The sequence below is a fragment of the Phyllostomus hastatus genome, unplaced genomic scaffold (genome assembly GCF_019186645.2).
Source record: "Phyllostomus hastatus isolate PE091 unplaced genomic scaffold, TTU_PhHast_1.1 phas_scaffold_21, whole genome shotgun sequence".
In the NCBI taxonomy this organism is placed as follows: Eukaryota; Metazoa; Chordata; class Mammalia; order Chiroptera; family Phyllostomidae; genus Phyllostomus; species Phyllostomus hastatus.
Window position 1 is genome coordinate 28,191,577 of NW_025334017.1, and position 144,179 is coordinate 28,335,755.

General features: G+C 36.5%; 1 protein-coding gene and 1 pseudogene across 1 annotated transcript; one reads left to right on the forward strand and one right to left on the reverse strand.

Annotated features, from left to right (window-relative positions):
• Nucleotides 1-2,425: 2,425 nt before the first annotated feature.
• EIF3E (eukaryotic translation initiation factor 3 subunit E) lies at nt 2,426-52,060 on the reverse strand. The gene is made up of 13 exons (XM_045861594.1): nt 51,903-52,060; nt 41,098-41,212; nt 39,543-39,660; nt 35,737-35,779; nt 35,328-35,432; nt 31,394-31,519; nt 30,600-30,724; nt 22,120-22,246; nt 21,178-21,279; nt 19,501-19,610; nt 4,707-4,809; nt 4,270-4,404; nt 2,426-2,615 (listed from the first exon to the last, which is right to left on the reverse strand). The coding sequence occupies exons 1-13, from the start codon at nt 51,990-51,992 to the stop codon at nt 2,577-2,579; spliced, it is 1,338 nt and encodes a 445-aa protein (XP_045717550.1). The 5' UTR covers nt 51,993-52,060; the 3' UTR covers nt 2,426-2,576.
• A 72,716-nt stretch (nt 52,061-124,776) lies between these two features.
• On the forward strand, nt 124,777-125,441 carry LOC123833278 (annotated as a pseudogene).
• The last annotated feature ends 18,738 nt before the right edge of the window (nt 125,442-144,179 follow it).

The following is a 144,179-nucleotide window of genomic DNA, read 5'->3' on the forward strand; positions in this document are numbered from 1 at the left end:
TATCAAGTACAATTTCAACTAAATACATGTTAAAAACACGTAAAACTAAACATTTTTGTTAGGAATACATTTATAGGATAAAACCATAAATACAAGTAAAGGAATTGACACAAAAACCATGACAGTGGTTACTTCCAGCAGTAAAGGGGAAAATATGACTAGTGAGGGGCCCACAAGCTCTTCAGAATTACTAGGACTATTGTATTTCTTAAATTGGCTAGGAAGTAGAAGATACTAGGTAAATGAGAATAGGCTTTATTTTTTCAACTGAATATATATTCTTCAGCACATTTCCTATTTTAAAAAGCACAAGCACACGTTTGTGAATGCATAAACACTTAAAGATGTTCATCGAAGTTTTGTATGTTCCAACGTATTGTTGGTGAGGCCACTAGCATCCAATGATTATACTGGCACACACAAAAATAATATCCTTTGCTCCATTTGAAGATAATGATGTCAAGACACTTGAGTAGTTTTGTGGGATCAAGATCCTTATTTACAACTTACTAAACATATATCCCTTAACCCACTGTAAATTTAGTCTGGAAGGATTCGTAAGGCAATAGTGATGTGAAGGAGGGGCAGTGTGATAGAACTGAAAAACTGCTTCTAATTCCTTGCTTCAACATTTACTAGATATGACTGAAGTAACCATCTGAGTGTCTTTATGAGTAATGTATTTTTCCAGGTACTCAAATGTTTGATTCCTTAGGGTTGTTTAGAGATAGAGATGTGAAAATGCCTAACACATAGAAAATGGTATTAGCTTCCTATCACATTTCCCTAGAGTTTTTATAGTCTACTAAGGCACATTAAATAATTGTGTTGGACCTGCTGTTAACTGTTGGCTGTTAGAAAGCTTTGCCATGAAAGTGGCTTGGTTGAGGTATATATAGTCTTCAGATAAAAAAACAAAGACTAATTATGAATCTAAAAACTTCTGTTCTTGGGCTGCTCACTGGTAAAAAGGGAAATAGGCGTCTTAACATCCATCCCATTTCTACATTGCCTGAGTAATGTATGCAATTTTACGTAGTTTTATGTAACTGAAGCTCTATTTTTTTTATAGAGCTATATACTTTTGATCCATAGTAAGAAGGGTCTGTTTCTAAGCAGTTACTGATATGCTACTTTTTGGTAATTTCTCCATGAACCCTGACCATTTGTACTACAAATGATCCCCTAAACTGGGAGTTTTCACAACAGTGGTTACAAATGAATAGAAGATTAGCATTAGGCTTATCCTGACCAGTAAGTAACCCTCCCCCTCACTCCAGTACCTTTGGGTTCCAGTTTAGAACTACACTGAAAACCAGGGGTCTGAATCCACAGTACAAGGGCCAGATCGGGCCCCTATTCTCTAGACTTGACCGTTGAGGATGGCCTGATCAGATGTCAAATTAAAGAACAACATACATATATCTTTTATCTTTGTACCACCCTTGAAAACAGATTTGTTTTTGGACTGGCTTTTTAGTTAAGAAACCAAAGAGATAATCAAACCACTCTGTGTAAAGGAGTCCCAATTGGGGCTTTAATATACTTCTTAAATATCTTGAGTATGCAGTAAACTCTATGGGTATATTTAAAATATTTAAGGAGGCATTTATAAAATTCAATGTAGACTATTTAGTCTCTGTAGTTGCCTAATGAATGACTAAGGAGCCATTCTAATAAATTAAGAAACAGCAGCTTTATATGCAAGCCCCAAAATGAAAACCAAAATACCCTTCAATAGAATGGGGTTAAGCATGTGGTACATCAGTATCATGGAATACAACTTAGCAATACAAAGGAAGGAACTACTGGTATGTCCGACGACTTGGACAGATATCAAAGGCATTATGATGGGTAGAAAAAGTTAATTTCAAATGTGACACAAAATTCCATTTCCATAACATTCTTGTAATAACAAAATTATAGAGATGAGGAACAGATTAGTGGTTCCCAAGGGTTAGAGTATGTGGGGATAGTGAGGGGTATGTGTGGCTACAAAGAGGTAACATGAAGGAGATCTTCATGATGATGAAAGTTCGAGTCACACACATTGTACCAATGCCAATACCCTGGCTGATAGTGTACCACAGTAACATAAAGTAAAAATAGTGGGGGAAACTAGGCTTAAGTTACATGAGCCCTCTCTATACTATTTTTGCAACTTCCTGTGAATCTATAATTATTCCAAAATAAAAAGTTAAGCCCTGGCCAGGTAGCTCAGTTGGTTAGAGCATTGTCCCGATGTGCCAAAGTTGCAGGTTTGATCTCTGGTTGGGGCACTACAGGAAACAACCAATGAATACATAAATAAGTAGAACAACAAAACGATGTTTCTCTCTCTCTCCCCCTTCCTTTCTCCCTAAAAAAAACCAGAAAACAACAAAAAAACACACATAAAGTTGTATACACAAAGAAGTCCACAAGATAATGAAATAGCCAATTTTATTCAATTCTCCAAAATTTATACTCAATATGTTGTTTCTAAAATGTACGTCACCATTTATACAATGATAATGGATTTATTGTTTCATCTTTCCTTAATAGGTTTTTGTTTCTGGTCTTTTCTTTACAGTTCTTCAATAGAAGCCAGAGTCTTGAGTTGCCCAGTTAGGAGCCTAGAATAAATAAAAAAATAAAAAATAAATTAAAAAAAAAACAGGGCGAAAAGAAAGTATTTTCTGAAAAAAATGCAGAAAAAAGTGATATTAACATTTCCTGTTAGCGTCATTCCTGCCAAACCATTCTAAGATTTTAACAACCACTGAAATTACTAAAGGTCAGATGTTCCACCCTGACGAAATACACACATCCAAATACCATCTGATATTTTTGACCAATTACAAAGTATAACAATGAAAATAGCACCAATATTACACCAAAAATCAATATGAATTTATCTAAAGCACATAAAAACCCATTATATATAGGAGTTATTTTTCAGGCTCAGTTATTCGAGACTTGGTTGGAATAGGCATTGACAATAATTTCCTAATTCACCCTTCTCTTTTGAAATTGAAGGATTATTCTAAGGACACAAACCTGTTGTAAACCTTAACCAAAAGAGGTCCTTGAATGTTCTGCAGCTGCTTCTAAAAAACTTTCTATCCTCCAGTTACACATAAACACAATGGCTAAAAAGCATTAAAAGTGGTATGGGATTCCAAAATTAAAAATCCATCCAAGTTATTTTAATATCTAATTATAGGATCCCAATTAAAAAGAGAAATGTATTTTTGACATAGTTCAATATATCTGATAAAATAAAAATTTAAAATAGATACAATAAAAATCAATATTCTGCAGAAGTGTTCCTTTAGATTTAAAAGAATACACATTTCAAGCACTTGAAAAAGCGCCACACATGGAGGTTATCGTCAGCCAGTGTCAAAATCTTGTGTTGAAAACCCTGAGGAAATGAGTTAATAAAGTCACAAGGGAAGAGTAAAAGGGAAAAAACACAGTTATAATAAACTAGGAAACACTTAATTTTTTTCCGTTTACTTAACTACTGCAAATATTATATTAGGTTGGCCAAAAAGTTCATTTGGTTTTTCCGTAAGATGGCTCTGATAGCACTTAGTTGTCTGTAATTTCATTCAAACTTTGTTAAATTGTGTTGTGCCAGCAGTCATATCAACATGCAATTAAAAAAAAAACTTATCAAAACTGGTAGATATTTGTGTAGACATTTTAATATTGAGATGGAAGAAAAACACAATGTTTTGGGCATATTACGCCTTATTATCTCAAGAAAGGTAAAAATGCAACTGAAAAAAAAAAAAGAAAAAGATTTGTGCAGTGTATAGAAAAGGTGTTGTGACTGATCAAGGGTATCAAAAGTGGTTTATGAAGTTTTGTGCTGGAGATTTCTCACTGGACGATGCTACACAGTTGGGTAGAGCAGCTGAAGTTGACAGCAATCAAATTGAGACATTAACTGAGAATGATCAACGTTCGACTACCAAAGAGATACTCAACAACTCAAAATATCCAAATCAACAGCTATTCATGAAAATAAAAAATGTGTCTTTTATGGGGGGGGGGGGACAAAAACAAAACCAAACCATACAGACTTTTTGGCCAACCCAGTAATACATCTAAGAAAAATTCTTTTCAGTTTATTAATTTCTTAAACAAAATAATCATATACTTAACAAACAGAAATACAAAATCAGATATAGCTGCGATTAGTATGTTTCTCAAGTCCATGTAACAATTATGTCACATTGTTGCTAAATTCATACAGAATAGAAAATATGTGGTTCTTACCTCTGACCTACTATTCTGATTAAGTTTCTTCTCAATATTCATGGCCAACATCTGGCTTCTAAATGAAAGGCTTTTGGTCTTTTCAATCACTTGCTGATAGGGTGAGACTGCATTGTTACCCATAACGACATGACCCTAAAATAAGACAGAGGAAAATTGATCCTGTAATGTTAATGACCAAGTTTCCCAGGCAAGTCATAAGCATGACATCACAACAATACATGATTGTTGCATGTATTTTTATGCACTGTGGAGAGGTGACAAAATTCACCCAGTAACAAAAAAAATTGGAGGTTGCTGTTGCCTTCAAAGAACTAGTATACATTAAAACGAAACAAATTTTTAATGGAAATGTCTTAATAAATATTAAGGAAAAAGCATAAAATAGCCAGCAACTGGTATCTAGAGTATGTAGGATAGTTAATATAAATACTCACTAATTTAGAATCAATTTTGGCATCCAGTCGTGCATTTCTAATCAAATTTACAATCCACCTTTCAGCTTCTTCTGGAGTCATATTCAGTTTATCTGCCAACATGCTAATGAAAAAGGTAAAAATGGCATTAAGTCCAAATTTGACCCACACTCTGCATACAGATTTTTAGGTGTTTATGGGCTAATTTCTCTTTAACATTATAACTCTTAATAAATGCATTGTTCATGTTTATGCATGACATATCCCATTTCACCAACCAGAGTGTAAGATTCTTAAAGGGAGGGCACCACATTCTGCATACTAGTAATCCTTCTGGCTTCTAGAAAAGTACCTTACACTTATCAGGAGCTCAACTAATAATAATCGAAGGGAGAAAATGTTTTACAATGTATAATGATTACAGAAATTAAAGCTACTACAAGGAGCAAGATATACTGAAAAGCATAACTAACACTCAAGGCTGCTGTGTATGTTTGTGTTGTAAATTCTGAGAGCACTCCCTAGCATTGTGTATCATTGTATAACCTAAATGGTCACTGAATTTAAGAAAAAACAGGTATGCGTTTGTGCACGCACACATACAGCATGAGGGAGGGGTGAAGGTGACAGACACCAAGAACCTGATATCAACCAATCTGCATTTAATTTTTTCAATTTATGGTCAGGTTGAAAAGAGGCCATTTCAGGGCTTATTGTAATAGGACTAATTGCCAGCACCAGCCCTGGTAGTAGGTTAGTAGGTCAGTCAGTCAGAGAGTTGATAGAAGCTCTCTGTGTATCTATGTTTGCACATACAGTATCTAAGCATGTAGTAGTATACATACATGACATGCATAGTAGGTCAATCAGGTGATAGAGGAGTACGTTTGCACGTACAGTATCTAAAAGCATGTAGTATACATACATGCATAGTAGGCCAGTCAGCTGACGGAAGAGAATCTACATCCGCATGCACAGTATGTAGGAGCATAAAGTAGACCTACATGCATATATGGATGTTTAAACACAAACATTAACTGTCCCCTTTTCTCCTGTCTTCACTGAAGATACTGCATTTGGCAGGCCTTCTAATATTATCACTGGTTTCATAAAAACAGCTAGAATATCAGTAACAAAATCATTCCCAATTATAATATAAATATTCAAGATACTGGCAATCCTATGATTATGTAATTTTAGAGTTCCTGACCCAAATGTAACTAACCTACCTAGTTAATAAAAATACCTTTATGTGACTAATATAATCTGTACTATCTCTATTTTGTAAGTTTATTGAGAAAGAATATAATTTCATTCAAAATGTCAAAATTAAGTTAGGTTATCAATAGAATCATTACAAATTAAATTACAAACTAAATCTATGAAGATATAAATCATTTAAAATTTAACCTTAAAATATGCTTGGAGTTAAAAACATCACATTGATGAATATGAGCCAACTCAACCATAAAACCCCCTGGATTTATGTGGCAAAATTGGGTTGTTTTTATGACTAATTTCTTTGTAAGTACACATTCTCAGGAAATATACTCAATCTATGAGCATTATTTCAATTTCAAGGGCAGATTTCATTTTATTATTTTTATCACTGTTCTCTAATTAAACCTCATTTTATTCAAGCTACTAAAAATAGGGGATGTGTGTCACTTTAACAAACAGGCATTTTTCTGACTAGGAAAAATTCCTGCAGCTGTTGTTTCCAGTGGCTTCCCAACAAACCCCTTGTGCTTCCTGTTGGTTCCTAACTTATTTTAGAGGTGTGTAAATTTCATACTCTTCTGCACTGCTGCAGTGAGCCAATGTCTGACACTTTTACCTGAAGCTGCTACTCTAAAGGTAAAAGAACAGATTTTCTGAAACATACTCATTATTTTATCACTTCCTATAGCAATTTATCTTTTGTATGCCTCCTGCATCTCCCAAAATACAACTTTTTAAAGTAAGCCAAGGCCATTTTACTCTGAAAAGCACAAACAAAACTAAGTATCTTAAAACTCCAATTTTCAAGATCTCTATATGTTCTACGTTTTAAAAGAAGAGCCGTTGGTCAGTGTCAACCCATACACCAAAAGGTTGCAGGTTAGATCCTCAGTTGGGATGCGTACAGGAGGCAACCGACTGGTGTTTCTCTCGCCCCCTGCCACCCTAAAATCAGTACATATATCCTCAGTTGAAGATTCATAAAAAAAAAAAAACTTCTTAAAAAAAAAATCATCCCAAGTTATTAATTTTGAGTGGTTGCTATTATAGAATTTTCTTTTAATTATAATATAAATCAGTTTATGAAGGCTGTTTAAGTAATTAAAATTATATTCAAACATTCAGTCTTGAAGACCAGGTCACCAAATTTCTCTTTTTGCTATGCATTTCCAATTGAAAAGTCTTATCAATTATCTCTTTAACAATGGCCTCTTATGTAAATTTCTTACCAAATCTACTCCCACCTTGAAAGACTTTCCTCTCCACCACCCATACTAAGCCTCTTGGTTCATTAAACATGTCCTCTTTTTAAACACTTCAGGGCTCTTGCACATGATACTTCTGTCTTCACCCAACTTTTTCTTCACTTAACTTTATTTTGTTACCTGTGTCTCAGCTTGGAAGCCTTCCAAGACACCTCTCCCAACCATGACATAATTGTCTCATGCTTTCATAGCCCGTATTTTTTTATGGCATTCATAACAGCTGTAGTTGTTTTGTTGAACATTTGCTTTCATGATAGATTGTATATGTAACCCAAGAGCAATGCATAATGGCTTCCTTTTTCATTGCTATATATCCAGCAATTAGCACAATGGCCAGTACACAGGAGGCAATGAATACATATTTACTGTTTGGTTCCTACCCTAATCACTACTCTAGTTCAGGCTCCATTACTATGAACTAGTTCTCCAACTAATCTACCTCTTGAGTATCTCCTTAATCCATTTTACATAGTTGTCAGTTAGCTCTAACCCAACAAACCAGTTTATCCCCAAATACCTTTCAAAACTTTAACAGAGCCCTCTACTGAAACAATACAATTCAAATTTCTAAGTTTCTCATTCATGGCTGTCTGAAATTGAGCTATAATCTAACTTTCCAACCTCCCATTTTTCTCCTTCATAAATACCATATGCCAGCCAAACCAAAACAATTCCTTGTCATTTATTCAACAAAATATGAACTGTGTTAGATCTGGTGACAAAATACAGTCTGTTCCCCACCTGTTGGGAAGTAGGGAAACAATCACCCAATTCCTCAAATATATAAAAGATTTTAAGTGTAATGAAAAGTAGAAGGAGCTGCATGAACTGTGAAGGGTTTACCAGTTCTAGCCTTGGAGGTTTAGGGACAGCTTATCAAAGAAAATATTTAAGGTCAGATATTAAGATAAAATAAAGAAAATTCTATTCTATATAACTCCACTTAGAATTCTCCATCCTTTCTATTTCTTTACATCCATGTTCTAAATCTCCTATTTCAATATGGCTGCGGCAATCTGGCAACATGCATCAAGATCCATAAATGTCTACGTGTTCTGACCTATAATTCCACTTCAGGGATTTAGTGTTTTGCATTGTTTGTAGGTCCTTTACTTATTGAATCAAGTCAAAGAAAAACTTGAAATAAGGCCCTTGAAGTATAAATAAGTTATTAATGAAATATCAAGTTATCCAGGCTACCAATCACTCTGAGAGTGAATTAAAGAATGTGGCAGTAGAGCAGGTTCTTTTAATAGAAAAATACAGTGAAAGAAATTAGGGAAAAAATCCAATTTATCTTACATTCTATTGATTTTATGCAAAAATAGTAAAGATTTCAAAATAAAATGTTATATACTATTAGAGCTTAAAATACAAAAAGTTTCCTTATGCTACTCTACACCATGCTTATCTTGTGTTACTTAAAACTAATTGTTTATCAATAGCTAAAAGACAATATGTATCAAAATGCAGAACTTCTGAGAAAAATATTCAATTCAATCTAGACTTTAAACACAAAAATAAGTTCCAAATTATTTTTAGAGTTAAAAATCTCAACCTTGTCTATAAGCAGTATAAGCAGACATTTAAACATTCTGTGCAAATCTTATGCTCATCTTTTAATTGACTAACTCTCTACTCAAGTGACACAACATGACAGATAATATGTTAAATAAGAAATATACAGGAATGACAAAAGACCTCAAATTGTCAAAGCAATTTTGAGAAAGATGAACAAAGCTGAAGGCATCACACTTCCTGATTTCAAATTGTATAACAAAGCTATAGTTATCAAAACAGTATGATCTTGCATTAAATAGACATAACGGAACAGAATAGAGAGTTTCTTTAGAGCAAAGGAAAGTAACAACAAAATAAAAAGAATCTACCAAATGGGAGAAAATATTGCAAGCAGGTTAACATACATATAAGGAGCTCATACAACTCAATAGCAAAAACTCAAATACTTTGATTTAAAAAATGGGCACAGGACCAGGTAGACATTTTTCCAAAGAAGACACACAGAAAGCCAAAAGATCTGTGAAAAAGTGCTCAACATACTTAATTATCAGGGAAACAAGTCAAAACTAAGAGATATCATCTTACACAAAATGGCTATTATCAAAAAGACAAGAAATAACAAGTGTGGCAAGAATTTGAACAAAAGGGAATCCCTGTACACTGTTGGAAAAGTAAACTGGTGCAACCACTATGGAGGTTCCTTAAATAACTAAAAAACGAACTACCAAATGATCCAGCAATTCTGCTTATGGATATTTATCTGAATGAAGCAAAAAAAACCTGACATAAATGGTAAATGCACACGCATGCTCACTGCAGCATTATTTACAATAGCCAAGACACAGAAGCACACTAAGTGCCCACAGATAGATGAATGGAATAAAGAAAATGTGAGATGCACGCACTCACACATGAATATTATTCAGCCATTAAACAGTAAAATCTTTCTATTTGCAACATGTATGGATCTTGAGGGCATTGTGCTATGTGAAGTCAGTCAAACAGAAAAAAAACAAATGCCATATGATTTCACTTATGTGTGGAATCTAACAAAAACAAAAAGCCAAAAACTAAGCTCCAAGATACAAAGAACAAATGGTGGTTGCCAGAGGTGGGGGTGGAGAGTTGGGGAAAATGGGTAAAAAGGTACAAACTTCTAGTTACAAAATAAGTAAGGGGATGTAATGTACAGCATGATGATTATAGTTAATAATCCTTATCATATGTTTGAAAGTTGCCAGATAGATCTTAAAAGCTCTCATTAGAAGAACAAAAAATTCTAACTATGTGTGATCAACTCCTTAAACAAATGTTAATAACTACTTATTGTGGTCATTTCAAAATATAAACAAATAGAATTATTTTGTATACCTGAAACTAATATAATGTTATATGTCAATTTATAATTCACTAAAAATAAAAACTACTATTAATAGCCTTGTAAAAACTTAAGTTATTCCATCAGTAAATACATCTTAAGTTATTACAACTTAAGTAAATACAACTTAAGTTATTACATCAGTATTTATTACAGTAAAATAAAAGCACAGTTTGAAGATACTGAAAAAATCTCAGTATGCAGCACAAAAACAGAGATGAAAAACGGGAGAAAAAAAGAAAAGGATAGTCCAGGAAGTCCAATACCAACCAACAAGAGTTCCAGAAAAAATAGTCACTGAATATGCACACAAAATATCATTGAAGCAATAATTCAAAAAAACTTCTCAAAACTAGACAGGCCAAGTTTCCAAATTAAAAGGATCCAGTATGAAGAATTAAACTGCACCTATACATACTAAGGTTTATCACTGTGAACAAAGAAAAAAATCCTCCAGATTTCTAGAGAGGGAAACAAAAGCACATAAAAGATCAGGAATAAAAATGGTTTCTGACTTCTATAACAAGATGAAAAAGGTTGAAAATCATGCAATAGAACGTCTCCAAAATTCTGGAATAAAGTAGTTTTTAACCTAGAATACACTGCTTTGTAATATTTTATGTGAAATATGAGAACAAAATAGACATTTTTAGATGTGAAAAGATTTATCTCCAAAGTACCCTTCCTTATAAAGTTATTAAAGGATATGTCTTACCAAAATATAATAGTAAACCAAGAAAAGGAAGACATTATAATGTCCAGGAAACTTGAGCTAACAGGAGATAAGGCAAAGGGAATCCCTGGGACAAACACTGGGTTGGCCAAAAGGTTTGTTTGTTTTTTCCATAAGATGACCCCAGCAGTGCTTAGTTGCCTTTAACTTCATTTGAAACAATTTTGTTAGACTGCATTGTAACAGCTGTCACATTACTGTGCATTTAAAAAAATACTTATCAAAACTGGTGCATTTCGCCCTGGCTGGTGTAGCTCAGTGGATTGAGTGCGGGCTGTGAACCAAAGTGTTGCAGGTTCAATTCCCAGTCAGGGCACATGCCTGGGTTGCAGGCCATGACCCCCAGCAATCACACATTGATGTTTTTCTCCCTCTCCCTCTCCCCTTCCCCCTCCCCTCCCCCTCTCCCCCTCTCTCTCCCTCCCTCCCCTCTCTAAAAATAAATAAATAAAATCTTAAAAAAAAAAAAAAACTGGTGAATTTCTGTATAGCCGTTTTAATACTGAAAATGGAAGAAAAGTAACATTTTAGGTATATTATGCTTTATTATTTCATAAAAGGTAAAAATGGAACTGAAACGTAAAAAAAAGTTTTGTGCAGTGTATGGAGAGGGAGCTATGACTGATCGAAAGTGTCAAAAGTGGTATATAACATTTATTGTTCACAATTAATGCCTTGATTTGACCTCTGTCGACTTCTTCATCTACCCAACCATGGAATCCAGCAAAAAATCTCCAGCATGAAACTTCACAAACCACTTTTGACATGTTCGACTAGTCACAGCACCTTTTCCATAGACTGCATAGTCTTTTGTTTATTTGTTTCACTTGCGTTTTTACCTTCCTTGAAATAATAAAGCATAATATGCCAAAAAATGTTGCGTATTTTCTTCTATCTGTGATATTAAAATGGCTGCATAAAAATTTTGATGGTTTTAAAAAATGCATGCTCATATGACAGCTGTCACAATACAATCTAACAAAATTGTCTCAAACAAAGTTAAAGACAACTGAGCACTACTAGAACCATTGTACAGAAAAAAAACGAATGAACTTTCTGGCCAACCCAACAGCTTATTCAAAGTACTGTAGTCCTTAATAAGGGTATGCTATGACACCTAATTAAATATAAGTGTTAAGTGTAGACTGTGTTTAACTGTAAGATCAGGAGAAAGAACAGGAGAAAATTGAGAAATGATTAATGCTGAGTGACAAGTTAAAATTTTCACTGAATTCTGTAGTATCTCACTAGTCAAAAAGGGTATTATTTTATAGTTAAAGCAATGCAATAATGGCTTTTGAAAAGCCATTATCTGAATGCGTGCCTTTCTATTCCTCTCTAATATTAGGAAGTACAATTATGAATATAAATTGCTACGTGGTAATAAGAACTTTAAGAAACATATTAAGGTAAAAAAATGTTAAAACAAGCAAAGTAGAATGACTCATAACTTAAAGAAATACAAGAGCAGTTGGCAAATTATTTTGTGAAAAGCCAAAACTAACCCGCTATTGGGAAATTATATTAATGTATGCTCCAACATGTTTATCATAGACATTCAAAATATTACTTCCATACTTTGTTTTTATCTAAAATTGAAAACGGATCCAAGAATTATTCTAGAACAGCTTTTAAATTTCAGACACACACCCTATCTGATAAACTACTCAGCTATACTAAATTGAATCCCACCACAGTAATCTTCTTTGACAGATGTTGCACACTCTATGGTAAACAGATTTGTAACTTATCCTACAAATCTATACAGTTGTATATAAACCAATAAAAACATTCTTGATATGCATTTTAATAAAGATATGACTATCACATGTGCCTACAGCCATTTAGTCAAGAAACCTATCAACAAAGAAATGTTCCAAATCATAAATGGAGAGAGTCACTTAATAAACAATCATGAGTTGTACAATAGTATTCCGTTTAACATTTGAAATCTGTCCACTGGAGTGAGGGTTGGGGCACAGGATGGTAGGAAGAGGCCAGAGACAAATCTTCCCCTTCCACGCTTAAAAAAAAACAAAACCAAAACCAAAAACAAAAAATGAATATCAAATAACTTTAAATTACAAACAGAGATAGGCCAGCATAAACTAGTTAATAGAGTAATTTGTCATTATTACGTAGTATAAACTGGAAAGAAGTCAGTCTACTTTGGGACTTAAAGATAATCCATTTAGAGAGTTATCAGGGTTCAATGAACCTTCATTCCAAATTACTTCTCTTATTTTCCAATATACAAATCATGTCCTAATTATAATTACTCTGTATTTTTCTTTAAAGCATCTATTATGGTTTATAATTTTATCTTTATTAGTATCTGTTTCTTCCTCTGGATTTTAAGCTCTGATGGTGTGGGTGCCCCTACTATCTTATCTACCCAATGCCTGGCCAGAAGACTTGTTCAATCACATTTGTGATATTTTCTTCTTGAACTGTACTAGTTATACTGTTATTAATTGTATCATAATTATCACACACAGTGTATTTACCCTCCTTATCAAGATGAACACTACCTTTTACAAAAGATTTTGCATATGCTTAAAAACACAAAGTAATAGGAATAGAGAACAGATGAGTGGTTGCCAGGGGTTAAGGAGAGGTAGCAGTGGTGGGAAGTGGGTATAGTCTGAAACAGAAACTTCGCCTCCTGTTACTGTGATGACAGAAATGTTCTGTGTATCTGAATGTATCAATGATATCAATATGCTGGTTGTGATGCTAGTTTGCAAGATGTTATCACTTTACAGTTACCACTATAAAGAACACAGGGCAATGTCTACTTCTTAGAACTGCTTGTGAATCTATCAAAATTGAATCATCTCAAAATAAATTGTATCAAAATTACATAGGAGCTTTAAAAAATACAGATGCCGAGATCCTCCATCCCCCAGGGAATATTTTACTTTTTTAGGGTTTGGGTTGAGTCATCTGTTATTTTTTTCTCACATATTTTTTAAAATTTCCTACTTGATCTAACATACAGTTAGGACTACAAATCACTAATTTAAAGCAATGGTTCACCCAAGTTTACTGCAAAAGAGTCAGTCACCTGGGAAGTTTTAAACCCAAATTCTCAAGCCCTGATCCCAGAGGTTCTGAACAGAAAGTCTAGTGAAGCCAGAAAAATCTATTTTTTTCAGTTTGGTTGTTAAGTTCTTCAGATGATTTTGATGTAGAGCTAGGTTTAAAAACCTCTAAATTAGATAATGATTTTTTAAAAAGATTTTATTTATTTTTAGAGAGAGAAAGGAGGGAGAGAGAAAGAGAGAGAGGGAGAGAGAGAGAGAGAGAGAGAGAGAGAGAGAGAGAGAGAGAGAGAGAGAGAGAGAGAGAGAGAACACATCATTAATGTGCGGTTGCTGGGGGCCGTGGCCTGCAACCCAGGCATGTGCCCTGACTGGGAATCGAACCTGCAATGCTTTGGTTCGCAGCCCGCGCTCAATCCACTGAGCTATGCCAGCCAGGGCAGATAATGATTTTTTAATGTATCATTTAAAGGTAAAACAAACTCAGTTGATTACTATCTTGTTGTTTGATGTTTGTCCTATTTCTAGAACTCCAACTTAAATGCTTATTAACATTATTTTCAGTCATATTCCTAACCCATTAAAAGCATGAAGAGATCTACTACCCCCAGGACTGAGTCCTACCAAATGAATACTGTTTCTTGAAACTTACGACCTGAGATCTCATTGTTGCTCTAAGAATATTTCTTTTTTCACATGAAGTTACTTTCTGCTCTGCTCCTAGCTTCCTAATTCTTTATATACTAAAGATATTAAACCACTGATTTTTCACTCCATTACTCTAGCATAGTGATTTTCAACCTTTTTCATTTCATGGTGCACATACACTACTAAAATTCTGCAGCACACCAAATGTATATACATATATTCTTTGGCTGATATGACAAAAAATAGGTATAATTTTGATTCATTCATACTGCATGGCTATTGTTGTGTTGGCTGTTGTCTTTTTTTTTTTTTTTTAATTTGTCAATCTAAGAGAAAACAGATAGTAGCCCTGACTAAATAGTCAGGTACAGCACGCTTTAAAAATTATTGCGGCACACCGGTTGAACAATCGTTACTTTATCAGGTTGTAATTATAGACTTAAAACACTGTTAACCCGTACAGTGGTTTTCAACCCTGGATGTGTCTGGAATAACCATCCTTAAGCTACAATGCAGTAACCCCACTAAATATCATAGCATAGCATACTTAGAAAAATCTGACTCAGAAACTTTGGGTGCCTTCACGGACTCTGTAAACTAAAACTCAACAGAGATTCAGAGACACAGAGTTAAACAAATGACTTATGGTTTCCATTTTTATCCTCTGGCTCAAGTGATAAACTAATGACAAATTCACCTAAATTTATTATTTCTAAAAATATCAATTGTTAGCCCTGGCTGGCGTAGCTCAGTGGATTGAGCATGGGCTGTGAACCAAAGTGTTGCAGGTTCGACTCCCAGTCAGGGTACATGCCTGGGTTGCAGGCCATGACCCCCAGCAACTACACATTGATGTTTCTCTCTCTCTTTCTCCCTCCCTTCCCTCTCTAAAAATAAATAAATAAAATCTTTTAAAAAATATCAATTGTTCATGATGAAAAATAAGATTTCATAGTGAGGTGCAATGAATGTCAGAGAACTATCAGCCCAAGGCTCTGTCGTCAAGGATGACTTAAACAGCATACTGCCTGGGCGTTAAGTTTCCCAGCTACAATCAAGGAGGAGTCAGTGTTTTGTAGAACCATGTTTTCAGAACTACGTTTTCAGAACTGTTTCCAGGGTTCCAGAGGTGCCTTAGCAACCAGGATGGAAGCTGAATAAAGACACAGGGTAAAGGAGCTCTGATCTGATCTGCTCATGCATGTACAGCTGACCCTTAACAATACGGTGGGGAGGTGAGGGAGGGGGGAAGCCAGGTTAGGGGTGCCAATCCTCTGCACAAAAACCTACGTTTAACTTTTGACTCCCCAGAAGAGAGCTGACCAAACGCTTATCAATAACATAAACAACTGATTAACACACGTTCTGTATGTTATATGTATTATATACTGTGCTCTTACAATAAACTAGAAAAAATGTTATTAAGAAAATCAAAAGGAAAATACCTTCATAGTACTATACTGAAAAAAACCCTGCATATAAGTGGACCCATACAGTTCAAACTTGTGTTGTTCAAGGGTCAACTGCACATAAATGTACATACTCATATAATATTGTATTTGAAAACAAGTCATACACACAATTTAAAAACCACGGTTCTAGAAATTGAAACCTGAGCCACATTTAAAGTGCTCAAAGGCCACATGTGGCTACTGGCTACCATACTGAACAATGAAAAAATAAAACATTCCCATCAAGGTTCTACTGAAAAGGCATATGGTCCATGATTCAATGACAGTTGTTGTTGGACTAGAGCTCCCTATGATTTTTCCCAGCTCTAAAAGTCTTCCCTAATATATAAAGAAAATGCATTAACCTATGTATACAAAACCATCTAAGTTAGTAAAACATTCCACAGGTAGCCAAAAATGTTTAAACAAACTAAGGAAATACTATCACTGGAAGAGAAAATTTCTGGACTTTAGAAAAGACAACCTACTAAATCAGAGAAGGTATACACCAATGATACACCCCATGAAGGGTTAATATCCAACTCACAACACCAAAACAAACAAACATACAAACAAACAATCCAGTTATAAAATAGGCACAGGGCCAGAACAGACATATCTCTAAGGAGGACATACAAATGTCCAGCAGACATATAAAAGGACACTCAACACCACTAATTTAAGTAGGGAAATAAAAATTAAAACCACAATGAGACATCACCTAACACATGTCAGAATGGCTACCACCAATACATCAACGAACAAGTGCTGGCTAGGATGTGGAGAAAAGGAAACCCTTGCACGTTGTTGGTAGCACTGCAAATTGGAGCAGCCACTATGGAAAACAGCATGGCAGTTCCTCAAAAAATTAAAAATAGTACTAACATATGACCCAGTGACCTCACTTCTGGGTATTTATCTGAAAATACCCAAAACACAAAATTCAAAAAGATATATGCACCTCTCTGTTCATTGCAGTGTTATTTAAAATAGCTAAGATAGGACCCTGGCTGGTGTAGCTCAGTGGATTGAGCTCGGGCTGGGAACCAAAGTGTCCCAGGTTTGATTCCCAGCCAGGGTACATGCCTGGGTTGCAGGCCATAACCCCCAGCAACCGCACATTGATGTTTCTCTCTCTCTCTCTCTCTCTCTCTCTTTCTCTCTCTCTCCCCCTCTCCCTCTCTAGAAATAAATAAATAAAATCTTAAAAAATAAAATAAAATAAAATAAAATAGCTAAGATAGAGAAGCAACTCAAGTGTCCATGAACAGATAAAAGGATAGAAATGTGGTATACGCACACACACAAAGGAATATTGCCCAGCCACAAAAAAGAATAAAGTCTTACCATTTGCAACAACACAGGTGGACCTATCATGCTAAGTGAAATAAACAGATCAAGACAAATACCATATTTCACTTACACATGCAATCTAAAAAACAAAATAGACAAACAAAAAAGTAACAAACTCACGGATACAAAGAACAAACAGGTGGTCACCAGATGGGAGAAGCATTGGGGGAATGTGTGAAAAAGGTGAAGGAATTAAGAAGTACAACTTGGCAATTATAAAACAGTCACAGGAATGTAAAGTACAGCATAGGGAATATAGTTAGTAATATTGTAATAACTATGGTATGATGTCAGGTGGGTACTAGATTTGTCAAAGTGGTCACCTCATAGGGTATATAAATGTCTAATCATAATACTATGTTGTACACCTGAATCTAATTATCATATGCCAACAATAATTAAAAAATAAAATTTTTAAAAGAAAAAATAAAACTATACTGTTTTAAAAATTCATAGGTAATGATAATGCCATAAACTTTCATAGAAGCTGTCTCACTATATTGCCTTATTTGAGCTGCACATCTTTCATGATAGTACAAATACATTATTTATTTTACTGATAAAGAGGGTAAATTGAATCCCAGAGTAAATGAAAAGAATGAATACAAGGTCCCAGAGTTAATAAAAGGAACCTTGGAACAAACCTTCTTACTCATGGTGCCCTCAGAAGCATACACCAAGTGATAAAGTATTATCACAAACAAAAACATAAACTCACTAATACAAAGAAACGTATTTATTCCATAAATATTTATGAGCATCTATACTATACAAAGTAGACTAGGTGCTAAACATATAAAAAGAAAAATCTGCAAACCCTGCCCCCCCCAAACAAAACAAAACAAAAAACCCCAAATAGTGGATTGAGCGCGGGCTGCGAACCAAAGTGTCGCAGGTTCGATTCCCAGTCAGGGTACATGCCTGGGTTGAAGGCCATGACCCCAGCAACCGCATACTAATGTTTCTCTCTCTCTCTTTCTCCCTCTCTTCCCTCTCTAAAAATAAATAAATAAAATCTTAAAAAAAAAAAACCCAAATAAAAAAACTCCAAGTGACCAAATTCTAATGAAAAAATGGGGGAAAATTCAACAATAGAAACCAAAATATGAGCATCCTTTTCACAAGCCTGATTATAAATCTTAAAAAAAAAAAAGAAAGCCTGACAATGCTAGCATTCAGGTAGCTATTTATTTATTGTCCACCAGAGTCCCACACATAGGTATGATACGCCTATCTAGTATTTCACAATTTGCACACATTCTTTAAGAGTTTTTAAAATTATACGTCTGCTAGCTAATAGTAAAGTAGTAAAAAAAAAACTGAAGCCAAGGCTTCAATCCCCACAGGAAAAGTCCCACAATCACAATATACTTCTAGCTCTGAATAACCACTTCAGTTACAGTTCAATAAAATTAAGCAAACAAGTATGGATGCCTTAGTAAAAACAAATGTCGCTGAAGAAAAACTTTGGTCTACACACAATTCCTAAGAGGGAAACATTAACGTAGTAAGTTTTTAAATATTTATGGAGTATTTACTGTTTGACTTCATCTGTGGCCAAACTTCCCTGGTTATTTTTCAATTCTGATACATATAATTAGTTTCTAATGGGTTATGTGAGTTTCATATTTTTCCCAATACTTTTCTCACACAAAAGAGAACATTTCAACCAAAATTCACCATAATTTTTCCATGTTTCAACATTTTAAGATGTTACTAGAGTTTACTATATAAAAATTAAAATATATAATCAAATAAAACAAAATTCAATTAACTGAAATGACTACCAAATGTAGTCTTTTCAACAATATTTCAGATTTACTAAGGGCTAAATCCTTATTTGAATTTCTGTTGAAAACCATTCTAAAACTGGATACTTCTCTTTTATAACAACATATTAGTACTCTTAAAAAGTAACTGAGAATCATAATATTGCCTTGAAGTTATCATTTTCAAAAATCATGCTGTGCCACTCACGGAAGCCAAAACCGGTATTTTTTGAGTCCGTAGCAACCCAGTATTCAAACAAATGTTAGAATTTTTAATAAAGCTCTATCAAACTATTTCCTTTTTCTTCTAAAGCAAAGGGAAATAAGATAAAATCCAATTAACTTGAATCCTATAAAGTATAACTTCACAATACATGGAAATCTCCAAGAATTTAAAATTAGAAAACACTAATCACATCAGGATGTTCTTACTTAATGCTGATACACTGGTGAATTCGACAAAAAGTCTCAAATATGAAGAGACGAGCATTTTCAATAAAATCCTCAAGACAGGCCACCAAGAAGAAGTCATTCACAAGCACCTATGTTTATGAAATATAAAAGAAAAAACAAATCAATGGCCCTGACAAGCAATTTTCACTCGACTCAAAAACTTTTGTGTGTCTTACTCATTTTTCTATTCACTAGAACTCTCTCAACTAGTGTCACAAGTTCTATATCACAGCACTTTCTAGCACACTATGTTGAAGCCTCTAATAACTTAAGTAAACAAATGCTACAAAAAAAGAGGTAAGAACTGCAATGTTTCCTTCTTCCACTGATGACAGTGAGCAATCCTGTGACATGGTAGCTTTGTCCTGTCCTTTATCCTACATGCTCTGTAGACAGTGTATCTTTTCCAGCCACTTCAAATAGTTACAAATGGAGTAAACATATGCATGTTTCTATGACAGCAAGTAGATCTGAAAATCTACAAAGGAAAAAAATTCAAGGGGTGACTCCTATTTCACAGACGATAACATAATTAAAAGAGAACACTGTAATTTCAAGAACAGCAACCAAGTGCCCTTCTGCCTTAGCAAGGCCTACATACTTAGAATAACAGATACACACAAATATTTAATAATGTTGTATGACATGTTAATAATATTGATGACTATATAAACACACAGTCCACTGGATTATAACTTAAATTTTGTCCAATGTTTGATAATCGTCTCAGAGGTATATTTATATGATAATTTTCTCTTGCTTAGAAAAGTATCTTAGTCCTTCAACAAACTTGGCCCATTTCTGTGCTAACATGTGGGTTCAAAAATAAAATTGATGACTAGTAATTTGTGGATTTAATAAATGCATTTAACAGGTAAATTCCTAGATTCTTAAAACTTGAAAACCATCTTATTTAAAAAATCCATAAATCTAACTCTTTTGAATTGCTCTGAAGGTACTTCAGTTTCTACCAACCAAGAGAAGACATTGTGGTTACAAAAATCAAACTGTTAGCCTGACTGGATTATACCAAACATTAAATATTATCAGGTAAAAAATTATAAAAATAGGCTTACTTAAAAAAAGAAGATTTTATTCATCTATTTTTACAGAGGCGATGGGAAGGAAAAAGAGAGAGAAATATCAATGTGTGGTTGCCTCTTGCACGCCCCCTACTGGGGACCTGGCCTGCAACCCAGGCAAGTGCCCTGACTGGGAACGGAACCAGAAACCCTTTGGTTTGCTCATTCCACTGAGCCACACCAGCCAGGGCAAAAAAAAAATATATATATATATTTTTTTAAAAGGCCTATTTTAAAACAAATTGAGAACCAAGCTGTAATATACAATTCCAAGCAATCTTCCTCATAAGCTATGAAACATTTCACATATTTACTCATTCAGGATAAGACACAGAATTATGGGTGTATGTGTAAATTTATAATACAACCAATGTTTAACTGTCAAAACTACAGGGATACACACATGGCAGCATTAAAAGTGTCTTCACTTGAGTACATTTCTAAAAAATATGCCACTTAACAATTAATATCCTTTTCTGATATAATTACTTTAATAAAACACTGCAAGGTTAATTCTTACAATATACAAAAATTTAAGAATATTATTAATTTATAAGTAAAAATTCATACTTACAGATTCACATTCCCTCAGCTTTTTCTGAGCTCCATCGAAGTCAAAGTTAACATATAAACATTCAACAAACTCTGTAATTGGGTCTTTATATGTGTAAGACTCCTATAAAATAAAGTCAAAGGTAAAATTGGATATAATTCAACAAGGTTTAGTAGATTGCCCCTAGATTATCCCAATCTTCCTATTTTCTCCTCCCTTACCACTAATTTCTAGTGAATTTCCTTGCACTTATCTTCTCAAAGCAATTGCTCATATCCTGATTCCAGGCCATACTTTCAGCTTTTAATGCCTTCCAGATCAAGTTCTCTAATTCTTATCCTAGAACCACTTTGAAAGCTCCCAAATTCCTCTACTGCCAAAGAGGGTCCCTTCATAAAGGATGAAACCCAAGTGAATGAAATTATACCCCACTGAATGAAATTATCTTTTTGAACTTATTCTTCTATCAGATAAATATTTAGGTTCTCTTCCTAACCCACAGTTATTGCTGAGAAACTCACTAAATGAACCCATAAGGATGCAACTTTTGCACAACTTGGAAACTACTACTATTGTATTCTATGTAAAGGTCACTACTCTAGAATTATGTAGGTAGTTACCTCCCAACAAAGGGTTCTAGGCTCCAGATCCCCTTCACTCTTTGGAGTTAAGAGCAACACTAATATACAATGTATATTAGGTATCCACCTAGCAGAGAGCAGTGTTCATACCACATATAGCATAAGTATATCTTGAACTTAAAGACAGTAAATGTCCATTTGGGGGTCTTGGGCTCCTCTCTCTTCATGTATACCTTCCTCCTATTTTTAAAACACCTTTACTTTAAGAAGTAAGAGTAGATGTAAGAGTAGAAGTAAGAGTTTTTTCTTTACTTGAGAAAAAAAAAGGTTAAACCTGAAGTTTGGCAGGTTTAAAAAAATCAATAAAGACTTTAGTTTTTACCTGTTGAATAACTTTAACTAGATCTTTTAGCACCTGCCGGCGTTTTCGAACATCTTTGTTTGTTATGACTGCTGTAGTCAAATAGCGAAGAATATGTGGACACATTGTCTGAATTGCATTAAGATACCTACGGTAAAAAATAAAGCCCATTTAAAATTAATAACTTACCCAGTTTTTCTAGACCTATCATCACCTGATTTAAAGAAAATACACCAAGAGCCCATTAGAATGCATTAAGTAACCTCAGATCGCAAACACTTCAGAATGAGTATTATAACGGCCATCTCCTGCAAGGAACTAAAGAAACAGAAATCTAAATGATGAGAATGCCAACTGATATTCCCCATTTGGAGTGACATTCCCTTAAAAGGTAAATAATAATTGTTGAGTAACGGGATTTTTGGAAGATACTTATACATGCTATCAGTTTATTCTAAAGGACTGCTAAGCTATGACTTTCAGTTATTCACCTATTAGAACAAATGTGTGAAAAACTTCTATGTGCATATCACTCAACATAATCAGAAAATTAGACACACAAATTAAAGTACTGAAGAAATTAAAAAGTAGAAGTGTGTCTACAGAGACACACTATTACAGTTTTATAGGACTTTGGTTACATTGGAAATGCTGGGACTTAGAAAAAAAGGACTACATGTTAGAGAACTAGGCCTTGGCTAGTGTTTAGCAAATCCTGCTATTCTGATGATCTGCAGCTGGCCACTCTCTGTCATATGGTATTTATCGAGTATTTCTCTGCTCAAGTTTCCTTAAATAGCTCCCCAATTTATATCCAATAAGTACCTCAGAGTGTCCAGCACTATGGCAAGCTTGGAAATATTTGTCAGTAAAGCCTATTGCTCTTAGCTGAATAATCAAGCCCAACGTGCCCATCCAGCACCATCTCCCACCATACCATTGACTACTTCCTGCTTTCCTCTCACTCCACATGGACGGCCCTCCCAAATATAAAAACTCTGAAACCTCAATTCTAGCCACTCTTCAAGGTCAAGCTCAGATAAGCTCAGATAACTTAACTCCCGAGTTACCTCAGACCATATTCACAAATCTTTATGTAATTGTAGATACCCCATGTAGATGTTTGAACTCTTTAGAGGACCCTAGAATTTGACAATAACTTAACACATATCTAGTCTCACTTAGAACTTCCTTAAATTCTCTCTAAATAAGACAACTTATAAAAAGAATCAACACTCCAGAATAAAACAATTTCTAGGGAAAGATAACTAACCAAATCAGTTAAAAGTTTTCTTCCCTGAAAAATTAAGGCTGAGATTCAGGCAAAAATTTTTAAACTACACTCTTGGTTCAGAACAATTGTTTGTCTCTACACTGTTGTCAGAGATCTCACATACAAATTCAAGAAAACGTGACCTTTTTTTTTTAAGTATCAGTTTTGAAGGAGGTAATAAAGTAGACATTTATGGAACTGTAGCATAAATTTATTTATATACAATAGAAAACTGTAACCTGTCTATGATGTTAAACATTTATTTTTACTTAAATAACTTTATATCATTGCACCACACAGATCTTCATTGTTTTTCTAGAAGATGGCTTCCCTGGGAAACCAACTTTCTCTTTCTGTGAACATATGGCAGATGTTAACAAAATGTATGTAAAGGGCCAGGTAATGGAGACTTTAGGGTTTCTAGGCCAACAGGTAAAACTGAGACCATTATGGAGATACTTACATAATAAGAAAATAAATTTTCAAAATATTTTATTGATACAAGTAAACAGTGTAATAGTTTAGTAAGAAAAATTTAAATACAGGTCTACTAATGAGAAGAATTAAATTTCTTTATTGGGGATACTCTTATTTAATTGGGTTCCAAAGTTAGAGACTACTATCTTTAAAAATGATTGCAAATGTTTATGTGTTAATGCTGATCTGTAATGAGATTTTACATATTTAATCTTTAAAAATGCTTTTGTGCACATTGGTACCAGCAAATACTGACTAATTGACAAGCATATGATTTTAATTTAGCCTATTTGTCACTTGGCAAGAATTTATACAATTCTGCTAAATTCCTTTTTTGATATTGCCTTTTAACATTTTATACTGCAGATGAGTCACTTCCAATTCAACTGCACAGCTAAATGAATTGTGAAATATGGAAACTGCTTTTGTAAAAACTTTCTGGAATTATATTTTGAGCTCAAAAAATATTATCATCTAATGCAAATCTGGGAATGAAGGTCCCACTTTCTTTTAACTTTTCAAAGAACAAAAAAGTGCATAAAGCAGCTGGAAATTACTTGTAATTCATACTATGTTAGTTGTCAAATGATTACTGCCATATAAGTTCTGCATATAAATGTTGTTTTGCTTTGTAATTTAAGGTTGAATTAATGAAAAAAAAAAAAAAAACATTCTTTAGACTATAGTGAAAGTTAATTTCCAGAGCCATTCAGTGGCTGAGGGCAATTTTTCTTTTTCAGAAAAACACCTCGAGCTCAAAAAAGTCACTATTTAAATGTCATTGCAAAGCCATCCAACTGCTATGTAGTAGTAAAAAAAGTCAAGATATTCTATTTCTGACAGAAATCCATCGGCTGATAACAGTTAAGTCCATGAGAGCAAATACGCTCACTGTGGACTCTAATGATTCAATAATATGTACACCTTAAAGTATTTTCCACAAAGTATATACATAGTAATGAATAACCATAATATGTGAACACCTCACATTTTCACTAGCTTTGTAAATTTCTACAACTAAGCCCATTTCTCCTCCATACACATTTAATCACCAAAAGTTTTAGCACAACTTAGCAGATTCCACTTTAGGCTGTATTAAATTAGTGTCTTCTCAACTTTGAAAATATTTCCACCTATAGTTGTTCCACACCGACTATTCATAGAGGCATATCATTTAGGCATGTCAAATCCACCAGATCCCTCAAGTCAACAACTTAGTCATATTGGTAACATCTGTGGACTCATCAAGAGCCGGGGAAAACCATTAAAAATCATATGCATTGTCTTTTAATTGATTGTTGATGTTGCTCCCAAATATCTTTAACTCTGAAATTGTTCTCACTGGCCAGCAGTTTTAAACAACTTAATTTTTTCTAGACATATTTTTTTGGCTGCTGCAACTGAACATGAAACTGAATCACCATTGGTAAATAGCTTTCCTTACTTGGCTAACCAAACAGCCACTTTAAAATTTATTTCGGCTGAAGCCTCATTTTCATTAATTTTTTCATGAGGAAATTCTACTGATAAAATAGTTTGAAATTTCCTAATTTTTTGACAGTTGCTTTGCTGTCAGTGGGAATATTATAATGAGTGCTTACAGTCTGCTAATGTGGATGTATATTGCATTCCTTTAGCTTATCTATAGTGTAAATTCAATGCTTTGCTTTCTTATTTGACACAAAATAATCCCCACCCAACTGTGCCTTAAAAGCACAACTGAAGTCCACTTTTCTTGCTCTGACATGATGAGTACACACTGCTAATAAAAAAGCAAAATGTTGCAGTAGGGTGATAAAAAGTACTTGAAACAATGTGTAGGTGTAACTGCAGCATCACTAGGATTCATAGTGCACAGAATAGCAGTGAGACAAAAAGAGTGCAACAGTGTATGATCTCTGTCACATTTCAGCTTTGCCATACAGTTCAAAAACTGCCAAAGACAATACAGTTGTCCCCCCTTATCCGTGATTTCGGTCTGCAGTTTCAGTTACCTGTGGTCAACCACAATCCAAAAATATTAAATGAAAAATGCCAGAAATAAACAATTCAGAAGTTTTAAATTGCATGCTGTTCTTAGTATTGTGATGAAATCTCATGCTGTCACACTCCATCCCCCCCAGAAAATGAACTGCCCCTTTGTGCAACAATTCTGTGTGTGTGTGTGTGTGTGTGTGTGTGCGTGTGTTGGGGGGTGTACATATATATATATATACACACACACATATATCCCACCTGCCCATTAGTCAATAGTAGCCATCTCAGTCATCAGATGCACTGTTGTGGTACTGCAGTGCTTGTGCTCAAGTACCACACACTCTTTTTTTTTAAATTTAATAATGGTCCCAAAGCCAATTATATAACTTTCATTACATAGTTATAACTGTTCTATTTTATTATTATTGCTATTAATCTTACTGTACCTAATTTATAAATTAAACTTCATTACAAGTATGTATGTATGGGAACAAAGAAAGTATATACAGGGTCTGGCACAAATAATGCCCCTTTTTTATTACAAAATCACAGGCATGTAAATCTGTAACATAACATTATGACAATCAAGCACACCATGACATTTTAGGTGAAATGTTCACATTAAAACTATAAATTATTTTACCCATATTATTATTACCCTATCAACCACACTCAAGCAGGTCTTACTTCTGCCGGACCCTATATATAGGGTTCAATATCTACAGCTTCAGGTATTTACTGGGTGTCTGGGAATGCAACCCCCATGGATAAGGGGGGACTACTGCATATAGAATAATGAGTATGGCTATATTCTAATAAAAATTTATGTACACTAAAACTTTAGTTTCATGTAAATAATTTTCACATCACAAAATATTATTCATTTTCCCCCAACCACTTAAAATGTAAAAGCCATTCCTATATTTGTAAGCCATAAGAAAAAAGGCATTAGGCAAAATTTATCAGTCCGTGGTCCATAATTTCCCGACCCCTGGTATACAGCATAAAGATGGCTCTTGACTTCCAAACACAGCTGGGACTTCCTACCTTCTATGGCAGAAGTGATCCTTCCTATGTATGCACAGATGTGTGTGTATATATGTATATGTTTGTGTATACAAGGGGAGTAGGGATTAAGGGTGATTCTTGTGAGGTTATCTTAGTTCACATTCTTGTAAAATTAGTAATTACATAGTATTTAGTTCAAATACAAGCAAATCCACAGAAGTGGTTAACTGCCTACACATGCCCACTGTGCTCTTCTGTTCTACTATTTTTTCTTATCATTTCCTTCACTGTCATTTGAAATTTAAAGACCAGACTAACTTTCATCTTCACTGGATTCCTCTAACTTCTCCAGGTCTCACTGATAGCTGTTACACCTACAGTGTGTCTACTATGTACAATACAACTGAACTTAAATATATCCTTATATTACTTCTTGTGCTATTTGTTTGGGTTATAAAGTATGTAAGAACAGAGGCTATACCACTCCTATTTTTGAAATCTAATTTTATTATTTTTTCTTTTAAATGAGAGCCTCAGTATTTACTGTGTTCTCAATTTGTAGTATCCTGATAGCTCAGTAAAACTGGGTTAGTTTATATTTTCTCTAGCACAACCCTGCTCTGATTGTGCAATTTTATGAAGTTTTTCTACCGAGTTTTCTAACTGCAAGCCAGAACACTTAGTAATCAAAGGATAAGATAAAATATTCCACCCTACCCCCAAAATTTAAGTATCTATTATGTGTAGGATATTATTAAGCATATAAAGAATAGACTTATCATTTAGAATGAAAGGGTAGATAAAGTGCTTCCCAGATAAGGTCAAGTTAAAGGAGTTCATCATCACCTAGCCCTTATTACATGAAATGTTAAAGGGACTTATCTAAGAAAAAGAGCACCAAAAACATGAACAGTAAAATGACAACAAACACAACTATCAACAACTGAAGCTAAAAACAAAAAACAAAAAACTAAGCAAACAACTAGAACAGGAAGAATCACAGAAATGGAGATTACATGGAGGGTTATCAGCAAAAAGGGGGGAGAATGAGGAAAGGAACAAGGAATAAGAAGCATAAATGGTAGGGACAAAACAGAGGGGGAGGTTAAGAATAGAATAGGAAATGGAGAAGCCAAAGAACTTATATGTATGACCCATGGACATGAACTAAGGTGGGGGAAATGCTGGTGGAAGCGAGGAGTACAGAGTGGAGGGGAATAAAGGGGAAAAAAATGGGACAACTATAATAGCATAATCAGTAAAATATATTTTAAAAATATATTTTAAAAAATATATAAAGAATAAAAAACTTCCCTCAAATACACTTACAATCTCATTGGGCAGATAAGGTGATTGTTATGTTTTTTGTTTACTTTAAAGGCATTACATAATATAATACCAAATATAAGGTAGCCACAAAATACAGGACTTCATGAAGAAAGTAAACCTGAACTGGAGCTTAAAAACCAGGCTGACTTTGGATAGGTACAGAGGAGAAAAGGACACTTCCAAAAAGACAAGCTAAAGGAAAAAAAAAGGGAGAACACTTAGCAAAACTTCAGAGGCTTAATTTTTAGATTAGGACCTTAGAGGTCATCCTGAGCTAAAACAGGTAAAATGCATGCATGAAAAAGATCAGGGACAATTATAAAATACAGGGGAAACAAAGGCAGAAATGTCAGTCAGGATAAATTCTTGAATGTACCGAATAAAACTTGAAATTTGATTTAGAAAACAAACACTCCTGTGATAAAAGAACTTCAAATCTCTCTTTAAAAAAAAAAAAACCAAAAAACAAAACTGGAGAGTAACTAGGGCATTGCATTACAAATGCATTCTTTTCCCTAATAACATCTACATTTGGTGGCCAAGCCTCATCTCTAATAGCCTACGAACACTGCTCTATCTTACACCTGATACCTTATCTTATGCATTATGTTACATTTAAAGGTTCAACATTTTTCAAATGTGTAAATCATCTCCATTTTGGATTCAGAATAAATTGTAGCAGAAATGGTAATATATATGACGTAAGAGACTTTAACCTGCACTTGCATCTAAATTTGCACTTCAAGGACAAAATTTATCTCCAAAGTACTTTTATATTTTTAAAAAAGCCTGGTATCACAAACTAAAACATGTAAATTATGAATTTAACATATACTCTATAAACCATATTAAATTATATTGCAAGAAGAATATGGTACATTTTTCATTAATTTCTACTATCAGAGACAACTGAAAACCACATACTGATTATAGACATACAAATGCAAATTACAAGCTATGTAACTATTCTACTTTAAGAATATATACAATTCAGGAAAATAGATGACAATCTTTCAAGTCAAATGGGTGTATTCTCATATGAAAACAGAATCATGCAAAAATAAAAATAAGCCATGCAGACATGACTAATGAGGAATAAAATACGATGGTTACTTGACCCTATGACAAGGGAAAACAGTTAAGCACAGTATTTTGATGGAACTGAAAGCTGTAATACTGCTGAATAGTTTTCTTTTCCATATTTTTCTAACAGGCTGTTTCTGTTATTAAAAAAAAATAGTTCTATAGGCATGAGGGTTCTTTGTGGGCAAATGAAAATGCCCAAAAACTGGTGTATGGTGATCACTGCCCCACTTGGGAAAGTTGCTAACCACCAGTGATTATAAACAAAATCTGGTTAACCTCAGCACAAATGAAGATAGTGCCATCATATTATACTAATAGTCACTGTTATTTTTTACCACTATATTTTTGCAGTTTAAAAAAATGCATTTCAACTATACCCTTGATTAGGCAGTACAAATTATTAATTTTTAAAATTCCAACATTTGCACATTCTTCTTTTTACTGTATGACTAAGTGGGAAGTGCATATAAAGCTCTTCTGCTATAGTTTCATGTCATGGTTCTTAGGTTGAAAAGCACTTGTAACACTGAATTGCAAGCTGAACTGGCTGCTCTTCTCACAGAATACTGTTTTAACTTGAAAAGAATGACAGACAAACCAAAGTTACTTGGATTTTGGTATCAGAAAGACACTTTCTAGAAAATAAAGTGAGCCTACCCTTCAAATAAAGTAGATTTGTTTTCTGTTTGTTTTCTGAGATACCAACTAAATAAAAAATAATGGGCAAAAGATTCAGAGGCACTGATCTCAATCAGAAGAAATTTTTAAAATGATCTCTAGCTAAAAATATAGTAAAATTTCTTACCACCAAAAGCAAAGATGATAATAAAAGGGATTTCCTGGGATGTATATATTCCTTCCAAGTAACATGGCCTACAGCCTTATTTCTAAAGCCCCAATGTATAGATTGATTGCCTGGGAGCTTCCTAAAATGTAGATTCTGATTTAGTTCCTTAGATAAGGCCTAAGATTCTGCATGATACTTAACGCTGTTGGCCTAGGGACCAAGATTAAATAGCACTTTAAAAGGACTTAAAGTACACTTTTATCAAGTAATTTCCTTAAGAGTTACACATAAGCTTTTTCTTTCTTTTTAAACTATTTTTGCAATACAGTTGATATTCAATATTATTTTATATTAGTCTCAAGTATACAGCATAGTGGTTAGACATTTATGTAATTTACGAAGAGATGCCCCCACATATAAGCTTTTTCAATCAATAAGTACATACCATATGAAGAGGGGGAAAAGGGCAACAAATTCAAATGTTAGAAGTACATTTTAAAGTTTTAAAAAACCTATATAATTTCACGAAATTAAAGCCAAAATTATACAGTGAAATTAACTTACTGTGGCTGGTAAAGGAAGAGATCAATAATATTATCACGCCCTTTGGGGTGGTTGAAGAAGACAAACAGAGACCAGTGAATGAGCCATGTTCGCTGCTGAAGAGACTGGAGTGGAGAACTCACAGACTAAGAGTCAAAAAAAATGTACGCATAGGAAATATTAATATATGAGAAAGAGGCAAGGTATAAACATTACTTATCTCAGAATTTTAGTTAAAACAAGAACCAAGCTGTGCACTAGGGTCATTATGTTCAAAGTTCAATCTCCTGGACCTCTACTCTGTATGATCCTTCTTAACATTCACAGTTTCCCCATTTTCAGAAAGAGTCAATAATGTCCACTATGCCTTTTACAGAGGCTGTAAATTATACTTCTTTCAGAAAACATTTTAAAAGAACTAAAAGCCTGAAAAGCAGTTTTATTAGACATTATAGATGAAAACTGTCATTTTTGCATAGTTCTTTCAATAATATGTGACACTAACAGTATTATGTCATTTTCACTGTTACAGATAAAAAATAAAAAGCACAGTAGTTATAAAAAAAATGAAAACTGACTTCTTTTCTCTAAGAGCCAAAAGAAGTGACAGCTCCTCCAAGGAGATTCAGTGAAACTCGTCAACCCACTGTGATTTTTATGTCAGGTCAACAAAAACTAATCTAAACATTTCAGTTTAGTTTTTCTTCTTTCTGTCTTTCTGTTGTTTGTTGCTGTTTTTTAAGTACATACTGTTTTCCTATCAGAAAGCATGAAGAATGCACTCCAGAGAATCACCCTAAAGAAGTGTAACTCACATTGTTATCTATGGTCTCTTTTAACCGTGTAAGGTCTTCCATGGCTGCATCCCAATTCTGCATTAAGATTTCAGAGGCCAGTTTCCCCCAGAGTGAACTCAAAGCATTTCTATCCGTTGCTGGAACCTGTTTGAGATATCATAATTAATTATATTCCATATCGTATATATCCATCTAGCCTACTAAGAGATAGGTGGCTCTGTTACCCAAACTTCAGTTACCTACATCTTTACTGGATCACACTGGTTAAACTAATTCAAAGTTTTCATTTAACTTAGTTATAATAAAAATACCCAGGTCGTTAACATTCAGCCTTCATCAGAAAATAAAGAGTAACTTAAAACTAGGATACAACATTAATGCTCTTGTGTAACTCACTTCAGATAATTTATACTAGTCAGCAACAACAGAACCAAACTTGATACACACAATAACATGAATGAATCTTAAAAACCTGCTTGACAAAATAAGGCAGGCACAAGCTTACATATATCATTCTAGTTATGTACAAAATTCTAGAACAAGTAAAACTAATCGAAGGATGAAGAGCAGATCAATGAATAAACCAGGATAAGATATGACTACAAAAGGTCACACGGGGTCTTTCTGGGGTAACCAAGATATTCTTTATCTTGATTTGGTGGTAGTTACATAGATACATGCATTTTTCAAAACTCACCGGAATTAAAAAGTTTTATTTATAAACATCCATAAAACCACTGTTCAAGTCATAAAGGATAAAATATTTGATCCTTACAAAGAAATCTGAGTATTAAAATACTTCATTAAATCTAAAATCCTTTAGTTTTAAGGACACACTATAATTTCAAGTTTGTTAAACCAAAACCACAATTGAAGACACATCCCAATTTTGAAAATGTGATAAACTGTGTATCCAAGAATCAGCATGAAATAGACATCTTTTAAACAGACATTATCAAACTGGGTACATCAGATCTAAAACAAAGCCTTCAAAAATCATTACTAAGCTTTCTGACTCAAAGAAAAGTACTTTTAAATCAAATGGCATGTACTTAACAGTAGATATATTTTAAATTCTGAGTGCAAAAAAAAAAAAAAAAACACCCCTGAAAAAAGATGATCACTAAACAGTCCTACTATCTTAAAGTCACTTTTATTTCGAATAGCTGCTGGATGAGGGGAGGGGTTGTATTTTGGAAACAGACCAAAGTGAGGGCAGACTCTAACAAAATAATTAAAAGAGAATGTTAATAACTTTTCAACAAAAATGTTCAAAAATTTCTACCAAGTCTACTTCACCATGTCATTTCAAATTAATGTCCTTCTTAAAGCATAAATCAAAGACATTTCACCTCTAAATAGGGTACCATCTAAACATTCCTTGATGTATTCTAAAAGCCACCAAGTCTTTTTAAAGTAAAGGTAGATTCTAGGGTCACACAGCTTTAATTTATACAACACTGACCTACAATAGGTCACCTGGAGAGTCAAATTCTAATCTCAGATCACAGTTACAATGGTTCTTTCATAGCTTATGTTTCCCTAACCATAGATTTAAAAGAATAACCAATCACTAGAAAAGAATTTAGAAGTGAAAAGAGGCTATTGCAAAAAAGAAAAAAAATCCAAATAGTAAGTAAAACATTGACAGTATTCACCCCAAATCTAAAACACGATTTTTATCTTTGCTAGTAACACAATTTCAAACAAATACATAGATTTTACTGCCTATCTCGATCAAAAGAAAAATAAGTAAAATAATTTATATATTTTTAAAACTTAGCTTTGGTAGCTTCTACCAATATGCCAACAGGAGATAACCAACTCCTATTTACCTCAAATGTTTTGTGGCACAAGATGGGACAAAAATGAAAAAAATGAATTGCACATAATCTCTAGGCATTATCCAATGACTATAGGTTGACTCTTCTTAATGTAAAATATTAATTTGTGTTCAGATCATGGCATTCAATTACCCACATATCACATGAGTCCCACCACATGTTCTGTTAGGAACATAAAAGCTTAAAACCAACCCAGAATTTTCTAAGGTTGGGAACTAACGTGGATCTTCGTATTTAAAAAAACTAAACATAAAAACTCCCCCAACCTTTAAGTATATAGCTATCACTTGTAGAAATTTTCTAACTTAATTATAAAACCACACTACATAAACATAATGGTACTATTAAAACTGGAATACGGTGTATGTGTTAGGATAAAAGCTTTTTGTAGCAGTGCAAGTTTTTTAATCCCCAAAAGGTTCATGCGTACTACTCTGGCTCAAGTCCATGTCGTTACAGTTGGCTCTTCATACTAACCTGCTTTCAAGGGTGGATATGCTAGAAGAGTTTCAATATCTGGATTTCCAGCAGTTACCTTAAGTTTCCATGTCTTAGCAAAATGGCACATTCACTCACTGACCAACAACAATAAATTTACTGTGCTAGAACTCTAACATGACACTAAATCTTCATTCTCAAAATTCACTCCCAGCATTAACAAATGATATGAATAACCAGCTCTTTTCATGTACCTGTAATCATATCAGGCTTCTGATTTTACAATCCTGGTTTAAGCTGTTTACATTTCCAAAGTAATCAACTTTTGCTCTCCTAAATCCTTCATAATACTCAAAGTAAAACTGATGGAATTTTCTGATAAGTCACTACAAGTTTAGCATCACTGATTACCTTCAATGCACTTGCAAGGTAACCACAGCTATTCTGTAAATTAAGAATTTGCTTACAAATGGGAGCACAAGAGAGAAATATTCTTACTTGAAATCAATCTTGGAAATAAACTGAAAATCTTTATTTCTTTAGAGAAAGGTACTTTTAAAAAATGAAGTTGTTTAAGTACTTTTAAGTGTAGAAATTATCTGAATTAATAACACCAATGCCAAACCCCCCAAATAAGAAAATTTAATTTCCAAGAAAACAACCAAAATAGCAGCCAGAAGTCTTGACTTTGTGGCATGCTAGGCTAAAAGAAAAAAGTACCAGAAAACAGACAAAAGAAAAAAATTCTTCCAAGGTTGGAAGACACAAAGTCCTTGTCTTAAGAGGTTATTTCCCAACTTCTAGCATTAACTAGAAAAATCAGAGACTTAGGTACTTACTACCCAAAGTGAAAAACAAACTATAATTGCTCAAATGAGAGGACAGTTAACACTAGGGCATTCTGACAACTCTAGAAGGCACTTATTGATACAATTATCTAAAGAGAAGTCAGAGTCAGGAAAAACATTTGTCAACTTGAAGATCTGATTTTTTGTTTAGCTTCACAGAATTCTCCTTCCCTAAACGAAAGCACTAAATCTAGGAACTTGTCAAAGAGACAAATAAAGATAACAAGCAGAGTAAGTTGTGATTAGAAACTGCACTAATAATACCATTTAAATTCATCTACCCACTGCATGATGAAAAACCATTTACCTTTATAGTCTAGTAGCTGATTACAAAAATAAATAGAAAAAAATTACTATTAAGGCATAAAACTTTTTCAAATATCATTTCCACAATTGTTTAGAACAAGTTTTGAGGCATACATATAGCATTAAATATTGCATTTTGGATTCATTATCCAAGATAATGGATTTATTCAATAAATATTCATTAAGCATGGACAATGTACAACTCACTGTGCTCTACAGTAATATTATAAAAATGAATTACAAGAGAGAATTCTGCTAATGCTAAAATACAACAATAGATAAAATAACATATCAAGTCATTCCCAGTTTCGTGGATTTCAAGGATAACTTCATCCTGTCTCCAAATTTAGAGGCTCTATATAGGTTTTCCATTATCTATTTGCTTTCTGTTAGGTAAAAACTTTTCCCCCCTCCTTTTACCAACTGTTAAAAATTTACAGACAGACCCAAATCTACAGACATTTTGAGAATTCAAGGGAATCCTACAAAAGAGGACAAAGAAAAAAATTTACTTACCAATACTCTAAAGAAGTAAAGGTATTCTGCTGCTCCAGAATAATTTCCACATTCATACTGGAATTTTGCATACCTGTAGAGTGTGTCTAAATATTCTTGCCTAAACTAAAAAAGAAAATAGAAGGAAAAAGAACTGAAGTACTATTTTTAATTGTTTTAAAATATACCTCCATAAATGCCCCCAGAAATTCCATAAAAGTCTTGAGAGTTTCTGTTGCCTAAAAATAAGTATATTATTTTCCTATCATTATCATTTTTAAAACTAGTCTCAAAAGCCCACCAGGCATTATATTTAATAAATGAATCTGGAAACTGTATTTCTGTTGAGTCAGGAACGTATCTATATAGCACTATTCTTCAATTATCCTTGTAACATAACAACTATAAACATTTTAAAGACACCACTTACACCATGCTTGTCTGCCAGGTAGTCAAACAGCATCCGACCATCCCTTAATAAAAAACAAGAATTACTGCATTTTATAGCTCATGGAAAAGATAAGCATATCCAACGTCTAACTTATCCACATAATAAGCCACTTTAACTATCTTAATACCTAAACACCAGAAGTAAAATAAGACTTTCAGGAAAAAAATAAACAGGACATTACACGTTTCAAACAAGGAATAGAAACTTAAGAACTACAAACTTTAAAATTCACTTCAGATGTTCAGTCCTACCTGAAAATTGTGTGTTCTGTTTCACATCTAAGGTAATGCCTTTAGAAATGTTTTTCAGTAATAAAACCAACATTCTCACTATTTTTATAGTGAGGTCAATAGTCTACTTAGGTATTGGGGTGGCCACAAAGTTCATTGAGTTTTTTGTCCATACAATGGCTCTGCTCTAGTAGCACTTAGCTGTCAGTAACTCCACTCAAAAAATTTTTGTTAGATTGTATTGTGACAGCTGTCATATAGGCATGTATTTAAAAAAATTAACAAAATTGGTAAATTTTTGTGAAGCCATTTCAATATTGAAGATGGAGAAAATATACAACACTTTCAGCATATTATATTTTATTATTTCAAGAAAGGTAAAAACACAACTGAAACACACAACAAAAGATCTGTGCAGTGTATAGAGAAGGTACTGTGACTGATCGAACATGTCAAAGTGGTTTGCAAAGTTTCTTGGTACCATTGACATTTTGGCCAAATAATTCTTTGCTGTGGGGCTGTCTCATGCATTGGAAGATTAGCAGCATTCCTGCCCTCTACCCACTAGAAGCCAATAGTGGGAGAGAGGTGACATACTCAAAATATCCAAACCAATAAAGTTACTGGTGAAAATGAAAAATGTCTCTTATTTTACAGAAAGAAACCATACAGACCTTTTGGTCAACCCAACAGTAACCTATCAAGAATGATACATATGGTCCCAGATACAGGATGATTTGACCTATGAATTTTCACCTTTGCGATGGTGCAAAAATGATACGCACTTCGAATTTTGATCTTTTCCTGGGCTAGCAATATGTGGTATGATAACTCTGTCATGATGCTGGAGAGCAGCAGTAAGCTACAGCTCCTGGTCAGCCATGTGATCATTAGGATAAACAACTGACCCTCTCTCTACACTGCATTAGATGATTTTGCCCAACTGTAGCCTAATGAAAGTGTTCTGAGCATGATTAATGTAAGCTAGGCTATACCATGATATTGGGTAGGTTAGGTGTATTAAATGCATTTCTAATTTACAATATTTTCAACTTACCTTGGGTTTATCAGGACATAACCCATCATAAGTTGAGGAGTATCTGTATTTGCTCTCTTGAGGGTACATTTCCAATAGATGATACGTTCTTACAGAACAGAGATGGGAATATTTGTATTGTACAAACTAGCAGAAATTGATCCTACATATAAATTTTGTTCCCCTCCCCAATTTGTTAATATTTTTCACAAGGACTGTGATTTAGCAAATTTATGAGATTAATAAATCATGCCAAATCTACATGATTGTATGCTACACAGCCTATATAATTATTATCCATACCAAAGTGTCAAATAACCCAATTTAATTTTTAAAGATTTGCTTAATTTGATATGTTAGCAGGATGGTAAAATGGTAAAAAGACACCAAAGAATAAGTGATAGGTGAGTACAACTGCCTACCTTCTAGGCATTTTCAAAAGTAAAAATTTTTATGCTTCTCACAAGAAGATATGCTATGGCATGTTTTTAAGGAGCATAATTTTACCCGAAGATTTAATGAGATGTGGATATGTTATCACTAAAATTAACATAGATGTATTACACTAAAGAATATGAAATATGCATGAAATTTCAACACAAAAAGGTGCCACAAACATAACACTTCCTGTGGACCACAGTGAATAACTGTGTGACATTCCTCACATCCGTCACTGTCCTCTGGATGATGGGGCATTTCTGGGAAAGTACGGGAAATAAAACATTTTATGTTCGATAAAATTTAAAAATGGGCATTAGCAGGGAGAGGTTATTACTTTGAAAATAAGGAGTTCATATGTTTAATCAGGTTACAAGCTTTTAACACACAATTCCATCTTTTCATTTATCTCCAATTTAGTGTCTATCAAGCTACAAGGAGTCCTCTCTTTCTAATATTCAGTGAACAAATCCATATTCACCTTACTTATATCCTAATCCCATTACTTCCCAGTGTTTAAATCACTAGACTACATTTGGGATTTAAATTCTAAATTTTCTGTTGTATCCTAACTTCTGGATTATTTCAGCAGTCCCTTTGTGGGGACTTACATGTGACTTGAAGGTCTGTAATTACTCACTACATTATATCTATATAGACTATAACTACATATGAAGGTCTATAATTACTCATTAAATGATATATATTGAAGGCTTTTGCCTTGTAGTTTCTAGATCTTCAAACATCTTCACACTTGGTTCTGTTTCTGCCAGAAGCTGTTTTAGTTGTGCCACAACTATGGTTCTTTTCTCTCTCAAAGCTAATTAAAAATGCAAAAGAGTACTATAATGTTTATATAAATGAACATGTTATATATGACAGCTTTAGTAGATACAGTTATCTCTGAGTATGTGTATATGTACACCTATGTGTGTATATGTAGTAAAATATGGTGTGGTCCAGCAAGATACATTATAATATGGTATAGCAATAGTGTAGCATTTGCTGTTTTTCTAAAAAATATCTGGTAACACTTTCTGACATCACATGTGAAAATTCAGAGCCAACCTCTTGAAAATTTGGCTTGATCATATAAGAACTAAAGGTACAACACGGCAAAATCTTTCACAATTCCTCAAGTGAATATATTGATAGCTAAGGTTTACCACAATGACAATTTTTGACTTAGTACATTTATTTGCCAACATTTCTAATAACCTAAAGGGCTTCAATTAGTGATCTACCCCGTATTTTTTGGACCATAAGATGCACCTAGGTTTTAAAGGAGGAAAATAGGAAAAAAAATTTTGAAGCAAAAAAAGTGGTAAAATATTTAATAAGTAACATAGTATTTCACCAATGTAAATGTAAACAGAACCCAACAGCAGCATTAACAACCATTGCTCCTCCCAAATGGGGTGGGGGGTGCATCTTATGGTCCGAAAACAGGGTATATTAAGTCAGAGTAAAGCAACACACTTTTTTTGGAAACCAAACAATAAGTCTATTTCTAGCTAAGGAGGAGTTAGGAATAAAATAACTTTATCAGTCCTACACTACCTTCCTTGGGCTAGGCATCAGGCTGGAAGGATATGGGAGAATGTAGCACACTGATAAAAGTGAGCTTAGGTTTTCCTTATGGCTAGCAACCCATGTGCTCTAGGTATTGCCCAGGCACAGCACTTCTCAACCTCAGTTCTACTGACATTAAGGGTTGAATAATTCTTTTTTGAGGGTGGAATACTATCCAATGTATTGTAGGCTGTTTAGTAGCATCCCTACATGTTCCTTGCTAGGTGCCAGAATCACCCTTGCTGTTGTGACAACCAAAAATGTCTCCAGACATTGTCAAATGTCTGGGGAAGGGAAGGAGACAAAACTGATACAACATAATTAGATTTAGGCAAATGGTAAAGAAGATCTCAAAAGAATTCAGTATTAACATTTATTACTGAAGACTTTCCATCTCTATACAAGGATAAATGAAAAACAATATATAAAGAAATCAATTAAAGTTTGAATTAACATTTGTATTAATCTAGAAAAGGGAATTTTTATAATTCCACTTAAGGAGAGGTTACCTGGTTGACTGCATTTGCCTTGTAGTTTCTGGATCTTCAAACATCTTCACAATTGGTTCTGTTTCTGCCTGAAGCTGTTTCAGTTGTGCAACAACTGTGGTTCTTTTTTCTCTCAAAGCTAATTAAAAATGCAAAGGAGTACTGTAATGTTAAACTATACTGCTCCCCAGAAGAATGTCTCTGAAAAATTTTCATTTTATTTAAATTGTGCATATATGTATTTAGCCTAATAGATTCATATGCCAGTAACCACCAAGTCAGTAACTTCCACAGATCAAATTTCTTCTAACACTGAAAAGGCACATAAAGGAGGAAGGAATCTTCTTTTTACTCTTTAAGAAAAACTGGGGAATATACAGATACAACCTGGGGGAAGGGAGGGGGTGAGTCAAGGGAACAGTGACCTAGTTCTCCATTTCAGAGACTATATTCCCAGTGTTTTTATATTTGTTCTCATTGAATTCTCTCAGATGAGTATGTTATCTCAGAATTTTTCTGAACAGAAGTTCAGAGGAGTTTATATAGTATCATAAGTTTTCAACTAGATTGAATGGAATTTTTAATTTCTCTTCTGTATCTCTCAAACCCAATTCTATAGTTTCTTTTTACTGCATCATGAAGAGTCCGGGAAAACTCACACAACCTACCCTGTTAGCATGTTTTAAAGTTTCAGTAAGAAGTAATTTACTTTTTCATCACAAACTAAAATTTAAAGAGCAAACATTATTGCAAGGAGCTATAAGTCAGAAAGTTTAATGTAATAGCTCTGCATTATATATAACGAAGTATACACTTGGGGTTTTTCTCAAACACAGAAGATCTGTAATAAAATTTTGAGAAATGTAATTTCAAACAAAGTAAATTGTATTTTTCTACTGAAAGATTTCTTAAGATTCTTTTAAAATACTATGTGCATAAAAGATATGATACAGAATTTTTTAGTATTTTTCAAACTTATAAAACCACTTTTTTTTTTTTAAAAAAAAGAACATCTATTACCACAGAAAACAGGGATTTGAAAAACACTGGACCAGTAGTTCTCCAATTTCGGTGCTGGGCCTCAGCTAAATTTCTGATTAAGTAGATTTGAAGTGTGGCTGGAGAATCTGCATTTCTAACGAGCTCTCTCAGGTGAACTGTTGGTGCTGGTCCTGGGGACAGCACTTTTAAAGACCATGGCTATATACACAGATGCTTTAAGATGAAAAATCTCTAAGGCACACAAGATGCTAGCTGAAAAAGTTAGCAAACCAAAAAAACTGTGACATTCTCAGGTAATTCTAAGGTAACAATAGATTCATAAGCATAACTTTGATACTATGAACTAAATACTTTGAACTAAAGGTCTTTGATGACCATGTTTTAAAGTAGTTTTACACCTTTTACTATGAGAAAACATGTTTTAAAAGACCTATAACCTTAACGATACCTTTCATCCAAGAACTTTTAAATAATGATTAAGACCTTTGGTTAAACCTCTTCTATAAATCACAAAACTTTAATCCACACATCCTCAGTTCACAAGACAAACTTCAGTTTTAACGACAAAACTCACCATGCGGAATATCATCAGAATAAAGGTTCTTGTATACATCCATAGCAAAGTCTACCATGTTGGTATCACTAAGAAGATCCAATTTTCCTTGTAATAATTCTTTTTCATTATATATCTGCAAGAGAAAATTACTTTCTAATAAATACACTGCAGTTCCTCCGTATAAAATGATCAATACTAAAATTAGTTCACCTAGAAGTACACCTCCTGAAACACTATTCTTAAAATACTACATAATATTAATTCAACTTCTTGTGAGAAAGCAAGCAATCAACTTGCAGAAACATATATTTTATTTATCTAATAATTTAACAATGAAAGCAACTGTACACTGCACAGCCATTCCCACCTACTTCTCATCACCCATATTTTTTGGACCATAAGACGCCCCCAAGGTTTTAGAGAAAAATAGGAAAAAAATTCTTGAAGCAAAAATGTGGTAAAATATTTAATAACAGAAATAACATAGTATTTTACCAATGTAAATGTAAACAGAACTCAACAGTAGCAGTAACAACCACTATTCCTCCCAAATGGCTGGGGGGTGGGGGTGTTGTGTGTGTGTCTTATAGACTGAAAAATATGGTATCTTGTTTTTATGTCCCTATAAACTATCTTTTATCATTTCTAGAACAAGACTGTGCTTAAATAAACAACCACACAAACTTCACTGGTAAGCAAATGTAGTTGTCTCTTCTCCCCATCCAGGTCATTAGAAATTAACTAGTTTATTAACCATTTTAGTATATCACATCCGCATGATGCCTACCCACCTCTACTTAAGGTAGCCTCTCCGTAGCCTCTCCTTTACTCCCACATATTTTTTCACTAGTTACAATTCTTTATAATGGTTCACCAGTCACACCACTGAAACATATTTAGCACTCACTGTCTTAACCATGTCACATCAGGTTTTGCTTTTGCAAAGAGTTCAAGAAATATAACTTAACCCATAGCACAGGGACTGAATAAGCAAACTCACATAAACAGGAAGTATATTAAGCAACATTTAGAGATTCTACACAACAGTACTCAGGGAGAGAGAAAGCAATCAAAATAAAAATAATTTTTTAATCAAATAGTCATCTATACTAAATTTAATTTTTTTGCCAAGGGAAAAAACAAAGGAGGATCCCACACTTAACACCATGAGAAGAAAAGATGAAGGTGGTGAAATGGTTTAGCTATGAGATCAAAATGGGATCTTCCAAACCACATGAAGAACTACTACAAAATAGACAATCTAATTTGAAAATGACTAAAAGATTTATAGGCACATCACAAAAATTTAACTAAATGGCCAACAAACATTCCAAAGGTCCTCAGCTTCATTAATCATAAAAGCAAATGCAAATCAAAACCACACCAAAACCTAAAAAAACTTGGCAAAATCAGTGTTGGTATAGAAGTAACAAACATTTATTCTGCTGGCAGGTGGGCAACCACTTTGGAAAGCTATTTTTTATCTCCCACAGTTAAACATACATTTTGACCCAGCAATCCTGCTCCAAGGTACCAAGAGAAGTGACATCTCCAATAATGTTCACAGCAGCACTATTTGTAACAGCCAAGTCTATCAACATTAGACTGAACAAACTGTGACATTCACACAAAACGGATTAACATTCAGCATTTAAAATCAAACTACTGCCACCCTAAAATGTGAATGACCTTCACAAACAATGTTGAACGGCTGGAGTCAAACAAAGTAGTACATGCTGGTGAATGCTTAATTCCATTTATATAAAATCAAAACTAGGCAAACTGTTCCAGCATCAGACTAGTGCTTACCTCTGGGAGGTGTGAGTAATGACCAAAAGGGGTAAAAAAAAAAAAAGGGGGGGTTTTAGGATGTTTGTAATGTTTTATTTATTGATCTAGATTGTGCTCACTTTGAAAAAAAATTATATTTCTGTGCTTTTCTGTATAAATGTTATACATGATAAAAAGGTTACTAAAAAAACTGAAGTTTCTGTTAAGTTTTCCCTACACAAACCCTAGTCTTAGGTGAAAACATCCTTTTCCTAGCCTGCCACTTCTCCTTGCCACCCATCGATAGCTTTTAACTTGTATTGTCTCTCTCAGCTGCAGATTCAAAGTATTGTTCCTCTGTCATCAGATATTACTGGCCTCTACTTATGTCACCCTCTGTAAATTCTGGCTCATAAGCACACTTATTCTATAAAGGGCAGATAATGAATATTTTATACTTTGCTAGCCAAAAAACAAAAATCAAGGACACTATGTAGAAGTACTGTGAGAAACATATTTTCACAATTCTTCTTTCCAAAATAAAAATATGTAATAATAATAACGGATTAAAATATTGTGTAATATAGATCTATCAATGATAAGTATGGAATTCTTTTGGGGCAGGAACTATTTCACTTAATTGGGGTAACAAAGTTAGTGTTCCATTACTGAAAATGTTTGCAGAAGTTCATTTGTTAAAAATTTTTAGATTACAGACCATACAAAACAGGCAGAGAGGTCTGTACTTGGTTCACAGACTATAGTTTCCCAACCATGGGTCTAGTTACCTCTTAAAAACAGCTCCTATTTTTAAACAGATTAAAAATCTTCTTTGACACCTCTTCTTGCTATTATCCTTCACAAACCCTACATCCACAATGATAATTCTTTAAAATCCCCACGCCTTAATATTCCTTTATCCTGCAAGTTATAACAACTTTCATCCAGTACCTCATCTCTAAGACTTCCAACTTAAATTCATCACAGGTTCTACCACTATCATTAAAATGATGTGTTATATAGTCTGCGCCGTGCTCTGCTGGTTGGAGCATGGGCCATATACACCAAGGTTGTAGGTTCAATTCCTGGTCAGGGCACATACAAGAATCAACTAATGAACACATAAGTAAGTAGAACAACAAATCAAAGCCTCTTTATCTTTTCAAAAAACAATTCAACACACAAATTCAGGAAATACAGCGAGTCCCAATCAAGAGGAACCCAGAGGCCCACTTCAAGACACATCATAATTAAAATGGCAAAATTCCAAGACAAAGAAAGAATCTTAAAGGCAGCAAGGGAGAAACAGGAAGTAACATACAAGGGAGCCCAGATAAGGCTCCAAGCCAGAAGAGAATGGCAAGAAATATTCCAAGTAATGAGAACCAGAGGCCTGCAACCGAGGCTACTTTACTCAGCAAGGCTCTCAATCAAGATAGAAGGCCAAATAAAGAGCTTCCCAGACAAAAGAAGTCTAAAAGAATACACCTCCTCCAAACCAGCTCTGCAAGAGACACTAAAGGGACTGCTTTAAGGAAAGGAAGGAAAAGAGAGAGAGAGAAACACAAAATGGCAATGAATAAGTACCTATCAATGATAACCTTAAACGTAAATGGGTTAAATGTTCCAATCAAAGACAGAATAGCTGAATCAATAAGAAAGCATGACCCACACATATGCTGCCTACAAGAGACCTCAGGACAAAAGACCTACACAGACTAAAAGTGAAGGGCTGGAAACAAATTTTCTGAGCAAATTGACAGGAAAAAAAAGCTGGAGTAGCAATACTCATATCAGACAAAATAAACTTAAAAAAAAAAAAGGGCCATAAAGAGAGACCCAGAAGGTCACTTCATAGTACTCAAGGGAAGAATCCACCAAGAAGACATAAACATTGTAAATACATATGTACCCAATATAGGAGCACCCAAATACATAAAGAAAACCTTAGAGGACTTCAAGAAAGATATTGACAACAACACAATTATAGTAGGGGATTTTAACACCCCACTGTGAAAAATGGAAAGATCTTCCAAACAAGATATCAACAATGATACTGTGGCATTGAACAATGCCCTAGATGAAGTAGACTTAACTGATATAGATAGAGCCTTTCATCCCAAAGAAGCTAAATACACATTCTTTTCAAATGCACATGGAACATTTTCAAAGATAGACCACATGATAGGACACAAAACAAGCCTCAACAAAAATTCAAGAAAACTGAAATTGTATCAAGCATTTTCTCCAACCACAAGGGACTGAAACTAGAAACCAACCCCAAGGAAAAAAAAAACCCAAAACACTCAAAATCATGGAGGTTAAATAGCACGCTATTAAACAATGAATGGGTCAAGTATGAAATCAGGGAAGAAATCAAAAAGTTTCTGGAAACAAAGGAAAATGAACTCACCACAACCCAAAACTTATGGGACACAGCGAAGGCAGTACTGAGAGGGAAGTTCACAGCGATACAGGCCTACCTAAAAAAGACAGAAACATTTCCAACAAACAACCTACCCCTACCCCTACAAGAACTCAAGGAACAACAACAGAGACAGCCTAGAGCAAGTAGAAGGAAGGAAATAACCAAGATCAGAGCTGAATTCAATGGGCTCTAAAAAGAGTAAATCCACAATTCTAAGGATCAATGAATCCAGGAGCTGGTTCTTTGAAAAGATAAAACAAAATCAACAAGCCTTTAAGCAGGCTCATCAAGAAAAAAAGAGGACTTAAATAAACACAATCAGAAATGAAAGGAGAGATTACAATTGATGCTGCAGAAATACAAAGGATTGTAAGAAATTACTATGAAGAACTGTATGCCAAGAAATTTGAAAACCTAGGTGAAATGGACAAATTTCTAGAAAAATATAATCTTCCAAAACTCAATGAAGAAACAGCAGAAAGCCTGAACAGACCAATAACAGCAGATGAAATTGAAGCAGTAATAAAAAAACTCCCAACACACAAAAGCCCTGGGTCAGATGGTTTCACAGGAGAATTCTACAAAGCATTTAAGGAAGAGATAATCCCTATCCTTCGAAGACTATTAAAAAAATCCAAAATGATGGAAGACTCCCAAACTCTTTTTTTGAAGCCAGCATCATCCTAATCCCAAAACCAGATAAAGACACAACAAAGAAAGAAAACTACAGGCCAATATCACTGATGAACATAGACGCCAAAATCCTTAACAAAGTACTGGCAAACTGCATCCAACAATATATAAAAAAGATCATACACCATGACTAAGTGGGATTCATCCCAGAGATGCAAGGATGGTTCAATATTTGCAAATCAATAAATGTAATACACCACATAAACAAAAGCAAAGACAAAAATCACATGATCATATCAATAGATGCAGAAAAAGCATTTGATAAGGTACAGCACTTGTTTATGATAAAAACACTCAGTAAAGTGGGAATAGAGGGAGCATTCCTCAACATAATAAAGGTCATTTATGAGAGACCTACAGCCAACATCATACTCAATGGACAAAAACTAAAATCTTTTCCACTAAGATCAGGAACAAGACAAGGCTGTCTACTTTCACCACTTCTATTCAACACAGTATTGGAAGTTTTAGTCACAGTGATCAGACAAGAAAAGGACATAAAAGGCATCCAAACAGGAAAGGAGGAAACAAAACTGTCATTGTTTGCAGATGACATGATAGTGTACACAGAAAATCCTATGAACTCTGCCAAAAAACTGCTCACAAAACAGTGGGATATAAAGTGAATATCCAGAAATCAAAAGCATTTTTGTATACCAACAATGAAACAGTAGAAGCAGAAATCAAGAAAAAAATCCCATTTGATATAGCAACAAGAAAAATAAAATACCTAGGAATAAACCTAACCAAGGAGGTAAAAGACCTGTGCTCAGAAAACTACACAACACTGAAGAAAGAAATCAAGGAAGACACAAACAAATGGAAACATATACCATGTTCATAGATCGGAAGAATTAACATCATCAAAATGTCCATACTACCCAAAGCAATTTATAGATTCAATGCAATACCTATTAAAGTACCAATGGCATATTTCACAGACATAGAACACACACTTCAAAAATTTATAGGGAACCATAAACAACCCCCAATAGCTGCTGCAATTCTGAGAAAGAAGATCAAAGAAGGAGGGATCACAATACCTGATACCAAACTCTATTACAAGGCCACTATAATCAAAACAGCCTGTTACTGGTATAAAAATTGGCACATAGACCAATGGGACAGAACAGAGAGCCCAGAAATAAGCCCAAGTCTCTACAGTCAATTAATATTCAACAAAGGGGTCAGCAACATAAAATGGAGTAAAAATAGCCTCTTCAACAAATGGTGTTGGGAGAGCTGGACAGCTATGTACAAAAAAATGAAACTCAAGCACCAACTTACATCATACACAAAAATAAATTCAAGGTGGATAAAAGAATTAAATATAAATCATGACACCATTAAAGTCCTAGAGGAGAACACAGGAGGAAAATCTCAGATATTTCACGCAGCAACATTTTCACTGATATGTTACCTTAGAGCAAGGGTCATAAAGGAAAGAATAAACACATGAGTTTTCATCAAAATAACAAGCTCCTGTATGGCTAAAGAAAACAGTATTAAAATAAAAAGAGAACCAACCATATGGGAAAACATATTTGCCAATGATACCTCAGACAAAAGTTTAATCTCCAAAATATATAAAGAAGCCAACACAACTCCACTCTAAAAAGACAAGCAACCCAATTAAAAAATGGGCAAAGGACTTGAACAGACACTTCTCCAAGGAGGACATACAGAAGATCCAGAGACACATGAAACAATGCTCAGTATTGCTAACTATCAGAGATGCAAATTAAAACCACAATGAGATGCCACTTCACATCAGTCAGAATGGCCATCATAAACAAAGCAACAAACAACAAGTGTTGGAGAGGTCGTGGAGAAAAGGGGACCCTAGTGCACTGTTGGTGGGATTGCAAACTGGTGCAGCCACTATAGAAAACAGTATGGAATTTTCTCAGAAAACTAAAAATGTATCTGCCTTTTGATCCAGCAATTCCACTGCTAGAATTATTATATCCTAAGAACCCTGAAACACCAATCCAAAAAAACCTATGCACACCAATGTTCATAGCAGCACAACTTACAATAGTTAAGTGCTGGAAGCAACCTAGGTGCCCATCAGTAAATGAATGGATCAAAAAACTGTGGTACTATGCAGCAGAAAGAAAGAAGGAGCTCCTACCCTTTGCAACAGCATGGATGCAACTGGAAAGCATTATGCTAAGTGAAATAAGCCAGGCAGTGAAAGACAAATACCGTATCTCACATTTAACAAGAACCTAAACAACAAAACAAACAAGCAAAATATAACCAAAGACACTGAAATAGAGAACAGGCTGACAGTGACGAGAGGGGAGGGAATTTCAGGGGAAAGGGGAAGGGTTTGCAGGAACAAGTATAAAGGACACATGGACAAAAACGGGGGGGGTTGGAAACAGGAGGGAGGTGGGGAGGGCTGGCAGGGGTGGGCTGGAATGGGAGTAAAAGGCAGAAAACTGTACTTGAACAATTAAAATTTAAAAAATTAATAATAAAATAAATAAATAAATAAACAATTTAAAAATGTTTCATTATCCTGAACTTACCCTCTGCTCTTTCTAATTTTTGTATCATCCTTTTTGGTCATAACTTTCTACATTAGTTTAGCTATCACTTTTGGCTATTTCAAAGATTTTTCTTTTTAGTGGTATCACTGATTCCATCCTTTTTTCCCAACCAAATAAAATTCAATGTCAATCTCTAGCTCTGGGGAAAAAAAAAGTCATCTATTTTCTATGTTCTGGCTAAGGATGACTATGACTATAAAATGTTTCAAAACTAGGCAATATATATTCAGTCACATTTGTGCTTTTCTTTGTTGATCATTAATTCTTTTTAAATTGATCTCTGGATAATTATTTACCTATAAGACTACCTCCAAATATTTCTACACTACTCCAATAACCTTCCACTGCTCCCCTCACTCTGAGAATGACCACCATTAGCTCTATAAATGTATAATTCCCAATCTCAGCTGGGCCCTCCACACTTACCAATCCTTCTACTGTCTTTAGTCTGTTTCCTCAGTCACTATTTTCGTCCTTACCTCACTCCTTAAAACCCCAATTGGCTGTCTCATTCCCCTCTGATACAGGATGGGCTAACTTCCTAACAGAAAACATTTAGGAATACTTTGTCCCATAAGGCTAAGTGCTTTACCACGGGGGACCCCCAAAAAGCCCAGAATTATTTTTTGGAGGGCAGGCCCCTTGTAGTACAGCACCCCCCAGCCCTCCACGCCTGGTAGCTGAGGTTCTAGGAACCCATCTGTATCAGTGTACCAGCTGGCATTGTTCTGAGGCTGTGTTTGGATTCAGTGAATATTTCTGAAGTCTTTCAATGCATTTGCCAATTTCATGATGGGTTATTTACCAGTGCAGCAGTTTTTGACCAAAAACCCCCAGCATGACCCCAGTGCCCCACCCTCCCCACTTACCCCATCTCACCAAGAGTGACTTTTGTTTCCCTTGTGTTCCCTGTGAAAAAAGCCCCAGGAAAAAAATGCTTTGCAGAGGAGGAAGAGATAAGACAAAAAACGGCAGAAGCACCAAAAGGCATCAAAATCGACGAGTTCAAAAACTGTTTTGAGCTGTGGAAAAAATGCCTCGAAAAAGTGTACAGCATCAAATAGAGACTACTTTGAAGGTGACTGAAGTTAAATATGTAAGAATACACAATTTTTTATAAATAAATTCCAGGTTTTTTTGGTTCCCCCGTCATTTGTGCATTTATCTTATGTAATGTTTCCAACCCCATGAGGCTGGTGGTAGCATCAACACTTTATGCATGAGAATATGCTTTGTTAAGATGAAAAAGAAACAGCTCCAGAGCACAGAGGTATTAAGTGACAGAGCCAGGATCCACATAGGACTCCAGTGCTCAGAACCCTAAACATTACCTGACCTTCCACTTTACATGAGATTAAAAAACAGTAGACACAAATGTGTGTTCTTTTACTCATTTATTAAACAGTCATTAAATGCCTTCATGCCAGACTCTGTTTCATGTGCTGAGAACACAGCAAAGAACAAAGTTCCTGTTCTCATGGAGCTTATATTTTCCATTGTATCGAATTGCCCTCATGTATCATGATCACCGACTCTTGTAGCCACCTAGCTGTCAAAACCCGTAGCCTCTCCTCCTCAAAGTCCTTTTTGCCCACTGACTAGAATCTCAATTTTGATAACACTCTGCCAGTATTTCATTGACACATTATTTTTGCCTTATATTTATAGATCTTTATCTGTTCTAAAACATAGGTATGATTCTGGCAGTGAGATATCTGCACCTCACCTTGGATTTATTACAGTTCCACAATAGCCCTGTACTTAGTAAACTGCTGAGCAAATATCCCAGCAACTGTCTGGTCTTTCTCTTGGGTGCATTATGGCCATCTCACAAACTTTCTCTCCGAGGGAAGCACTGGACCCGTCACACTGAGTCTCAGCTGCCATTTATGGTTTTTGTTTTGCCCTGTGAAATACTAATTTACACTTGAATATTCCTCCCTTTTATCTGTCTTGAAGAATAAAAGCATAAAAAATACATTATAAGAAAACAAAGTTTGGTTCGTTTAGAAGCATTTCTGAAAAAAGCTGGCAAAGGATTTCAAAATATAGCTATTTCTGTCCCTTGAGTTGTGGTGAATTATCCTTACTTATCCAGAAAAGAAAACAGAATGCAGACTGGACTGCTATAGTCAAGTTCTAAAATAGAGATGTTAAGTACATCCTATGTGAAGAAAAACCAAGGCAAAAATATATCCTTTCAAGGTAAAGCTTTCTAAGACATCTCTGAACATTTTGAAAATAAACTTGGTATTCCTTAACATTAACAACTTAAGAATTTTCTATATGTATTTAGAAGAGTATCATACGAATTTAAGGGTTATATCTGATAAACCTTAATCACCAAAAAGACCTGAAAAGTTATCAGAACAATACAGTGTTTATTTCTAGGGCTGTTGTGTCCCATTGCTGTTGGGTCAGACGATTTGTTTCCCAAATCTAGACGTCCCTAAGTAGATTTACGCTGTAATTTGCTTCCACAAACAGAATTCATTTATTTTTCTGGCGTATATTCTAATCCCTTCATCACAGTACTACTACTTTGATTACTAAAATACATCAATTTCCCAATAAACTCAAAGTATAACCTAAGCTGAGTATTTCAAAACTTTTGGTGCTGAGACATTTTTAAGTATGAGGTACCAGAGTCACACAGTATTTATTCAACATCTCTCGAGTAGCTAAATGAACGTCAACCACCAGTTCAAATCATTGGAAGTGTGTCTATAACGGGAAAGAACTGTCAGGTTCAAACTTGTCGGTTTTGCTTTTTTGGGGTGGTTGGGATCCCTGTCCCCATCCGCCAAACCAGGCTACGCATGTAGAAGTGGCTACTTATCGAAAGACCAGGAAAACTCAACGCAAAGAACTCACAACTTGACGGAACTAAAAGTGCTGGATATCTCACTTAAGTGTAACAAAATTAATCCAAGCGATCCCGCAAGCCAAGTACACTCTTCCCCCAGTCCCGAAAGAAAAGTAAAAATCGCTAACCCTCCCATTTGCTTTCAGAAGTCGATCTTAAGTAAAGCTTAAGCGTCACCACAGCGTAGCCGCAGCGAATCGTCAACTTCCGAAATGAACCGACGCGGAAGTCCCTCGGCCACTGGCATCTTAAGTAAAGCCGTGACAGCTTAGTTCCCTGAACTTCTTTCATATTGTCACCTTGCCCCTCGTCGGGGCCGAATTCCGCGTTACCAATCAACTCCGACAACACTAAACTACCAGATGGCACAGACTGCCCGGCCGGGGACCAGACTCGCGGCCGCCCCACACGTGTGTCACTCAGGCCCAGGGCTACCGCCGGCGCCTTTCGGCCTTGCTCCGCACCTCACACGCTCCCACAACTTCCTCGCACTTAAAGCCCCACTCACCTCCTTTACGGAGAGAAACTCAAGCAAGGGAAAGACTAGATGCCGATCCAAAAAGTGCGCGATGCGAGTAGTCAAGTCGTACTCCGCCATCTTGCCGAAGAAAGAAGGGTCTTTCCTCACTAAAACTTTATTGACAGCGCCGACAAACGAACAGACTGTCCCCGCGGTGCGCATGCGTAGTTAGTAAACTAGCCCCGGGTGAGGGAAGGGTTTAGGCTTCCGCGCTCGGGAACAATGGCGCATGCGCAGAGCGTCCAGCTCGCTAAACCTGCAGTCCCCAACCAATTGGAACCGGGCCACCAGGGAAGCTCGCCTCAGCTCCGCCTCCTGTCGCCCCGCCCCGCTCCCCCACCCAGGGCAGGCTAGTGGGGGAAGCTCTACTGAGCCTTGTCCCCTATCCTTAGCAGGCCGGGTGGCAAAGCTCACCTGAGCTCTGCCCCCGTGCCTCCGTCTTCCACAAAACCGGATCCTGGTGCCAAAAGGATTTGGGTCCGCTGCTCTAGCTACTCTGGGACGAGGCGGAATGCCAGCCCGTTTCTTCTGTTTGAAAGCCTGTCCGTGCCCTGCAATTCATTCCATTAATATATATCGAAGACTTAGAAGTGATTGCTGAGGCAGTGTAGGTTGAGGTCTCTGCTCTCCAGAAAGTTACATGCATGGAGGAATATGAGCTTCTATTTCGCATGTAGTAATGGTCCCTCAAATTGCTAGACAGGAAAGAAGTCAAATTATTTCAGGTTTTGGAAGAGCTGTAACTTAGTGGAGATGGTCAGGTTGGGCCTTTTAAGGGTAGTTAGAGAAAACTCAGATGGGAATTAAGATGACTAAGCAAAACTCAGGTAAGGTAACAATTTACCTGGGAGTGGTAAGAGAAAGAGGTGATCAAATTTAGAGCTTATGTAAGAACATGCCCGATGGAAAGCGCAGCAAAAACAAAGACCATGAAACAGTAAAGGACTTGGTGTGTTTCACAAACTGAATATCTTGCGTGATTGAAGAGTGAGATTAATGACGATGAAAAGGGAGGGTCGGGTTAAGATCAAGGTCAAGGAAAAGAATGTGGGATTTATTCTAAGTGCTCTGAGATCTTTGCTAGTTCCTTCATCTTTCAGGCCTCTTCATTTTAGAGTGTCTTGGGGTCTTACCACTTCTCTCTCTAGGCCAGTGCCCTAAGTGATGCCGTTCAACCTAATGCTTTAAATGAAATCTACACATTGACAGCTCTCAAATTGATAGCCCCAACAGAGACTATAGACTCACATATATCCAGCTGGCGTGCAAACATCTCAATAACATGTCCAAAAACAAACTCCCCCATTTAGCTCATCAAAACCTGTGTCCTTTGGCACTCCTCCAGTTTAGTGAAAGCCAATTCTTTCTGTCCAGGTGATCAGACCCAAAACCTTAGAGTCATCCTTGACCTTTTCTCTTATGCTCTACACTGAACCCAACAAATCCTTTTATTCTGACCTTTAAAGCACATCCAGACCCAATCAGTTCAAACCACCTCCAAAGTCAATCCTTAGTCCAAACCATCACCATCTCTTGCTTTATTTTTTGGAATAGCTTACTTAGTAATCGCCTTGCTTTCCCTCTCTTTCTCCTGTCCATTCTCCATGCAGCAGCCAGAGTGGCTTTTAAAGTTCAATTGTGCTCAAAACCCTCCAAGCCTTGTTATCTCACTCATGGTAAAAGATATGTTTAATAAAGACCTAAAAAGCCCTAGTTCCCCTAAACCCATTACCTCTCTGACATCATTTTCTCCATCTCATCCTCTTGCTCACTCTCCCTCAGCCCTAAGCAACCACTAATCTACTTCCTGTCTCAGTCAAGTTTCCTATTCAGGACTTTTATCTGAATGGAATCATGTGATATGTGGTCTTTCATGTCTGACATTTTCCACTTAATATAATATTTTCAAGGTTCATCTACATTGTAGCATATATCAGTACTTCATTCCTTCTTATGGCCAAATAATACCCATTTTTCTGGATATACTACATATTGTTCATTCATTCATTCATTCATTCATTCATGGGCATTGGATTGTTTCTAGCTTTTGGCTACTATGAATAATGCTGCTATACATGCTGCTAAACATGATGTACATGTTTTTGTATGGGTATGTATTTCCATTTCTGTTGGGTATGTAGTATATATCCAGAGGTGGAGTTGCTGGGTTATGTAGTCACTCCATGTTTAATTGTTAGAGGAACTGCCAGATTGTACTATAATTTTGCAAGGTGTTACCACTGGGGGAAAGGGTACACAAGATCTCCCTGTATTGTTTCTTACAACTGCATGTGAATCTACTATCTCAGAATAAAAGTTTAACTTTGAAAATGATTCCTAGATTTTGGACTTAAGAAAGTGGATACCTGCTGGTAACTAGAATTTGGGGGAAGGAGAATGGCAAAGAATATGTGTGGGTGCTAAAACCAGGAATTCTATTTGAGGTAGAATAAGATCCTTATTGGATATCTACAAGGCGATGTCAAATATGCAAATAGGGATACTATTTTGGATCAGTTGATATAGTTATTACTTACTTAACATGCATGTAACCTTCAGCTAGATGTTTCCAAGGATTTGGGAGTATGATGTGATCTCTGTCATTGTGCCATTTACAGTATTGTTTGGAAAGCAAAGCAGAATTCCCATGAAACAGAGAATACATAATAGTATAGGCTGTTAAACTGTGGGAAATAGTCTTTGTAGCCTCTAAGAACCAAGAAATGACAGTTGTGATCTGAAATTTCCTGGAATCGGAGAGACTAAAGTTGGAATAGAATATAAACAGGAAAAGAAGAAGTTAAAGAGAAAAATAGCAAGAACTGAGGCTTTAAAGTGAAAGTGAACTGTGACAGAGGAAGGAAAGAAGCAGGTGACATTATGGAAACTTGTCAAAAAGGAACAGAGAATATCTGTAAAAAGCAGAGACAAATAAGAGGTAATGTAATTTGACAAACATTTTAAACTTTTGTCATATGAAAAGTACTAAACTGCAGGTTGGATTCCCAGTCAAGGCACATGCCTGGGTTGTAGGCCATGGCCCTCAGCAACCGCACATTGATGTTTCTTTCTCTCTCTCTTTCTCCCTCCCTTCCCTCTCTAAAATAAACAAATAAATAAATAAAATCTTAAAAAAAAGCACTAAGGTAGATTTTAATGGGAATATATACTCAGCCAGAGCTAACCCCTGGCCACAAAACCTTTCTATCTAACAGGTGACAATTACTCATTCACTCAATATTAATTTAATACTTACAATGTGCTAGGCACTCTTCTAGGTCCTGGGAATTTACCAGTGAAGAAAACAAACCACCATCTCTAAAGAAGCTTATATTCAAGTTAAAGAAGACAGTTAAAAACATATTAACAAATACATACTTTGTTAGGTGGTGATAAGTGCTATGAAGAACAATACACAAGGTAAAAGTTGGAGAATGGTTGGAAAAGGTTGTTAATTTATATAAAGTGGTCAAGGAAGGCCTCTCTAATAAGGCAGAATTTGAAGAGACCTAGAGAAAGTGAGGGAGCCTGTGGCTTTCTAGAGGAGGAAAATTCCAGCTGGAGGAACATTATAAAGGTGCTAAAGCAAAAGTGTGCTTGGTGTCCTTGAGGAATAGCGAGGAATCCAGAAATTCAAGAGCTGATTGAGCACAAGGAAGTGTGGTAGAAGATGAGTTCAGAGAGGGAGTGGTGGTGAGTTGATTTAATGCTTTGTAGTCCAATGTAATAAGGACTTGGGTTGTATTCTGAATGAGGTTGAAAGCTATTGGAAGATTTTGAGCAAAGAAGTCACATAATCAAAGTTATATTTTACAAAGACCACTTTCAGGAATTGGGGGGTGGAGGACAAGCATAACAGAGAGACCAGTTAATAGACTACTGAAATAATTCAAGCAAGAGATGATGGTGGCTTAGACTAGAGCGGTAGTGGTGAAAGAGTTGTGGACAGTAGAGTGTATTTTAAATGCAGAGCTAGCAAATTTTGCTAATGGATTAGACAAGAAAGAGGAGAATCAAAGATGATTCTAAGGAGTAGAAGAACTGAGGGGCCACTTGCTAAGGTGAGGAGGTATGTGATAGAGGCATGTTTTAAAGAGGATCTCTCCTCTTTAAAATCAAAATTAGGTTTTGGACATCTTATGTCTGGGATGCGTATTAGACATCCAAGTGGAGATACTGATTGGGCAGTGGTGCATATGAGTCTGGAATTCAAGAAACAGGTAAGAATTGGAGATGGAAAATTAGATCTTGTCAATGTATTAATAAAACTCAGGGGTAGGGCAGGAGAGAGTAATGGCAGAGAGTGGAGGGAAAATGGGGACAACTGTAATTGAACAACAATTTAAAAAAAAGGAAATTTAGACCCATGGGACTAGATGAGATCAAAGTATGAATGTGTTGGGGAAAGAGATGAACAGGGCTAAATCTTAGCCACTTCAATTTGTAGAGGTTGGGATAGTTCAGACTAAATAGGGAAGCCAGAGAAGTCCTGGCCAATAGCTGGAGGAGAGAAGAAGAGGAACAAGAGAAAGTGGTGTCCCAGGCACCAAAGGAGAGTGGTCCAAGCAACAAGAAGCAACAGACTATGTTAGATGGTGCTATTAGTCCAAGGTGATGATTGAGTACTATTGCCTACTGGCTTTGAAAATATGCAGGTTTTTGATGACTTTGATAAGAACAGTTTCAATGAGTGGTAAATGAAAGTCTGGAGTGAGCTTAAAAGATGGGAGGGAAGAAAGTGAAACCACACTATAAACAGATCTTTTGAGGAATTTTACATGAAAGGAAAGCAGTGAAATGTAGATTGGATTTTTTTTTCTGTTGGGACTGTTGACTTCTACAACAGATATGGAAGAGAGTAATGCAGGTGGTTCAGGAACAATTTAAACATGGTAGAGTCACAAAACCAGGAAAATATAAGAAATATTTGAGAAAGATATCTTGGAAAGTTAGCTGAAGATTGAAGACTACCAGGGAAGATATACCAGGAAAGAAAGACCAGGGCCAAATAGTAGAATACCTATGTAAGGAATTTGAAATTTAACTGAGGTCATGAGGCCCCTTAAAGTATTTTTGGAGTATGAGAGTGCATAATTCAATCTGTGTTTCTGGAAGGTAATTCTGATAGCTGCACAGACAGTGGATTGTATAGATGAAATGCAGCCAGACTGTGGAAGTTCTTCAAAACCAGACTGGAAAACTTGGACTTAATCAGATAGGCAATGGGAGCCTCTCATTAAATTCTTAAAAAGAAAAAGCCATGAAGATAGTAGTGTTTTGTCCTTTAAAATTAAACTGGAAGTGATTTACAAGATGGTTTAAAGTGGTGACAGATTGGAAACTCTGCTGATTTGCCTGGCTTTTCCTCTGGAATTTTCCTTGCTGGTTTTTGAAAATATCTTGTTTCTTTTTTATAAGAGAGATTTAGCCCAAAATGTGGAAAATCTGACTTTTTACTTTAGTCTCTTCCTAGTGTTTTAGTTTAAAAGGGAGATTACATTGGAAAGACAGGCAGGGGCTCACCTGGTAGTATCTAGGTGGTGTTTGGTGAAGACTTTGATTCTCATACATTCACCGAGTATTATTGAATGCTATCCATTGATTGCTAACAATCTCAGGCTCTGGAGAAACAAAGAAAGAAAACTAATCCAAGCCCACAAGGAGTTTACAGTTTAATGGAATTAGCAAGCATGTAAAAAGGGAAATAATCATGGCCCAATATGAGAGTGTCTATGCACAAAATGCTCCTGGGAGTCTAGGGGAGGAAGTGATTTGCTACCAGAGAAAGGTGGAGCTTCATGGGAAGGCAACACTTGACTACCTTTACCCGAATAGATGTTCAGCTGCCTAAGAAAAGGGGAAAGAATGTTTCAGGCAGAGCAGACACACAGGCTTAGCCCTGAGAAAAGGCACAGTGTAATTGGAGGCTCTGGGAAGGATTTTCTGCCTCGAGGGTAGCATGTATGATGTCAAATGGCAAGACGTGAGTCTGCATGTAGGGGCCCATTGTCAAAGATGCTGTGGGCTCTGTTGAGGAGTATGAATTCTGTCTTGCAGGCCGGTTTTCACGGTGACTCTTTTAACATCTTCTATGTACTCCTCTGTCTTTCTAGTTCAGGCTCTGACCATCTCTCTCATACACAACTGCAGTATTCTTCCAAAGGGTCTCCCTGTCCTGGGTTCTGCACCTGTCTGCTTGTCCTCCACCCCGCTGCCTGGGGAATCTAAATGCACACCTAACCCTGTTCTGATTGAATTGTGTTCCCCTCCCTCCCCCCAGATTTCATATGTTGAAGTCTCTGACCTCCAGTACCTTAGAATGTAACTATGTTTGGAGATAGGGCCTTTTAAGAGGTAATCAAGTTAAAATGGTGTCATCAGGTGGGCTCTAATCCAATATGATTAATGTCCTCATAATAAGACGAGATTAGGACACAAACATACAGAGGAGAGGCATGTGGTGATACCAGGAGAAGATGGCCATCTATATGCCAAGGAGAGAGGCCTTAAAAGAAAAAACCTTGTAAACACCTTCATCCTGGATCTGTAGCCTCCAGAATTGTGATTAAATAAATTTCTGTTGTTTAATCCACAGAATTTGCTACACTTTGTTATGGATGTTCTAGCAAATGAATGTACTTGGCACTTCCTACTTCGTATAGTACAAAGCAAAAGCTTCTTAGCATAATATATCAAGTTCTTCAGAACCTTATCTCTCCTAAGCCCGACACCCCTTCCACACCAAGCTCTGCTCACACAGGCCTCCAAGCTCATTGTTTCTTCATTTGCTTTCTGGCAGCTCCTGCTGTCGAAAGTGCACTTCTGCCCCTTCCCACTATGTTGATGACATCTTCACTTTTTAAGACCCAGATGAAGCCCATTAACAGAGCACATCTGAAGTAATCTTTCCCTCCTGCCCCTCTCTGAGGCCCACATACTTATCTCAGGGCCTGTAACATTTGAGCCCATTTTTGAAAACCTTTTCTCCTACTAGACTGTAAGCATATTGAATAGAAGGACTGTAAATATCTTTCTTTATAGACCCAGTTTTAATCTTAGCTCCAGGTACATAACAAGCACTCAAGAAATGCTCTAGAAATGAATAAATGTGCACAGAGCCTGGATCTCTAGATCTACATGTTGTTAAAATAAATTTATTGATAGTTTGCAATAGTCCACTGTAGTGGACACCTTTTTAGAATGCTCGTGTCTGATTAGCTCTCTTAGATATTTCTAAATAACACTGAATAACATTACTTTAATCACATCACCCCTTTTATATACTGCATGGAGATGCCTACTACATTTTAATATGTCTCCTTTAGTTTTATTTCCAGTGTGTCTGTTCAAAACACACTTATTTGCTCCCTGTTCTGTGCCAGACACAGTGCTAGACTCTGAGGTTAAGGAAATGACGAAAATGCTGCTCCTCAGAAAAGAACTCACAGTTAGGTAGAAGGGACAGATGCACAGACCAATTCTACTGCACTGCAGTAAGTGCAACAGAGGTGTGCATGAGGTATTAACGGAGTGCTCTCACTACATGGAAAGCACAGACACTTCTTACATCTAGGTGTTTGCTAAGTTTTTTTTCCCCCAAAATAACTATTGCTTTTTGGAGTGTGCATCTTTAGAAGGTGACTTTTCTCTGACCTTATGTTCTTGCTCTGGAGGGACCTTGTTGGAACTCCACCTCATGCCTGTGTGAGAATTTCCAGAAGCCTCAGTCCTGCTGTCATCCTCATGAAGGAATCACACAGAGTGAAGGCGGCTTCAGAAGACCTAACTCCCGTCTTCACTTAGCACCTCATATAAACCTGGGATTGACAGCTCACTCTGCTCTATTCTGGGACCTTGTAGTATGCGAACTGAAGGATGTTAGAGGGAACCGTCGCTGCTCTTTCTCATCTGTCCCCAACGCTGGGACCTGGAATGTGGCTACCTCCTTCTTTGGGGGGAAGTGGCAATTCCCAGTCGTGGGAGATATCTGAGAAGAATCTGAGAGAATTGTGGTGAATCTAAGAGCTGACAAGCTAATATCAATGACTAGCCACTTCAGAACATAAAATACCTACATATTTGTTCAAATATTCTAATTCTTTGTGTCTTTTATATACTATTTGGCATCTGTGTTACCTGTCTTGAAAAATTCCCACAGTCCAAGTAAACCTTCACTGCTTGATTACCAGACCCACACAACTGGTTAACACACGGAGAGAAATACAGTGACACTGAGATGCAATACAGATTTCTGACAAACAATGTCAGTCATCGTTTGCACCCATTCTCTTGTGTGGTAACAACCAGCTTCAATGATCTGGCTAAGAGATCTTATTTACCAGATATTTGAAAATTTTGATGTGCAAAAAAAAAAGATGTGAAAAATTTTGATGTGAAAAATGCCTCTTTAAAGAAAGGCATTTTACCTCTTTAAAGAAAGGCATTTTAAAATAAACATTCCATGTTACTTTAAGTTATGTGTCTTAAGTCAATGCTAGGATCTATGCAAGTCAAGTTTCTTCGGATCTAGCCAACAAAATAAAAAGTAAACATTGAGATGATGTAGGGAGCCAGGCAGAATTTCAGCCTGGAGCCCAAACAGGAAAACAGGATTTTTCCAGTGAGTCCAGAGGCCCAAGGCACAAGAGTTAACTAGGAGGAAGAGTAAGTGTTCATAGCTGTGGTTTACCCTTTGTCACATTGTATTTACTTATCTGTTTACACGGCTGTCTCTCCCACTAAGCTGTGACTACTTCTACAATGTCAGAAATGGAAGAAATAAAGAAAAGAGAAAGGCCTGTAGGTAGCCCCAAAGAAGAACAACTGGGACTGATGTGGAAATCTTAATGTTATCAAACTATGGATATGGCTAGAGAAGCCTTCCCTGATTTTGCTATTTAGAATTGCTTCCCCCATTTCATCACCTTCTTTATTTCCCTCTCAGTGTTTATCAAAATCTACAGTGATCTTGTTTGTATGTTTACTGGTTTACATCCTTCTCACCTCAAGGTACTTCTGTGAAGGCAGGAACCTAATCTGTGGTCTTATTCATTACTGCTTAATAACTAACTCTTTGCTGCATTATAACTATTTGCTTTGAATGAATTAATACATGTGATTTAGGCCAAAAAAATATGTTTGTGTCCTGAAAATTTCTTACATGACAGAAAAAAAGTTACCTCCTGGGAGACAGAGGGCTTGAGGGGAAGTAGAACTATTGAAAAAGGAAAAAACCTGAGAAATGCACTGATTCCTGGTATTTGATCTCTGAAAGGGAGCTTCCCCCTTTTTATCCTTCTAAGTGACAATGGAAAAATTAACTCAATGCCAGTGAAGGAAGGGAGTGGGCTTAGTGCTGTTCTTGTCTTTGAAAGCTTCTATGCGTCCTGAAGATAGCAGGTGAGGGAGTTATCACAGGAGTCAAACATCACTTATTTAACAAAAATATTCTGTACCTGCCACGTGACAAAAAACTGAATGGGACCACAAGATACAAAGACGCCTAACACAAACATTGTGAAGCAGCAACAGGTAAAAAGTGGAGACCCCCTTCTGGAGCAACTGGAAAAGATCTGTGTACTAGCGGCTGTTTCTCATTCTTCATTTCTTTTTGATTTTTAAAACAATTTCTCTTTACAAAATTTAAAAATTCCTCTTTTTCACTTTCTATGTCTTTTAAGGCATTGTTGTATTTATATGCTCTTATATTCCTTCTTATATGGCTTTGTCTTTGCTTCTGAAATGGTTTTTTTTCTTTTATTTTTAATTCTTTTCTGAGTTCTGTATCCTCAATGCTGAGCTTCTTTAACTCTGGTTTATGATGTCTGTTCACACCTTGATTCATTTTCTTCATGTCTTTTAGGCTTGTTTTGAAATGCTAGGTTAGTTTGGGACTGTTTTGTGGGCATATCTTCCTGGCCTGCTTTCCTTATCCGTGGGGGTCTTAGTTTGCTCCTTCTTCTTCTTCTTTTTTAATAATAATTTTGTATGGGATTTTCCCTTGACACTCTCCTCATGCTCATTTCTATGGGAAACTGGTTTTTATACTGAACTTTTGCAGGGAGGTAGGTGAAGCGCTTTTCTGACTTTAGCATGCTCCCTCTTCTGTTGTTTTTCTGTAGTGGTCAAAACCTTGGTGACTTGCGCTCTGGGATTCCCTGGACGGTTTCCAACCTCCAAGACTTTTACTTTATCCCAGTTTGTACAGGTGCTGCTGAGATTTACTTTCCTCGAAGCTTCTCCTACTTAGTGTGGGGTCCTGTCACAGTTTTGGAGTTACAGGGGGTTCTGCTGCTTTAGCCCCTGCAAGTCTCGCGGGCTGGCGCATCGCCCAGCGAGAGAGGACCAAGCGCTTGCTCCCAAGTGGGCTGAGCGCTGCCCACTGCTGAGCCCAGAGCGCCCGTGCGCGCTCGGCGGTGGCGGTCAGGCACACCTGCAGGCACCTGGGCTCACCTGCCCGAGGCTATCGCTGCCACCTGTTGGCTTCCTTCTTCCCGCACAGACCCTGAGAATATGTGACTATGGGGTTTTGGCCCCACCCACTTGTATTTTTTCGTCCCCTGGCTTTGTTGTAAATGTTGCCCTGATGTTTTAGCTTCCTCATTAGTCGCTGTGTTTTTTGGTTTGTAGGACTACAGAGATTAAAACCTGGGCTTCCTCCAGGACTCCTGCATCCCGGTGAACTGCATTTAAAGCTGGAAAAAACCTTGGACTCAGAAAAGAGTTTTGCTTATTTTTAAACTTTACATAAATGAAGTTACATTGCCTGCATTCTTTTGTGACTTGTATTTTACATTCCACATTATGCTTAAAGAATTGATCCCTGTTGTGAAGCAGATAATTTGCTTACTTTCATTGCTCAATAATATCCCACGTTTTCTTAAAATCTGTTCAAAGGTCAGTGAACTTCAGGGTTGTTTTCAGTTTGCGACTGTAATGAACTATGAGTGATGCTGCTTTGCACCTTTTAATACAGTTATTTCCTCTACCTGTGCACCCGTTTCTTCAAATCTATACCTAGGAATTTTGGCAGTGACTACCAAACGGTTTCCTAAACTGGACATTCAGAACAACACTCCCATCAGGGCCATCTGAGGGTTGTTGCTACATATCCTTGGTGACTTTTCAATTCACGCCAGTCTGACAGAGGAATATTTCGCACACACTTTTTATTATAAATTGATGGCATTAAAGATAAGAATATGGCAGTTTATGGGCATTCGTTTCCAAAGATGGCCACAACATCTTCCACCCATGTGCGCTCCTGCACTGTGATTTTGTAGCTGCTCCATTTAAACATGGAGCTTATTTCTCTTCCCTCTAAATCTGCTCTGATGTCATGACTTGCTTTGTCCTCTAGGGTTAGATCTTAAGAAGCCTGGCAGCTTCCACTTTAACTCTCATGGGTTCCAGCTGCCATATGAATGACTTTGAGCTAGACTACTGAATGATGAGATGCTATGTAGGCAGAGGACAAGCCAGCCTCCAGCAGCTGTTCCAGCTACTCCGGCTAAGGGACCAGACACGAGTGAAGCCATCTTAGACATTCCAGCCTCAGCTGAACTTTCAGCTGAAGATAGTTGCACTAGTGAACCCAGCTAATGCTATGTATAGGGATAATAAATGGCTGTCATTTTAAGCCACTGAGTTTTGGGGGCTTTGTTAGGCAGCTATAGATAACAGACTCACAATATGTATCAAAAATGCTAATACCCTCATTCTTTTAAGTCTGTTAAAGAAATATTTTTAAATGAAGTTTTTAAATGCATACAAAAAATTTTCACTGTAGTGTTATTTATATATCTTTAAAGTGGAAACAATCTCTATGTTTAAAATTTATATGTGGAGTAATAAAATAAATTAGGATGCTTTCATAGGAGAGAATATTCTATAGATAAAACTATATCAAAAAGATTTTTAATGACATTGAAAAATGTTGCAGAAATATATTAGGTGGTCTTATATATATATTCTTGTTTTTAAAATTGTGCATTAGAAACACTGGGAAAAATAAATCAATATATTAACAATGGTTTGGTGGCTTTAGGTCTCCTCATGCTTTAAAAGTTTTCTACAGAAAGGATATGATATTTACATAAGAAGAGAAAAGATGCCAGCGCTATTTTTTGTTCAGAGCAGTGGGCATTTTTCAGTCAGATCAGACACGCTCTGGCAGAGAGAAGTACCCCCACTTTTCCAGCTGAACAGGCCACAGTGGTCTGCTTCACCTGGTGGCACTCAGATCTCAGGAGCGGACCTGAAGGCTCAGTAGCACAGAGTTTTGAAATTTGGGCAACAGAGACTTTCTAAGTCTTTACTTTTCTTAATTAAACAAACAAACAAACAAACAAACAAACTATATCACTGTGGAATGATTTCATTTAAAAAAGAGCATTTCAAAATCCTAGAAGCAAGAAGAACACAATGTCAAAATACAGAACAATCCTTAAATACATTTAACTTTTATGAAAAACTCACTAAGCACTTAATTTTCATTTTGCCATGAACTGGTGGAAACTTCATTTGGGAGACTCTGGTTCGAAGAAGGAGAAAATAACACTAAAACTTAAAATTACTTAGAGACAGCAAATGTCATATATATTCTTCCTCAGTAGAAAACCACCTAGATTTTTCCAGTAAAATTATCTTGCGAGTAATGGAACGTCTAGAGTTATGAGTCAAGTGAGGCTTCCTTCACGGGCAATTTCTCCAGATGGTAGTGCTTATTTAATATTCAGTCTCAGGGAACCTATCCCAGACGTACTGATATTGAGTCCTGGGAGTGTGGCCTAGGAATCTACATTTTAAACAATATCCTGGGGGATGACTTATGTACCTAAAATTGAAGGAAACATTGTCTTTTAACAGTCCTCTATCTTGAACTAGTTGGTGGATCATGGCTATGACTTAAAAATTTCTTAAAATGTATACTTTCTGTAAATCATACCACAGTATGACTTACAGAAGAAACAAAAACTACTGGGAATTATACATTGCTTTAACAAAATAAATAAATCTATTATTTAGTAAATTTTAATTAACACTTGTAATTTGTTTCTGTTTTTCTGAAGCAGATTGTTATGCATTTTTAAAGCAAATGTAGGCACTGGTCATTTTAGAAACAATATTTTACATACTTTATTTTTAGGACCATAAGATGCACTGCACTAGACCATAAGAGGCACATAGGTTTTAGCGGAGGAAAATAGGAAAAAAATTTTTGAGGTAAAAAATGTGGCAAAATATTTAATAACCTGTGGCCCCACTCCAGCACCCCACCCCCAGCGAGCCAGGTAAGCTACATTCGGACTGTAAGACGCACCCTCTTTCCTTCCAAATTTGGGGTGGAGTGCGTCTTTATAGTCCAAAATATGGGTATTTTGGTTTGAAATACAATTATTCAAATTTGTTTGAAAAACAAGCCACCATGTTTTCTTTGATGTCAATAACATTTATTATGTTAGATTTAATTTTTTTTAAATTTCAGCTCTGGCCAGGAAGTTTGGTAGCACAGTTGGTTAGAACACCATCCCAATAAAACAACATTGTGGGTTCAATCCCTGCTCAGGGCACAACCAAGGATCAACTAATGAATACACGAATAAGTGGAACACCAAATCAATGTCCGTTTCTCTCTCTCTCTCTCTGCTCCTTCCCTTTCTCTAAAATTTATAAATAAAAAAAATTTAATTGTGTATTTCTTTAGGAAGTTGGTGTTTCAAGTAACTGGTACTTTTTACATCCTTTGTTTTGTGAATGTAAAGAAATGAAAATTTCTGTACAAAGGAAGAAATAAAGGGAGGGGGGAGGGAGAAATGAAAGAAAAGAAGGAAAGAAAATGCAAGAAACCAGTGTCCTAAGGACAAAATACTCCTGCCCATCCTCTCAAAGTAAGTCCCCTCAAATAGTTTCAGATATTGCACGTTTTGATTGTTAGTTATATGTCTAGGTATTTGTTTTCTAATTCCCATGTAGAACAGCCTTCTCAATTGCATAATAGCTTATTGTAACATTTTTATATTTGAAAACATTTTGTTGTTTCTACTAGCATATATTTATATGCTTTATTATTATTACCATTATTTAAAATATATGAGTTTCAGTGTTGGAAAGAGAGGAGGAGGGACTCATTGCAAGGGGTAGAGCACCTTTAAGAATGTCTGGCCTCTCATTTTGATGCCTGATTTATCACACACCTTTACAATTTATTAGTGTCAGAAGGAGGCCTGTTTTCTCTTGGAATGCTACATTCTTTGGGGATGAAGTGTTCAGTCTTTCACACTGTATTGGGGTGTCTCCTGAGTATTTGGCATCTGGATATAGCCGTCATCACAGTAATGAGAGATAGAGCAGGCCAGAGCTCACTCTGTCCAGGGGAAAAGCAGGATCAACACCAAATCTACCATGACTTTTCCCAGTGTTGCAGATGTAGTCGGGTCAACAAGGAGCCTGTATAAAAAAACTTCCATGGCCTTGCATTTAATTTGGGTTATTATCACCCAGCCTACATACAGTTAGGAAATTATGATTGATGATGTGACTAGAAAAATTTAGAGGATTATAAACTTTAATTTTCAAAACAGTTGCATATTGTTATTATAAACTCTGTTTTTTTCTCCTACATATATAATAGTATCTTTTTTTAATACTAATGCTAAAAATATTAGATGGATTTCTAAAATGTGATGAATAACCCATGTTTTTGCTCAGTACTACCAAAAGAGACAAACTTCTAAACTACATGGACCATCTTACTTGTTATTTATTCATAAAAAAACCGTTTATGGTTTTATTATAAATCACACATGTAATATTATAGATAATAAAAAGATTTTAAAATTCAGATAAGCTAAGAAAATAATTAAAATCGCTGGTAGAATAACCACTTAGAAATAATATGTTAACATTCATATATACAAATACATTAGGAGTGAGATTAATAGGTCACTACATTTATTTGGCACCGACAAGGTACTAGACCACTTGCTTTATGAGTATTAGCTCATCTAATTCAAAGAAAGCTCTGTGAGGAGTACTACTGTAAACTATTTCACAGAAGAGAAGGCAGAGGAACAGAGCTATTAAATGACTTGCCAAAGTCCATGGCACTAGCAGGAGACAGAGCTGGGATTTGAGGCAAGGCATTCCGACTTTGGAGTCGGTATTCTTTTAGTCACTTGCTAAAACTCCACTTTCTAATGTATGTTTGAAATGGCTTTATGGAGGTATAATTGATATACAGTAAACCACACATTTGAAATATACAACTTGGTAAGTTTTTAAAACCTTCTTACCTATTGTTAAGTGTACAATGCAGTAGTATTCCGTGTAGTCACACTGTTGTGCAGCAGATCTCCGGAACTTCTTCCCTTGCAAAATTGAAACTCTGTACCCATTAGATATCTCCCCACTTTCCCCTCCCCCCAGCCTCCGGTGATCACCATTTTACTTTCTGTTTCTATGAATCTGACTACTTTAGGTGCTTCAGATAAGTGAAACAATACAATTTTTGTCATTTTGCAACTTGCTTATTTCACTTAGCATAATGTCCTCAAGCTTCATCCACATTGAATATCTGACAAGATTTCCTTTCTTTTTAATGCTGAATAATACTCCATTGTATATATAGATTGCACATGATATATATATTCATCTGTCAATGACATATGGTTTGCTTCCACTTCTTAGTTAGCTATTTTGAATAATGCTGCTGTGAACACAAAAGTGCAAATATCTCTTTGAGATCCTGCTTTCAGTTCTTTTGGATACAAATCTAGAAGTGGGACTGCTGAATCATATGGTAATTCTATTTTTAAGTTTTTGAGGAGCTGCTATTCTGTTTTCCATGGCAGTAGCACCATTTTTCAGTTCCATCAACAGTGTACAAAACTCCAATTTCTCTGCATCCTTGCCAACACTAGCGGTTTTCTGTTTGTTTTTTTTTTTATTATAGACATTCTAATAGGTATAAGGTGATGCCTCATTATGGTTTTGATTTGCATTTCTCTAATAATTCGTTTCGTTGAGCATATTTTCATGTTTGTTGGTCACATGTATATTATCCTTGAGGAAATAGCCAGTCAAGTCCTTTGTCCACTTTTTGTGTTTTTTGTTGTTTAGTTGTAGTTCTTTATATATTCTAGATATTAATCCTTAATATATTTTAAACAAATATGGAATGATAGAGTTTTCAAACTGTTTTACAAAGTGCTTTTTGTGTATCTTAAATACATTATTTAAGATTGCCACATGATTTATATTCTGTCATATGATTGTAGTCTAATTTTTGATGATCCCTTTATCGTATACGTCTTGTGCAATTTTATTTTTTGGTATTATAAATAAAACTACACTGATTTTGTATATTGATTTTATGATAGTTTCTATATTAGCTTTCTGAGTCTGCTGTAAAAAATTACTATGAATTTGGTGGGTATGAACAACAGAGATTCTCTCATAGTTCTAAAGGCTGAAAATCTGAAATCTGGCAGGGCCACACTGATCCTCAGATTCTAAGGGAGATAACGTTCCTTGCATTTTCTGGCTTCCGGTGGCTGTTTGAATTCCTTAACTTGTGGCTGCATCATTCCATACCTGCCTCTCTGGACTCACTGTCTCCTCTGCATCTGTCCATGAGATCTCCCTCTGCCTTAATTTTATAAGGGCACTTGTCATTGGATTTAGGTCTCACCCAGATAATACAAAGTGATCATATCATCTCATGATCCTCAACTGAATTATATCTGCAAAGACCATGTTCCCTTGTGAAGTGACAGTCACAAGTTCTGGGGGATTAGGACATGGACACAGCTTTTGGTGGGAAACAATTCAACCCACTACAGTAATACGACCATTACTCAAAGTCAGCTTTTGAATGTCTCTCTTAAAAGTAACTGTTTTTAATTTGTGGCTTAATATTTACAAAAATAATCAGGTTCGCTTATTTGATAAACCCTTCTTATATTTCGTCCAAATTTTCAGTCTGGGTGTCCATTGGATAGCTCTGAATAACTTTTGTCTGATTCCAAAACTCAAATCCACTTTCATGGAAAAATAACTTGCCACCAGAGAGTATGACCAATATGTTGCTATATTAAAAAATGTTTTAAGCAATGGCATTATCATTAGAATACTATTTGACCTTCTGAGGAGCTTGTTTTGAGAGATAGAGAGAACACTCAGGAGTGTTATTTGTGCTACACATTCACAAATATCTTGACACATTGTCATAAAGGTAACAATAGCATTCTGGGATACCAGATTTTATGAGGAACAGTTGATCTCAGATTTTCTAGTCAAATGTCCTAATTTTACAAATAAGGAAAGGTGAGATTCAAGCCTCTTAAATAACTTGCAGAAGGCTAGCTACATACTTAGTTGGTGATGGAGTTATGGAGATCCAAGCTAAGATGGTGTAGCTAAAGTTGCGAATTGGCAAGTGGATAGTGAAATTCAACCTGCAGATATGTTTGCTTTAGTTAGAAATGCTTAAATGCCTTTAGGTGGGGAAATAATTCTTTACTTCAGATTAGCACAGATTTGGTCATGGATGCAACTTAGGGTCTTTGAATAAGGTTGCCAGATTTAACAAATAAAATTTGAATTTCAGATAAATAATGCTAAATCTTTTACTACCAGTGTTCTGAATATCACATGGGATATACTCCTACTGAAAATATTCATTTATTTGGAACTGAAATTTAACTGGGTGTCCTGTATTTTATCTGGAAAATGTAGCTTTGGAGCATGTAAGGCATACACATCACCAGTCAGGTGTGGCAGAAATATTTACTATTCACTAAATAGCCTTATATTTACCCATATTTGGAAGCTTCCTTGGAGTTAGGCAGAGCCATAAGACTAGTTCTGGGCAATGTGCTGTGGTTAGAAGTGGTGTTTGTCAGTTGATTGCCGCACCTAAAAGCCAACACGTAATCAACCCCATAGGTCACTTTTTCCCTGATGCAATGCACTAGAAACCATCTGTTAAAAAGTGGCACAGATGCAAGCAGAGATGCTTGGATCCCTGAAGAAAAGTTGGAATGGAGGTACCCAGGAGAACCAGTGGGCCCACAGCATATTTTGTGTGTATAAGAAATAAATCTTAATCCATTAATTCACTGAAATTTCAGAGTTGCTTTATTACTGCAGCTTGGTGTAGCCTATACTGACAAGCACACTGTGAATAATTATATAAATTAAATAAATTCTGTGAGCTTCAGTTTGCTGTTGTTGTTTTTAATCTTCATGGAGTTGCCATCAATTCTGTGGTTGGTTTGGAGGACTGGGTGAGAATTACAGGTGAAAAGCTTCAGGATTTTGTTTCATGGGAGGCCACCACAGATGCGAGTGATATTTAATGATAGCCTGCCTGTTATGAATATTGCTTTAGTTTTGTAACAATCTTATGCTATTAGTGTTATCATCACTTTCATTTTGTCAGTAAGGGAAATGAGCCTTAAAGTGGTTAAGTCATTTGCCCAAGGTTATTTCACCAAGTTCTTATCAGATACAGGGGTAGGACTCTATTTCCATGATTTTTTTCTCCAAAATCTACAATTTCCAACCTATGTCACATAAACATTCACCTTTGACAGGCAGAATCTTGTCTCTTCTCTAGGTCATTATTCATTTCAGAAATATTTATTGATTGCCTACCATATTGGATGCTCTGTATTGACATTAGAATACAAAGGTGAAAGACCAAACCAATCTTGCCTTTAAGGAAGCCTTCATTTTGATCTGGCAAGTAAGTATGTGATAATTATATGATATATGTTATGTGAGGGAAGCAGGAGCCTCTGAAGGAACACATGTTGGGGGTGGGGTGGGGTTAGAGGAGGCTTCAAGGAGGTGGTGGTAAAACCTGAATTGAGTCTTGGCGGATGAATGGGAGCTGCTTTGTCAAACACCAGCTGGGTTTGCTAGGCAGCGAGGATGTGTACCAAGTGGGCACAAATCCTTTTGTTATGTTCAGGAATTGTAGTTATTTACCTGGTTGGGTCACAGTCACGTAGTGAGTTCAGGACCCAGGTTGTAACTGGTGGGACTTAGAAACACAGCAGAGGCTGCTCACTGGGAGTGGGACTGCCAGAATAGGGGCTATCCAGGGGGACATAGGATGTGTAGATACCAATAGAGATCCAGAGAGAGGAAGTGAAATACCCTGACTCACTTCTGCCTGCCACCCAGTCTCCCACCACTGTCTCCACTGGACAACGGAGCCAGGGAAATGTAATCTCAGGAACCAGCTTTCTGCCAAACAGAACAGAATGGGGGAAGGGTGAGAAATGGATCTCAGAACAAATAACACAGGAATATCAGTTCATCCCTTGCTCTATAAGGGGACTGCTCAATCACATTCCTGAGTCAATAGTATTAAAATGTTCTATTGTCTCCAGTTGGGTTCCCTGAGAAGACCTTGAGATGGAAATAGGGCATAGGAAGTTTCTTGAGGAGCGCTTTTTGGGACCAACACTCGTGGAAGAGGACAATGAAGTGTGATGGGGTAGAGATAGAAGGAGAGCTGTTGGGACCGCATTGGTCCCAACAAGGCCTCGGCTGACCCCCTCTGTAGCTAGGTAGCTGGGACAGCCTTTCAGGGCTGTCTCGAGTCAGGGCACTGAGATTGGACCTTTATACTCCCATGTTGATGGGTCATTGGATCCCAGCTATCCTGAGAAGGAAGCATGACCTTAAGCAAGGTAGTTTGCTTCAGCTGAGGAAATTCCTATATAAGGCTGACAGCTGAGGATCATCTCCCAGCAGCATTACCAGAAGCTGGGGAAATAAGTTGCAATATTTACTATAATCCACCCTTTGTGCCCCTCAGACTTTGCACAGTTTCCACAAGCAGCTCCTAATGAAACTTATCTTTCTGGGAGAAATTTGGAAAAGAATGGTTAGTGGGACAACTCAGAGTTCCCAGTGCTGCAGCTGGTCACAGGGTCACAACCAACACTGTCTCCCCCCTCTACTATGCTTTCTAGCTTCCCCTCACCCTCAGCTCTCATCTCTACTGATGTTAATGGCTTACCTGGGGCCATGACCCAGGCCCTTTTCTCTGTGGTATCTGAGCACTGTTCACCATGACCTTCTCAGGCTAGCCTCATTACACTTGTTGGTATTTCATCAGAACTGGACAAGGGTGTACTAGGCGTCACCCAAGTGGATCACCTGAGCTCCACACACATTCCAATGAGCCCTACCTCCTCTTGATGATCAGGGTTGATTTCTCCTGCAAAAATGGTGACTCCTAATCTTGCTAACTGGTCCCAGGACACAAGGAGCCAGAAGTGTTTGGCCAGCAGCTATACTTTGCAGTTCAACTGAACTCTTATGTTCCCTGGCAGAATTTTTATCCCTTTGGAAACCAGGGTCTCTACACCCAAAGAGCCTAGAGTCCTATGCAAACAGTAACAAAGAAACCTGAAAATTTCAGCAGAGATCAATTAGGGGACACTTAAAAATTTACAGGCCAGGAAGAGTAAGAAAAGCTAGAAAAAACTAAAGTGGCCAGCTGTGTAGAAGGAAAAACTAGTGTATGATATCGCTGGTGCTGAAAGAAGAAAGTTTTTCAAGAAATAGTTTTGATTAATTATTGTCTAAGGCTGCTTTGAGAAAGGCACAGTGAGATAAAGACTGAGCATAGACCACTGGATTTAGCAAGAATTAGTGCACTTGGAGAGTGGAGTCAAGAAATGAAAGCCTGATTAGACGGGGTTAAAAATAAAAATAGGGGGAAAGAGAGTGAGGATGGTGAGTATAGATGGTTTGAAGATGTTTTTTCTATAAAAGAGAAGAAGAGAAAAAGAAGGTAGCTTGAAGGAAAAGGCACACAGGACATTTTTAAGAGGTGGACATTGCACAGCGTGTTGATGGAATGACCCAACAGAGAGGGAATGACTGAGGAGGCCCAGTTACTCTTTGTCACAGATGTTTAACAAAAAGTATCCAGTAAATGCTAACTACTTTGGTTATTATACACGCCTTTTTAAATTAAAATTTAATCATTATGAAATCATTGGCCTACTCTCTTGAAATCTGGATGGAATTTTTTATTTCTAGCAACTTTCCGGATAGTGTCATCAATGTAGCCAAAAGTAAGGTCTATGAATAATGCTGTGAAAAACAGCAACAAAAAGTCCGCTGTTTCTTATAACCATGTGAAAACAAAATTACGTATTTTATTTTTCCCCCCAAGAAAAGGGTTTATGTAGCCTAGTCTATTAATTGTGGAAATAAACCTGTTATTCCCACAAAAATAATTGAGAACTATTACAAGATTTATTATTTGAATATTGTCCATAGTCAACAACAGAGTGGCCTGAGGATGTGTAGGGCCACTAAAACAAAACAATAAAAACAACAAACAATACACAGAATAAAGGGTAAGGTCAATGGAACTGTTGCAAAACATTAAGCACAATTTGAGGGCTCACATAGAAACTCTCCCTTTTTAAAAGTAACTACGGTGACTGGGTAAGCTAATCAGGGTGCCTGGCATTAGACCTCATCATACTTCAGAAATCTAGGGCAGAGACAATGAGAGGGTATGGTGTATAGTTTTCATTATTTTGAACAACAAAAGAAAGAAAAAAGTGAACCTCTTTACTTGTGAAATTGTTCAGTTTGTATGTGAGGGAAAGCCATAACTATAACCAATCAGAGCCTTTGTCCAAGTAAAAGATTACAGAGAATTATTGTCAGATGCTGGATTCTTCCCTTCCAGAGAAATGACAACCCTATATAGACCTTGAAATTTTCAAGAGCAGTCTTCCAAAACCCTTATAAAATATTAAACTAATATACTTGCAATTTTAGTACAAATCAGGAAATGCAGAAATTGCAACACTTGAAGTTATATTAACTAAGTTCACAGGGCACACATGTAAGACTTTTTGTTACAAAGCAGCCCAGTTCCAGGAGTTAACATTTCTTTGGGGACTGAATACTTGTATTTTTCATCTTCCCTGAACTAAGATTAGAAAACGAAAATAAGTGTTTGCATACTTCATTTAAAGTATAATTTCTTAGCATTGCCAAGATATTTGGCTGACCTCTGATTTTGTATCAATATTTAAGGGAAAGTATTAAATGGGATATCATTTTGATGCAAATTCAAAGACCATGTCATGTACTAGGGCTTTTATATATTTTATATTTATAATGCAGTAATTTTAGCTTGTGACTAGTTTCCATAGCCTGTTTCCATCAGTTAAAAAGAGAAAAATGTTTACTTCCTAAGGGAAAATCTCCAATTTTTCACTTTTTTTAATGCTACAACACTGAACAGGAGAGAATCATGCGGACAATTTAACATTGGATTTGCTTATTTTTCCTCATTAAAATGTTTCTCATGCTGTGTTTATTTTACAAATTTTCCAAATATTTGATGGGTTTAAATATTCTGGAAAATATGCATATTGATTTGGGAGCTAAGAAAATACCTCTGCAAGCCACGACGGCATTTCTACTTGCCAACGTGAAAATGGGCACAAGTACGATATCCCTAAGTTCCCTACATTTCATTTGAGAAAAAAACACATTGCTTTAAGAAATATGGCAAATCAACCACTGTGATTTTGTCATGTGGGGACAGTCAGAGGAGCTGTGTGGACCACACTTCAGAATTTGTCCAGTCAAGGGACGGTTGGGGGGGGAACTATTTCTTTACCAATCCCTCATTGTGTTAACTCTCTCATACCTGCATGTTTGTATGCGAGTCACAGTTTAGTCGTGCAGGTTCCCACGGGCATTACAGCAAAATTCCCTGATGCAGAAAGCAAGAAATTGCAGTGGAGGCAAGGTGCCGTCACGTACTCCTCGTGTACACCTGGCTGTTGTAATGATGCCTGGGCTGGAAAAATGTGAGGAGACCATGAGGTGGGGCACAGGAGGTGTCTAAATACCCCTTTGTGATGAGTTTTGGAAAAATAACATGGCATAATCATCAACAGATGTGCTACTTGCAAATGGAGGGTTAAGGTGACACAGGAATACCCAAGATTTATCAAGGTGACTATAATTTAAGAATGCCTAAGTCTAGTCAATCATATTGTGTAAGTAAAGAAAAGATCAGCTATAGCTAGGGAATATATCCCATGTTTTCAAGTCTGCATGGGGCCTATTGAGAAGAAGGCACAAAAGTACTGTAGCAACTTTGTGTGCACCTCCAATACGGTTACAAAGCATTGTCTCTTACGAACTGTTCAATTATATAGTATGTTTAGCAACTTGGTCTTTAGTGAAGAAAGACATCGGTCAATCATAGCTTAATACCATTAACTGAGAATATCACCTCACTAACTTTATCTACTTTGCTTCTTGGTTCACCAAGCGGCTTTCTGATCTACTGTGGCTTCCTCATATATTGGTCTACAGGGATAAAACGGACTCCTTTTCAACCTGAAAATAATAGGTCTTCATAGTCATATTTATCATTGTAAATTTAAAAATTGGTCCATGGCCTATATATCATTCTTTTGTAAATGTGAGTAGTAAAGATGAAGAAGACTGAACATTGTTGTGATACAGATCATATATAATAGAAATGTACACTTGAAACCTATATGATCCTATTAAAAATGTCACCCCAATAAACTGAATTTAAAAATAATCAAGCATGGATGTGACAAGGAAACTCAGATCCTATCACAAGAAGAGGATAACCTTAGGTTCTAGTAAGGAAAGCAGCTGAGTGAACGTAGAACAATACACGGCCTGGAAGGAATAGAAGGTATAGAGTGTGCTGACTCTTCTTCCTTGCTCTGTGGTTGAGTGAAGAAGATTTGGGAGACAATGTAGTTTTCAATTAATGAGTGGTAGGGTGTTGAGCAAAGGCTCAAGACTACAGCTTGGCTACTTGGACAGTAGAAGGTCACTACAGGATCCTATAGATCAAATTACCCTAAATTTTCAAGTGGAATGTGGTATGGTGGCTTCCGCCTCATCAGAATAGTTTCTCCAAGTTGGTGGTTTGATTTGATCCATTGTCAAAAGTCTTTGGAGATGGTAAGTAAATGTGATTGCAAAGCATTTGGTAAACATAAATTAATATAAAATTCAACATTAGCAACTTTCCAGCAAATGCCTCTGAAATAAGTGGTATAGTTTGTGTAAAATTTCCTAGAGTGGTTTCTTGATACATTAGAGTGTTTTTCTCTTGTTAGTGATGCTTTCATAGTTGGCTTGATTCACTTGATATTGGTGATCTACACTATAATAAAATTTAAGCAGAGAAACTTAATACAGTCTGAATTAGGAACCACAGCTTCATTGGGACTTAATGTATCATGTTGCAGCGTAACATTCTAATATACATAATTTCCTAAATTGTGCACTGACTTCAGGGAGTATTTAAATATTCAGCTCAACTTCTCCTAAGTGTCTAGAATATAGTTAACAGTATAATGTCCTGTATGAAGAAGGTGGAAAAGCATCCCTCCACACCCAGATGTGCCAGCAGAGCAAAAAAAATGGGGTAACAACTGTATGAAAAAGCCTCTTGGCAGAGTTATTTTCAGAACATTTTTATAGGATACAAAAAGAATAAGAATCAATATTTCCCGAAGTGCCTACTATGTGGCAGCCCTTTTACTAAAATTTTAACACACTTTAATCATCAAAATAAATCTGCAAGAATAGGTGTTCATTGTTCCCATCTCACTTTTAAGGAAACGAAGCTCAGCGATGCTGTTGCAAATAACATGGCCGTGGGCGAACTGAGAATGGAATATAGTCCTGTCTTCACTCTGTTCACATGCTTGACCGAGAGTCTGTCCAAACCTGTGAATGTGAGAGACATCTGCACAAATGGGTACTTGCCATCGTGGGTGTTTTAGCATATTTCTTCTTCAGGCAGTCAAAGTAGGCATGTATTTCAGAAAGGATGAAATCTTCGCTGTTTTCTTAAAGACAAAAAGGGAGTTGTCTGACTGGTCTCTGCTTTCTTAGTGACAACAGGTGTGGCGGTTTCAGGGCCCAAGCTCTGGCATGCCCGCCAACCATAAAGTCTTGATGGCAAAGGCCGTGACTTTGGCTTCCAATTTCTAATTTATACCTGGCTGAAAAGAATCTTATGTGGAGTCAAAGCATGGTAGTCATAGGTTATGTTTTAGTTACTGAAGTTTTGCTTCCTCTACCAGGGGTGTCCAACTTTTTGGCATCTCTGGGCCACACTGGAAGAAGAAGAGTTGCCTTGGGCCACACATTAAATACACAAACACTAATGAAAACTGATGACCAAAAAAAAAAGATTTTAAGTAAATTTACAATTTTGTGTTGGGCTGCATTCATAGCCATCCTGGACCGCATGCGGCCCGCGGGTCGGACACCCCTGCAAGACTCAAACCCTAAATTATTTCAATTATTTATGAAATAAACCAATGCTCATATTAATACAGTCCTGTACTTATTTGATATAAGTAAATGAAGAAAACATTTGGCAAATGCTCACTTTTACATTGAAGTGGTTTTGGCTTGTTAGCCGAGTGGTGAAGGATTTGGATATGAATATTTTCAGTTGGCAGTAAAGGAGGAGAAAGAATTCTCCATTTGCTTCTCAACATGGTGAGTTTAAGGAATGCTTTGTGCTGTTATCCTGACAGACCTACAAATCAACATAAGCAAGAAATGGTAACCTACAGTTTGCGGTGGAAGGTAATATTGGGTAAAAAGATAAGTATATTTTCATTTTCAAATAGGTAAAATCTGTCAGTAGGAGGAAAGGGAACTCGTATTTCGAGAGTAAAGTATAAAATATTAACTTCATGTATCTTCACAGGCAAACAGATTATGATTCACTTGAACTTCATCAAGGACTTAAATACAGGAGCCAACTTTAGAGGAAGCCACCTTACAAAGGGGTGTAATACGCAGCCTCTAGAACAGGCCCCAACAGTCACTGTCTCTTGGTATTCCCATTCTTGTGTAATCCCCTTTAGTGCAGGTTAGACTTAGTGACTCACTTTTAGTAAACAGAAGAAGGTGGGACTCATGGTGTATGTCATATAAGACAATGTGGTCTTTGTCTCTCTCAGATCATTCACTCTGGGGGTAGCCAGCTGCCCTGTCATGAACAACTTTGCGGTGAGAGCCTAGTGGCAGGAAACTTAGATCTCTTGCCAACAGCCATGTGAGTGAGCTTCGAAGTGGACCGTCCAGCCCCATTCAAGCCTTTGGGTGACTATGGCCCCAGCTCCTGAGTGTTGCCTTGAGTGCAGCCTCCTGAGACACTGAACCAGAACCATCCAGCTAAGCTGCTCCCAGATTCCTGATCCTGAGAAACTGTATAAGACAATAAATGTTCGTTAGTTTAAACCACTACATTTTGGGGCAATTTGTTGTGCAACAAATGGTAACTAATACAAGGAGGAAGGAATGATAACGTGGCAACCTAGCCTGGACAGGATTGGGCCAGGAATTCATTTCACCAAGAGAACTAGATGGAAATGTATCACATTTATGTAGGCCAGTTAAGGCAAAGAAAAGTAACTATATGGTGCAGATCTCGAGAGTCAGCATGCTAAAGCTGAAGGACAGAAGAGCCAGCAGAACTGACACACTTAGGAAAGTGGGTACCTAAGGGTTTAACCCCAAAGGTCAGTAGAGGTTGCAGGTGAATTTGACCTTAATGGAGACAGTTACAGAGAAGCGAGAATCATCTCACAGATTGGGGGACTATAAGATAGTCTGTGACGTGGGAGTTGTCCTAGTTATCCGAGTTCAGTCAGTTAAATAGGTATGGTTGCTCCCCTCTAGGAAATTATATGTTTAAATGGACGAATTGACAGGAGCAAGGGAGTAACTGTAAATACTAGAGCGTGCTCCTCCTCTTCCTCCTCCACATCGTTCTGTCTGCCTCCAGCTGAGCTCAGGCTCTCAACGCTTCGTGCCTAGCACTTCATCACTCCCAGGTTGTTTCTCATTTGTTACCCTTGTCTCCTCAGCTAGACTGTGGGCTGCTGAAGGAAAGGGGCATGTCTCATTCAATAATCCTCCTCTAACCACAAGTTCTTATTTGAAATGTGAGTATATGTGGACTTATTTCTGTATACCTTCTCTGAAACCGCAAACATTTTGGATGACTGTACATGAATCACGTCAAGTTGCCACCATCTTGATTCCAAAGAGGTTCAAAGCTCTCTGGGTTATTTGCTTCTACCCTCTTCTGCTTTTCTACACTATTGGATTTTTGCAGAGGTGTTTTTTTTGGGTTTTTTTTTTTTTACTGATTTTAGAGAGAGGAAAGGGGAAGAGAGCAAGAGAAAAACATTGATTTGTTGTACTTATTTATGTATTCGTTGGTTGATTCTTGTATGTCACCTGACCGAAAACTGAACCCGCAATCTTGGCATATTGGGATGCTGCTATAACCAACTGAGCTACCCAGCCAGGGTTGCAAAGGTGTATTATGATTTCCTTTACGTTAAGGGCACTATGATGTGGTGTAAGAAACTAGGAGGGCATACTGCTCTGGATAAGATAGACATGAAGCCTGCCTTCCTGCCATTTGCTATCCCTGTAGTCTGTACAATATTAGGAAAAAGTAATTGAATAATAATACAGTTAAGCTGTGGCAGATCCTGAGAATGTTTGAAGGCAGTACCCATGATGTATTATGATATTTCCCAGTGGAGGATCCTTTTTTTGATCTGACACTCTGCAGAAAGTGATATTTCCTACCAAAGAAGACTTCATAAGATCCTTCTACACAGAACTCTTTTCAAGACAGGAGGATATGCTCACATCAAAGGATACAGACAAAGAATACAAATGTTGGAAAGAGAGAAAAATGAAGTTTCTTAAAAGCAGGGAGCTAGCAATTGTCAGAGCATATTGAAGCTAAGTAAGACCTTAGGAAATAACTCCTTAAACCTTGACATCTAAACATTTTTATTTAAGCGAGTGTATTTCAAGTGTACCTTACAAAGACCTTAACACATATATTAAATGATTCATTATAATTCTATAAAATTACTAACTCTTTCTAATTTGTTTGGTGTCCATTTAAAGTTGTTTCTTTTAGGAACCCCTCCCATGTAGTCCCATATTCTCAGTTCTATACACACATAAATGTAAGTAATTTAATATTTAATTGTCCACTTCCATCCAATAAACTGTAGGCTTTTAATGAGAAAAGGGACCTGCCTTTCTAGATTAATTCTGTGTCTCCAGTCTCTAACTCAGTGCCTCACACATGGAAAGTGTCCTGCAAATATTTGTATAATGATAAAGGAATAAATACATGGAAGTAAAGAAGATCTTTTAAAAACCATTTTTCATATGTGTGCTTTCTTCAAAAAGATAGAAAAAATAATACATAAAAAGTGAAATCAACATGTGGGGCTGTTGGAGCATGTCTGATGATAAAAATTCTGCTCAGAGTACAAGCATTCGTTATTTTTCACTCATTTTTTCATTTATTTATGACCTTCCTTCTGCACTGAACGATGCCAGATTTCATCTCTCCTTCTTGGCCCCTAGAACCTTCCTGGGAGCCTCTTTCTAGGTTTGGCTCTGGCAGAGAGGCCTGCCATTTCTGGACTGACTCTCTTTCCTGTCTTTTGCTTTGAAGGGTCTCATATTGAACATCTCCAGCATGCTCATTCATAACAGGCTGAAATATTTGAACTTAATTCTGCCAACAATGGCAGCCATTAAAGGTACATGAGCAAAGAAGCAACATTGCAAAGCAAGGCTCAGGAAGATTCTCCCATTGATGGTGATTAGAAGTGGTTTTCCCCTCTGGAGTGTGTGATGTTGAAAATCTACAGTTTCTAAGAAAAGGAAATCCATGCAATGCTAAAGAATAAGGAGCAATGAACTGTCTGGTACTTAGTTCCAAAAGGTCACCACTGACATGAGTTCAGTGACAGAGGTGTGGGAGGGCAGGGTCCTGGGACCCTCAGTGATGAAGGGGAACACACGTTAACTTTGAAGGAGAGAAAGGATTTAGATAAGGAATAATGCATACAACCTATTTACAGGAAAACATAGAGCATAGCTTGGTTGTAGCAGTGGTTTCAAACTTCAAGGTTGGATTGATTCACTTGAGGAGTTCAACAAATTGAGAATTTATGTGATCCAGCAATCCCTTACTGCCAAACACAACTAGGAACATACCTAAAGTTGAAGGAGGTTGGTTTATCAATTCATTGCAAAGAGGGAGACCACACACCTTCAAGACCATGCAGTATCTCGAGAAGAGGGTGTTAGAAAAAATACTTATACTATTCGGGCTTGTGCTAGTGACTTGGGGGAGGGACCAAGGAAGCAGGACTTTTGCTCTGAATTAGATGCTGTCAAGAAGCAGGAGTAATCACTTGATTATGCATCTTCAAAATTCTTACTTAGAAGATGGAAAAAAGAAAACAATGCTGTCATTGTAATTAGTAAAGAAGTAGCAATCAGTCATATTATCCAGGACAAGGAATATTGGCCATTTTGGAGTTTGGACAATGTTCTTGTTGATGTATGTGCTGATACTTGATTACAGATTGGTCATCACAGTCACCAAGTGGCCTTGTCTGAGGTTGGTGTTGTGTGGAATTGCTTGTGTTCAACAGGAGAACACCATGTCCTAGCTGTGAGTACTGGACTGACTTCCAGATGTCAGGGACTGCTTTTCAATTTTTCAGATGCAGTGCAAGAAAATGATTCATTGGTGGATAAGAAATCTGTTTTTCTAAGAAGATGCCTGTGTGAGTCTGATTGAGGGAATCTGAGGATCTGGCCTTCAGAAACACTTCTATGATAGAAAACAAGGCTGAACAAGAGGAGCAGATTGTAGAGGTCCTTGAAAAATAGGCTAATAGGTCTGAATACAATTTTTCCATCAATAGCCTCCATTGAAGGGATATGAGCAAAGAAGCAACATTGCAAAGCAGGGTTCAGGAAGGTTCTTCTGTTGGAGGTTAGTAGAAGGGTTAGATAGAGCATAAGAGTTGGGGGGCCAGGCTGGGGACCAGCTGGGAGAAGACAGGCACGCAAACCACCAGCTAGGAAACATGCACAAAGGTCTAATCCGGACAAGACTATAAACTGGATTAAAATATTGGCAGTGGGCATGGAAAGAAAGTATTGGATGTGAAAGACATTAAATAAAAATCTAAAAAAATATTTAAAAAAAATCTAAAATTCATGTACTATGAGCCTAGAGGGCAATGACTTATCTTGATATTCTCAGCTCCTAGGTTTGGGTTGGGGGCGCAGTATGTGCCCAGGAACTATAGGACTGACTCCATTTGCCGACTAATAGGATTATGTAACAGGATTGGGGAAGAGCATGAAGGGAAAATCAAGAGTGATTTGGCGATGGTTTGGAAAGCAAAGTTACTTCAGAAAAAGGAGCATTCAGTTTGGTCACGTGGACTTTCTGTGACACTGAAACATCCAAGAGGAGGCATCTAGGCAAAAGTCAGCAAAATAGCATTGGGATGTGAATGCAAGAAAGAGGTGAAGGTTGGGTGGCAGGGTGACTGCACGGAATGATGGAAGCCATGGCAGGTGCAGAATTGCTAAGGGTGGATAGGAGTAAGAAGGGAAGACAGAGTCAGCCTCTTCTGTAATTGGCATGACAATGGTTGTTTCCCACCTTAGACAATGAGCTGTCACTGGGGGCAAATATTTATGTCTATTTTAGGAACACAGTGTGGGTCTTAAGAGGATGTTGGTGGAGTCAGCAGACAGGGTTTCCAGTACATCTCTGTCCCAATCATTTGTGACTTTTCAGGTATTTAATGTCTCTATGTTAAAAATTCCTGGTCTGTAAGAAGGAGATAAATGTAAAGTGAAGCTCTTAAAGATGGGTCTAGAAAAAACATTTAATACAAACCTCTCATAGGAATGTACAAGGCATGACATGCAGTAAGTGTGGTCAAGCTTTAGTTTGTCTTCAAAAAACATGACCTTTTAAGTAGGAGTGACTGTCTTCAGTGACCATGCCCTTTCCCATCACAGGACAAAGACTGGGAACTTAAGCCTACCCAGTTGCTGTCAAAATAGTGGCATTTTCAAAGCACTCTCCAAAAACCGATTAAGTAGAAAACGAGGGAAAATCCTTTTAACTTGACCAGATAATACCACATCCAACCACTAATGGAGTTGTTCAATAAAAGTAAATATATGGAGATAGCTCTTGCTTAGCCCATTCTCAGTTTTTTAAAATTGAATTTTCAGACAGCTCAGTTAGAACATGTTTTTCTCATTAGAGTCTAACCAAAAGGTGGCAGTGTTCTATACGAATGTTCACCAGTCCCTTAACTATTACCCATATATTTCATAAAATAAATGTCTCAATAGTATAACCTATGAGAATCAGAAAAAAAAATTCAGGCTTCATTGAGAAAATTTGATATTTATAAGAAAGCATCTTTAAAATACAATGCAGAACATAACACAGTGTATTAGAATACTTGTGTCTCCACAAAGGTCCCTCTGATACACCAGATGTTGGAGATACAGAAGCCTGAAGCATAATTTCTATACCTAGTTCATACATGGTCTTCTTCTCGCTTATCGTACTGTCCATCTGAACGTTCTAAAAAATTGATGAAGGTTTTTTTTTTTCCGTTACATGATCTTTACTTCCCAATCTTCTTCTCAGTGTGGCCTGCCACCTTTCTGCAACCGTTTCTGTAATCTAAAGGAAGAGAGCACGGGCCTGCATTTTAAAATGTCCATGTTTCAATTCGGCCTCTATCCTTATCATAAAGTGGAGGAAATAAACATTAACTGAGCATCTACCATGCACTAAACCAAGATATATGTAATCTTATTAAGGAGTAAAGGAGATCCAATAAGGGAAATATCAGTAGCCCCACTTTATGCACAAGGAAGACAGGCTCAGAGAAGTTAAATAATCCACCCAAAGACATTGGCTGGGATGTAAACATTTCAGCTAACTTTGAAGTCCTCGGTTCTTTTCATGTTGTCATCTCCTGTGACTATTAATATTTCTTGGACGTTATTTGATGCTATAGTTACAGAAAAGCTACCACAAGAACTTTTTGAGGACATCGGGACATTTCTGTAGAGACCATTTTAATAGTTCACAGCATGAGTCAGATGTGAAGTACAGAGATCTGGAAGTGTCTGTTCTCCGTGAGTGCATTTTAATAATGTCGTAATAAATTAATTAGCTACATTGTGACATTATTCAATTTTATACTTAAAGCTATGTGAGAAAAAAAGACTGAATTACAACATAAGACCAGTGTCTACACCTTAGTTTTATGCATTAGCCTCCATTATTTTGGGGGGCAGTTGGATTTCCAATGCTGTGGGGGACTTGAGGTTCCCCAGTATTGTGTTTTTCCAACCCAAGTCTTTGACAGTCTCAGTTAAAATCCAGTTGATGTTGTGACCTGACTTTTTTCCCCCTTACTTTTTAGTGAAACAGCCTATTTCTCTGAAATATTTTAAGGCTGTTCTTACCATTTCCTGCTGGGTGGGACTTTTTTGGCCATGCCATTTGCTTAAACTATGAAGCTATTTCAAGTGGACATGTTTTATCATCCTTTTTTTTTCCTCTCTAGAGGAGCCTCCCTCTAATTTAAGGTTGTTAATAACCTCACCAAAGTGACATTTCTAATATTTATTTACTTTTCTCATTGGAAACACAGAATGAAGGACAGTGGTTTTTTAGCACTAGTGCTAATTCTAATCTATTGAAAGAAACACTACAATGAGTTGTTGATTATGTATCTTTTTAATGAAATTGTGTTATAAAGGGGAGTTATTTTAAATATAAGTCTAAATAAAGCTAATAATTTAAAAATATATGAGAAAAATAGCTAATTTTAAATAAAGCTAATAATGCCTTAAAATATAGCTAATCCATTTGGACGTTGAAAAACCAAAAACATAGTTTCTAAAGTTGCTTTTGGAAAGGAAAAGACGTTGGACTAACTCACTTAAATAAGTCTTTAGACACGTGTTGTTACCTTTCTCCTCATTATTATCAAGACACTTTATTCACAACAAAAATGTGGCATGTGTATCCATTTACATTCCATCATGTAATCAAAGCAAGTGATATGCTCTTTGGGAATTTATTAATGAAACAGAAGAGAAAATGACAAAGACTGTATTAAGCCAACAAATACAGTGGATTATTGAAGGTGAAGAAAAAAATGGACATCCTTTCCCTTTCTCAGATGTGAACTTGAATGCTGTTTTATAAAATTATTTCAATATTTCCTGCTTCATTAGAGAGAATTTTCTCATTTTGAAATTCCCCTGAGAAAGTATCCTGATTTATCCTTGGTAAGTTAGTTATCTTTAGCCAGCTGCCTGCCAGCGTAATGCTAATGAAAGCAGATTAAACGTTCTTCCACCTCACCTCTTGCTGCAGCCAGCTGTCTGTCTGTGTGTCCGACCTTCCTGATTCACTAGGTTAAAGAGTGTGGGAGGACTGGGCATCCTTAAAAAATCAAACTGATAAACAAAAACAATTCACAGTATGTTACACTAATGTGAGTGAGCACTCTCGTCTCATGCCAAGTAACACCAATAATGATTCCTCATTTTTAAACATTGTAGAGAAAATACTGGAGTGATAGTCAATAAACTGAGGTTCTGGTTCTAACTCCATTTCTAACCTTGAGGCAACCCTTGGAAATTAGTGAGCCTCTCTTGGTCTCAGTTTCCCAATCAGCAAAACAAAAAAACTTTTAAGTCATCGAGTTCTCTAAGATGTTGTCCAGATTTCAGACATTAGCAAAGACCACAGCATCTGTATTTGATGATGGAAATAAATGGGAATAACTATAAATTTATTAAGTAAAAAACAGCACTAGCAAAGAGTTTGCACTCTTCTGCCATGTGATATTTTGAAATTCTCTAAACTGCATGACCCTAAGTATCAGAGCATCATACAATTTACTTTATCCTGTTAGCATATATGCTAATGAAAACAAGTAAAATTCCTAGTTACAAAGCTGCTTAGAATTCTTTGGAAATCATCTTTAGTGAGCATGCAATACATAACTAACCCATTAAAATGGCTAAACATATATTCTAAACAAACATGTTAATAGAGTTATTACTTTGAAGGAAAAAAATAAGTGAAAAGTCATTTTATTTTCTTTTAGAGAAGCCAAAATGTTTCTGTCATTTATTTTTTAAAATTAAGAATAGACAATATTGCCTTGTAGTTGATACATTTAGCAAGGAAGGAGAGGCAGAGATTAGAGAGGAAATGAAAATGAAGGAAAACAAAAAGAAGAAAAGGAAAAAAGAAAAAGATATTTACAGAGATATAGAAATAGACAAGAACAAGGAGTCAAGAAAAACATCAGAAAAACTCTCATAGAAGTTAACAAGCAAAAACAGGCACTCAACAAATGGAACATAAGTTATTCTAAGAGAAGTCATCACAGAGAAAAAGCTTAACAATGGCTTTGAATGAAACAGATTTCATAAACATGCTAGCTTTAAGCAGTGACAGGCATACAAGGGATGATAACCTATGAGTACTTACCTCTGAGCCAACTGTAGAGAAATTCAGGAAGAATGCATCAGCAATTCCCCAGTGTTACTGCAGTTAATTAAAATTAACTTCTCCAACATGTATTCACCAATGTCAAATGATAGGAACTAGAAGATGATGTTTCCTTTAGAAAGAGGATAAGGAAAATTTAGAATAGAATTAAAAAAAAACAGTTTTTAAAAAGTACTTTGTTCTCCATGGGAAAAGTAAATGAGTTATAATTTTTCATGGAACTGATTTATTTATAAGCCTTTTAAAAAACATATAATGACTCTTAACATCTCCTTCTTTTCATATTATTAATTCAAAATAGAATATATCTGATATTAAGGAATTAATTGCTCATTTTAAGGTATAGATGATAATTGTTTATTTTTTAAAAATATAAATGGCAGCATAATTGTTATTGTTTAAAAAATCTCTGCCAATTGGAGATATAGTAAATATGTATGAGTAAAATGCTATGATTAACTTAATATAATTTGGCTGAAGAAGTATATGTTTTGGATAAAACAAGCGTTAACATATTGATAATAACTGAATCGGAAGGTGGGTACATAAAGGCTCATTGTATTTTCTCTCCATTTTTGTCATAGAAAATTTTGAAATTTTCTATGACAAAAAATTTAAGTCTCTGTTCTTTAACCGAGTTAACTATGTTTAAAACAGTCACTTGTTCAGAGGAAGTAGGTCAAATAAGTGGACAACTTTAGTTTTATGGCATCATGAAAGACTTTTAGGGACTTTTTGTTACAGAAATTTTTTTTGTTCTTATCAATGCATTTTCTTTTTTTTTCAATGATTTCAATTTTGGTTTTCAACATCATCTAAGTTTCATTTTCAGAACAGCTTAACTGTGTTTTTATAAATTTCCACTTTAGAAACACAGGAAGTCTTAAGAAATGGATGAGAACCAGGCATTTAGTGTACAGTTTTCCATTGTGTTTTATTTAGCCTAGACCCCAAATTCTAAAAGCACAAGTGGAGGTTTCTCTCTGCCTTGTGTAAAGATGTCTTCTCAGTTATTCCATGGGAGACCTGGAGAAAGAGGTGCGTTTGGAAGCCTTGCTCAGCTATCACCTGAGACTGGTATCCTAGAAGTGGAGTGCACTCTGTCTCCTGGAGGAGAATGCTTGCCTCTTACTCACACATTGTTTTATTTCCAAGTTAAAGTCTCAGGGGAGACTGCCTGTCTACCCAGCTGCCGAATGTGTATGTGATTAGTGCATCTGTTTCCCTGATAACTAAAATATAACTGATAAACTGCACACTCCAAAAAGATTAAAATCGACTTAGAAAAACTATATAGGGTTATTGCATAATATATGCTAACACATCTTTTTACCATACCTCCCTCTGTTTAAAAGGGTAGCTTATGAAGTAGAATTGTCATAGAAAACTATTCTCCCTAACAGTTTCTGGTAGTAGCAAGATTATTGCTGACTAAATCCTTTAAATCAGGGGTGTCAAGCTCATTTTCACGGGGGGCCACATCAGCTTCATGGTTGCCTTCAAAGGGCTGAATGTAATGTTAGGACTGTATAAACATAACTCCTCCTTAACAGTTAAGCAAAGAGCTCAGCACTGCGGCTGGGCAGAAATAAGGTGCTGGGCAGATAAAACAAGGTGGAGGGCCGGATTCAGCCCTCGGGCCTTGTGTTTGTCAGCTGTGCTTTGGTTTAAATGATTTAAAATTACTGCACTTGACAGCAGATAGGTGAGTGGTTTAAACATGTATATGCTGAACATATGCATGTAAGATAATGATGAAGTTATGGAAAACTATAGAGTCCCAGAAATCCAGCCCAAATGTTTTTGAACATCATAAAAATAAATTTATTTGTTTTAACATGACTTACTGTTTCAAAGATTTGTATCTACTATCTTGTTGAATTTACATCAAAATAAACTTAATAAGAGCTATCACTCATTCAGCATTTTTTCCTAGAATGTAATTATCATAGGTAGGAAGTTAATTGGCTATTTGGAGAAACTGAAAAATTGGGGAACAATAATTCTTTCGGTGGCATATATTTAGCAAACTTTATTTTTGGAGGGTCAGGTGTCAGAATTAAGGTAATTTGATAAGAACAATAACTGTAAAAATTCCCCAGCAAGAATAATCAATAGTAATGTATACCAAGGGAAAAAGAACAATAACTGGAAATGCACTTGTACAATTTTGTATTTTCACTGTGTAAAGATTTATTTTTGTTTAGAGAGTTAAAAAAATACCTTCCAAGTTACACAGAGCAAGAGAACAATGTATGGAGGGCGTGCCACTTGGAAATTCTGAACAGGTTATTTTGCCATCTTGTAGTCAAAGGAGGACTGAAAGGCCTATTTACCTGTTTGTTGCTCTGAAGGTTTACAGGAAAGAGAGGGTTCTTTGGGAGAAAGCTGAAACAAAGTTTCATGTTCTAAATTCTTTCTTTGGAAGTGACTCATAGTTTCTAAAGTAAGACCTTCAAATGGTCTACGTGCAGATGTATGGAATGCTCAACGGCCGAGGAATGGCGATAGCTGGATCCTAGTCTAGTCTGCGCTCTGCCGTTACCTGGCTGTGGATCTCGGACATTTCTGGCCTGTTGGTTTTTCACCTGTCAGACCTCAGTATGGGGTTCCAGATAATCTGTAATATTCCTTTCAACTCGAATTAGAATCAAACTGTATGGTACAATGTTTCTGGCTGACTCAACCCTTATCCAGAATTTCTTTCTCCCTAGTCACTCTCCAGCATTGATCCAGGGGCAACCATATGTCCCGTTCTAACCAATTAGCTTTACTGACTGAGATTCCAGGAAAGCTTCCCAACGGTAGATTAGGTTGAAATGTTCCTTTGGGTCTTTTGAACCTGTTCCTTCTTGCCTGCATACAGTGCAATGCCTACAGGTGCTGCAGCCATCTTGTGGTCACAAGGTGACAAGCTTCTCAGAGCAGAAGAGAGATGAAAAAAATGTATATGCCTGATGCTTTCCTTGAGAAGACGTGCCATCTTTGGATTGCCTTTACTAGAGCTTATTGGAAGAATACTGGCTTTTCTCAAGAAAACCGTAGGCAATGATGCCTTTAGTGGGGCTGAAGCCCAGTACTGGGAAAGCTGATGGGACCAGGCAGTCATGCACTGTCTCCAGCTCTCACACACCATTGCTTCTCTGCAGATTCTTATTTATGCTTTTTCCCTCCCAGATGTTTGGTTCATTTTGCTCTTTCTGCAGCCCAGCTCCCTCTACACCCCCAGCTATAAAGGAAAACACTGTGGCTACTGAAGGTCCTTATAAACATATATTTGCACACCTGAAGCTGTATCCACATAGAGGTCTGTCCTTATGTGAGCAAAGAGGTTTCTCTGGAGGGGCACAGCCTCACAGAAACATCGCTACTGGTGGCCCCATAGCTGCCTCAGAGCTCCTCTGTATAGGAGACAGATCCAGGCTAAGAATTTTTTTGTTTTAAGTACAAAGTCTCTGGAGAGAGAATCTGTTGAATCCCTGATCCTCTCACCTTTGTTCCAGGAAGCAGGCTGATATGGCAGAAGCACAGCTATGGAGGACCAACCCCTGTAGGGAAAAGGGGACACTTCTTTAAAAAGGGGATCATTCATGAGTTGGAAAGTTAAGTGAAAGGGTCAACTTGATCCCTCAAAGAGCTAAATTTTGAATATGGGAGATAAGTCTAACATTCAAAAGCATGTTATAATTGTTCTGGCAGTGGAACCAGCATGTATGAAAATATAAGAAGTCATTTCTAACTGACATGTTCTAGAAAAATATCACAAAAGGGATACAATTTTTACAGGCAATGTAGGGAAGGAGGTTAACCAGACAGGCAGAAGGATTGTAGTGAACAAAGGGATGGAAGTGAGAGTGGCGACTCAGACTGATTGGACCATAGGGTTTTACATGTAGTGTGACATAGATGGGGAGCAGGAGGACCGCTAGGGTAGGGGGGTACTAGGAAAACCTAACCCCTCCTAGGTTAAGGGGTGGAGGGCCTGAGCAAAAAAGGAAAAAAGACTCATGGACATGGACAACAATGTGGTGGTTATGGTGCAGAGAGGCTATAAAGGGACTAAATGATAACAGAAAAAAATACAATAAAAATTGTTTTTAAATGTAGTATAAGATAAAGTTGAGACCAGATTATGGAGATTTTTAAAAGTCAGGCTAAGGAGAAAGGATTCTTTTTAGAAAATGTGAGGCTATTGAGCAAGGGAAGTATATAATTAGACTGGTATTTTAGGAAAATTGATTTCTTTCAAAGTGTCTAGTAATAATTAAAGAGGAAAAGATCTGAAAGTAGATCAAGTAAGAGGCAAGGCAGGGTCTAATATAGGTTGATGGTAGTAAGAATAAAATTTAAAGACAGGACATTCTTGAGAACCATGGGGATTTCAGACAGCATACCAGGGGCAAGGAGAGAGACATTTTAAGCAGAAAGCATATTTCCAGCATTTTGGACACATACAGTATGGTAAACCAGTCCTCTCTAACAAGATATTTTTTAAAGCACCCTATATTTATTTATTTCCTTTTATTTATTCCATCATTCACTCACTCGATAAACACTTACTGAGCACCTGATTTGATCAGGCATTATAGGGGGAGGTGGGTCAAATAAAATGAATAATATTGGTTTCTTCTAATGAGGATATAGGCAAGAAAACAATAAATGAGAAGACACTGTGAAAAGTGCCACATTACCTCATAGAGCTGCTGGGAAGATTAAATGAGATCACGTCTGTAAAATGCTTAGTTAGGCACCGTGCCTGGTACCTAGTAAGCGCTCAATAAATAGCAACTATTATTCCATACAAAAATCCCGTGAGAGCAAAAAGAAGGAGTGATGAACTGTTTCAGGATATTAAGGACAGCTTCAGAGGGGCAGTGAGATCACTAAACAGGCAAAGACCAAGATGGGCATTATAGATGGAAGAATCCACATAAGGAAAAGTGTGGCATGTTCTGAAAAGATGGACAAGGGTGGCTATTTCAAGGGTGGGATGTTTATTTAGAAGTGGCAGGTAGGTTGGGCATAGACTTGAGGTAGCTTTCAACAGCCAGCAAAAGTTGAGACTACATTATTAGGCAATCAGAAGCAATGATGGGATTTCAAACAGAGAAGGGGTAAGCAGATTGCTTATTAAAAGGATTACTCTGGGGATAGTTTGAAAGATGCATTAGGGTTTGGGAGGTCAGAAATAGGTCAGAGAAAAGAAATCATTAGTCTACTTAAGTTCAGGCAAGTCATGTGAGGTAAGAGCATGAATCAGATGGTTCCAGTAGGATGAAGCTGCAGGAAAAAAAATGATGGTATGTTGGGAAAACTGAGTTGTTTTTCTTCCTATGTAGGATAAACCAGTTCCTCCCTACTGTGTTTCTTTCCTGCGTGTCTCCTTTACCACTCACACAGAACCCTTCACTTTCAACATTCCTGGTCACCAAATGTATGGAGGGTTTTCCCCACACCAAGCAATTCTCTGTGACTCCAGCTAGGTGTCCTGTAATTTAACTCAATTCCAACACTATCTACCTGGAGATAGTGTCAGATCCGGCAGGTTAAGGGCTCAGTCCCATCAAACTGCTCTCACCCCACTTTAGATGCCAATCACAAGGAATAGGTCCCACAACTTCTGTCTGATTTGGCCATGAATTGGACTCCTTCCTCAGGTTCAATTAATTTGCTAGAGTGGCTCACAAAACTCAGGGAAATACATTTACTAGTTTATTAAAGAATATGATAAAGGATACAGATGGGCAGTCAGATGAGGAGATACACAGGGTGAGATCTGGGAGGCTCCTGAACACAGGAGCTTCTGTCCCTGTAGAACTGGGGTACGTCACCCTCCCAGAGCGAATGCATTCACCAGCCTGCAAACCTACTATTGGGGTTTTATGGAAACTTCCTAATATAGGCATGATCAATTATTATGTCTATTTCCAGTCCCTTTCTCCTCTCTGTATGATGGGGAGTAGGGAATAAAAATTATAAGCTTCTAATCATGGCTGGGTCTTCCGGTGACCAGCCAGATCCAGGAGCCCATGGAGAGTCATCTCACTGGAACAATGGATGCTCCAGGTCTTTGATCATTTACGAGGAATTTACGAGGGTTTTTATTTGACCCTTTGCTCCTCCCTGCAGCAGGGAAGAGGTCGAAGGCAAATGTTAGAGCAAGAGATGCTCGTAATGTTATCATTTAAGAAATGACAAGGATTTCAGAAGCTCTGTGCAAGGAACTGAGGGAAGAGACCAATATGTTTTCTATTATCTCACAGATGAAGATGATTTTTTTAACTTTTACAACTTTGTTATTATAAAGCATTTTTGAAAGATTTCCAAAAATCTTTATACCTTTAACACTCTAAATGTTTATTAAATTATGTTTGAAAGCATTTTTATCTAATTGAAAATGAATTGCTATTTTACCATCTCACCATTACCATGTTAGTATCTTCTAGAATATAGGAAAAAACCCCATACTTTAGGAGGAAAAAAAAGAAACTTTTACAAATATCCATTAAAACATTCCAGATTGGATTACTTGCAAATATAATGTGTGACAGTAATCTCATGCAAATGTTTTAATGTTGCATTCTTGACAATCTTGCTTATACATTTCAAGATTGTGAAATACTTATGGGCAAAATGTAAGTACTCTACTGTGCTAATAAGGAAAATCCTTTTCTTATCGCATTACACAAAAACTAGTGAGATGACCCAGATACAGGTTATCCATGGAGGCACCTGGAGCTTCCTAGGTTGACAGGTTGCTAAGTCTCACCTTCCCGACCTCTGAAAAAGGTTACTGGTTAATTTCCCGAACTATCCGAGATCTTACTACTACAAAAAGGTCATATAATGAGAAGTTATTTTTTACACTTCTATGTGAAATCTCATCTTTATAATGAAAATAATCAAGAACTTTAAAATGTTGCATTTCACTTAGAAACAAACAAGAAAAATTGTATTTCAATGACTACTATTTTAGTGTCTTTTTAAGTTAAACTTTTTATTTTGAGATCATTGACATGCACTATAAGAAGTAGTACAGAGAAGTTCCTTGTACCCTTTTCTAGTTCCTCCCCCTGGTAACATCATGCAAAACTACAGTGTAATGTAACAACCAGGACATTGTCATTGATAGAGTGTAAGGTCTATTTTGGGGTTCTCTATTCTTTTACACTGATCTATCAATCTTTTTCTCTAATAATACTATACTGCTTTTTATTACTATAGCTATATAATAGGACTAACTTCTAGGAGAGTAATTATTCATACTTTCTTCTTCTTTTTAAAGATTGTTTTAGGTATTTTAGGGCCTCATTTTTGTGTCTTTCATAAGACTTTCTTTGAAAAATGAGAAATTCAGGTATACTATATGTGGCAAAATGTACTAATCCAAGTATTATGTTAATTATTAATATCTCATTCATTAAAATTCTGAATAAGCAAGAATTTATTCTGCTTTTCATCCTTACTTTAAGGTAAAGTTACCATAAAATAAATGACAGAAGCAAGTTATGGAAACTTCTCTGTACACATCTAAACTATCTATTCCTATCTATCTGAATGTGCCATGAATATATCATTTCTAACAACTCTAAGATATTCATTCTTTCAAATAATTTTAAATTCTAGAAATTTTACTATGTTAAAGCAATGGGGGTGTCCTGTGAAATGTTCTGTTTTATTGACCTTTAGTCATATTTACCTACCTTTAACCTTTATACAGTAATAAGTAACTAGCTGAAAGCACAGAACATGAACAAATCCCCAAGCCAGCTCGTGGAAATGCAACTGACTTTAGAGACTCTGCTGTGCCATTTACCTTTGGAGGAGAAAAAGACAAACAAAAGCCTCAGCAAATGGATGCTCAGATATTAAATGCACTTGAAGGTGGAGGATGTATTTTAGTCATGAGAATGTATATTCTCACCAGCAGTGCTCTCTCATAAGTGGCTGTTTTAACAAATGAGTCAGGATCACGAGATAAATCTGCAAACTATTGAGTACACTTGCCAATTTTTGAATTTCACAACTATGGGTAATATAAAACTTTATGTAGCCTTCTCGAATCCATGATATTCCTAATTTCCTTTTTGAGGTAAAACAGAGATTTTATTTTTTCCAAGGCAATTGATTAAAATATTTGAGCTGTCTTAAAGCAATAAAACAGGCTTTTAACAAGGCCATCCTCTTTTCACTGAAAAACGAAAAGGCTAAGCCTTTCAGAAATCATTGCAGTACACAACCAAAAGAAACAAATTAAAAATATCACCACCATGTGCAATGCTCTGCTATTTAGTTAATGAAGTCCTCGAACAAGAAGAGCTTTTAAACGTGTTTTATGTGCAACAGCTACATTCAGATATAATTGACATAAAACAACCTGCACATATTTAAAGTTTATTAAAAATATATGTTTTGACACACGCATACCCTGCCTTCCCCTTCTCTGTGTCCCTGCACCTCTCCATCTCTCCATGCCTCTCTGTGTCTCCGCATCTCTGCCCCTCCTACCCATCTGGATGAATGTGGCTTCTTTAAATCCTTGGTTGTAGGACTTCCACACAGCTCAATTTTCTGACAATTCTGGGTGATGTTTGTTTTGTAGTCTGGTTGTATTTTTGCTACAATTGGGTGAGGAGGCAAGGCATGTTTTTCTATGCCTCCATCTTGGCCAGAAGTTTCAAACTGGTTTTAAATTCTGCTTTGTACTAGTGACCTGGCACTGATTACATTACCAAATATATCTATATTTCAGTTTAATATGTGAAAATTGGAGATAATATGCTGTCTGCTTCTTAGAATTATTATAAATATTGTTAGATAATGCTCACAGCACACTGTCTTTAGGTCAGTGGTTCCCCAAACTTATCTACATGTTAGCATCACCAAAATTTAAAAATTAAATTAAAAAATTTCCAAGGTCAGGCCGCACCCCAGGCCAATCAAATTACAATTTCTTGGAATAGAACATAGGAGTCAGTAGGTCTTTTTGAATCTTTCTAGGAGAATCCAATGTGCAGACAACTTGGGAACCACTATCCTAGGTGGTTTTTATAAATTATCGTATTTGATTTTAGAACAACTCTCATTCCTTTTAAAAGATGAGAAAACTAAGGTTCACATTGAGTATGTTAATGAAGGTCATCCAGTAAATCCAGTCTAAAGGATTCAAACCCAGGTAGGTCTTATTTAGAAAGCTTTGCTTTTAACTACTGTGCTGATTTGTGGAAGCAAAGTTCTTAAAGAATCCTAAATTTAACTAAAAAATGTACATAAACAGTAGAGGTTGTATTGCAAATATCTGAGCCAGAGTTATGAATACAGAAATAGGAATTGGGAACATTTTGTTGCCATTTGTGAGGGAGTCTACTATATCCTAGTAATATATTCTTACAAAATCAATAAGGATTCTTGATCAAGGTTTCACCATTATATATCAGGGAATTCACTTAGGCAGGTAATACACTGGAGCTTGATATGTGCTTTATTTCTTCCCAGTCTTGGCAGTAGTCAAACAAAGTCCAAACCACTAGTTTGAGCCTCTATCCAAAGTTTCCCTCAGAATAATTCCCAGATGTGCTGCATGTACAATGGCCAAGATAACCTGCTGACTACTTTCTGGAACAATACTCTGTTTGCTCTAAAATACATTCCTGTGGGCATGTAATTTTTTCTCTATACACGTAATTTAGGACATAGATGAACCAACATCACAGTTCTAAAGGAAACACGACAACAGGCTTTTGTGTCTAAGTGGCAGATGGCCCTGGACATCACCTTTGGCTATTGCTCTTCCAGTCTTGTAAACAAGTTACAAGAACTGAGCGAAAATGACACTTCTGCATACATGATGACATAATTATGGGTGTAGACTCAATCTTAGAGAAGAATCCCAAAAGGGTTTATGTCAGTATAAATTGTAAAGACACTGCCATATGGGTATTTTTAGGATCTCTTTACTCCCAAAGCACTCGATGTCATCTGACAATAATTCTGTTATTGTGCGAATCTTCTGCTTGACTACTAGGCATCTTGGTTCTTTAGTCCCACCTTGTACTTCGAAGCTAAGGACTCTCAAGACTTCATCAACTGAAACAACAGCGGTTTGTATTCAGTGTAATACAGTGATGTAAAGCAAGAAAGTAATAATACTTTGACATTCTGAGAAGTGTTTTACTACCAGGTAGCTTTAACATTACCAGAAGTGATTTTCCAGTAGGTAATAAAGTACCGCAACTAAGTTGATTATTTTACTTTGAAATTTTCTGTCTTTCAAAAGGAAAATGGTTTTATTTTTCTTTTATAGTTATGAAAATAGTGTCAGCCATACAGACCAGTGTAACGAAGAAGGAAATCATCTAAAATCTCACTATGCAGTGATGACCTCTAGGTATGCAGGTCTCCCACCCTCCCCTCTTTCCTACCATCTATCTATTTGTCTATGTCTAAACACAACAAGATGAATACTCATGGATGGGGGAAAATCAAATATTATAGAATGAATATAAAATGAAACCCACAATTCCTTCCTTCCTTTTTTTTTCAATCCCTGAATCAGTTTTTCAGAGGTTAAATGTTTATGCTTTTCTGCTATTCTTTTTGATTTATTAACTTTGGAAATTATCTGTTGATTTCCAGCTCCAAAGGGAAAATTATGTCCACTCATATTACTTCCTACTAGTTTTAATGATCACAATTTTACTTTGACTTCTACTGTTTATGTAAGGACTGAATATTACACTGAGTTGCTATTGCCCCTTCTACCAACTTGCAAGTCTGTTTCTTCACTTTTCACATTAGTAAGATGGTACTAATATCACTGTTCAAGCTTCCACCTGTCCTGCCCATTTTTAAAGCTTCCACTTCTGTACTTTCGCAGTGCCAAGATTTATAATATTTATATTTTGTTGCTCAAGTGTTCAAAATCAAGAGACCAAGGTTAAAATCGTATTTTCATGACATGAAAGCTATGTAATGCAATTTCATTAGGCTGCTGTAATGAGTATGTCACTTGCCTTTTTCAGTTTCAAAAGGGTCTTTTGATGAACAAGAGTTTTTAATTTTTATAAAGTCCATATATCATTTTCTTCTTATATGATTATTGTTTTTTACACACCAAGAAATCTTTGCCTACTACATGATTGCAGAGATATTCTTTATGCTTTCTTCTAGGGATTTTATGCTTTCAGCTTTAATTTTTAGGTTTTCTGTTTATCTTAGGTTAATATTTTTAAATTTTCAATTTATTGATTTCAGTGACAGAAGAAGGGAGAGGGAGAGTGGGAGAGAGAGAGGCAGAAAGACAGAGAGAGAGAGGGAGAGGGAGAGGAAGAAGGATGTTTCTTGTTCTACCTATTTATGCATTCATTGGTTGATTATTGTATTTACCCTGACCAGGGATGAACCTCACAACTTTGGTGTATTGGCATATTGGAATGATGCTATAACCAGCTGAGCTACCCAGCCAGGGAAGTTAATTTATTTATGTGTTTTGATGTATCAGTCAGGATATATAGATATCCAGCTTTGGCACCACTTGCTGAAAATATTTTCTTTTCTCCATTGAATTTCTGGTATCTCAGTTAATTGGGTGAATATTAGGGGGATATATTTCTAGATTCTCTATTCTATTCATTCCATCTATTTGCCTTTTCCTGTGCCAACACACTGTCTTAATACCTGTAGCGTTAAAATATGTCTTAAAACTAGGTAGTCTAAATCCTTTGACTTATTTTCTCTTACAAAGTTATTTTGGCTATTTTAGGTTTTTAATGTATTTCCATATACCATTTCATATTAGACTATCAATTTCCACCAAAAAGAACACTCTGTGTTGGAAGTATATCGATTCTACTGATCACTTTCAGGTAGAATGGCATCCTTACAGTATTGTCCTGCAACCATATGCATGGTGTACTTCTCTCTTCATTTAGACCTTAATTTATTTCTGCAGTTTCGTGGTTTTTCATGTAGTGATCTTTAATAACTTTTCTTAAATTTATTTTTAGGTATTTAATGTTTTGACACTATTCCAAAGTATATTTATTTTTAAATGTTATTTTCCAATTGTTTGTTGAAACAATATAGAAATACTGATTTTATATTCTACGGCCTTAATGAATTCACTTATTGGAGCTAATGGATTTGAGGGGAATTGTGTAGATTCATGTTGTTTGTGCATACAGGCAGTTCCATGTCTGCTTTTCCAATCTTTATTTGTCATTACCCATTTCTTTGTATGTTATATCCATCTTTTCTCGCAGGCCTTTAAACACATTTATCAGTAATTTGAAAGTCTTTCCCTGCCAACTCTAACACCTAGTTTCTTTGTTGATCTCTTTTTATTGACCATAAGTCACGTTTTCCCACTTTTAGTAATTGCTTATTGTTATACTGTGAGTAATTCACTGCAAAGTCTCTGGATCTTCCTCTGAAAAGTGTTGAGTTTTGTTCTAGAAGACCGTTAAATTACAGACCGGTTACTTTCAATTTGGGGAATCCTGGCTTTTACTTTCTTAGGGTAGGTCCATGTTTTAGTTTTGGTGATGCGGTCTTTATTCTTCACTGCACGGTAACCCTAAGGTATTTGCCAAGCTCTTGTATCTTAGTTGGATTTTAACTCCAAACTGTGTGTTTTCTATGGTGAGCAGCAGCTAACATCTCTGCCTAAATCTCAGAGCCTCCCCACAAACTGTTATTTTCTTTGAGGCTCCTTAGATAATCACCGGCATGCTCACTGGTTGAGGCAGTCAACCGACGTTTGAGGAGAGTTTACGTGCAGATCTTTGGGCTTGTTACTCAGTAGTCCCTTCCTTTTTGGGGATTTACTTCTAGATTTTTAGCCGCTCAGGCAGCCCTAAACTCAGTTCTCTAAATTCTTAGGCCATTAAAACTGTGGCTTTTGCCCTGGCTGGCATAACTCAGTGGATTGAGTGCGGGCTGCGAACCAAAGCGTCGCAGGTTCAATTCCCAGTCAGGGTACATACCTGGGTTGCAGACCATGACCCCCAGCAACTGCACATTGATGTTTCTCTCTCTCTATCTCCCTCCCTTTCCTCTCTAAAAATAAAATAAGTAAAATTAAAAAAAACATGTGGCTTTCTTTTGAGTTGTCTTCCCATGCTGCACAGGTTGAAGAGTGGGGAGGGCTATTTTTATAAGGTTAAATAGATGTGTAAGAAATCTGATGAGGTTATATTCCCAATCTGTACAAAATCTTACTAAACTTTTTCCATTTCTCTCAACAAATCTCTTCTCTCTAACTCTCATTGAATAATTCATAAGTTTTCTTTCTGTTATTGTCATCATAATTATAGTACATTTAAAATTTTTCATTTATATTCATAATTACCAAAAACTGGATTTCTCTTACAACTGGAGTTATGACAGTAGAATTGGATTGAGGATCAGGAGACTAATGTTTTATCATTGCTTTTCTGCCAGTCAGCTGTGTCACATTAGAATGAGGGAACCACTAAACCACTCTGTTCTTCAACTTTTTGTTTGAAGAAAAACTAAGAATGGACTAAGTAATGTCCGAAGCAATTCTAATTATATCCTACACATATATAATACATACATAAATAAATTATTTCAGGTTCTGAGTTTCAAAAATCTCTAAAATAAAAAAATATTTATAAAGATTTTTAATATCTTATTAATCAATATATCATGTCATCAAATATAAGTAACAACTATGACAAGAAAATTGCTAGAACTTAAAAAAAATTAATTGTATTTCATTCCTGGATCTTTTTTGGCTATAGTAGGCAAATGATCAACCTTTTTAAATAATGAAGGTGAATGGTGTTAGATAACTTCTTAAAATGATTGTATATATATGTATCCTTAATTCACAATAATAAGCAGAAAATGTTTCATTTTAATGGGAACTATTTAATCTTCTGCAGTTTTATTTTCCAGTCTTTTTATTGAGTATTCGGTTCCTGCTACCATCTTTTAAAATCCCAAGAGCTCTACAAGAAAAATTATGAATGCTTCCCTTTCCCTTTTTAAATAGCATACTGACTTTGCTTCTTGGTTACAGTATTCATCTGTTGGTTACGATGATTTCTTTAAGTGAAATTCTCTTATCTCTGAATAGTCTCCATTTCTTCTAAGTTGTTCTTTATTTGTCTGGTAATCCTTAATTGCTCTTTATTTAAAGATGGAGGCATTGAAAGCCAGATCGAGTTTGAGAGGGTGGATGGTGCTTGCCAATTATGGGTCTCACTACTAGTGGTCGTCCCTTTCACTGAACTTCTGATGTTCATCATCTTTAGTATCTCCTCTTTAGCTCATCACATTGTCCAAAGAAAGCTTTAAACCTCTAGCCTGAAGGTGAAAGACCCACTAGGGTTTTGAAAGCTCAATGGAGAAGATAGGCTATCTCAGCAATTAGCATGTAAATGCTGATTTAATCTCCACATTTTTAGTGTGCTACTAGAAATACCAATGTCTCTAGTATCCTCTACACCAGAGACTGACCTGTTTTGCCTTCCTCAGAGGAATAACTTCACTCCTCTACTCGAGATGAAGACTGAAGCTGTCCTGTAGTTAGTAGTAGATAAGGCTTTTGTAAATAAGACTTTCAAGTAATTTTTCTGTACTTAGACTCAACTTCACTGCACTTTTTCATTTGCCATAGCCATAGACTTACATATAACATGTTACTGTGTTCCCAACCATGGCATTTTGGCTATCAAAATAGATTAACTTTGTATAAAAATATTTCTAGCTTCTCTTTACTAAGCATCTGCTTTTGTACCAGGTACATTTTAGACATTATCTAAAATTTGCAAAACCAGCCTGAATTGATACGTTATTATCATCCTTATCGCATGGAATTGAATAATTATCTAGAGTCACAACAAGCAAATGGCTTTTGGATTCAAACCAAGTCTGAATCAATGACCCTAATGTGATGAATTTTCCCTCATGCTGCACTGCTTTGTCAGTCTTAGGCGTCAACCCCTTAGATCTGAAACCCTAAGATGAATTGGCACAAATGAGACGTATTACAAAAAAATGCCTCTGCTCGACTTTTCATCTCATGTTCATACGATGTTCTAAAATGTGTAATTCTCACAGTGGCCTTACATTTCAGGTGTGTCTGGAGTGGGCACTGGGAGTGCAGACTGAGATACAAGTACCGTTGTAATGATGACTTGGAAAGATGATGATGCAACAACTATAGGAAATGGAAATGACCTGTGAGGGGAAAACCTTGCAATTATATTTATATTCTCCATGTTTGGATAATGGTAAAAATCAAAATGATGAAATAAAATACCATCTTTTTTTGGGTTTATGCATTTTTTGGTTGAGTTTGTTTCTTAAGTCTAGACAATTAAATGAGCATTTTGTGGAAACAGGAATCAAGATGAGATGATCTGACAGGTAATGTCCAGCTTTGTAACTCAAAAATGTTTATTAATTAGACCAGTTTTCCCACGCACAAACCCAGACTTCTCCTTCTACTACAATCAAATACTTATTGCTATCATTTGTACCCCATGCTTCTACTCTGTCTCCTGGACCAAGGCATACCTTATAAAATCTCAACTAATGTTTACCAATTACCTAATGTGTCCCAGGCACTGTTAGACATCAATGGCATACAAACTGAGCAAGATAAGCTGCCAGACCTCCCCGAGAACATGCTGTGTAAGGGGTGGCAGTAGAGCCTGTGCTGACGGGGTGGGGTAGGGAGTCCAGTGTGCGGCACACATGACTTGCAATGGTCTAGAGCAGCAATTTTCAACCTTTTCCATCTCATGGCACATGTAAACTAATTACTAAAATTCTACAGCACACGAAACTGTATTTTTGCTGACATGATAAAAATAGGTATAATCTTGATTGATTTACCAGAAAAATGATAGTAATTACCTGCCCTTTTGCTTCAAAGTGACTTTTTAAAAAATCAGGTGACTGTACTTGTATATAAGGATTTCTGTTACCAAGAATTAACCGATGAGATGCAACCTATTGTGACGTGACCAATAAGATTCAATTCTATTACATGATATATTTATGGTTCAAGATAGGGCATTCAAATTGGACAGCTATTGTGCTGCATGTTGTTGCTTTTTTATATGACAATCTAAGGAAAAAGAGGTCATTGCTTCTGACTAAATAGTCAGGTTTTGCATGTTTAGAAATTCTTGCAGTATGCCAGAGTACCATGGCAGACCAGTTGAAAAGTGTTGGTCTAAAGGCCTGGTATAAAAGGTGCTACCTCCTCCCTTCACAATTGGCCTCTCTTCCCAGGATTGGAAGACTCAGTATTGGAGTGTTAGTCAGGATTCTCCTGAGAAACAGAACAATTAATATATGTTTTTATAGACAGAGGTTGTGGGGATTGGAACGTCTGAAATTCACAGGGAAAACTGGTAAACTGGAAATTCCCATAAGAGTCCATGTTGCAGACAGAAAGCAATCTGGGCAGAATTCCTTCCCCATCATGGACTTTCCTTCTTCATTCCCTTTATCAGTTCAGTCCTCTCTTAATTATTCATTAGATTGTTTCTCGAATTTGTCTGTACTGTCATCTCCCTAGTGCCAGTTCTCATAACCTCATATCTGGAAATCATCCTAACCAGCCCTGCTATGTCAAGTTTTTCCTATACCAATCCACTCGAAAACAGTGACTTTTGTTAAAACACTGATGTCATCATGTCACTGCCCTGCTCAGAATCTTCAGCCAACTTTCTGTTGCCTCTTGAATAAAGTCTGAGCTATTAACTGAGACATTTAAAGTTAATGTCTCTATCCACCTTCCCCCATGTATTTCCTTGCTACTCCACTAATTTTACTGTTTTTTTTTCTGTTAGATAGACCTCACTGTTCTAACAACATAGAGGCTATTTCCAGCTCTAAACCACTTATTGACTATCTGTCTGTCTTGCATTACTTCAGGCAGTTTTTTAAATTTCATGGGTCCTGAAATCAATTATTTTGATTGATGAAATGAAATTCTTATTTATTTTTATTTATTTTTCTAAAGATTACATCTATATTATAGTTTTTTTAATTTTTGCCTAAGGAAGTCATGATATCTGTAAGATAGTTTTATACTTTGAAATCAGCTATTCATTGCTATGTAACACATTATCTCAAACTTAATTTCTCAAGAGAAAATATATTTTAATTGTTCATAATTCTGTGGGTCAGGAATTAAGGCAGGGCCTGGCTAGATAGATTCTATCTTTGTCAGGAGCCATGGAGTCATTGGGGGTGCTGGGGTGACTGGAGATCTGAGATGGTCTCATTCACATGGCTGGCAGTTACTGCTGGTTCTTGAATAGGCACTCAGCTGGGACCACTGTCAGGGACCTCGGCTTTTCTCCACGTGGGTCTCCCCATGCAGCTGCTTGGGCTTCTTCACGGCAGAGCAGCTGAATTCCCATAAAGCACATTATAAGTAAAGATAAATGTATAACTTCTAACGCCCAGCTTCAGAATTCAAAGCATTACACCTGCCATTGGTCATAAGAGATACTAAGGCTAGTCTAAATTTAATGGTAAAGAAAATAGAGTTCACCTCCTGATAGGAGAGTATTAATGCCATACTGCAAAACAGCATATGAAATGGGTGATATTTGTTGTAGCTCTCTTTGGGAAAACAACCCATTTACACTGTCCAATGTCAGTTCTAGTTTAAAAAATATATTTTATTATGAAAAAATTTCAAACATATAATAATAAATAAAACAATGTAATATAGTCCATGTATGTGTTTTGCCTCTTGGTATCTATTCATCACAGGATCAATTATATTGAATATGTTTTCTTTTCTGTATTTTTCATGCTCTGGTATTTGGGAGCTTACAGACCTGGAAAGAGACTGCCCCTCCCAGAGTTAGCTCATTCCTAAGAATAGTAAGTAATTTACTTGGGAATATGCCTCTAATATACAAGCCAACCTCCTCCTTATCTGACTTTCTCACACCAAGCCAATATTCCCCCCGCCTAAATTATCTCAGGGCTAGATATCAAGGCAACCAGACACCACTCAACAGTCCAGAACTTTCCAGAATTATTCCAACTGGTCGATCCTAAATCTCAGTTCCCAATGAATTCAACTTAATTACTCACTGACTTTCTCATATTATATATATAGTTTCAGAGTAACAATGTAAACACTACCATAAATAATATGACTACAAACAACAATGTGAGACTTACTGTGTTTTAAATCACTTGGAATAGTTCCTTTATGTATGGTTATAACACTAAACTATATATAAGTTATTTTAATTTGTTCCTTTAACTTCATTTTTTATTTTTAGAAATCAAATTTTCCTCCAATTTTATTTTTGTCTTATAATTATGTAATATATTTACATGATTCTAATGCCAGCTTTATGTAACAAGGAATATTCTAAGAAAGTCAGCTTCTATTTCTGTCTCTTGAATCTTTTTTTCTGACCCTCCTGACTGACATTGGTAAACATTTGTATGGTTTGTTTCCTTAATTATTGAAACACATTTTTCATGGACTTTTATTTGTTAGAGCAATTTTAGGTTCACAGCAACATTGAGCAGAATGCACAGAGATATTGTGTATAATCCCTGTCCCCAAACACACACAGTCCACCTCACTATCAAAATCCCACTCCAGAGTGGTACGTTTATTACCATCAGTGAACCTGCAGTGATGCATCATTGTTTCCCAGACCCTAGAGTTTACATTAGAGTTCACTATTATTATGTTCTATGGCTTTTGAAAAATGTATAATGACGTAGATCTCCCATCACAGTACTATACAGAATGGTTTCACTGTTCTGGAAATTCTCTGTGTATTCCCTATTCCTTCCTCTCTAATGCCTGACAATCCCTGATTATTTTGTCTCCATACTTTTTTTCCCCCAGAATGTGATATATTTGTGATCAGACAGTCTGTAGGCTTTTCAGAGTAGCTCCTTTCACTTAGCAATATGAATTTAAGTTTCCTCCATGTCTTTTTGTGGCTTCATAGCTAATGTTTTTAAACATTAAATACAATTTTGTTTCTGGATATATATTAGAGATATTAGTCTTTTGTTTGTGACATATACTTTTTCCCAGTTAGACATTTCATTTAGCTGTTTTATTATTACATTTTAAATTTAATTTTTATCTAATCAAATTTGTCATTTTTCTTGCATCTGGACACATAGCTTCCCCACTTTCAGGTTACAGAAGAATTCAATTGTATTGTCTTCTAATACTTGTAAAATTGTAGAGTAACCGAGTTTAGTGGGTCGCAACCAGCAATTTTTAAATGAGATAAAATTAAATAGAATAGAAAACATAGTGTTCATTGCACATAATAAAGTATGGAAAGAGCTTGGAAGTTGTCACTTCCATTCTCACAAGAAAAAAAAACTGAACAAACTGAAATTCATCAACTCTTAGATTCATCAGAGAACTAGGTCAAAGGACAAAGTGTTTTTCCAAAACTAGAGAGGCAGACAGGAAGACACAGAGAATCCCAGTTTACCAGGAGCAAAAGCCAGGAGCAGGAGCCAGTACTGGTAGGATTACTTTCAACTCAAATTGATGAGTTGTTAAGTGGCTTGGTGTAAACTAGTTTGAGAGTTAAAAACTCCAAAGGGGCCCACTTTTATGGGAATTCTCACATGTTGCTTAATTTTACCTCCAGGGGCCGTATCATGTTCTCACTGTGAAGATGGGAACCACTGTCCCAGCACCTGAATGGGGTTTTACTGAAGCCTGACTGCCCTGGGGAGAGGGAACAACCCCACTCAGGCTCACTAAAAGACTGAGACCTAATTGTAGGACTATAGATACTTTCCCTTCCCCATACCTTCCACCACATCGATATCAGAGGATTAAAGCTAAAGAACTACAAGCTTCAGAACCTATTTAAGAAGTCTCTATGAAATCCCAAAGACTAAAGGGAAGACAAAAGCAGTGACACTAAAGGAAATTTCTAGCCCCTGACACCACAGCTGCTGTGAAACAGTCTATTGTTAGTCAGATACACATAAAGTGTGTATTGTTCTGTAATAATTTGTATGTTTAACATACATACAGTTATGAATGGGTGTGTTGAATTATGATTAAAAATGTTTCATACTGTGGACCATAGTCAAAAAGGTCAAACCCAGAGACATTGAAATAAAGAACAAACTGACAGTAACCAGAGGAAAAGGGGGAGGGAATAATGGGGAAAAAGAGGAAGGGTTATCAAGGAACATGTATAAAAGACCATGAACAATGCCAAAGGGGGGAAGGAGCAAGGGTGGGAGGTGGGGGTGGGGGGTAGGGGGGAGTGGTAGAGGGAAAATGGAGACAACTGTAATTAAACAATAATTTAAAAAAAAAGTTGAACTCAATTGGCACTGGTAATCTCTGGACTGCTTTTCAGAAACAAATAATACTGCTACTTATGCATGCATTACCCATTCAAATACGAAAAAAAAAATCCATGAAGCAACAACTCATTGAAGACATGGACAGTGTAAGTTCGTGAATGGTGATCTGTCACTTTCAGTAATACACTGGGGATCTCACAGACTGTCATTTCTCAACCAGAACTTATGTAAACTCTTCAAGTTGGGTAAGTTCTTATGTCCTACCCATGCTTCCCTCTTAGCTGCGATACCCACTGAGCTAGCAAAGATGCCACAGAAGCTAAAAGCCCTGTGATCCAGACATATAGTTACCCTCACCTTACTTGGGCGAGCCACTTGCAACATTATTGTCTGTGAAGCATGCAGAGCTTTTCAAGTATAAATACAGCACATAAATGTCCCATTAGCACTGAGCCTCTCACTAATATAGTCTCCATAAGATACTACTGTACTCTCTTTACAGCTTCCTAAGTCTACACCTTCATTCTTGCTCTTAGAACTCACCTAAAGAAATCTCACATCTCTGCAAGATCAATCTCCTCTTAAATCAAACTCCTGTCTGAAATTGTAAAGTTCCCTATCTAGCTCTCCTTCATTTTGTCCCAATCTCTAATGGTCCAAAGAATTTATTTCCTGAACTGTTCTTTCTAACAGAGGTTATTTACCATCATGAATTTATTACTTAGTTATATCACAAGTATCAATCTTGACACACCTGTTAAATGACAAGCTCCTAGAGTTGACAATTCTTTTATGTTCCATATCAGTCAACCAAAAGACTGGCATGTGTAGGTATTGATGAATGCTTACTCAGTGAATGGGTTGATGGATGACTAATACATCAATTCTCCTTTAAGAAGGACAGTGTAGGACAGATATATATAAATATCTTTCTATTATTTTTATGAATATGATGAAATGTTTAAAAGTTCACAAGACTAGTAATCCTTGAGATGGAACCAATTCTTGTGATCAGGTCTTTCTCGAATTTAAAAATAACACTGATGATGCTAACTCTCACAATTGCAAAAACATTTAGAAAGATGAATGATGGGATTAGTCAGCCCTGAAGTCAGATGGTAGACCTTCTTAAGTAAGGCTACTTAGATACCTCCTTCTGCTTGTGGAACTCCTAATTATCTTTTGAATTCCTAATTCTTTGAGGTTTTCTTCACAACGTTCATGGATCCAGTTCTTCTCTCAGTGATGCATGGGTGCCACTGAAAATATATTTTTGAGATAAATCTCTTTTGCCTTTTTTCCCACCAAAAAAGTAATTTTAACTATAGAATGAGGAAAATTCAAATAATAAAAAATATATAATTGAGCTACATTTCAGGTACAAATTTTTACTATTCAAGTTGGCACACATTTACATCATTAAACAATTAATGTCCCAAACATTTAATCTTGGCATTCCTTTATTAAAATCTGCTAGGCTCTTTATTTAAATACCAACATCAGTGGACACATTTACCTGTCTTCTAATATTCACTGGAATTTATTTTAGCTGTTTAGGCCTATAGATACTTCCTGATTAATTTTGTTTTTAAAAGAAAGATATATGAACAGTTCATCAAAAATCCATACTATTTCACTGAATTTAGAGTCATTTCTTCTGACTTTAAGTTAAAACTACGGCCTAAGAAGCCGAATAACCAAGCATTTCAACTAGTATCTCCAAAGGATCCACCTATAAATAATTCTGGTTAAGAGTTCATTTAATTGTACATATTGAACTGCTTAAATGGTATCCTATATAAACCAAGCATTTTATAAGCAATATAATTCCTCCTTCTTAATTTGCAACAATTTATTCAAAATTTGTGTTAGCCATCTTTTGCTGTAGTAATCAACAACCCCAATATCTGTGTGGGTTTTAACAACATTTATCACTTGTTCAAGTTCATGAGGGTGGTGGCTCTGTGGGGTTTAGCAGAACTTGGTTGAACTAGACTTTGGCTCCACAATTATTTTTTTATTCCATAGTCCAGGGGTAAGCCAGTATCTTGGACACGCTGTTTTCATTTTAGAGGAAAAATTAACAGAGTGGATGCCAAAACATGAAAAATATGCAAGTATACTTATAACCTCTGCTGAGATACTCTGTTAGCCAAAGAAAGTAATAGGACCTAGGCCAGAGTCAGTGGACAGGAAAGAGGACTGCTCACGGAGAAGCATGGCAAACATATGAATGGAAAGAATATCTGTGAAATAACGCAGTTTATCACAGCCTGCCCTCTCATTCACAAATGTTCATTACCTTCTGTCAACAAAATGTAATCACCCATCCTAAAGAAACTCCAGGGTTGCAAGATCCTTGCAATTTGGGATCTTGAAGTATACATCAATCCCAAATGCAGCTCCTCTTAAGCCAAAGTATCATGAAGAAAAAGACTAGTTATTTGCACCCACATACCCACGTGAAATGTTAGAACCCACAATAAACACTCATTTAGAAATGGGATGAAGGGGACAACCCAGAAGCACTGGTCCACAGCAATTCTGAAATCCCACTGAACAATAGTTGTAAGGTCTACTAGCCCAAGTGTAGGGAAGTTTGCTTCATCAATCTTCAGTTTTGTTCCTGGAGGTAGCTTCATAGTCTGTTATTCTTCATGACTCTTGACTTTACCTTCCGAGAGGTCCTTCCCTTTCCAATACCATCTTTGGGAGAAATTGCCCTCTTTGGCTGCTGAGTAGCTTCCTCAGCCTGCCCAACGAAAGTTGAGGGTTTACGGGGAGCTTTATTTTTCACACAATCACAACCTCTCTTAAAATTCAGGCTGGTGGTGATTTTGGTACTATACCTCTAAACAATAAATCACTGTTGGTTTCTTTGATATGTTTGTTTTCTGTTAATACCCCCTTTAGTAATCAACTTTCATTGTGATGACACATAATCTTCAAATCTCCGCAACTTACAGCACAAATAGTCATTTGTCACTGAGGTTACAGGGCTGGGCTCTTTGGGGCTCAGCTTCATGACGTGTGTTCTCTCTTTGAACCAAGTCCGAGGAGTAGCCACTATTTGAAACATGCTTTTCTGACTGTGGAAGGCAGGAAGAAGAGAAGAAGTATCAAACCACACACGTGCATTTAAAACTTCTGCCCAGATGTGTTGTATGACAGATCTACTCATATCCTACTGGTTAAAGCAAACCACATGGCCATGAGTTAACCAAAGTTCATGGGTGAGAGGAGCAAATGCTAACAATGGGACAGTAAAGAGAAGAATAACTATGAACAAAAAAAATAAAATATACCACAACAAATAATAACTGACAAGCAAGTGTGTTCCTTCCAGCTGCTACAGATACACTGTCAAGAAAACAGTATGCCCAATCTCAGCAGACTCAGTCCGGTGGAGAATTCAGCTATAGAAAGAGACAAGTAAAATGGAACAGACGGAACATACAGTAATCTATGCTACCTGACTCTGAATAAAGGCCTTACAGAAGTAACGACTGAACATTACCTGGCTGGTGACCAAGAGGTAGGCATGTGAAAGGAGCTGTGGAACAGAGGCTGGGGGCGGAGTTTTCAGCAGGTCGGCAGGAGCAAAGCCTGAGGGCGAGAGAAAGCTTGAGGAACAAAAATACTTCAATATGCATGTAGTGCAGAAACTAATCCTATCAAATGCACAAAACAATACTTGAAAATTTTATATTCAGAAGATAATTATTGACATTAAAGCTGTGGAAGTTATGCATCCTATAAACAATCTCATGACAGGATACTGTCGTACACTGAAAACTCAAAAAAGTAGAAGAAGAAACAACAAAATCTGTGCCTTTCGGGGAGCGTGGACAATACAGCTGACACGGTCAGGGTGAAAGGCGGAATAGTTTCAGTATACCGCATTGTGGCCTGGCACTTGCATCCCTCTAGCATGCTTTGTGGGAGAAATCCTCTGGGTTGAAAAATGAGTTGAATGCCATTAATGTGGCAATTGCTTTACTATTGAGGTGACTATTGGCAAGAGAAAAATTGACTTGAGGTTTATAGTTTATCTATCTGATCAGAAAACATAGTTGCTTCTGTCAATAAACTACATTAGCCAGATTTTTCAAAAAGAAATGAAAATATAGTTTGACTCTATCACTTTTCAAGGGTGTGGCTTTGAGTTTGGACTAGCTAGTGTGAAGAAATCTGAAGAACATCCCAGTTTCGTCTCTTAGCACAGTGCACTGCCCTGTGGAAAAGCTTAGCTCACTGACAACATGGATAGGTCCCCCTGTCCTTCTGAAATGGACAGCTGGGGAATGTTAACATGCTGATGACAAGAATAGAAAAAATAACACTTCTGGCTCAGTTCATATTCAATGCACATGTATTTGAACAGGAGGAATCTTTTAAGTGTCAGCCATAAACAGCTTTCAAAGCAGTATCTCATGTGTTTGCAGAGTAAGCCAGGGTACAGAATTTTTAAATGTTCGCCTGTGTTTAAGACACTCTTCTCACTTCTCCTAACTACCTCTGCGAGGGGCTTATCTCTGTAAGGACCAATCAGAAAAAGAAGTTACAATCAGTAACAACAAAAGTCTAGAATCATCAGGAGTGGTCAAAATTCGACACAATGTTAATGCCCTGCATGTGATCCTTTTACCCCCAAGCACATTGGACACATGATGATACATTTGCACCTCAACTTGTTGACTCTGCATCTCTGATCTTGTCACAGGCAAAAGCACCTAAAAGGCAACGTATGCCTTTGGTGTCTTCCATTCACCCAGGATTTTGTTGTTCTTGCTACAGTTACCTACTTTTCTCAATAGCTACCATTTATTGGTTGGTTGCTCAGTCAGCCTTTGGACTCTATGCTGGTCAATTATGTGTATTGTATAGCAATAGCAGGTAAATATATTCTTCGTATCTTACAGATGAGGATGCTGAGACACCTCAAACATTAAATAATTTTCTTAAGCTCATAAAGTTAGTAAAGTGGTAGGAGGCAAGATTTAAACCAGGTCTCTCTGAGTGTAAGAAAATTCAGAGTTCCACAACACTGCTGTCTGCATTTGGATTTGTTTTTCACACACTGCAAGGCATGGCTAAGAGGGAAATCAACAATTTAATACTAAGGTGTGAATGACTATAATCCATACCCCCTTAAAATTCTCCCCCACGTTTTATCTTCTTTTTCACTTTGAAAAATAAATTTGCTCACTCAAATGAATCTGTAATTGGATTGATTTTATGCAAAGTGACAAAAGGAAATAAAACATTTTCGACAAATAGTAGAAGTATCCGGAAATAGGAAAGAGGAATGGAAGTCGTTCAGTCACCATTTGAGTCATTTGTAATGTTGGTAGTGTAATTGCTTTTGGCTGATGCATTCTTCTGGAGCAGGGCTGCTATCACGGACCCATACATCAAGTCAGCCTTGCACATGTCTCCTCTTCAAAATGTTTAGCATAATTTAAAGCTTTAATTCAGAAGAAAGGATTAAAGAAAACCAGTGAGGTATAGTAATAATTTGACATTTGAATGCAGATTTTTGTTTTCCTGTTTAAGCACACAGAATGTGGGTAACAGATGGTAATACATTTGTCCAATTTATATGAATTTAGAATTTCTGGTACCAGTGCAAACCCTCCTCTTGTCCTCATTCATAATTTATTTACCAGAATTATCCTTTGGTTTTTAGTTACATCTTTTGTGAATTCTTTTCCTATATACTTCCCACCTCCATTTATTTATAAAATTAATTTCTCTTTCCTTGGTGTTCCCAAAGCACTTATCATCTGCCTATATATATATATATATATATATATATATATATATATATATATATCCACTCTTACACATAACATTCTATTTCCCTACATGTTAGGCTTTTTTTACTTTTACAATCTCCCAGGGTCTACATTGACTCATGGATTTTTGATAAGAGCATCTAACAGTTCCTGGCACTGATTAATTGCTGAATAAATAAACACAGAGTTTCAATATCTTCATTTTGTGTTTGAAAAATGACAGCCACAGGGTCAATGTCACCTAAAATGTGAATAGGCAAAAGTTAGATTTTTATCTATATGAAGCTGATTCTTCTAATTATTTCTCTGTCTTTTGTTTGCTCACTTGTGTTTTCTCTTGTGCTCTTTTTTGCTTTTGCTGTTTTGGTGTTTGCTCTTTTTCTTTCTCTTTCTAATGCTACCTGCCTTTCACCTCTGTTTGCCTCTGCTTAGCTTCACTCTGCAACAAGATGCTTATTGTGGCATGGAAGATGGTCACAGGTGCCAAGGCCCAAACTTACCAGCTTAGCAACCTGAGCAGAAAGAGACCTTGTTCCTTCCACCATTAAAAACGTCATTATCCTGCCTTGAAATAGCTTATCTTACTTTTCGCTGGTGATGTTCTACTATGAAAGTAAATCAGGAGGACATACTTCAAATATCTGAAACTGACTGGTTTACCTTCTCTGGTGTGTTAGCTAGGGTTTTATTGCCATAATGCTGTGTGATGAACAACCCTCCAAACCCCTGCTCCAGTCTCAGAAGATTCTGCCTGGCTGTTCAAAAAGTGCTGCCAGCAGCTCCCTAGGCTACATGTTTCCTCACTAATTCCTTGCATTTGTCTCATTCTTTAACCTGTGATTTAAAGTCTTGGGCTGCATTCCACTTGCACTAAATTAGAACCAGTCATAATTAGCCAGTGCTTATTCATTGAGACCTGAGTCACATGTGCCAGTCACAGCGACAGTTTCCTGAAGCGCGTGAGCTGCTAACAAGGGTGATGGGAAACACGCTCAAGGTGGCAGAACCGAAAGAAGATGATAAAAGGCACCCAGAACGAGCAGATGTCCAACACAAAATGTTAGCCTTACATTGGGGATTTCTGATTTCAGTCAAAGAATGTGGTTCTACTTTGGTCTTAGGAAGAAGGATCAGGCAACAGCCATGACCTGAATTCTTAATTAGTAGATACCACCTCAAAGATTGAACTGAGAAAAATTCAGAATAAAGAAGGAAAGGTGAAGAAGAGATACTTAGTAAGGGCTAATGTTTTCCTCCCCCCACTTTAGTGATAAAAAGCAGCTACTTAAGTTTAAACTTTTTCCTTCCCTGAAAGTATATAGACATTCCAAATTAGAAACAACTGCTGGTACATCATTATTCCAGTTCTAGTGAAAAAAAAAATAGAATGTTGGTGATAATAGTAAGGGAAGAGTTACCCAGGAAATTTTTTCATTTTTTAAAAAATTAAAATATATATGTAAGAAATAGAGAAGGACTAATGTTAAATAAATACAGGAATTCCAGAAAAACACTCCAGTACATTGAAATATCTAATGCATGATACGTACTTAAAGATGGTTAGGACACGATTTGAACAATGTTGAGGGCAAGATTATTAGTACTTCCTGGTCATACCTATACAGGCTTTAGACTCAACATTTATTCAACAGACTGCTGTCATTTATCAATAAAGAATTTCTATGTAGAATTTACTGTGCGTATAAAGCTCCTACTTCAACCTTTTAAAATATGTCTTTGCTTTGACAGCCCCTCAGAACCACCAGAGCCTCACATCCAGTTGGGGCTGCTGGTAGCTTCTGGAGAAAGAACACTTGAACATCTTCAGTATGCCAACTTTCTTTTTTTCAGGGAATAGTATCCATGTGTCTCAAAGTGAAAATTAAATCCAAACTTCCTGCATCATCAAACACTTGCCATTCCTCTTTGAGAACTTGGTAAATCTGGTGCTCATGAAAACACGGGGTAGTGAAGATCAGTGTGGACGGCCAAGTGACGCACGTCTTCTTTCTCTTTGACTCTTCATTTTCAGGGTCCCAATAATTCCCCAGCAGGAGAAAGGCAAGGCACGCAACAAAAAAGATATGGAAATGATGCTAAGAAAGTATAGAGTAATCCCACAGCTCATGACGGAAGAAATGCCAGTTTAATGTGATACAGCTTGTACTGACAATTACGTTCTGATCATTAAGTGATAATGTAGAGGTTTGCAATTACCACCTTTTTTATATCATGGGTTTATTTGAGTAAAAGTTTTGTGATAAGCTCACTTGTGAGGCTTCAGATTACTTGTGAAGAAGAGCAGGGGCTGTGCCACAAAATACTTAGTATTATTTTGTTTTTATTTTAATACACCTATAGAAAAAATTTTGAAGATTATGCTCATATAGAGTGGTAACTAGAAAAAGTGGTAATAGATATTTTAATAATTATTTATGTTTGCAGAAATGCAAACCAAAATGAACATTTTATTTATTATTTATTTCTTATGTTTCATACTGACCAAGTGGAATAGCAGAGGATATGGAGATAAAGAGTCAAATATTTTTAAGGGAAAGCCATTAGGATTTGTAGAAGAATTGGATATGGCATTTGAAAGAAAAAACAGGAGTCAAAAATAACTGATGTTTTTAGTTTACACAGCCTGAGAGATGAACTGGTATGAACTGAAATGGGGAAAACCTTGAACAGAGTAGGTATGAGGTAGGAGTGTGGAGGAATTTGCTTGGGGGCAAGATAAGTTTGAAGTTGGATTCTATTATCTTAAGTAGTTTAATTCATTTTCTGCAAACTTATTTTGGTTGTCTCTTCTTTCCAGGGAATGATATTCATAAACTCAAACTAACCCAGGGAAGAGATTTTGCTCTTAATTAAAAGTTTGGCTTTTTATAATTTCTAATAGCACAACATTTTTCTGAGATTATCTACTTTGAAAGAAATGTAAATATCAACATAATGTGCAATAACTACCAATTAATGACAATTATTGTTATCAGTACATATTGAGCACTATGCTTCTTTAAAAATGTTATCTAATGCCCAGCAAACAGTAGGAGATGGTACTATTGTTCCCTCCTATCTTCCAGTTGAGAAACATTGAGGACTTAAAAGGGCATCAGAACACACAGCTAGTACTCAGCTCAGCTTGTGACATCAGTTTAATTCTTTTTTCCCCCTTTTATTTGACTGGGCTTTATTTCATTGGATGCCAGCCTTCAGCATAAACCCATAGGGGGCAGGTCCATCCTTCACCAAAAACTCAGCGGGCAGGTCCAGGACCCCAAGGGCTGAGGCCCTGGAGACAGAGACTGTGGCTACCTAAATACATCACCCCATGGACCACATAAAATCATCATGGAGACAGGCATTTATGCAGGTGGTGTGTGTTTTCTTAGTTTTTGCAATAATTATAATAATTATGATTATTCAAATTTAAAGGACAAGCAATGGAAAATATTTCTGGAAATGAACCAGGCATCGGTTGCAAAACTTCCAGGGAAGCTGGCCTCCCCTACATAGGCGTCTATGGGAGTGCTCTCCAGGCTGCACTGCCCTGGGAAGGAGCCCTGGAAAATCCCTCTCACTCCTGCAAAACTGTAAGGCGGCTGGCTAGTGGGAAGACAGACGGTTCTCCAGCTTGTGTCTTTAGAGGGAAAAGCAAGCCTTCCCTCACCCTTCTCATTGAAAGGTGTGTACCGAGCGAGGAAATAGTTAACCTGACTTCAGCTGCAAGCAGCTCTCAGTGGTAGCTGGGTCTGCTCAATGTTCCGGAGGCTTCTCGAGGACTTCCGTATAGTGTTTCACCGCCTCCAGGTACAGGTCATCCAGCAGTCTGTGGTGAGGGCCTCCGCCATCGTCAGGGCCATGATGGTGTTGTCACTCACAAGTCATATCTCCGGTGAAAGCACAAGGTGGTCCAGCCGCCGAGTTTTTGCAGCTCTTCCTGGATCTTCGTGCCTGAAGCACTGTTCTCACTGCGGGCATTTCTGTAGTGGAGAGCATCCCCGCCACCCCCCTGCAGGATTGCCTCCTGACCTTTCTCCGCGGCAGAGGCAGCTCCTGTGCCAGCGCAGCTGCTGAACGCGCCTGGCCTTCAGGCCACCCCAGACCTCTGCTCTGGTCCTTTTGTCTCTGTTAAGACCCTCCTCAATCGATCGGTTTAATTCTAAACGCCCTGTTTAAAGGCATAAACATGTATTTTATGCCTTTTGAAACATTTGAAAAATGGCAATATCAATTTTCATGTATATATTCATTAATATTTCTAGTTTTTCTTTATCTTCTATTATACTTTTCTTCAGTTTTATACTAAATAGAAGCAAATATTCAAGTTAATCAATCGTAACCAGTATTAAACAGAATTAATTATGACTGGTTCCAATTTAAGAATTGACATGGCATCAGGCAACTATACTGAATTGTTGTCAGAATAGATAGTCATTAAAATAAATGCTTAAAGTATTGCTGAGTAAGCTGGGAAATATGCCAGTGATATATACTAAATAACTGAATTTGAAAATCAGGTGAATCAGTAAATTAAAAAAATATATGAATGTATGGGTTATTCCAAAAGATGAGTTCAATTGATTATAGACTTTTGGCTAGTTTTGTTTGGATTCATAAAACTTTATAAATACAATTTTTTAAGATGGTAAACCTAGTGAACAGGAACTGAGTCTAATATTAAAATATTCAGGTGGGCACATTGTTTCAGCAGGAAACTTCTTAGTGATGAACAATTGATTGAATGAAAGAAGGTTAGTCAGTTACCAATTAGGTTTGAAGAAAATGCCATCCATGGATTTTCCGTAGAAAAGATCAGGCCCTTTTGGGCCATCCTGCACACAAAACAAGACCAGAGGAGGAATCTTGTGGAGCCAAGAGCAAATCTGGATTAATCATTAGTGGCCGGTCATTTGACAAATGTGGTTTCCTGCTTGGGACGTTGTGCTCCTGTGTAAGTTTTGACGTGTGTGAGCAGGGCCAGAGACCACTGTCCCCGCATCATTGGATCTTAGGGAAGATCCCATGGTGTCCCACTTCCCATGGTGTCCAGCATCTTCTCCAGAGAAATTTTTGTTAAAAGGAGCATTGCCAGTGGTATTGAAGGTGAAATGAAGTAACAAAGGGGCCGACTGGTTCTTATGGGGAAGTCAGGCCTCACTGCTTTGTCCTGGTGATAGTGGAATTACAAACTGGTTCTTTAAATAGAATCTTACTTTAGAAAGTTTTCATATTTTTAAAATATAAGGCACAGAAGTTGCCTTTTCCCTATTTCCCCAGCATATCTCAGATAAGCAGTATCCAATCAACAGAAATACATTGAGAAATACAAGGGACATGCAGAGGAGCTGGGCTAGCAACCACTAGTCAAGGTGGCCAGGTGAATGAGTGGAGGCTGACAGGCTTGACTCACGTTTGCATCTTTGACTCATTTGCTGTCTCTGTGCCTGTGTGGCCGAATTGCTATGAACAGGCAGGCATCCCGGCTCTTGGAGCGTTTCCATCCTTGTTATCACCTCTTTCACAAATAAAACCTTTAATCAAAATTGCTTGTTGCTTCTGCGCTTGGTAGCTTGTTGCCCGTCATTCTGATTCCGACTGGAGAAGCCCAGCCAGAGAACCTCCACGACGCGCCAAGGAAGGATACCTCTGCCTCTCCTACTCCCAATGTTCAGCTTGGGGGAACGGGGTCCTGATTTGCATTTTTAAAAGACGATATGTTGAAAATGAAAAAATGATTATATTTTCACTCATTCCTATGTATCCCTAATCAGAGAATTAGAGAAGTCTCTAGATGAGATCATTCATTCTCTGGCTTCAGTTAGCATTAATTAGGAAATTGTTACTGCTTAGGTTCATGTGCCCGACTCACACATGACCTGATATAATTGTGCATGTTTCAAGTCTTTTTTTTTCTCAGATGGGCTGAATCAATCCAGCAAACAAACTGGCTCTTCTGCCTCAGCTTAGTAACATTTGAAGGCAGCCCTTTTCTTTCCCTTCTGTCGTCAATGGACCATCTTCTTTCCTCCCTTCATTTTTTGTTGATACTAGCTGTTCTGCTGCTCAGCTATTACTTGGCGTTCTGAAGCCTTTCTTTGCTACCAGCTGTTTTCACACTTGCTTCTGCTTCTTCTTCTTCTTTTTTTAAATTAAATGCCTTTGCAGAAGCAGTCTTTCCTTAATGATGAGTTTATTCCTCAAACTTAACATATATTGAGATTCTGGAAACAGTATGCTTCTTAAAAAATAGTATGCCTATTTTTAAACCCAGGTTTAAGGTGAAATTCTTAACAATAAACCAAATTATTGTTAACTAGTAGGTTAATAAGATCCTCTTTGTAAATTAACATTCTTTTTGTGTGTGTCCCATTTAATGTTAATGTGGTGTACTTTCACTTTATTCATCAAAAAAAATAAGCACCTGTTCATTCAATGCATAGAAATGTTTATTTTCTTTTGGATGTATTAGACTGTTTTATTTCCTCATTTCCAGTCTTTATACTTCTTTACATATATGAATGTCTATAATTTTTACTCTTCATTTAAAAACAGGTCATGAGAGAAAAACTTTGCCAATGCAACTATTCTTTAGATAGCTAGTGCCAGGAAAGCAACATTCATATTGTCCTCACTGGCTTTCTCTTTGGAACTGTGGTGCCAGGGAAAATGATTTACTTCCAGGCTGGAAGGAGACTTGAGCTTTGTAGAAAAGATTTATTGGGATTGACTCTGCATAAAGCCATAATCATCCCTGAAAAGACATTTGTCACTATAAAACCTTATTTTCAGGTGCCTGATACTTTCCATAATACTGTGCTTCAAGTGGAAAAGTCATTTGGGTGTTCAGCTCCTTCATTCTAGTATTTCTTGGCCATTGAAAGTCTATTATTTCTTAAACTTTCTGGGCGTACTAGGGCAGTGTTTCTGGGACCTGTCCTTAGGTTTCCATGAGGCAGGGAAACTGTGCATTTTAAACAAAAGCCTGAGGAGATTCTGCTCTGAGTAAAGACTTTGAGACACAGTCTTTGGAAAAGGGGTATGAAGTTCTGCTTGTAAATTCTGGCTCCACCTTTTCATAAGTGTAATCTTTTTAAAAAATTGATTTTAGAGAAAGAGGAAGGGGGAGAGAGAGAGGGAGAGAGAGAAACATCAATTTGTTGTTCCACTTATTTATGCATTCATTCATTACGTCTTGTATGTGTCCTGAACAGGGATCAAACCTGGCAGTCTCAGGGTATCAGGACGGCACTCTAACCAATTTAGCTACCGGACCAGGGATAGTATAAGTGTAACCTTAAATAACTGTGTGGTCTCTCTGTCTCATTTGTTTTCTATGTGTATTCCTTATATACTTTTTAATTGGGCAAGCATACTTTCTGTTCATAGATTGTGACATGTAAAGAAAGTAAGGAAGTATCTTACAGGAGGTACATATAAGAAGCAAATGATGTTGTCATGTACTCTCAAAAAAAAGAAGCAAATGATGCATCTTAGTTATAGTCTTTTCTCTACTATTCATGACAACAATGACAAACACGTAAACAAGATTACATGTGTATGCATACAGACGTACCCTTGGCAGTCCATCTGGGGTGGAGCCGCCCGAGGAAAAGTAAATTGATCTCTTGATCAAAACAGGAAACTCAAAATCCACTTGAAGGAAGCACCATCAAGATCAGACCACAGCCCTGAAAATAGTCAAGGTTAGTGGACATACACAAGAGCCAAGTTTTATAGCAAGATGGACAATCAAAGAAGTCCTAGCTTGGGACACCAGTCTCAAAGAAGACTAAGAAGCTGAAAACATTCCTCAAGTATCTATGACAGGCCCCCAGATTTGAACAGAGTTTAAAGTGCTTGATGCACACAGAGTTGCCTGAAATAGCCAACAATTTACCTTACTATATTCGTTACCTTGCCAGGAAACCGTGCACAAATTAATTATCCTATTATTTATTCTTATCTCTGCCACAAATCAGAGGAGTTCAAAAGTCAACCTAAAAGCACTTGTGCATTTCAATTGATTCCAAGTGGAGGGTCATTATAAGCAAATGCTATAATGATTTATTGCAAGCATCTTTTATAATGCAAAATCTGTGAGTCCTAACTGACATCACTTATTTAAAATATTTTCTAAATTTTATGTGATTATTGCATTCTGCTTCCTCTTTGAAACTCTGAGAGAAACCTCTTTTTAGTCAGTTTTGGAGAAAATACTGTATATCATGAAATCAGCCAAAAGAAAGAAACTACCAAGCAGTAGTACATTTTATAGTGTAGCTATATCCAGAATTATCCATTTTGGTGTTAGTCCAAGACACACTGGTTAAATTGTTTATTTTAAAATGAAATATATATTCAAAGCTGGTTTTGCTTCAGTCACTGTTTTATAAATACCCAAAGAATATTTTGTGAGACGTTATGAGTAAAAACAAAAATCTGGTAAAGTTGTGCTCTTTATATACAAATCTCATTTAACCTAATGGATATGTTATTGAGACAGATACAAACACATTTATGAATTAACAATAGAAACTTTACATTGATATAAGTATCTAGGTCCTCAGCAAACAGTTTTATTTAATACTGGGCTGACATTTATTCTGATTATTTAAAATGGGTTATTGATTGTTAGAAAAGAAATATTCCAATACTAGAGAGCAAAACTCATGAAAAATTTTAAATGTTCATTGGTTGTAGAAACATAAACATGAGCTCATCTCTTGGAACAATCAATAAACAATTACACAACCAATATTTATTGATTGACTACCATCACCACACAAAAGAACTCTAACCCTGGACCCCCAGGGCCGCCACATTGCTCGGCTGCAGGGGAACAGTGCAGACAACGAGGGTGGCGCTCACTGGAAGTAGGTACATGCAGCCTGCAGGGTTAGATACAGCAGCCTTTCATGAGCCCTCCCCTCAGCTACCTTACAGTCCATTCAAGCAAGGGGAGGAAGCAGGCAGGGTTGGAGGGACATTGAGATACATGAAACAATAGTAGCAAGAAAGTATATATAACACCATGATGAGAAAGAAAAGAGAAAAAATTAAGATGGCATGTGCCAAAGATATGGGAATGTAGTTTGTCTCTTTTTCCCTCGTTAGATGACAATGAGCAGATTCCAAAATAACTTGGGTAGCCGAGCACATAGTGGAGGACACACTCTCACAGAATTGCCTGTGGGCACTGAGAAGCCTGGAGATTAACGACTACAACTGAGGCCCTGGTAAAGATAAAATGATCCAGGAGGAGACTGTGACCTTCAGTCATTTGACGAGGTTGGGTTTTAGCCCTCAGAGAAATTTCAGTTTCAATATAAAAATACCTACCTGATAGGCAACATTTTATTTCTGTATCTTAATCACATTGTGAACTCATAATTCCATGGTGAAAGCACCTCTCTTATATTTAAATTTTCCCAAGAGTGTTGGGTGGGTGTGTCTGTGGGGATTTCTTGGGGAAGGAAGTGTGTGCGTGCAGTTCTGTGGGTAAGGAATGGGTCACAAAGCCCAACTTCATGAAAACCATTCCTTAGAACCTTCATGAAAGAATGTTGTGACATGTAAGTTGATCATTCAATTGCAGAGATTTACAGAGTTGAGTACTGTAGTTGTTTTACTCATCCTTCAGTCCTCAACTCGGGAATCTCTTCCTCCAGAAGAGATTCCTATCCTCAGAAGAGGTCCTGTCCAACCTATCCTGATGTCTAAGGTTTCGTCAGATGCCTCTCCTGTGCTTTCATAGCACCCTGTACTCAGCTTTATCAGTGCACTCGGTACTCCCAGTTGCAATCGCCTCTTTACTGTCCTGTCTCATACAACAAAACAACAGTGATTCCGAGAACAGTTTGATGGCAGCCAGGTGGGAGGGGAGATTAGGGGAATAGGTGAAAAGGTAAAGGGATTAAGAAGCACAAACAGGTAGTTACAGAGTTGCCATGGGGATTTAAAGTACAGCATAGGAAATGGAGAAGCCAAAGAGCTTCTATTTATGACCCAAGGACAGGAACAAAGGAGTGGGGATTGCCTGAGGGGGTGGGCAGTGCTGGGTGGAGGAGGCAAAGGGGGAATAATCAGGACAATTGTAAGGACAATTGACTATGACAGCATAATCAATAAAATATAATTAAAAATGATAAAAGAACCAAAATTACTAAAGGTTGTCCAACCTGAAATCACTGTGAGAAGAACACAAATTCTGTGATAATTTTGTTTTTCTGAAATAAGGCAAGGAAAATAAATGTCATAAAGTTAACAAATAGTAAAAAAAAAAAAACCCACAAATATTCATTAAACATTTTGCTAAATAAAGTATCCCCCTTAAACTTTAAGTAGTTATTGTATTAATAACACTACCAGCAAAGTAGCTGTTATTATTTCCCCATTAAAAAATAAGGAAATAAAGGAACCAGGAGGTTAAGAGACAGATCAATACTAGAGCCAGAGAGGAAAGTTTGCTAGGGAGAGGGTGGCATTTGCCTGGGGCCTCAAAGAATAGGCAGGATTTGGATGAATTTGCTATATTTGTGTTTTTGTTACTGCAGGAAAGTGGAGAACATTAATCCTGGAGAACTTGAATGGAGCAATGGGAATACATATGTGGTGTGTTTTGGGGACAGTGAGGAAACTGTCCTCACTATAAAGGAAGAAGCCAGTCACTGGGCATGGAGACTGGACAGGCAAGTTGAAGTGACACTGTAGGACTCAGAATCCAGGCAAAGCAGTCAGGTAGGAGGCAGAAAGCCACTAAAGGATTATGTGTGTAACGCTGAAATAATGAGTATTTCATAAGTAAAATGTTACACACACACACAAAAAAACCCATTGAGGAACATTTTAAAGAATGCTTATTTTCATTTACTAATAAACTGATTTCAAGGAAGGTGGCTTTCATTTTATTATTTTTTACTTAGTCAACTAATGTTTTTTGAGTACCTGTACTTTGTTACATAAGCACTGGAAAGGATGCAATAATTTCTTTTAAATATATTAATGTTCAGTTTTGAAGTTTTATTTTCTTTCAAAATACTAGCCTCTCATCCCATTTAAATACCATATATCTCAATGCCTTCAATTGTCCTAGTCCTTTGTAAAATTTATTCATCTCCTAGCTGGCATTCAAAATATTCACCATATTTTAGGTCAGTCTAAAAATTAGTTGTTTGGCTTATCAATTTCTTAACGGGTTGTGGCTTTTGCTTGCTATTGCCAGAGAACTATAAGGTTCTGCGCTTAGCTATTTCTTATTTTATATATGTTTCTATATCTTGGAGAAGGTAAGCGCATCAAATTTATGGATGACACAAAGCTGAAAAGAAAACAATCTATCTGATGTCATAATTTAGAAGGGTTGAAGCAAGGGTCAAATCTAACAAGATGGAGCCATTGGGGATAGATCATGTTCCTATATCCTATGAAAATAACTGCACCAGCAAAAAACTAAACAGATGATGTTTACCAGCAATGCATGGATTATATATCTCCGGATGTTTGCCCTAGCAAGTTTACAATCTGTGGTAATTAAATTGAAACTTAATAGAATACTATCATAGCCAATTTGTGCTACCCTCCAAGGGTATAATCCCATTCTACATTGATAATGGGTGGTAAGCAAACATATACATCATATATTTTTCAAACACCCATCACCCCAACTGAGAAAGCACTTAATTAGAAACAAAAGAGCCCAGTTGATTTCTCAGCTTTTCGAAATATTAAATTCATCACTTTTATTGGTTAAAAACATACCTGGCACATGGATGGTGCTGCCTTATAGAGGCAAAAGAACTTTGTGAGCTCAATGCCACGCACTATCAGATTCCTTCTGTAAGTGGTTCTGTAAACTCGGGTAGAGCTGCTGTATACACAGATGAAGTCTTCTAACAAGGCACAAACTCACCAGCATTACATAGAGTCACTTAATACTTTTCAGGCTTGTATATCATCATTCTTTCTCTGGAAAGACTTAAGAAAGATAAGTAAAAAAGAAATACAGAGTTAAAAAAAAAGCTAAAGTTTTATTTCTAAAAATTATCAACGAGTTACCCAAATAAAAGAATTTGTTTTCATTCCACAATCTATGTTTACTTTCTAGAGATTCTTAAATCCTTAGCCCCAATTTTTTTCTAAGTTGTTGTATGATTGCTAGGCCCAATTTTAGTTCCAATTTCTTAGAAGAATCCTAGAAATATATTGTTAATTTTATCAGAAACAAATTATCTCAGCTCTCTTTGCCACATCTACTGTGAGGATGAAGACCATTCTCAGCAATCAGACTGCCAACATTCCAGAATATGTTGACATCACCCTGAAGGGACACAGAGTTATATAAAGGACCCCAGAGGCACCCTGTGGAGGGACTTCAATCACATCAATGTAGAACTCATCCTTCTTGGAAAGAAAAAAAAGAGGCTTTGGGTTGGCAAATAGTGGGAAGATGGAAAGGAACTGTCTATAGTTCTTGCGGTCTGCAGTCATGTATAGGACGTGATGGCGGATATTGCACTGGGCTTCTGTTACAAGATGAGGTCTGTGAACGCCCACGTCCCTATCGATGTCTTTATTCAGAAGAATGGTTCTCTTGTTGAAATCAGAAATGTCTTAAGCAAAAACGACATCCACAAGGTTCAGATGAGGTCAGGCGTTGCTTCTTTAGTATCTCAAGCCCAGAAAAATGAGTTAATTCTTGAAGGAAGACATTGGACTTGAATAAAACTCAGCTGCTTTGATTCAGCAAGCCACAATAGTTGAAAACAGGGATATCAGAATAATTTTGGATGGTATCTGTGTTTCTGAAAGGGAACAGTTCAGCCGGCTGATGAATTAGATCTAACTTGTCCAGCTACAGAAACAGCAAGATGCTGGATGACTCCTCAGAGTTACTTGTAATATTTTAAAGATACAATAAAAGACATGTATTGATTTGGGAAAAAACCAACAAATTACCTCAAAAACTCTAGTGTGTAAACCTTTCAATATTAACCACACACACATACATACACACAAAGATATAGAGTTTTTTAATGTGCTTTTCTGGATCTGTAGTCATTTATAAAACTCAAATGCTGCTAGTTCGACAAAATGCATGTCATGAAACAAAATACATTCAAGAAACATATATAGAAAACTACTTAATTTAAACATTCTTTCATTTTTAACTTACCTTTTTATTCATCTAAGAAATGTTTGTTTGAGTACGATGGAGTAGTTAACAGTTAACAGCCCTTTAGAGCCGGACTGCCTAGGTTTGAGTTCTGGATATTGTAGTTACAGGTTGTGGAATCTCGGGCATGTCATAGTTTCCTCATCGCTAAATTGGGGAAAGTAATGGTAGCTTTCTTACAAGATTGTTGTAAGGAATTAATTAAGTAACGTGTAAAATGCTGAGCACAGCACCTGACAAATGGAAATGCTATATTTGTGCTTTTGTCATGATCACAGTTTCTATGTTTGATCAATTTAAGTCTCTTTCTAAGGGCAGACATTAATTCTTTTGATAAACATGTTCACCCTTAACATTCTCCTAAAACAAGTTTTAGCTCTCACTTTATGGAGAGTACACCTTACTGTAGGCCATTTCTTGTTTCTAAGAAAAACCTTGGTGAAATGGGAAGTGAATATTATTAAAATATTGATTTATTGAGAAAATTCTCCCTAGACAAGCCATATTCTGCAGCCTCATAATATGACACAGAAAAGATTTATCTTTCTGGGTAAAATTAGACCAAAAAAGAAGCAGAATAAAAAATTACAGGAAAAAAGCAGTGACTGGTGTTCTTATGTGATCTTATTCTGCTGACCTTGAGAGCTTTGCCCCATAATGGGGTAGGAAAGGAAGGGTGTGGTGACATAGGGCAAGAATGAATAGGGGCTTCCCACCTCTGCAAAATCTGCTGTTAGCTCTAAGAGAAGATACGAATGTAAGTATTCTACCCTCTTTGGAGTTCTTGTTCTCTCATTCCTTTTTCTCTGTTCTTCTTATATACGCCGTTTCTCCATTTTCAATACTCATTTCATTAAGATGACCTGGGTGATAGTCTACTATTTTGTTTCTCTTTTTCTGAGGCTCTTCTGTCTTCTGTGATCCTTATTTCACTACCGTCACTCTTTTCTCATAAGTGTAATCTGTCTGATATGCACCATTAGTCTGTTTCATACTAGCAGCATTTTAAGAAAAACAAACATTAGAAAGGGAGGAATTCATTAGTTCCCAAAATGCTTACCTAGCTGAGTGGACTGAATCTGGGCAATGTGAATCCTTGAGAACCGCAGTTCATTGGCACTCAATTTCTTACTGTGTCTCAGAGAACCTAAAAATCCCATTTAAAATATGTAATGTGATCCCACACCTAGTGATCTCTAGTCTATATTAGAAATGATACTGATTCACCTATTCTTCTGCCTAGGCTTGGCTCCCTCCACTGACCTGGAAGTACGAATGTTTCTTCCCACTTGTGGAGAACCCTTGGAGCAATATGGTAAAATAAAATTAAGATTAATGGGGGGGATCAAATTGGTTTTAAGAAAATAGGATGGAAATATAAATGAGATGAAGCAAGAAGTGAGGTTAGCACTCAGAATGATTTTATTTTATTATTATTTTTAATCTTTATTATATTTTTCCATTACCATTTAGTTCCCTTATAACCCCCTCCCCCCAGCAATTACCATACTGTCATCCATGTCCACGAGTCCTTTTTCCTTTTTGCTCATTCTTTCAAACCCCTAAACTCCCCCACCTACTAGCTGTCATCTGTTCTCCATCCATGAGTCTGTCTGTTTTACTTTTCAGTTCAGTTTGTTCATTAGATTCCACATGTGAATGAAATCATTTGGTTCAGAATGCATTTGAGAAGTTGTGCACATCTCCTATAGGAGAGGTGTGTCCTTTTTGGATTACTTTGCTTTTTCTTTTAGGCCTTGGGGACACAGAATGGGCTAACTGAGCCATATAGGTAGTAGCCCTGACAGCCCATATTGATAACCAGGTGTAAAGGGAAGTGTTCTTATGTATTAGGACAAATGGCTTGTTATTTGGGGTTTCTTGTTAGAGTAGTACAGACAGTTTGGGAGCAAACGATTTCCTCTGTTGATATTTCCTAATAAAATTGTGCTTCTGATTTCTTTCAGGATAAGTTCATCATTTTTTGTTTACTTTTTCTTTTCTTTTTTAGATACTAGGTACACAGAATTGGATTGCTGAGTCATGCATGATCTACTTCGTATGAATTTAGTTACTTACGTTGTTATTTTAATAGTGGAAGGAGAAGGCATGACCCTACCACTCTCACAAAAACAAGTACTTGACAAAAACAAGAGGTGTACAGTTGACTCCAAGTTTCACAACAGCCCAAGAAAAGAACAGAACAGTAACATGATTTGCAGTATTCCTAACATAATAAGAGACATTCTATTCTTCTGTCTGGGATTGTGAAGAGTTTTCTCCTGTTGTCTCCTAATGGGGGCATTACGCAATGCAAAAAAATTATTCAACAACATCCCTAACAACAAATTTCATAGTTTTACCCACTTCAGCTCTTTGGTTTCATTGAATGAGATTGGGTTATATTAACCCATGCCTGAATATAAACATACATGAAGTGCAAACTTTATGTAGCTCAACTTGTAGTAGAAAAAAACATCACAAATTTCCATCTCTTAAAATTTTTGAGTGAAAGGTATTTGCAAGTTTTATTAACATTTAAATGAGCACAACACCTGTCTGGCTCCAGATAGTGCCAGTTAATAACATAAAGGACATGATTACTTATACATCCCAACAAACCCAACACATTTAAAAAAGACTGTATTTTGAATGACTTTGCTTATATTCTTCTTAGATAATCATTAAAATGCAGTTATTTGATATATTGAACAAGTCTCTAGAGTACTTACTACATGCTAGGTGCTGTTCTAAGTGCCGAGGAGGCAGTAGTGAGCAAGATAGACACAACTGCCTGCCCTGATGATGTGAATGAGGGGAAAGTAATTGTAGGTGAGTTTGGAGAGGCAGTATAGGAACAGAGAGTGTAGAGCCTTGTAGGAGAGAGGATGGACTTTGATGTTTACTCTGAGCAAGATTGTTGGCTATTGGGAGATTTTGAGCAGAATGACACAGTTTTGTTTAAAAAGAATCAATCTGGAGCAAGGACAGAAACTAGGAGATCAGTTTAGTGAAATCATTCAAGATGGGTTAAAAATTAGAAAGAATAATTCCCAGTCTTTCTCCTAGATCACTACTTCATAGTTTATCCTCTTTATTAAAACTTCTAACACCACACATTTTACATTCTCAGTGGGTCTTTATTTCCTATTTCACTGAGAAACCATCAACTCTACACATTCTCATCACCACTTTCATCTCTTATCCTGCATCCATGTCCATTTATTCTGCCTTCCCATTAACTACAACTGATGAGCTGTTCATACTCCCTTTACTTATTCACTAGTCCCATTCCCTTTCAACTACTCAGGGACATCACTACAGAATTGTCTCTTTCTCTGTTGCATCATCATCTTTACTTATTTTTGGGATTATTCCCATAGCACATAAATATGTTAATACTTTTGCAATGTTAAAAACACTCTTTTGACCCAAAATCTACTATCCAGCTGCAGCTCCATTTCCCTACTCCTCTTTATAGCAAACATCATACAAAGAATACATTCCTCTCCTCTGTCTTCTCTTAAAATGCTCTGGTTGGGTTTTCACCCACACCACTCCACCAACACTGCTGTTGAGAAATCAGCAATGACTTTCATGTTGCTAAATCTAATTTTCAAATGTCAGTTCTCAACCTACTTAAACCATCAGCAGCAGGGGATCCATTTTACTTGACTTCTGGTGCAGTCACTGTCTTGGTCTTCTCCCTCTGTTTCCATTTCCTTTGCTAGTTTCTCCATGGACCTTTTTTCTTCTCTGACTACACTGCTTTTTTGGTGACCTCTTCTAGTCTCAGAGCTTTAAATACTATATATGTGATAAAGATGCCAAAATTTATACTCTGGCTATGAACTATCACATTACTTCTAGACAGATTTATCTGTCTTCTATTGGGTATCTAAAAGTCTTCTTCAACATATCAAGCCTAAAGCTGATGCCTGATCTTTCCTCTAAACCTCCTGCCCCTGCATTACCTCTCATCATAATGAATAGCAACTGACTGCTTTTCAGCTACTCTTGCCAAAACCTTGGAGTCTCCCACACACCCTTCCTGCAATCCAACAGAAAATCTATTGTCTTTACTTTCATATGTCACCACTTTCTAAACATATCTAGAGTCCAGATATGTTTTCATTTCCCACTTCTCCTCCACTGCTATCATTCTGATTTAATCTTCCATCATATATTGAATAGATTATTGAAATAGCCACTTAGCTTGTCTACCGGGTTCCATTCATTTACCTTTGTATAGTCTATTCAGAACCCAGCAGCCAGAATGATCCTGCACAGTTGGATCATTTCATCCTTCTACTCAGAATCCTCCAGTGGCTTCCCATCTCCCTTAGAGAAAAAGCCAAAGAACCCTCAATGGCTTAAAAAGCCTGACACAATCTGGCAACAATTTAAAAGTCTGACAAAATTGAGTATTAGAGAATTTGTGGAACACCAAGAGCTTTTATGGTTTTTTAATTTTTTTAATTTAATCTTTATTGTATTTTTTCCATTACTATTTAGTCCTCTTATGTCCCACTCTACCCAGCAATCACCACACTGTTGTCCATGTCCAGGAATCTTTTGTCCTCAGTCCCTCCACCCCTCACCTCTCCACCTCTAATAGCTGTCATTCTGCTCTCCATCTATGGGTCTGCCCACATTTTCCTTGCTAATTCAGTTACTTCATTAGATTCTACATATGAGTGAACTCATATGGTATTTTTCTTTCTCTGACTGGCTTATTTCACTTAGCATAATGTTCTCCAGGTCCAACCATGGTGTCACAAAGCGTAAAATTTTCTTCTTTTTTATGGCTGGGTTAGATTCCATTGTGTAAAAGTCCCCTAGTAGTTTATCCACTCATTACTGATGGACACTTGGGCTGCTTTTATATCTTGATGATTGTAATTAGTGCTGCAATGAACATAAGGGTGTTTATGTTCTTTTGAATTAGTGTTTTGGGTTCCTTTGGATATATTCCCAGAAATGGGATTGCTGGGTCAAAGGCAGATCCATTTTTTATTTTTTGAGGTATCTCCATACTGCTTTCCACAGTGGTTGCACCAGTCTGCATTCCCACCAACAATTCAAAAGGGTTCCCCTTTCTCCACATGCTGGCCAGCACTTGTTGTTTATTGATTTATTGATGATAGACATTCTGACAGGGGTGAAATGATATTTCATTGTGATTTTAATTTGCATTTCTCTGATGATTAGAGATGATGAGCATCTTTTCATATATCTATTGGTCATCTGTATGTCCTCTTTGGATAAGTGTCTATTCAGGTCCTTTGGCTGTTTTTTAATTGGGTTGTTTGTTTCTTTTGGTGTTGAGTTTTGTAAGTTCTTTATAAATTCTGGATATTAATCCTTTATCAGATGTATTGATGAATATGTTCTCCCATTCCATGGGTTGTCTTTTTATTTTGTTGATGATTCCTTTTGTTGTGCAAAAACGTTTTAGTTTGATGTAGTCCAATTTGTTTATTTTTCATTTTGTTTCTCTTGCCTGGGAAGACATATCTGATAAAATATTGCCATGAACAATGTCCAAGAATTTGCTGCCTATGCTTTCTTCTATGATTTTTATAGTTTCAGGTCTGACATTTAAGTCTTTGATCCATTTTGAATTTATTCCTGTGTGTGGTGTAAGAAGGTGATCTTGTTTTGTTTTTCTGCCCACATTTGTCCAATTTTCCCAACACCATTTATTGAATAAACTATATTTAGCCCACTGTGTGTGCTTTCTTTCTCTGTCAAATATTAATTGACTATAGAGGTGTGGGTTAATTTTTGGACTCTCTATTCTGTTCCATTGATCTATGTGTCTGTTTTTATGCCAGTGCCATGCTGTTTTGATTACTATGGCCTTCTAGTGAAATTGAAGCCGTAATCAAAAACCTACCAAAAGCCCTGGGCCAGATGGCTTCACAGGTGAATTTTACCAAACATTCTGAGAAGAACTAACATCTCTCCTTCTCAAACTATTTCATAAAATTCAAGAAGAGGGAAGGCTCCCAAACTCATTTTACAAGGCCAGAATTATCCTAATTCCAAAACCAGGTAAAGACACCACAAAGAAAGAAAATTACAGGCCAACATCCCTGATGAACTCAGACGCTGAAATCCTCAACAAAATACTAGCAAAGCGAATACAGCAATGCATCAAAATGATCATACACCATAATCAAATGGGATTTATTATAGGACTGTTAGGTTGGTACAACATTCACAATTCAATAAATATGATTCACCACGTAAACAAAATGAAGGATGAAAAACACATGCTCATATCAATAGATTCAGAAAGAGCATTTGGTAAAATCCAGCACCCATTTATGATAAAAACTCTTAGCAATGTGGGATGAGTGGGAACATACCTAAACATAATAAAGGCCATATATGACAAACCTACTGCCAGCATCATACTCAACAGGTAAAAACTACAAATGTTCTCGTTAAGATTAGGAACATGACAGGGGTGTCTACTTTTATCTCTTACTCACTATAGTGCTGGGAGTTGTAGCCACAGCAATCAGACAAGAAGAAGAAATAAAAGCCATCTAAATTGGGAAAGAAGAAATAAAACTGTCATTACTTACAGATGACATGACACTGTACATAGAAAACTCCAAAGATTCTACCATAAAACTAACCAGAACTGTTAAATGAATTTAACAAAGTAGCAGCATACAAAATTAATATTCAGAAATCAGTTGTATTTTTAAATGCCAATAATGAACTAATAGAAAGGAACATTAAGAAAATAATCCCAGTCACAATTGCTACAAAAAATAAAATACCTAGTAATAAACCTAACCAAGGATGTAAAAGATCTGAACTTGGAAAATTACAAGACACTGAAGAAATAAATAGAAGAAGACACAAGTAAATGGAAGCACATACCTTGTCCGTGGGTAGGAAGAATTAACATCATTAAAATGTCCATACTACCCAAATCAATCTTTCACTATCAAAGGTTCAACCCAATTCCTATCAAGATCCTAATGACATATTTCACAGAACTAAAACAAATAATTTAAAAATTTATATGGAACCACAAAAGGCCCCACAGAGCAACAGCAATCCTGAGAAAGAAGAATAAAGTCGGAGGAATCACGCTACCTAATTTATTTTATGTTTTAATTTAATTTAATTTTCTAATTTTCTACTAAGAGTATAATGGATCAATATTTCATGAAGTTGAGCCCTGATTCATAGCAGCACAATTTACAATAGCTAGATGCTGGAAGCAACCAAGATGCCCATCAGTAAATGAATGGATCAAAAAACTATGGTACATTTACACAATGGAATTCTATGCAGCAGAAAGAAAGAAGGAGCTCCTACCCTTCGCAACAGCTTGGATGGAGCTGGAACATTATGCTAAGCGAAACAAGCCAGGCAGTGAAAGACAAATACCATATGATCTCACCTTTAACAGGAACCTAAACAACAAAACAAAGAAATAAGCAAAATATAACCAAAGACACTGAAATAGAGGACAGACTGACAGTGACCACAGGGGAGAGAAGAGGGAATTTCAGGGGAGAATGGGAAGGGTTCACGGGAACAAACTTAAAGGACACATGGACAAAAACTAGGGGTAGGGTGGTAATGGGAGGGAAGTGGGGAGGGTTGGGAGGGGGTGCTGGATTGGGAGTAAAAGGGAAAAAACTGTATTTGAACAATGATTAAAATAAAATTAAAAAAAAAAGTTGAGCCCTGATTTGTCTGGCTCAGTGGGTTCACATTGTCCCACAAACTGACAAGTCACAAGTTTGATTCTTGGTTACAGCTAATTCCTCGGTTGCGGGCCAGGTCCCCAGTTGGGGGCATGTGAGAGGCAACCAACTGATGATTCCCCAGCACATACATGTTTCTCTCCTCCTCATCTCTCTCCCTTCCTCTTTCTCTAAAAATAAATAAAATCTTTAAAAAATACTTAATGCAGTTGAAGCAGCACACTATGATGGTCATACCTAAAAACCTCATACACATATAGAGAGAGACATGTACAATAATTTTTTATATCAGCATTGTTTACAAGAGCTCAAAATAGAAAGAAGCTAAACATCTATTTATGAGAGATGGATAAATAAATCTTGGTATGTTTAAATAATAGAACATTACTAGAGCAATTGAAATCAAAGCATGAAAGCTACATGTTTTAACATGGAGGGCCACACACAGAAGCCTTCATCAGTTTTAATGTTTTTTTAAAGATTTTATTTATTTCTAGAGAGAGGGGAGCAGGGAAAGAACAAGAGGGAGAGAAACATTGATGTGTGGTTTTGTCTTGCGTGCCCCTTACTGGGGACCTGGCCTGCAACCCAGGCATGTGCCCTGACTAGGAATCCAACCAGCGACCCTTGGTTCATAGGCCTGTGCTCAATCCACTGAGCTACACAAGCCAGGGCAGTTTTAATGTTTTGTTTCCTAAACAAGATAGTGGGTTCACAGTTGTTTTATTATGTTAGTCCTTACACTCTCTGTACATCTGAAATATACCATAATTTTTAGAGGAGGTAAATGGGAGAATTTATAGAATGTGGGAACAGTTTAGAGGCAAAGCTTTCTGGGAAAGAGATATGAATGGACATAGAGATGAACATATAGAGCTCTGTCTTGGAGCTGAGAAATTTAATTTCCATCCCCTTCCTCTTAACCCCTATTTCAGTTTTCTTGGTTTAAGTTTTCATCTTTTCAGTTACTTCCTGTTTTTTCTTCCTCACTAGTTTTGTTCTTCAGGGTACATTTTTTTATAGTACTGATCATGTCAGTCCTCTATTTGTAAACCTTAAAAGACTCTTCATTGCCTAGAATGAATATAAGTAAACTTCTGAACATAATACAGAAGGCACTCAGTAATGGGGATCCAAGCATCCTTATAATATCTGTTCCCAAATACCTCTGCTCACAGCTTTATATACCTGCTCAAACCACTCACTATGATTATCCTTTTCTCATACCTGGAAAGTATCAGCATAAAACAAGAGTTTATGTGACTTCTTTCTAGCTCCTCTAGAAGTAGCAAATGCTTTCTTTCAATGTATTTCTACAGAATTTTGGACCTATCTCTATTATAGCAGTTACATTGTATAGGATTTTTATTAGGTAGTTATAGCTATACTTCCGTTTCTCCCAATATGAGCTACTAAAAATTCAGGGACAGTATTTTTTTGTTGTTTCATTGTATTTGTTTGTTTTAAAAACTTTATATACTTAGTTCCAGCCAAGATGCTTAATACGTAAGGGTGCTAAATAATTATTTGTAGAATCAACAAAAGAATAATTTGAGGTTTTATTTAGCAATGTTGTAGGTGATAAGAACAGATCAGGTGAGATGCAAACATTGTTTTTAAGTTTTTAGTTATCTGGATGCCTCTTCTCATTAATTAAAATGCCATTTCAGTTTATTAATATCTTCAATGCTTCTTGACTAGTTTCAAGAAAGATAAAAAGATGCAGGCATTATTTTGTTCATGTTAACTAAGAGTAGCCAAGAGTTGAGCTGGTCCCATTGCTAGGGTAATTCAGAACTATTATACTGATGGGATACCAGAATATTTGAATTTATTTTTGAAACTCTAGATTAATGTAACATTAGCTTTTGTTATTGAAATATACAAGATGATGTGACCATCTCCCCCATTCTCAAGATGTGAACCAATAAGACATGGAGGTATCTGGCGTTGTTGTAGGGCCACACTACAGCAAATGGGGACTAACTACATCAGGAAAGTATGATTTGTTTAGTTTTTAATTTTCTAATAAAATAATTTTCTTCAAATTATTTTACAATTTGAAGAAAAAAAAACTACTGCTTCTACCTTGGCTCTCAAGACTATTGGATGGGATATTTACATTTTTGAAAACATATCAGCTTGGGCATCTACTCAAAATTGGACAAATTCCACATTTTAGAAATGACTAGGTATTATTCAAGTTCCAACTTCCAAGTAGTGTGGATATTAAGAACTGGTTTTATAAACCAAACCCACAAAGTACTCCAGGAATTGTAAATCATTCTTCAATAGTCAACCACCGAGGCACTTCAATTTAGAAAAGAATCAAGAGGCTTTCCAGTTATTTGCGTCTAAATGTCTTAACCCAGTTTCAGACTGAGGACAAAATACTCTAAAGACACAAAAAGTGCAATAGCACTTTTTTTATTTGTTTGAGGGAAGCTCTCATACACTCTCAGGTATAAAACCAAGTTATTAGTCACTACTGATCACAGTGGGTAGGAGGCTGATGATGTGAACAGAGCTGAGGGAAAGTGTCCAGGCAATAGAATGCCAGACTTCCAGTTAGACCCCTGAATAGTTTCCCACATTTTTTTGAGGTGGTTAAGTCCATCTTCTGCATTGTTTCTCAAACACATTAGAATATTGTTACCATGTGTGTTTTCAGTGTTGTTACTGTTTTTTACAGTTTCCTTTAATTGAATGAAAAATGAGGGCATGGCATAAAGCACGGGGGTTCCCCATTCCTTTCCTCCTTGAAGCACACTCGTGAAGCACAGACATGCCTCGTGCTGACTCCTGTAACACTTAGTAGGAGGCCCTGGTCTAGCAATCATTCTCTGTGACTTCCAGACAGCTGCTGGCCTCCTGGATGAAAGGAATGGAGGGGTTTTGCAAATTGGAAATCAAGAGTTTTGTGTGTGTGATCATTTAGTTCTGCCTATCCAAGTCCTGGCCAAAGCAGAAATTCACCAAATCAATTATCATCAGGCCTGGAGGGTTATCCTCATTATTTAAAAATTTGTCTCCTTTATCCTTTTAAAATTTCCTCAAACATCACTTGAGTGAGGTGGGAATTATATGATCTTTCTATAATTACCAGCTTTCCAAATGACTATTACCTCGCTGTGAACAGTACAAGTTACTAAATGCAATTTGTGGTAAATTTCAATATTCTTACTTAAAAGTTTGGCTTATAATATTAGGACCTTTATTTAATAATTTCAAACTAATAGTAGTTACTTCTACACAAGTGAAATTGAGGACTTGAGAAGGATGAATTTTTCCTGTGAATTTCTTGCCATATTGATACAATGTTTATTAAAATTTTATTTTATTAGAAAATTCTTTTTCAAACTATATTACAGATACTAATTGCAAAACATTTGCTCTCTTCACAAAGGTAGAAAGACTTAATAGGCTTATCTACAGGTTCCAGGCATGCCAGAGGTGGGAAGAAAATAATCCAATGCTCCCTACCTATTTTCTCCTCTTACACACCACATTTAGATTTAGTTACAAATAAGTTTCTATTTCCAATACCCATCTCAGGGCTTGCTTTGCATTTTTATTCCTAGATAGCTACCCAATATTTATTTTACTTGATGCATATTTTAACTACTCTTGATTGTTATTTTTTCAAAAATTATTTTCCCTAGTGACAACTGAAACTCAAGTGATGATTACAACAAAAGAAATTTAAGAGTTTTTCCAGAACCAGGGTCATTGGTGACATTTCCATAAATCACACATAATCTCAACACAGACTGCCTTACAGAGAAGCCTCACTCTAATAAGCTTAATATACAGAGGTTAAAATAGCCCTGCTGTATTTATCTTTCACTGTGCAGCTTACCAAAACCAAATTTCTGTCGTCAACAATTATTAATCATCCATATGACCTGCAGAGCATTTTAATAAAGCATATTATGAACCCGGGGTTGGGGGGATAAGGAAGACATACAAATGTGATCCAAATTTATAAAAGGAGATGGGGTTCCCTATTGCTCAACCACATCTGTTTGCCACATGTTCATAAATCACATCAATGTTTTGAACATTTCTCCTAGCACCTTCCTGTCACTCTGGTTTTATAGTTCATAATTTTACCCCTCCCCCCACACAAAAATTCTCATTATTATATTTCAGGCTTGAGAGTGACATTTGACCAAATATTAAGTCAAGCAACTGCAACTGATGGCTGTGGCTAGTACCCAAGGACTCCGCAGTTTCTAGAGAGTTGGTCACAGCAAGCAAAAGTGGGAGCAAAACTTCGTGTTGATTCTAAAGCAGCAGGGAAATAATACAAGGGCACCAATGACCACTGCCAAACCAAAAAGAAAGCTACTCTTTGAGTCTGAATCTATGAAATAGAGTTGCCAAAAAGACAGCTGTTGACTTTTCAAGAAAGATGTTTTCCTTGCAAACAGGCTCCTCAGTAACACCATGCACACTACTCTTCAGCTTATTTCCATTTTCCAGGGATGCTAATGCACATCTGCATGCAGTATAGTGTTTGTCCTCCAGGAGTTTGCCATCTCTGACAGCTATGACATGTGAAGACAGGGCGACAGTATTCCAGGCTGCATTTCAGACAGCCTATGAGACCTGTTGGTTTATTTAATGTGAAAAAAAGTATGCAAACTTAATATACAGAGGAAGTTAAATTAGTTATGTGGGATCATATAGATGAAGCTGAGGTCTTAGCATTATGGCTGATTAGTCCCCTACCCGCTTGCTCCAAATGTATAGTATTGCTGAATAGAACATAACAACTGAAAATATGCATGTCTATATCTAAGCTTGCAAACAACAAAGGAAAACCACATGGTGCCAAAAATGAACGGACTAAATCTAAAGCCAGAGCAATGAATGGGAGCTAGAGCCAAATGGGCCACGAGACTACTGGACCTGGATATTCTAAGTTACTGAGGTTTTAACCTGAGAGGAGAGAGAGAGAGAAAACAAAAGAGTTTGCAGGCCTGGCGTCATGGTAAGCTATAGGTGCATTTCCCTGTAAAACTGAGAATCTGGAAGGAACTAGAAAAGTTCTTTCTATTGTACTGGAAATTCAGTAAGAAAAATGGGCTACCTGTCCTAGGTTATGGTTGAAAATTAATCATCTTGGAGAAATCTAAACTGATACTATGTGGGGATAGAGGGTTGAATTTACATATAAAGCTTGGTAAAAGAATTCTAAGTCAAAAATATTATAAAAACTGGTTGAGAGACCCATGGAACTGACAGAAGTAGACAAAAATAGCTCACAATAATGATCTAACTCTGAATCAGGAGGCACACGAGAGGCAACCACACATTGATGTTTCTCTCCCTCTCTTTCTCCTTCCCTTCTCCTCTCTCTAAAAAATAAAGAAATAAAAAAAAAAGATTTGTATCTCCTAAAAAAGAAGAGGCAGCTTTGAAAAAAATAAAATGGGACTCCTAGGAATTAAAAACATAATAATTCAAAGGAAAAGCTCAATATGTGAACTATCTAGTATATTAAACATAAAGATAAAATTAGTACATTTGAAAACATATCTGAAAATTAAAATAGAATAAAATATATGCAGTTAAATAACATGGTACCTAACATATTGCTGTTTCTCAATTTATTATGAACTTATTGCTAAATAAACAAATTTCATTACAAATAAAAGAGACACTTGAAGGATGGAGTGAGACTCTGTGACATGTGTCTAACAAATTTAATAAGTATTCTTTCCAGAATGAGAGACTGGGAGAGAGATAACACTCTGAAAATGAAAGAAGCCAAGAACCTTCATCCTCAAGGAGAAAAGCGGGACAACAAAAGATCCACACTTAGACACACCATAGTGAAACTTCAGACGTCACAGATAAACTTTAAAATTAACAAAGAGTTTAAGAGTTATCAGGACACGTGTGCTTTCAATTTTTCAAGTTAAAAGTCTTCAAGAGTAGATCCCTCGACAGAAGCATCAACTATCCCTGGGTTTGAAGGTATTGGACACAAAATCACCTGACCTATTATTCAGCCTTGAGGCTGACTCCTTTGTTCTTCATTCAAGAAGTATGTTACTTTACAATAGAGACCAGAATCAAGAATTATAATGGCTTTGGTTTCTCTCCAATCACCTACTATACTACAAAAGGGAAAAGACAACAGATGTAGAATATTCAGTGATGTATATTCTCATGGAGGCCTTCGATATTTACTTCCCTCCTCTCTCTCTTAGCCCCAGACCACTTCTGTGCATCTCCCATTACCACGCAGGAGAGCAGTGCACGACAAATCATTGTCTAAATATTATGATCTATTAAGCCAAAGACAGCTTTATTTTGAAGAGTGGCTTAAAATCTGCGCTTCACTATATATATAGAACTCCTTAAGGGCCAGATGGTTTCATTTCAACATTAAGTTGCTGATCTTCCTATGACACTGCCAGAGGAAAGTTTGGGACACCTCTTCACATGTTTCTTGAAGTAGCCTCTTGATACTAAGGAAGCCTCTCCAGATGTAACCCAGTAAAGATAATACCTCGAAAACCATAAATAAAATGGCCACAACCAACCTCACATCAGGAGGCTGTCAGCCTGAGGGAAGGTTTCCCCCGCCCCCTCTAGCAAAACTCAACAAATGATATAGCAGGGAATTGAAGGAATGGTGTGCAGTTCTTACTCTGCCTGCACATTAGAATCATCCCAGATCAATTGAGTAAGAATTTCTAAGGAACAGAGGTCAAGACATTGGTATATTTTCTAAAAGCTCCTCTGGTGATTTGGATTTTCAGCCAGGCTGAGAATGAATGCTATGAAGCCCACTGGAAGGAAGATCGTAATTTCTCCTCAAAAAAGAAAAAGCTACACATGCTTATTGTTTCTTAAAAGATATAAGTAAGCAAAAAGATGAGGAAAAATCCATGTATAATCTTGACTTCTAGAAATAACAATCATTAAGCCCTTGGTGCATTTTCTTCCAGATTCGTTACTTTGCAAACCTATGTGAAAACATGGCTGATTATAAACACCATTTTGTTTCTTGCATTTTCTACTTCATATATCAAACAATATATTTAGAATCATGATTTCATTGAGAAAATGGCTGATAGTGTAGGAAATAATGGTCAGTTCGGTTTAGCCTTTATTTTTGTAACACCTGACTCTAAAAAAATCTAACCCATCATTAGAATCACGCTATAAACAGGAAAGCATTAGTTGTCTTAGTTATGTACTTCCCACTCTTCCTTCCTACCTTCTTTCCTGCCTTTCTTCTTGATTTCCTTACTCCTTCTAGCTTTTGAGAAAGCTAATTTATAAAAGATATTGCAAGTGAAAAAAATTGGAGCCCTCCTACATTACTGGTGGAAATGTAAAATGGCACAGCTTCTTTGGAAAACAATTTAGCAGTTCCTTAAAAATGTGAAACACAGAATACCATAAGACAAAGGGATTCCACTCCCAAGTATCTACCCAAGAAAAATTAAAGCATGCAGCCCCACAAAAGCTTGTGTACAAATGTTCAAAGCAGCATTATTCATAACAGCCAAGAAGTTCAAATAACTCAAGTGTCCATCAACTAAGGAAATGATAAATAAAATGTGATGTTCTATAATAAGCAATTACATTCATCAATAAAGTGAAATAAAGTACTGATACATGCTACAACATGAATGAGCCTTGGACACATGCTATATGAAGGAAACTCATCACCAAGGCCACATATTACATGGTTTCATTTACACAAACTGTCCAAAATAGGCAAATGGATAGAGAGGGAAGTAGAGATGGGTGAATTATTCGTTACCTGAATTATGTCTTAATATAGTTGTTAAAAAAGAGAAACATTTCACATATTAGTGTTTTAACATCCATCATTAATGACTTTTTTAAAAGGGATTTATCTCCATTAGTTATTCTTCTTTTCCTCTTTCTCCATATAGCTCTCTCTCTCTTTTTTTTTTAAGTAAGTTGATGGGGAACTCCATACCATCTACTCAGGGGAAAAAGGAATTAGAATATTTGCTTAGTTCTTATTTAAAAGAAGTTTGATATTACAAATCTCAATGCCACTACAGGCACAACTTCAAACCCCTGGCAAAAGAAGACTTTGAGTGAAATATGTGTCACTAAGAGAGACTGTCAACATTTTTATATTAAAATTCATGATTCGGGACTACAATTCTTGGAATTGGGACCCAATTAGCTAAGTTTTTGGCTTGTCCTTTTTACCATCTGCTAAAAACACACCTTAAAATAATCCATGTTATTTTGAAAAAAGTTCTAATTGCAAAATTCCATTTCCTTGATTTATCCTCCTGAAAAATATGGGTCCATAACAATTTAGACTGGCAATAGGTTGAGAGGTACAAAAGCAGAAGTTGGGCTGCTAAGAGTTCTGTGGGGAGTTACGAAGTTGAGTAGCATTTTGGATTGATAAGGGGGGACATGCTAGCAGATGCCTACCTTTCCCCAGACTGTACGTTGTGGTTAACTTGATTAAAGACAGGTTTAGGGTAAGCTAGAGCAACAGGGTAGCACTAAGCTGGTCAAACTCAATTGTTACTTGAAATTGCATTTGGACACTTGGAAATAGCAATTTGGGTACTTTTCGGGATTTTTTCCTCCCCTTTTGCTTTCAAGTGGTGCAAAATAATGTGAAATTTTCTGGCCAATCATAGACTGATTGAATATGTATAGTAAGAAGTCAACCACCAGCTAATCTCCTAGGGCAGACATCCCAGAACTGGTGGGTACATTCCCTTAGAATTAAAGCACCAGTCAAAGGCCTCATAAGGGGAGGGAAAGGGTGCATTAATCTTACCCAAAACCCCAAAGCATTTCCCATCATTTTTAGATTTGAAGTGATTTAAAAGAAACTGGAAATAAAAGGTAATTTAACAAAAGTTGTATAGTCTGCATTAAAATAGAGGGGTCCCTATCAAAATTATATTCGTGGTCCATTCAAGAACGGTCTTTTGTACAGAAAATTAATAGTATAGAAAAGAGTATGTTATACTATAACAATACTGTCACATAAATTATTATTGTTTCTCACTGAGCCTATGCCCTTAAGTTGGACTGTGTCCTTTTTTTCCTTTTTTTTTTTTTTTAGTAAACAAAGAGCCCAGAAATACTGGTCCTTGCCAAAATGTAATCCTAAAGTTGGCAGCCTTCAAACTTTATTTTACCTTTTAGAACAGTTTTTGTTTTACAGAAAACTTAAACAGAAAGTACAGAGTTTCTATATACCTCCTCTCCTCTGCCCTACCACTGTATATACAGTTTCTCCTATCATTAACATCTTGCATAATAGTGGTGCATTTCCTAAAATTGATCAGCCAGCATTGATGCATTATTATTAACTAAAGTCTACAATTTACATTAGGGTTCTTCTTTGTGTTGTACGGTTCTATGGATTTTGAAAATTATATAATGTCATGTATCCACCATTGCAGTATTATATATAATAGTTTCATTGCCCTAAAAATCCTCTATTTTGCACATATTCATCCCTCCCATTCTCCCTGTCAATCACTGACCTTTTTGCAGTCACTATAGTTTTGTCTTTTCCAAAATGTCTCATAGTTGAGATCACACAGGAAGTAACCTATTCAGATTGACTTCTTTCTCCTAACAACATGCATCTAAGATCCTTCCGCTTCTCATGACTTGATAGCTCATTTCTATTCGTTGCTGAACAATACTCCCCTCAGTATATGTAACATGATTTGTTTAATTATTCATCTACTAAACGGCATCTTGATTTCTTCCAAGTGTTTGAAATTATAAGTAAAAGTCTTCTATTCATTCTGGATAAATACCAAGAACTGCAATCGCTGGAACCTACAGTGTGACTATGTTGAACTTAAGAAACTGTCAGATTTCCAAAGTGGCTGTACCATTTTGTATTTCTAGCAGAAATGAATGAGAATTCCCATTGCTCCATATCCTCGCTAGAATACAGCACTGTCAGTGTTTTGGTGTCACTGTATTCTAGTAGTTGTTAGTGTCACTACATCCTAATTGTTATACAGTCGTATCTCATTGCTTTAATTTGACATCCTTTAGTGACATATAAAGTTGAGAATCTTCTCATACGCTTATTTGTCATCTATCTTCTTTGGTGAGATGCCTGTTCTGATTTTTTGTCCACTTTCTCACTGGGTTGTTTGGTTTCATATTGTTGAGCTCTGAGTGTTCATTATACAGAAGTGGGCAAAAGTAGGTTTAAAGTTGTGAGTATGCAAAACACATAGTTTATTCTTGTATTATTATTTATTGATGATTGTATTATTTTCCATACAAATAACTGTAAACCAACTTTGCCAACCCTTGTATATTTTGTGGACCAGTCCTGTACTAGATACATGTTTTGCAAAGACTTTCTTCCAGTCTGTGGCTTGTCTTTTCATTCTCTTTTCACACTCACCCCAGTGCACAGCACAGTAATAGACACAAAATAGAATCAGTAAGTGCTAATTGAATGAACAAATAAGGTAATTGGGGTCCATTTGCTATTAGGTTTCCTATGGCTGGCCGGAAGTTTCTTCTAAGCATAGGGCAACCTAATCACAGATGAATGACTATTTTAAAAAGTCTTTTCTTAAAATGCACTGGGCTTCTGGAACAATTGAAAATAAATGTAGTCATGTGGTGATTGCTATGCAGAGTGGCATTGGGGGAGGTGGAGGAAGGTAAAGGGGGGATAAATGGTGATAGAAGGGAACTTAACTTTGGGTG

Excerpts from the sequence above, each read along its gene's own strand:
- EIF3E (XM_045861594.1), bottom strand. The coding sequence starts at position 51,992 with ATGGCGGAGTACGACTTGACTACTCGCATCGCGCACTTTTTGGATCGG. Across the intron at positions 22,247-30,599 it reads CTCTTCCTTTACCAGCCACA|GTATCTTAATGCAATTCAGA; the intron begins GTAAGTTAATTT and ends TTTTTACCGTAG. Across the intron at positions 21,280-22,119 it reads TAGTTAAAGTTATTCAACAG|GAGTCTTACACATATAAAGA; the intron begins GTAAAAACTAAA and ends TTTATTTTATAG.